Here is a 144179-nt window from a genome sequence, read left to right as displayed (position 1 = left end):
AGAGTCTCTCTGGAATCTTTGGGAAATTAAGCAATATACTGAAATGTTACCGCGCCCTTTAGTAATAGTGATGCTACACAGGTGAATCTTCCCACTTGAGTTATCTGTCTTGACTCACCTAAATTGAATTTTCCATTTCCAGGTCAGAGAGCACTTATGCCCATGGTGCATGAGGGCCTGGGCTCAGAGCCGACTAAAGCTGACTGGTCAAGTGGGCCACAAATTATGAGACTCCTTTCTCCTCATGTCTGGAAAGCAGGGATGATATTGACGGCACACGGTTCTTGTGAACTTGAAAATATTGCATGCGTAACACGCTCAGCCGCCTTTTGTGAAGCAGCACTTCCTCTATTGGCGTTAGTACCCTTCCCTTTCTGGCTAGCTGGTCTCCACCAGGGCTTCTTTTCTCCACAGGGTGCACTGTGGTGGCAGGATACGGACAGAACTTCCTGCAGCAGAGAGAAACCTGGAGGTGTGTGCTCCACACCGTCACACAGTTGAGCGAGCCAATGGTGAGAACAATTTCAGAATGTTTTGATATTTTTCACTCCAGCAACTTCTCTTCTACACCTCAGCTTTTGGGATTACTGATCTTCCTACTTCACCCACGTTCCTTTTCTCCCAACCCTCCAAATTTCAGGAGCACGGTTTTTGCTTCTTCACCTTTGTGACCAGTTCAGCTGAGTCCTCCCTGGGTTCTCCTCACAGGAAAATGCTCCAGCTTTCCTAGTCCAGACTCCACTTCTCTGACCTGGGTGTTTCCCCGGGAGCAGCCTCTGAGTGCTATTCCCATCGGATCTGCCTGAGCAAACACTCCTGTTCTCAGATTTTAAGGCTCTTTTTGACAGGATGTTCTTACCAACTTCTCCACTAGGTCATTTTGTTTACTTCTTCTCTGGACCTTTACTTATCCTAAAAACACATCCTAGCTTGTCACAGTCATTTTCATTCACCATTTGAATCTTTTTAGACTCTTGTGGAAAATCCCTGTCTTTCACAGAGATAATAGAAATGACCACAGTCAGAGGCACGTTTAGAGCCAAAGAACACTCTTGTCTCTGGAAGTTGTTTCTCATCTTCTTTTACAAAGAAAAACCAGTTCAGACTGCGTCCTTATGTTTTGTTACATCTACTACTTCCACCTTCAACTAACTAGTTACCTTTCAATTAACAGTCAGTTTGAAAGAAAGAAGATTTTAAAATTTAATATGTTAGTTTTTCTCCTCTTTAAATTTTTTTATTGTCAAAAATGCAAAAAACAAAAGAAAACATAAAATACTACATAATCCCATATGCCAGATCTAACCACTGCCAACTATTTTGTTTTGTATATCTTTCATATATACATATATATATATCTTTATGCTACAAAAATCACCATATAAATTTTTTAAAATTGTATTTTAAAACTAAATTTCCATTTATTTAGCCCTTTAATTTCTTCCAACAATGTTTTATAATTTTCAGTATATAGGTTTTGCCCTTTTGTTAACTTTATTCCTAAGAATTTCATTTTTTTGCATGCTATTGTGAATGGTAATGTTTTCTTAATTTTATTATTGGATTGCTATATTGATCTTGTATCATATGGCCTCATTCCTTAGTTGTAGTAAGTATTCTGTTTGTTTTGGTTTTACTAGATTTCCTAGAGTTCTTGCTGGGTGGAGGGGAAGAATATTCAGGGTTTTCCCTGGGAGAAAAGTCCCTCTTTGTCCCAAGGTCAGCCATAACAACTCTAGTCCCATCTTTTTGATATGTTGAGGTTCAGCTTAAAAAAGAAAACACTTAAATATAAATCATCTGTTTTACTCTCCTCTCATTTTTCAGGTGAGGAAACTATCTGATCTCAGAATCACTGAGTAAATTTGATGTGCAGTTTCAAATGAAGTGAAAAATTACAAAGGCAAAATAAGGTATGACATGGATATACAAAAGAAATAAGTGCATCAGTAAAATTACAGCCAATCTTGTTCCTAATATTTTATTTTCTCATTATAAAAGTTTATGACAGTTAACAACTATTTAGCTTCATGCAAATTTCATAGAAGAAAAATATGTAGATTTGGCATTTTTCTTATCTCAAATTGAAGCTGCATTTGAAAAGGTTAAAAGGCTGCATAATTACACTGTTATTAAATGTCCCATGAACTGATAGTGGGTAGGTTAGGCCAAATGGCTCTGTAACTTGAGTGTTAATTATTTGCAAACTGGCATATGGGAGCCCCCCACCCCCAAGGATATTATTACTGAAGTACCAGTAATACCAGAAGTACCAGAAAGTACCCTTCTCCTGATTTCACCGATGTTACTGTCAGCAAAGCCTGTGAATATCTGCCTCGTCTTTCCTGTTTATTCATAGAGGGAATAGTGGTATTTTAGCAATAGTCTTGCTTTTCACGTATAATTGTTTCTACTTTTGAATTTCTATCTCACGTAACATTTTAATAATCTTTTTGCATGCATAGCTAACTTAAAGTGTATTAAAGCCAACTTGTTATTAACCCTTTTTGACAGAGAGCTGAATACTAACAAGCAGAGAAAGAAAGCCACTAGAATTTTCAATTATTAATAGAAGTAGGAGTGATACCTAGAGACTTTTCAACATACGATACAGGTACTGAAAAGTCTTTGAAAAATGGCCTGGGACTCTGACAGCAAAAGTGCTCGGAAAATTCCAAGTAAATTGGTGGAAGCAGGAAAAGAGAATATCCTATCTATGCTATCTATGGTTTCAAAAAATATTTGGAGAAGTCTGCCACTTAGCCTTCATAGAAAAACTAATCAAAGTTGTTACACAATAATTACAAACCATTGAATTTTTGTCATTTACTTAACTATACTTACATATTGTAGGCATTAAGTATCTTCAGCTGGATAAGAACAGAACAAAATAGCTACTTGTTATAAAGTATAAAATGAAGGTTGCTATTTTTAAATCTACCATTTTTTGTTGTTATGTATCAGGAGGAGATCAGGGAGCACCAGAAAAGGAGAAATAAATTGAGCCATTGCTAAACAATGAGATACTAGAAATTTTAACACAGCATGAGTGTTTTCACTTTGAAACAGCTTGTTTGGGGATTTGTGTGCCTGACAATATATGTATACAACTATAACCCTCCATTGTATCTTAAAACAGAAAACTTATGCTCTAAGACTCAAAGATTTTTTATAAACATATCGCTCATACATAGAATCAAAACATATCATAAATTACAAATGGAGCACATGAGGAATATAACTAACATATTTTAAATTGATTGTAAAAAACAATTTCACCAGTCCTTTTAGAACTTCGAAGCATTTGGATAGCATTTTGTGGTCCAGGGATCTTATACAATCTATTGAGATCATTCGTACCCATGCCTTCCTTTCCTTTTGATCAATTTCCCTACTGCAAGAAAATCTATACAAGATGGTTCCCTTGACCCTAAAGCTGTGTTCAAAATTTATGACAGTGGTGTTTTTCTTAAAAAGCAGTTTTTAAAAGTATCTATTGTCTTTTTGTACCTGCCATGGGAAAAAGGGCCACTGCCAAGCATTGTACATTGAAAATGGTGCCACCTCTGAAAGGCAGCATGTTCCACATCTGGGAGGTCAAGTACCTGGACCTGGGGGTCAGATCTTGACTCTGTTCCTTACTAAAATGGGAAGTTGGGCAACTTACTTAATCTCCTCTAAACTCCGTTTCATTAGTTTCACTTGGGATAGCAATACTAATGTCATGGGATTGTCATGAGGATTGAAATGGCTGTATGCAAACAGAAGACCTCGTACTAGATGAGTGATAGCTGTACAGTAACAGGGTTTTGTTCATCACTAACTCAGGACCAGGAGATAAAACCTTTGGTGAGAAGAGTAAAGACATAATGAGAACCTTCTTCTGCTCTATTTCTTGCTCGCCCTCTGTCCTCTCTGTATTTTCCCACTGCAGTCAGTAGTAGCAAGGGATGGAGGAGGCTCTGGAATGTTGGGAAGAACCACAGCCAGACTCCAGGCATACCTCAGTGTTGGTTCCTGGATTTCAGTGAAAAGGGTGAAGCAGATCATTGAGTTGACTGTCCAGGTCAGTTCACCAGGGTCATAAAGCAGAAAAAGATGAAGTCAGAAGCTTTAGTTAGGAGAGTAGACCACGTACTGGGCTGCTGAGTCTTCTGTGTTTCATTTCTTAAGGAGTCTGAGAAGATAGGCTACGGGTCTAGAACCCTAAAATTCTTGAACCTATTAAAATAGTAAAAGTAATTTTTAAAATTCTAAAACCATGTATGGGTGGGCAATGGAGATATAGGTTCACTCCTACATTTCTGGTGATACTACAAAAGAGTAGGCTTTCAGGACAGTAAATTGAATGAAATTTAGGGAAAAATTATAAAACTAATATTGGTCAAGACTTCCTTACTTAAGTAAAAAATTCATTCTTCTATAACTTTGAAGCATTAGAGTTGCTAACATTATTGAAGACTGAGCTGTTGATCATCCAAGGCCTACATCGTACATCTCCAGATGCAAAGGAGAGGACTATCTTTCCCTCTCTAACTTGGGTACATATTGGATAGAGGTGGGTCACATGCCTTCCCACCAACAGAGTCACTGGCCAGAGGAATACAGGACAATGACTCATCAGTGAAGGTGGACACCATGACTGACCATGCTCTCCAGACTATTCTTCTCCTTCTTATTCTCCAAAGGAAATGGGAAGATGATACCAGATGACAGAGGATGGGAAAGTGTCTGAGACAAATCACTACAGTCCAATACTCTAATCATGCTCTTTGCTGTGATAATATTATTCCTGAGAATATATCCCAAGAACTAAGTTGAAAGGGAGTGGGGGAGGTCCTGTGCGATTACTGTGCCATTATATCATACCTGTGTATTACACAAAACAAAAGCCAACTTGGAAATGGCCCAAATGCTCAAATGCTGAGGGATGGTAAAGGTATACTGGTACACTGTAATAAGAAACCATCTTATCCAATTGAATTTATTAAAGATTGAGAATGTACTTGTTTCAACAGTTAGATAGTGGAAGTACAAAGATGGATAAGACATGGTCCCTCCCTGCCCTTGAGTTGTCACTATGTTGTATACTAAGCGATAATAGTAATGGGCATTTTTGAGCACTTACCTGTTGACAGACTGTGTATCAAGTGCTGCATTATTACAAATTCAATCTCTGAACAATATTTTGAGATGAGCACTTTTGTTACATCCATTTTATAGATGATGAAAACTGATTTTAACTTCCTTGAAGTTACACAGCTAATAAATGATGGAAAGGGGACTCCATCAGAGGACTCTTAACGCCAAAGTTCACACTGTAATAGGGATTTAAAATAAAACTAGGAAAACAGAGAGAATGACTATTTTTACAGTGTTATTGAGTTATAATTTGACATGCAATAAGCTGTACACATTTAAAGTATACAATTGGATAAGCATTGAAATGCAGCTGTGAAGCCATCTGATTTCTGGGACTATAGATTAATGTGAATTTCTAGAATTTTATAATTGACATCTTTGACTTAGCCTATTTACTGAGATTCATCCATATTATTGCGTGTATCACAAGTTCAAGGGTTTTTTATTGCCAAGTAGTATTCCATTGTTTGGATATACCATAATGTTTATTCATTTACCTGTTGAAGGACACTTGCATTGTTGCGACCTGCACAACACAAGCAGTGGGAAGAAACGAGGGAGGCGGCGAGGGCTAGGTTAAGAAATAAAGACACAAACACTTATATAGCAAGAAATCACAGAGGACCAAGGGACTTGCAGCCACAAGAGACTGGAGCCCCGAATCGGGTCTCTCCTGAGTATTTATTGATTTTTTCAAAAGGCACTACGTGACTCTGGGCAGGGTCTGTTACATCTCAAACACCGCTTAAGACAATCACCTTATCGCCAATACCCATTCATTGTGTCCCAAAGCAACCTAAGCAAACTGTCCCCAGGTGGTCGCTGGTGCGGTATGCTAAGCCTAGGGAGGAGCGGGTCTCTGTATTGCTTTCCCATGAGATAAACGAGGAGCCAGGAGGTTCTGCTCCACTATTGTTCCTTGCACATCAAGGTCTCTGCCACATGAGCCATGAGTCAGCAACCTGTGATGGAACTTTAAGAGGAGTGCTTCCTCTAAGCCTTAGAGCAATATTCATGGGGGTCCCCGGGGTCCTGTCTGGCTTAAATCGTCCCTCCCTAGAGGAAACTTACTCGTCTTCGACCGCAGACCCTGCATACTGGGACCTAGAAAAGAGACTTATTAAGTCAACCCCTAGGGCATACAACCCTGCGACCCTCTTTCCTAAGGAAAGGCTAAAGGAGACAGACGACCAGGCTGCTATGTGACAACATCGCATTGTTTCCAGTTTTAGGATATTACAAATACGGCTGCTACGAAGTCATGTACAAGGCTTTGTATGGCCAATGCTCTGATTTCTTTTGGGTAAATACCTAGGAGTGGAAAGATGGAATCATACGGTAGGTATTATTTTAACTTTTTCTTAAGTTAAACTTTTTATTTTGAAACGACTGAAGATTAAAATGCAGTTGCAAAAATAATACAGAGATCCTATGTATGCTTTACCTAGTTTTCCCCCAATAGTAACATCTTGCAAAACTATACTATACTATCAAAGTCAACATGTTAACAACAATAAAGTCAAAATACAAAATGTTTCTAGAAAAATTCCTCATGTTGCCCTTTGGTAGCTACACACACTTGCCTTCTGAAACTTCCCCCTTAACAAAACACTGTTAGTCCTCAATTTTTAGAATTCATTTTAAGAATATTATATAAATGGAATCATACAGTATGTAACCTTTGAAGGGCAGCTTTTTTTCACTCAGAATAATTCGTTGGAGATTTATCCAGGCTGTTGCAAGTATACTACTCATCAATAAAAAGGATGAACTACTGATATAAACAACAGTTAAAAGCATTATAACAGATGAAAGAAGCCAGATGTAAAAGGCAATGATATTTTACAAAAGGCAAAACCATATAGGGTCATAAAACATGGTTGCCAAAGCCTGGGGCTGAAGGAGGGGGATTTACTTCAAGGAGGGAGGAGGGAACTTTATGAGATGATGAAAATGGAAATTTTGATTGTAGTGATGGTTATATGACTGATTGTCAAAACTCATCAAATCTTATAATTTAAAGGGAAAAATTTATTTTATGTAAATTTTACTTCACTAAGTCTGACAAAAATTATTAATGTAGCCAAATTTTGCTACATCAGTTAAAAGTAATTTAAATTTGCATCCCCAGATTATGAGAGTACAGATACCTCTACATCCTGCCCACAGTGATAAACTTTCCAGTCTTTGTTAAAATTATAAATAAAAAATAGTATCTCATTGCTTTTTCCCCTTTTCATCTTTTAAAGTATGTGCTGGATGAGCATTATTTTACATTTATTCTTTTTTATATATGAAATGACTTTTCACATCATTTCCCATATTTCTATTGGTGGTGTTCATCTTTTCCTAGTGAGTTGTAAAAACTCAAAGTAGATTTTAAAACAGCACTTTGTAATTTATATTCAAATGTTTATGCCAATATGTCGTTTTTGACTTTACTATATATAGTTTTCATGGAAATGTTACTAATTTTTATGTAGTCAAATTTACTTATTATTTTCCTTTATATAATCCTGGTTTTACACCATTCTAAGAAAGGCCATCTCCACTCCAAGATTATATATAATAATCAATGTTTTCTTCTCGTATCTTATGGAGTAATTTTTATTACCAAATTTTGCTTTGTGCAGAATTTATTTCAGTATAAGCTGTCTAAACATCACTTATATGAATAATCTGGCTTTTTCCCACTAATGCCACCTTCATCACATACTGAATTCCCGTATTTATTGGACTTTATTTATGGACTGTATTCTGTTCCATTAGTCTTTCTGGTCATATTATTATTTTTAAATAATATTATTATTTTTAAGTGTTATAAAATAATAATAATATTATATTATATTATATATATAATAAGTTATATAATAATATAACTTTAATATATAAATAAGTTATATAATAATATAACTTTATATATATAATATAACTTTAATATTAACTTTAATATATTATATTATATAATAAGTTATATAATATTAATATTATTATATTTAAGTGTTTAAAATATTATTTTTAAGTGTTGATAGTATTCAAAATCTTTTCTTAAGATAACTATGCTACTGGGCTTTAGAATTCTGAATTAGAATCTGGAGGTGGGCCGGCCCGGTGGCTCAGGCGGTTGGAGCTCCATGCTCCTAACTCCGAAGGCTGCCGGTTCGATTCCCACATGGGCCAGTGGGCTCTCAACCACAAGGTTGCCAGTTCAACTCCTCCGAATCCCGCAAGGGGACACAATCCCCCACCCCCCCTCAAAAAAAAAAAGAGGCAGATAACCAGCTACTCTACATCTTCCCAAAACTTCATGGGTGAAGTTTTCTAGTCTTCTTTTCATAGAAATAGGAACCCTTTAGGGAGACTAGCTTTATTCAAGGGAACTAGCTCCAGTTCCTTATTTGGGCTCAAGGCTATATCTCAAATTTAGCCAAATCTCTGTAAAAACATTAAAACAGAATCCCTAGTTATTAAACCTGATTAGGACTTCCCCTTCTGGTGATGGTGGACGGCCTAATTTGGAGCAATCATCCTGCTGAAGAAAACTAAGAAAGTGTTGGAATAGAGCAATCATATTTTTTAAAGCATCAAAAAAACATGTAAAAGGCATTGAGAAAATATTGGAGTTAAATCCAGAGCAGAAAATAACAACTCAGAGATTTGCTTTCACTCAAGGGACATTTGCTGATTCAGAGAAGGTAGCTAAGAGAACACAGAGATATGTAGCCCAGATGTCCCATCACAAAAGCTCTTGATGCCCCAGCTGTTGAGAGTTCTGTTGGTAGAGAGTCTTCAGTTATTATCCTTTTCAGGGATTTTCTCACTTTGAGGGAGACACACACACACACACACACACACACACTGACCAAGATCATGCCATTCCCAGGATGGCCCATATCCAATAATTGATTGAGATGGGGGTATAAAAGCTTGGTCATTTTGGTCCCACTTAGGAAAACACTAACGGGCCATTTCAACTCAGCTGTTATTGGGCCTGCACCACAGCTTGACTTTTCCTTCTGCCCAATTCTTGCTTTCACCTCCTGGTTTCACATTTGTTGAAATCCCTAGACACCAAACATAATTAGGACTTTTTTTCTCAATGGCACTCCCAAATAAACATCTGAAATACTAAACTCCACCTAGCTCAGCAGAATTACCAAAAGCATTTCTACTTCAGGTTGGGTTTTCTGTGAAGCAGAGCTTTTCATAGTTTTGAAGAACTATGTAGAAAACTTAGAATCTAGGATTTAACTGCAGGTATTCTCTGACTCAGAAATACCTCAGGTCTTGAGATTGGCGTGTAGTAATTTGAGATAGCTAGTGCATTCATTCAAGCACTTGACGGCAGCAACACAATCCACTTTGGAGAACTCCCACAAATCAGTGAGGAAAATGAACAATAGTAACACAGCAGAAAAATTGACAAAGACTTGCATAGGTGCTCAATAGTCTTCAGGAAAATGTAAACTAAAATTATAAACGATACCACTGATCACTAACCAGAATAACTAAAATTTAAGACTAACAAAACCAAGAGTTGGCAAAGCTGTGGAGGAACAGAAACTGTCATGCCCTTCTGAGGGAGCATAATTGGTACAACCACTTCAGAATATACTTTGATGTTAGCCACTAAATTTTAAAATATGCATACCTCATCATCCAGCAATTTCACTGCTATATATATTCATTCCCTACAGAATTGCATGTGTGTATAAATCAAGAGACACATACAAGGATGTTCATTTCAGACAGTGAACTGCTATTCATTGTGTAGTAATATATTAGAAATATCTGAATCCATCACTAAAAAATGTAGAAATTCTATCTCTTAACTATAGAATGTAAAACACATTTATTACACAATGAAATAATAACACTAATGAAAAGAAACTATGGATACAATTCAGATGCAACAACATGGATAAGTTAAGAGAATGTTAAATAAAACAGGCTGAACACAAAATAATATATTTTATATGATTCAATGTACATGAAGTACAAAACCAGGCAAAACTAAATTATAGTGTCTAGAGACACATGTTTTACATCGTCAAGTATAAAGAAAAATAAGGACATGATTACCATAAGTCAGTACAGGAGACCCTAAAGAACACACACACACACACACACACACACACACACACACACACACCTGTCAGGATGAATGAATGAATTCAGCAAAGTTTCAGAACAGAAAATCAACACACAAAAATCAGTTGCATTTATATATACTAACAGTGAACAGTTGAAAAGGGAATTAAGAAAACTATTTCATTTATATAAAAAAGCATAAACTATTTAGGAATAAACTTAACCAAGGATGCAAAAGACTTGTACACTAAAAATTACAAAGCACTGTTGAAAGAAAGTAAAGATGACACAAATAAATGGAAAGACATCCCATGTTCATGGGTTGGAAGACTTAATATTGTTATGTTATCAATACTATACCCTATGTAATCTACAGATTCAATGCAATCTCTATAAAAAAATCTAATGTAATTTTTGCAGAAATAGAAAAATTCATTTTAAAATTCATATGGAACCTCAAACAGCCAAAACAACCTTGAAAAGAAGAAAAAAGTAGGAGGCTCACACTTCTTGATTTCAAACTTGTTACAAAGCTACAGTCATCAAACTAGTGTACTGGTACAGAGAGACATACAGACCAATGGGCTAGATAGGGAGCCCAGAAATAAATCTTAGCATATATTGTCAAGTGAGTTTCAACAGGGTATCAAGACCAGTAAATGGAGGACAGCTTTTCAACAAATGGTGTTGGGACAACTGGATATTGACATGCAAAAGAATAAACTTGGATCCTTACCTTATACCATATACAAAAATTAATTCAAAATTGATCAAACACCTAAATCTAAGAGCTAAAATTATAAAACTCTTAGGAAAAAACATAGGGGAAATCTTCATTATGTTGGGTTTGACAATGATTTCTTGAATATGACACCAAAGCTCAGGCAACAAAAGAAAAATTAAACAAATAAGACTACATCATAATTTTAAAATTTTGTCTATGAAGACACTATCAACACAGTAAAAATGCAACCCATAGACTAGAACAAAATATTTACAAATGATATATCTGAAAAAAGGTAAATAGCAAGAGTATGTAAATAAAGAACTTCTACAACTCAACAACAAAAAACAAACAACTCAATTCAAAAATAGGCAAAGGATTTAAACAGACGTTTCTCCAAAGAAAATAAAAAGCAGCCAAGAAGCACATGAAAAATGAGAAATGAAACTCAAAAACAGTATGAGATACTACCTGACGTCCATTAGGATACCTATTGTCAAAAAAACAAAACAAAACAAAAAAATCCCCTTAGAAAATAACAAATGTTGGAAAGGATGTGGAGAAATTGGAACCCTCCCACACTGTTGGTGGGAATGTAAAATGGTACAGCCACTGTGGAAAAGTGTTTTGGTGCTTCCTTAAAAAATTAAAAATAGAATTAGCATATTATCCAGCAATTTCATGTCTGGGCATATACCCAAAGTAATTGAAAGCAGGGTCTTGAAAAGATTATCTGTACACAGATGTTCATAGCAGCAGGAATCACAATAGCCAAAGGGTGGAAGCAACCCAAGTGTTCACCAGTGGATGAATGGATAAGCAAAATATGGCACATACATACAGTAGGATGTTATTCACCCTTAAAAAGGAATGAAACTCTGGCACATGCTACAGCATGGACGAACCTTGAGGACACTATGCTAAGTGAAATAAGCCAGCCTCAAAAAAACAAATACTCTATGATTCCACTTATATGAGGTACTTAGTCAAAATCATAGAGACAGAAAGTGGAATGGTGGTTGCCAGGGGCTAGAGAGAAGAGATAATGAGGAGTTATTATTTAATGAATATAGACTTTCAGTTTTACAAGGAAGAATTCTGGATATGAATGGTGGTGATGGTTACACAGCAATATGAATGTAGTTAATACCTTTGAGCTGTATACTTAAAGATGTTTAAGATGGTAAATTTTGTGTTTGTGTATTTTACCACAAGAAAATTGTAAATAAAATCAGTGGTCATAGATACATGGTTTCTTTCTAGACTCTCAATTCTTGCCAATGATCTACATGTTTGTCCTTATACCAGTGCCACATTGTTGTGATTATGTAGCTTTGTAGTAAGTTTGGAAATCAGAAATAGTGAGCCTTCCACCTTTGTTTTTCATTTTCAAGATTATTTTGGCTACTTGGGGTCCCTTGCAATTCCATATGAATTTGAGAAGTGGCTGTTCCAATTCTGAAAAAAAAAAAGGCCATTGGAACTTTCTAGGGAATTGCACTGACTCTGTAGATTACTTTGAGTAGTACTGTCATCTTTACAATATTAGTCTTCCAATCAATAAACACAGAATGTTGTCTCATTTACACAGGACCTCTGAATTAGTCGAGAGAGAGAGAGAGAGAGAGAGAGAGAGAGAGAGAGAGAGAGAGAGAGAAAGAGAGAGAGAGAAAGAGAGAGAGAGAGACACAGAGAGAGAGAGATTTACCATAAGGAATTGGCTCCCACAGTTATGCAGGCTGAAGTGCCAAGATCTGCAGTTAGCAAGCTGGAGACTCAGGAGAGCTAATGGTGTCAGTTCCAGTTTGAGTCCAAGTCTGAAAGAAGGAGATGACCAATGTACCACGTTCTGAGACAGGCAAAGAGGACGATATCTTTCTCAGCCTTTTCTATCCAGGCCTTCACCAGGTTAGATGAGGCCCACCCACACTGGGGAGAACAATCTGCTTTACTCAGTTGACTGATTCAAAGATAATCTCAACTAGAAACATCATCACAGACACACCCAGAAATAATGTTTAACCAAATATATGGGCATCATAGCCCAGTCAAGATGACACATAAAACTAACCACTAATCACAATTGGTTCTTACCTGCAGCCAAGGCTGAGAACCACTGCTCTGGGTACTAGAAAGAATGAAATTAAAACCTGCAACTATCTTCAAAGAGTTAACAGTCATCTCAATGGTCAGGTATTTCTCACAGTAAGTTGGAACACAAGATGAGAGAATGGCTAAATAGGTCAGCTTGTGGCTGGAAAAATTGGAGGAAATGATATTCTAACAAAGGTTTGCTTTATGTAGATGTAGAAACATACTCACTTTTCTTCCACATTCCCATACAAGGGAAGGAGATTCTAACATGGAAGCAGGGATTTTGAACTCTTTTAAGCAATGAACTATTTCAAAATTCGAACGCAGTTTTGTTGCATTGAACAAGAAAGATGAGTTTAATTTTCTAGCTTAATTTGAAAACTTGCCACTTAATTACTAAATATTTAAAAACTTTTCAGTATGTTCCCTCTTGTATCCTTATAAACCTTTCATGAGTTGGGAAAAACCGGTGTAGCATTCATGAATAAATAAGCACAAAGACTGCATCGATGCAAATTCAATGATCATCACCATTTTGTTTTGTCATTTGGCAGCAAGAATGGACTTAACAGTGAAACTTAATCAGCATTGAATTTGTGATGTTTTATTCTACAGTTCCAAATTGCAAAATACAGAATTGCAATCTGTTTATCCTCTGGTAGTATGTTTAAGCACCAAAGGCAAATTGTTGAATGTGAATCCTGTTTCCTATTGGCAAAGTGTGGACCCATTTTCTATTTAGTGAAGAATCTTTGTCACAGCAACTAGGAAAAGGTGCATGAAAAGATGATAAAGGCCAGTGTTATATTCTTACCTCAAATGCTAGTCATTGACTTATTTGTGGTTATAATCAAGCTAAACTCAGAGCTAACCACCCCTGGCAGGACAGAAAACCATCTCAGAACAGCCTTTGACCACCTGAGTTCTGAACTCTATTTTCTTATTCTGTATGAATTACCTAACTTTGAGAATGTTATCAGCTCTCCAAGTCTCTTTTTAATAATTTATACAGCCATTTAAATTTATGATTTTGCCTAACTCTCAAAATTCCATTAAAATTATATTAACGGGATGATAGTAAATGGGTATGTCCTTTCTCATCAAAACCCTCCAAAAGTAACTACTGTACTGACATTAAAAAAAAAATTATAGTAAAGTACACATAACAAAATTTACCATCTTTACCATTTTAAGTGTACAGATCAGTAGTATTATGTACATTCGCCTTGTTCAGTAACCTAGTTCCAGAACTCTTTTTATCTTGCAAAACTGGAACTCTATACCCAGTAAACAATAATTCCTCTTTATCTCCTCTCCCTAGCCCCTGGCAACCACCATTCCACTTTCTGTCTCTATGATTTTGACTAAGTACCTCATATAAGTGGAGTCATAGAGTATTTCTTTTTTTGAGGCTGGCTTATTTCACTTAGCAGTGTCCTTAAGGTTCATCCATGGTGTAGAATGTGCCAGAGTTTCATTCCTTTTTAAGGGTGAATAATATCCCACTGTATGTATATGCCATATTTTGCTTATCCATTCATCTACTGATGAACACTTGGGTTGCTTCCATCCTTTGGCTATTGTGATTCCTGCTGCTATGAACATCTGTGTACAGATATCTTTTCAAGACCCTGCTTTCAATTACTTTGGGTATATGCCCAGACATGGAACTGCTGGATAAAATGCTAATTCTATTTTTAATTTTTTAAGGAAGCACCAAACACTTTTCCACAGTGACTGTACCATTTTACATTCCCACCAACAGTGTGGGAGGGTTCCAATTTCTCCACATCCTTTCCAACATGTTATTTTCTGTTTTTGTTTTTTGTTTTGGACAACAGATATCCTAATGAATGGTCCTGCATCTTTTCTTCATTATCTCAGAGTCCTAATGGGGCACATCTGTGAAAAACTACAAGAATTACTGAGCAAATTGGTTAAAATGGCTGGATATAAGATGACTATGTAATGGAAATTGAAATTTTCCCATTATCATAACATCAAAAGTAGTAAATACATAAGAAAACATATGATAAAGAATTGTTATTTTACTGAAAGATATAAAACAAAGCTTGAACACATAGACATACCATATCTATCATGAATGGGAAGAGTTAATATAAAAAATTCCTCTCCAAATTAATACATAAAATAAATACATATAATCCAAAACAGAAGGGTTATTCATGGAACCAGATAAATTTGTTCATATAGAAATGTTTGTACTTAAAAGTTCATATGGAGAAGTTCATATGAAAGAGGAAAAATCTTTAAGAATATCCAAAATAAAGAAAGTCAAAATATTGTGAAAAACAACTGCCTTCAGATATTAAACCTTACTATGAAACTACTGTAATTAAAGCAGTCTAGTATAAGCATTAAAGTAGACAGATTAATAGGACAAATACAGGCAGAAACTAACCTGCATTATAAAAATGACATTTCAATTTAAGTAGAAAGTGGTGGTTTATTTAATAAGTTGTATTTTTTATAGTTGACTCCAGAACAATGCATATAATGTGATTCTGTATGACTAAGACATAAGTGCGTGTGTCTGTGTATGTAAATGTCTATTTATGTACACTTATACATACATACTACATACATGCATGCATACATACAGAAAGCCTGGGAGCATACATCTCAAATTTTAACAGGGATTAATTCTAGGATTTGGATAGTGAGTAGGAAGAAAATAGACTTTCATTTTTCATTTAACATGCTTCTGCAATGATAGTTTAGGTTGTTTTGTTTTGTTTACAAAAGAGCAAAGGCACAGTTTGATAGATTTGATAGCCTATTGAGAAACAAGCATTGAATTACTTCCACTGTTCTCTGTTGGAAAGTGTCACAGTGGGACTAATTTATTTTTAAAATATCTACATTCTGAGTGTTGCTTCTTTATAAAGACTTTAGCAATTCTGGGGCCTCATTAGTTGTCTCCAGTATAACCTTTCCATTGGACCAATATATAAGTTTAGGCTCATTCTTTTCAGTATTCAATAATTTTAACTAACTTCATACATTCAATTGGTTTTAGATTCTTTGGTATAATTGATGTATCATATTTTTAGTTATTGTTTGTTTTCTCTGTCAATAAAGTCTTAATATATATGACATGTCTACCCTAATAAGTCACCAAATGTTTCTCAATTTAGACTTTGGTTTCAACTTTCTATAAAAGAACATTCATTTTGGACCCCAGCTTCAGCTGTCCTGAGTTATTTAACCTATCTAAGTCTTACTTTCCTCATCACTAGATAATTATATAACATGGACTTCCAAATAAAATTGTGAGAGATAATGGACATGTAATACTAAGTATAATGCTTGGCACATAATAAATAGGTTATGAATATTATAAGAGTCTTCTGTTTTCCAATATCTGAAAAAAACTACTTTTCTTTGGAATCCTTCCAAACAATAATCTGTTTATTAAAATGGCAAAATGAATTCAGTATTTGTCACAAAACAGTAATATATAGAATGAAATAAAAACTGGGATAGATTCCAATATTGCATTGCAAGAACTTTATCTCTCATTTTCCCACTTATTCATCTTTTTTAGCACCTCTGCTATATCCAGGCACTCCCTTGTATATGGGGGACATCAAGTTTCTTGGCCAAAGCTGTTAGTTGGCATAACAGAGACTGTTAATTATCCCCAGCAATATCTCTTATCTTTCTGGTAGGCACATGGCAGCCAAGATTAAAATTACACTTCCTGGTCCCTAATGCAGCAATGCATGGCCACATGACCAATTTGCAGGAGATGGGCTGTAAGAAGTGAATGTCACTCAAAGGGGAGTGTTCTTTAGCTGTCTTTTAAAAAAAGAATGTATTTGTTTATAGCAGTTTTAGGTTCATAGCAACACTGGGGGAAAGTACAGAGATTTCCCGTATTCTTCCTGCTGAAGAACATTTTAAAAAGCTTTTTTTTAGCATGAAGAATTAGGTGACATAAAAACAGTTTTGGTGACTCATACTCTACCCCTGAGATGATTCTTTTTGGTAGTTATATATGAAAACCATAGAATCATTTGATTGAGGCCACAGTAACATTTGTTAGATTCTATTACTGAGTTTGAAATAACAATTTTAAATTTTTGTATTGATAAGTTTTTATTGATCTAAACTGGCCACATTTAAGCTGCTAATGGTTCCTATATTTACCAGATGAAGCAGAGGATAAAAACAAAAAACAAAAAACCATTTCATTGTGAAATGTGTTATCCTCCAGGAGTGTCATCAAATTGTCTTTACCCACCAGCTACAATAAAGCTAATGCATACACTAACATAAAGTAGTGCATTGGTTTTGTTGAGGCTTAGTTACTAGTATAATGGTTATTTCAGTAAAGCCAGGGCTCTAAATGACAACCACATGGATAATTGCATTGTAATGTGTTTCCTTTTCAATTTAGTCAGGTTTAATTCTGAATCTAACAGAATTAGTGCCATACAAATGTTAGGGTTGGTATAACACAAATGAAAAACAAATAATTTATTTGTAAAATGTTTGAACACAGTTCTCATACCACCCAGTGTGTTCTTTTCAAAGTATTGCTTAATAATATTAATAAATGTCAACAAGTCATGTATTGCTCATTTTAAAAATTAACTTTTATACTGAGAATATTCTAAATTTATTATACATGATGAGTCTAGGAAAGAGTGAGTTGTTGGCTCTCTTTTCTGCAGACTTTGAGTTCTGTGATTGAAATGGAACCTGATAACCTACAAGGGTCATTTGATTGAACTCTTGGTTGTCATGGAATTGGCTATTTAAATTCTAAAGTATTGTGGCTTGCCTTATCATTCTTTCTGTGGTATCTGTTTTATAAATAGATCTTAATTACAATGTACTCAAATTTATCAATATTCCATTATGGTTAGTGCTTTTTCTATTCTGTTCAAGAAAACTTTCTATACCCGAAAGTCATGAAATCATTCTTCTATATGATCTCTCAAAATTTTATTATTTCACTTAGATTTATAATTCACCTTGAATTGTTTTCATGTGTGATGTGAGGTAAGGTCAAGTTCACATTTTTCTATCTGGATGGGGCTTTCTCTCCCCTCTGATCTGTAATATCACCTTTCTCGTTAATCAAGGGTGCACTATAGCACAGCTATATCATTATGTAATAAATACAATGATTTGCCATCTAATTTGACGACAAAATATTCCCCACTCCACTGTGCCTTAAAAACATGACACTTGGAATCCTCTTTTACCTTCCTTTCTTGTTTTGACATGATGGGGTGTACAGGCAATAAAAAATAAAACAAAGTGTTGCACTATGGCAGTACATATGACACCTGAAAAGCTGTTCATTTCTACCTGCATCGTTGTGATTGATGACACCACGCAGCAGTGTGAGGTGATGAGAGTTCTACCTGATCTCTATTGCAACTACTTAACTCTGCTGTTGTATGCAAATGAGTGTGATTGTGTTCTAATAAAACATGATTCGAGGTCACTGAAATTTATATTTTATATAATTTTCAGGTATCAAAACTATCCTTTTGATTTTTTTTCAACTATTAAAAAGGCAAAAAACCATTCTTAGCTCACAGGCTGTACAAAAACAAACAGCAGGACCAATTTGCCCATTTTGGCCAACTCCTAACCTAGATGATCATCCAAAATACTACTTACAAAAATGTGTTTTGAGGATTTCTACTTCTACAAAATCCTTCTCAAGAATCGAAAGTCAAATAACTTTATGTAAAGCCATATGCTATATTTCCTAGTTGCAGATTCATACTGTGAATATTAGTACTCTGGACACTTCTGCAATAGAGAAACTTGTCTATCTTTGCTTACCCAGCTGTAATGAAACTTATTTATTTTCCAGAGAACTCTTATTTACACAGCATTCATATTTGCAAGCCTTAGAAACAGAAAGAATGGTATATTTTGAGAAATGTGATACAATCCACTTACATTACAAACGAGTGAAATGAAATAACAAAGTGCTGAGAATAACAAGTTCTTATTCTTATAGAAAAGGGTCGACCATTTATTCGCCCTAACAACAACCAGAACTAATTCCCTAACAACAAGCAGAACCAATTTTAAACATGGTCTAATCTATTAATAACTTCACATCAGTAATCAGCCAATCAATGATAGCCCCCTCTGAAAGTCAGCCAGACCACAGCCTCACTCCAGTAAATATGCTTCTGATAGTTAGTCAATCAGCAATAGTCTTCAGTTAAGTAACTATATTTCAATAGCTAAAGGTTAAACACTTCTTTCAAATCTTCAAGTTTATATATAATGAAACAACCTCGTATGTTCATAGTAGCATATTCATTATTATGTTTCCAAAACATGGAAACAATTCAAGTGTCCATCTATGGATGAATGGATAAACAAAGTGTAATATATACATTCAATAGAATATTATTCAGCCTTTAAAATAATTAAAATTCTGATACATGGTGACAGCTTGGATGAACCTTGTGGATATCAAGCTAAGTGAAATAAGCTAAATACAAAAAGACAACTAGTGTATGATTCCATTTGTAAGAGTAATCAAAATCAGGAGACAAAAAGTACAATGGTAGTTGACGGGCTAGCGGGAAGGGAGAGTAAGGAGTTATAGTTCAATTGTTATTAAAAATATATTTTCAACTTTACAAAATGAAAAGAGTTCTGTAGATGGATGGTGGTGATGACTGTACAACAATATGAATTAGTTAATACTACTGAACTGTACACTTAAAGAAGGCTAAGATGGTAAATTTTATGTTTGTGTATTTTACACAATAAGAAAACTGAAAGAAAATTACCATCTATAAAAAAGTTGAAAAAAATTCATTGGTCTTAGATACATGGTTTATTTCTAGACTTTCAATTCTATCCAATGATCTGTATGTTTGTCCTTACACCAGTGCCACATTGTTGTGATTATGTAGCTTTGTAGTAAGTTTTGAAATCAGGAATCGTGAGTCTTCCACTTTTTGTTCTTCTTTTTCAAGATTATTTTGGCTATTTGGGGCTCCTTGCAATTCCATATGAATTTCAGAATTGGCTTTTTCAATTGTGCAAAAAAGGAAAAGACCATTAAAATTTTGCTAGGGGTTGCACTGAATCTGTAGATCACTTTGGGTAGTAGTGCCATCTTAACAATATTAAGTCTTCTAATCCATAATCTTAGGATGTCTTTCCATTTATTTAGGTCCTCTAATTTCTTTCAACAATGTTTTGTAATTTTCAGTGTACAAGTCCTTCACCTTCTTAGTTTAATTTATTCCTAGGTATTTTATTCTTTTGAATGCTATTATAAATGAAATTGTTTTCTTAATTTCCTTTTTGGATTGCTCACTGATAATGTATAGAAACATAACTGATTTTTGCATGTTGACCTTGTACCCTGCAAATTTGCTGAATTTTTTTATTAGCTCTAGTAGCTTTCTTGTGGATTATTTGGGATTTTTAATATATAGGATCATGTCATCTATGAATAGAGACAGTTTTACTTCCTCATTTCCAATCTGATGCCTTCTGTTTATTTTCTTGCCTAATTGCTCTGGCTAGAACTGCCAGTGCAATATTGAATAGCAGTTGTTATCCTTTATCATGTTGAGAAAATTCCTTCTATTCTTTGTTTTCTGAGTTTTTATCATAAAGAATGTTGAAATTTGTCAACTTTTTTTTCCTGCATCCATTGAAATGATCATGTGGTATTTTCCCTTCATTTTATTAGTGTAATATATTACTTTGATTTATTTTCTTATGTTGAACAACCCTTGCAGTCCCAGGATGAATCCCATTTGGGCAAGGTGTTTAATCTATTAATATACTGTTGGATTTGGTTTGTTAATATTTTGTTGAATGATCTTTTGCATCTATTCTCATAAAGAATATTGATGTATAGTAAGTATTCTTGTGATATTTTGATATGACTTTGGTATCAAGGTAATGCTAGTAGCCTCACAGAATGAATTCGTAAGTGTTCTTTTTTATTTTTTGAAAGAGTTTGAGAAGGTTTGGTGCTAATTCCTCTTTAAATATTTGGTAGAACTCACCAGGGATGACTTCTAGCCATGGACTTCTTTTGGTGTTATTGGGAGGGCTTTTATTACTGATTCAAACTCTTGTTATAGCTAGCTCTGTTCAGATTTTCTATTTCTTCTTGATCCAGTTTTGGTAATCTGTGTGCTTCCCAGAATTTGTCTGTTATCTAATTTGGGAGCATACAATTGTTCATAGTATTCTGTTATAACCCTTTTTATTTCTCTAAGGTTGGTAGCAATGTCCTTACTTTCACTTCTGATTTGGATATTTTTGTCTTCATACAATACTTGTTTTGCAAACATTTTTCATCTTAAATCAGCCAGAGTAGCTTTTCTGTGACCTGTAATTAGGAAGCGGACTAACACAGCAGGCGTCCCTGACTTGGTCTTGGTTTGGTGAAACGTTAAAGTTGGCTACTACGTGGAATTTTCCTTAGATTAAATTTCTATGGAAAGTTTTAAGAAAACATTAGACTGGTATGCAACTGCTTACATGTCAAATTGTTGTGTTTTTTTTTAATGAACAAATAGTCTCCCTTACTATTGCTGTTTTAATTATAAAATTTTTATAAGGATTCCAGTTCTGGGTAAAATGGAGTAAGCACACTCCACTCTGACTCTTCTACTAAACGAGACTGTAAAACCTGGACAGAATGCATCTAACAGCTTTTGAAGACACTGAAAAGTAAGTAGTAGGCAGATTGGCGAAGGAAGACAGAATTCAAAGTACCACCCAATCAATGGTGACTAAACTATTTTCCCCCCTCTAGTATTCCTCAATCTGGATATAAGGCAGTCTGAAATGAGGAAATGGGCATTGGAATGGTCAGAGGGAAGATCTGAAGAAGTCCTCTAGCTCAGGCTCAAGGAGTAAGATAGGGGTCTCCTGATGGCTACAAGACCCCTCAAGCACAAAAACTCAGAGGGAAGGAAACTTTCCAGTCAAAAGAGTTGTAGTATCAAGAAGGTGAGGTGATCCTCATTACTTTGTAAACACTCACACATTTCCCTCCATTCAACCCTGCCATGTGGGGCAGTTATGGTAAGCATGTGGCAAAATGAGGTAAATAAAGCCCTAGCATTATAGACAGAGGATCATAAGGGACCCCAGGGAATTGGTAAGTACTGAGGAGAGTACTTACAGGATGCTTTGGACAATTGCCTGGTAAAATTGTTTATGAACTCCCGGTACCACTTCTAAGGAATGCACATGTGATTCTGACTATAAACAACATACCAATGACTGAGAATTGGACTAAGAGAGAGACCACTGTCCAGGACTCAGACTAGCCACTGAGCAGCATACATGTGAGACTGATTTGAATATACCTGTGAAGACTTTGAAAATGGAACTGACGTTGAAACCACAACCCATAGATGGCTCGTTGCAACTTGCAACCTGAATCCCACCAGGTTAATTGCCTGCTAAAACAAAAATATCAACAACATTCACCATAGGATTTAAACAAAACCCAGAGTCTCATAACATAATATTCAAATCATCCAGTATACAATCCAGAATTACTCCATATATTAAGAACCAGACAGATCTGAACTCACATGAGAAAAAGACAATCAACACATACCAATATTGATTTGACACTGATATCTGAATAACCTGGCAAAGCACTAAAGAAGCTACTATAAAAGTGTTCCAGAAAGTAAGGGCAAACACTCTTTAAATGGACAGAAAGATATAAAGTCTGTGCAAAGAAATGGAAGATAAAACGAGCCAAATGAAAATTTTATAATTAAAAAATATAGTAACTAAAATTAAAAACAATTTCAATAGCAGAATTGAGGTAGCAAAAAAAGGCAGTTAATTTGCAGATAGATCAATAAAAATTATCTGGTCTGCAAATAGAGAGAAAAATATTTATTAAAAAGCACAGGGCACAAGCAACCTGTCAGACAATACCAAAAGATCTGATGCTTGTGTTATCAGAGTCCTAGACAAAGAGAAAGAAAAAATAGCTGATACCATTCACTAAGATGGCTAATATCAAATACCCTGAAATTAACATGTTTTAGTGAGGATGTGGCGAAATTGGAAACCTCTTTCATTGCTGGTGGGAATGTAAAATGGTGCAGACATTGTGAAAAAGTTTGGCAGTTTTCAAAATGTTAAATAAAGAATTACAATATGACTCAGTAATTCCATTCCTATGTATATACCCAAAAGAACAGAAAACAAGGACTCAGATACTCATACACAAATGTTTATAGCTAAAAAGTAGAAACAACCCAAGCGTCTATCAACACATGAATGAGCAGACAAAATGTGGTATATACATGCAGGGGAATATTATTCAGTCATAAACAAGAATAAAGTTTTAATATATGCTATAACATGGATGAACCTTGAAAACATTATGCTAAGGGACATAAAAGGACAAAGAAAAATAGTATGATTCCACTTATATGAGATACTTAGAATACACAAATTCATAGAGACAGAAAGTAGAATATAAGTTACTAAGGGTTGGGGGAAGGGGAATGGGGAATTATTGCTTAATAAGTACAGAATTTCTGTTTGGGATGATGAAAAAGTTCTGGGAATGGAAAGTAGTGATGGCTGTACAATATTGTGAATATAATGTCAATGAAATGTACACTAAAAATGGTTAAAACGGTAAATTTTATGTTCTGTATATTTCACCACAATTTAAAAAAGGGTTTCCCTGCCTGAAAACTTCCCAAATTTGGCAAAAGACAGAAACCTACAAATTCAAGAAGTTCTGCAAATCCCAAATAGGATAACCCAAAGAAATCCACACCGAAACACACCATAATCAAACTGCTGAAAACTAAAGACAAAGAAAATAATTTAAAAGCAGTAAAAAAGAACGATGATTCACATGACTGCTGATTTCTTACTAGAAACCATAGACCCAAATGAAGTGGCACAACATTTTCTAAAGTGCAGAGAGGAAAGAAAAAATCTGTCTGCCTAAAATTCTATATCCAGTTAAAGTATTATTTAGAAATCAAGCTGAAAAAAAAACATTGTCAGATGAAGTAAAACTAAGAAAATTTGTTGTCATCAGACCTACTCTTAAAACAACTTACTAAAGCAAGTTCTTCAGACAAAAGAGAAATACTTGAAGGAAACCTGGCACATCATGAGTAAAGGATGAGTAAAAGAAATGGTAAATTTCTGAGTAAATACAATAATAGACTATTCTCTTTTGAGTTCTTTAAAATACTGTATTTGATGGTTGAAAGCAAAGATTATAACAAAGATTATAACTAATGGGATTTTTCATGAAAATAGATGCAATATATATGACAATTATAAAACAAGGAGGATAAAGGTAAGGTTTCTACGTTCTATTTTAAGTGGTAAAATATTTACAGAAAATTTTGAAATTTAGGTATGCAAATTGTGCAGCTACTATGGAGAACAGATTGTTAACTTCTTATAAAGTTAAACACACACTTGTAACGTGAGTTAGCAATCCTTTTCCTATGTATTTATCCAAAAGAATGAAAACTTAGGGTCACAGAAAAATATGTACATGAATGTTTATACCAACTCTATTCATAATCACCAAACAAGAAACAACTCCTATGTCCTTTAATGGATGAATACACAAACAAATTCGGTTTATTCATATAATAGATTCCTACTCAGAAATAAAAAAAGAAATAAACTATTAATATATGCAGCAGCTTGTATGAATCTAATAGACAATCTGCTGAGCTTAAGAAGCCAGGCTCAGAAGGTTACATGTTATTGTTCTATTTACACGACATTCTCAAAAAGACAAAACTAAAGTAATACAGCATATCAGTGGTTGCAGTATAGCCAAAATTGAAGAACCGAAAGGAGAAACAGGTGAATCTAAGTGAGATTTTAACTCACATTACCCAGTAAGCAATAAAACAAGTAGACAAATATAATCAATCAGGATATAAAAGATTTGAAATATAAAATTAAAGAAATTGACCTTGGACATATCTAGAACACTGTACCCAACAGCTGCTACACACACACACACACACACACACACACACACACACACACACACATGTCTTTCAAATACACATGCAACATTAACCAAAATTTACAATATACTCAGCCATAAAGATAATCTCAACACTTTTCAAAGGTTGAAATCATGCAGTGCATATTCTCTGATATACCATTACAATAAAGATACTACTACACACCCACTAGAATGGATAAAATTAAACAGACGAACCCTAGCAAGTGTTGGTGACAGTTTGGAATAACTGGAACTCCCATGTAATGCTGATGAGAATACAAAACAATGTAGCCCCTTTGGAAACAGTTTAGCAGTTTCTTAAAGAATTAAACATACATTTACCATGTTACTTAGTCATCCCACTCCTAGATATTTACCAAAGGTAAATGAAGGCATATTTTCAATAGAGAGTTGCATATGATGTTCATAGCAGCCTATAATAGCTGAAAACTGGAAACTGGCTTTCTGTGCTGCGTAACAAATTACTATAAATTTAGTAGCTTAAAATAGGTTTATCATTTAAATTTATTTTTGAATAGGCAATTCACTAACATATAAGAAGTTCAAAATGCTAAAGATGTATAACGGTATAAAGTGAAAAGTCTTATTCACACCCCAGGCATCTACTTCCTCTCCTGATCGCAATCTTCATTTAAAGAGCTCTTCAAGAGCTGTTTTGTGCATATAAAAGCAAATCTGTATTTGTGTGATGTGCATATGAACACATGTGTGCATACATGTGCATTTATGTTTGTATGGGTACCAAGAATGGGACGGTACATACCAGATTATTATCACTGGGTAAGGAGAAAGAAACTGAGAAATGAAAAAAATCTATTAACTCTTTATTTATACATGTTTGCATCATTTAACTGGTTGATCTAATTCTAGTCAAGATTTCAGGCTTTTGAGAAACAGACTACCTATTTGATTACCTTTGGCAAATTTCTTATTCTTTCTGTGCCTCAATTTCCTCATTTATAAATGGAAGTACTGATAGTTTCTGTCTCATAAGATTTTTAGGAAGATTACAGCAAATAATCAATACAAAATACTTTTAGCCTAGTACCTGTCCTATAGTAAAGGGTTAGTCAATGTTAGCTATCAAAAATAATCACCTTAAACTCATTTTTAGAAAACAAAAATGATTCAAAAGGGACTAAGCATCCAAATGCAGAAGCTAGAAAGACAACAAAATAAAATTAGAGAAATGTAAAAGGGACACTTCAGGTCAAGAGTGTTGTGAATTCATACTATAAACTCTCCTCTTGCTCTACATATATGAATTATAGATTTAATTAACAACACATTAAAGAAAAAGACAGATTCATGCTTAAACACAACAAAAGCATTTCTCTGGGGCAGAAACAGAAGGCAACAAGTAGTAAGATGTGGCTAAACAGTAGACCTGTAGCTTCTAGTTCTAGGACTAGGAAGCATCTAGAAGCCCCTGAGAGTTTCCACTCCTCTCATGTAACAAAAGCTCTACCTATGTGGTATGGCTGGGCTCTCTGTGTGAAAATAGTTGTGATCACTGCCTGACGTTAGTTGCTTGTATAAACCTGTATAACGTCGTTATTGGTGAGATATTCAGAGAAAACCGAACACAGACCTGGGCAGAGCTGCATCCTGCCTTAAACACTGGGCCGGTGGCAGCCCCAAACCACTTTGGGGCAGGAGTTCCTAGCTACCGATGCCTAGTTTTGGACTCAGTCCTGGACGACTAGAGGGAGGAGACCTCAAAACTGTCATACCAGGAGGGGTGAACATAGAAAGAGGCAAGGGAGAAAAAAACTCCTATTGGAAATGAATCTGCAAATGAAAATCTCAAACCATCTGACGAATATTAACATTAAGAAAGACAGCCAAGAACAGAATTCATTGAAAAGAAGCAAAAAGTCTGGACAAGTATTTTAAAAATCTTCTTGAATGCATCCACAATCTAGAAAGAAAAAAGGAAAACTCAGGAAGAAAACTTATTGAAGGCAGGAAGGAACCCAGAGAGTTTGAGCACTGAAAGTGACTTCTGCTTTGAGAGCATCTGCTGAACTGGATGAACCTGAGCATCAGTTTTTCCAGTCTTGTCCCATGAAGAAGAAAAATAAAGCTTATGTCTATTAGGAGACTGTCTTACAAAGCTGAGACAAAAGGTCTCCTTAGTGTAAGGGTGAATTAGAAATACCCACACAACTCCCTCAACCACGGGGGCTACAAGAAAAATTGTGTCTCAAACGGAGGCATGTTTGGGTAGGATTTCCCCTGAGAATTTGTATTTGTAAGCTCACCTTCAAGCAGGTTTGCAGGCTGAATTTATTTTGGTAATCCACTAACTCTCAAATCATGAATTATAAGTGGTAATGGACTAGTAGTGCCTCCAGATGCTTGACACAATCTAACCCTCTTTTGGAGGAAACTTCCTTCATTGCAGAGTTCTAAAACTTACCATGTAAGGAAAATTAACACATTAGATCACAATAAAAAAAAAAAAAGAATTACTAAACATCAAAGAAATAAGACCCCATAATGGAGAACAAGGAGAAACAACAGACAACAGAATCAGCCCTGAAAAAACTTCAGACACTAGAATATTCAGACACAAATCAAAATAATTTTGCTTAATATATTTTAACACATAAAAGAGGAGCTTAAAAATGATGAGTAAATCACAAGCAGAGTAGAAGAATCAAAGAGAATGTCCACAATACAAAAATGTAATTGAAATTTAAAAAATCTAATGTCCAGGGTGCCAAAAAAATATATACAAGTGGACACTTTGGTCAACGTTGCTCAAGCAGTAGTTCGCCGTAATCAGAAATGTCTGGACGCTGATGGTAATGACTTTGAGCATCTCTTGTAATTGCAGAAGTCAAACGTGACTTGTATTCATCTTTTGTTGTTGGTACATATTGAGTATTACAATTAATAATTTTCCTTTCTTAAAATATGTATATTTTTTGGCACTCTAGGTGTGTGTGTGTATATTTTTCGGCCTCCATATACATACATATATATAGATAGTGAGATGAGATTTATTATAGGAACTGGCTCACGTGGTTATGGAGGCCGAAAAATCCCATGATCTGCTGTAAGAAAGCTGGAGAACCCGGAGAGCCAGTGATACAATTCAGTTCAAGTCCCAAGGCCTGAGAATCTGCTGCAGGCTGGTGGTGTAAGTCCCAATCTGTGCTGGAAATTCTGAGAACCAAGAGCACCAATGTCCAAGGTCAGGAGAAGATGGATGTCTCAGCTCAAGCAGAGAGAAAGCGAATTCAATCTTCTCTGCTTTTTTGTTCTATTTGGGCTCTCAAGGGATTGGATGATGCCTACCCACATTGAGGGCCATCTGCTTTACTCAGTTCACCAATTCAAATGCTCGTCTTTCCCAGATTCATTCTCACAGACACCCCCCCAAATAATGCTTTTTTACTAGTGATATGGGCATCCTTTTGCTCAGTCAAGTTGACACACAAAACTAACCATCACAGGACCCAAAAAACATTTACTGAATGAATGTATAAATGAATGACTATTAAAATTAGTTATTAGTTTCTAGTAGAAGCTAAAATCTGGCTTTTCAGCCATTTCTGGTTAGCAAATAGTTTTGCTGATGATATATTGGCCAAGACAAAAAACAACAACAACACAACCCAAACATACAAACAAACAAAACCCCAGGAGATTAACATCAAGGAGTGGGCCTTTGTTCCTGGTTTCAATTGTGGACTGCAACTTACTTGCAGCTGCCACCTTAGAAGGGTCATGCACTCTTCCAAAGGTAATTTGAATTGAAGTGTTTTTACATCCTTGTTTGGGATTAGGTTAAAAATAATTAACTTCATTAAAAAAATACATATATATGGTATAATTTCTGGAGTGGCAAGTAGAGGTTACCAGAAGTTTTTTCTTTTTTTATGTAACTGGGAAAAAGCACCACACATGTGGCAGCCGTCTCTATGTGAAAATAGTTGCAACCACTACTGAATAAAGCCATGATGAAAATTCCTCTTTCTTAGGCCCAAGGAGAGGCTTATAACTGCCGAATTATAAACATAAGTTTCTCTTTTGTTCACACATTTTTTGCCAACACTTAAAAATCAATAGATTTCATATCCCATTCTGAGCTTGTATTTCTTATTGGCAGTAGTGGATGAGAACAGAGTAGCAGAGGCCACCTTTCCAAAGGGGTATGTAGTCTCAGATGGAATTTAAGTGTTTTTAGTGCTTATTTGGGAAAAAGGTAAATATAATTAACTTCAGACTTGAATAAACTGAAGGATACATTGTATAATTCCTGGCAGTGCCCACTAAAAAGATTTTTTTTTTTTGACATGAAATAAAATTTTATTATTTGACTCTTACAAGACCTTTTACAATAGCTCAAAAATAGAGGGATGTGACAAGTTTTGTAATTTCAATCCATCCAAAATAGTGGATGGGGTCACCTACAGCCCAGTTCCTCTACATGTCTTTCCATGACACTGGAAAAATGGACGACAGAGAAATCTAACACCTCTGACCAGTTTCATTAATTCTATAAATGGGTACTGTAAGGCACCCCGTTCACCCCATTCGCCAGACTTTTTTCTACCCTTTTTTAGGGCACAAAACACCCTTGCCTGCGGATTAGTAATTCTGTAAACTTCAATCCTTCTCTTTCCGGTTTCTGCCTGACCCATCTGCCTGGTCCATGAAAGTGGGGACATCACACAATCTAAAAAGATTTTTAAAATAAGAATATGGAGTACATAACTTCCAACACCAATAACATAAATATATATATATATATAAAAGATGAGAAAAAGGATACTTAAAAAAAGACAAGACAGAGGATAAAAATAAGACAAGAAATAGAATGTACAAAATTGATTACTACCCTAGAGTGGAATAAATGCTATAATTAAATGACAAAGATTGTCTGACTGGATTTTAAGCATGTGTTCATATCTATATACCACAGAAAGGTAGAAAGTGTAATAGTGGAAAACTATGTATCATGCAAATACTAACCAAAAGAAAGTTTGTACAGCTGTATCAAACAAAATAAATTTTAAGCAACACTAGAGATAAAGAAGGCCCCTACATAATAAGGTTCAATTCGCCAGGAAAATAAACTAAACATATACAAGTTTCTATGTACATAATCTCAAATTAACGTGAAAGTTGATAAAATTACAGCTATAAATATAGGTCCATCATCAGAGTCAGAGATTTTAAAACATTTCTCTAACACATAGATCAAGGAGTGCAGGTCTTCTGGTGATAAATTCAGAAAAAGTCTTTGCCTTTGTTTTTAAAAAGCATTTTTGCTGGGAATATAATTCTGGTTGACAGTTTTCTTTCAGTACTTGTAAGGAAACATTATGTCATTCTTATCTTTCTCTGTATAAAGTATGTCTTTTCTTATCTGGCTGCTTAGAATTTTCTCTTTATCATTCTTTTTGAGCAATTTGATTATGTTGTCTTTGTGCGTTTCCTTCATGTATCTTGTACTGAAGTTTGTTGAGCTTCCTGGATCTGTGGGTTTATAGTTTTCAAATTTGGAAAATATTAGGTTTCTTAACAGTGTTTCCCAGCTCGCTGGATAGTTTCTATTGTCGTCTTCAAATTCACTGATCTTTTCTTCTATGTCTGATCTGCCATTAATCCCATCAGTATGTTTTATTCTACATATTGTAGTTTTCATTTCTAAAGTTCAGTCTGGGTTTTTCTAATTATCTGCTTAACTTTTTGAAGATAGTTATATTAACTGTTTTAATGTCCTATCCTAATTCTGATATCTGTAGCAGTTCTGGGTAAGATTTTTTTTTTGTTTTGTTTTATGGAATTTTGGTTTATATATAAACTTTAAATATAAAAGTAGTATACACAGTTCTGGGTAAGCATTTTGTGTTTGTTTTTTTTTTTTTTTTAATTGGGGAATATTGGAAACAGTGTGTTTCTCCAGGGCCCATCAGCTCCAAGTCGTTGTCCTTCAATCTAGTTGTGGAGGGCGCAGCTCAGCTCCAAGTCCAGTTGCCATTTTCAATCTTAGTTGCAGGGGATGCAGCCCACTATCCCATGTGGGAATCAAACTGGCAACCCTGTTGTTCAGATCTCCCACTCTAACCAACTGAGCCATCCAGCCGCCCAGTTTTGGGTAGGTTTTAACCAGCTATTTTCCTCACTGTGGTCATGTTTTTCTGTCTCTTTGATGCTTAGTAATCGTTTATTGGAGGCCAGGCATTGTGAATTTTACCTTTGTAGCTACTTGATATATTTGATTTCCTAAATATCTTGAGTATTTTTCTGGGCTAAAGTACATTTATGAGGAAATTACTTGACTCTTTAAGGTCTTGCTTTGATGATTTGTTAGTTGACTACAGAGCAATGCTCAGTCTAGGGCTAGTTTTCCCCATACTATTGAGACAACACCTTCCTGAGTTCTCTATCCAATGCCCCATGAATTATAAGCTTTTTTCATTCTAGCAGTGCATGAATATGCACTGTTTCTGGACCTGTTTAAAGCACCAGGCAGTATTTCCCCCAATCCTTTCAGATCATTCTGTCCCTAGTCCTGGTTAGTTTCACACACAACATAGTGCTCTGTTGAATATTGCAAATCTATCTGTGCAGCTCTCTCCTTTTTGTGGGTTGATTGTATGAACTCTAAGTCCCTGGGTCTCTCTATACTCTCAGCTCTATCTTCTCAACTCAGGGGAACTCCCAGTTTTTGCCTGTTTCCATTTCCTGTACCACGGCTTAGAAGATCTCAAGGCAGTAAGCTGAGGCTATCATAGGGCTCACCTCATTTCTTTTGTCTCATGGATTGTTTTTCATTTCTGAAGTTATTTGCTAACCATAGGTCTGATAAGGGATTAATATGCAAAATATATAAAAAACTCATATAATTCAATAGCAAAAAAACAAACAAAACCCCAAAACATTCCAATTAAAACATGGGACGAAGATCTGAAAAAACATTTTTCCAAAGAAGACACACAGATGGCCAACAGGTACATGAAAAGATGCTCAACATCACTAATCATGGAAATGCAAATCAAAACCACAGTATGACCTCACACTTGTTAGAATGGCTATTATCAAAAAGACAAGAAATAGGTGTTGGCGAGGATGTGGAAAAAAGGCAATCATTGTGTACTACTGGTGGGAATATAAAGTGGTGCAACCACTATTGAAAACAGTATGGAGGTTCCTCAAAAAATTAAAAATAGAATTACCATAAGACTCAGCAATTCTACCTCTGGATTTTTATCTGAGGAAAATGAAAACACTAAAACTCAAAAAGATATATAGACCCCCATGTTCATTGCAGTATTACTTACAATACACACAACGCATGGAAACAACCTAAGTGCCCACAGATGGATGAATAAAGAAAATGTGACACACACACACAGGGATGTTATTCACTAATTAAACAGTGAAATATTGCCATTTGCAACAATGTGGATAGACTTTGAGGGCATTATGCTAAGTGAAATAAGTCAGACAGAGAAAGAGAAATACCATATGACCTCACTTATATGTGGAATCTGAAACAAACAAAAACAACAAACAAAATTCCTGAACTCATAGATATAGAGAACAGATTGGTGGTTGCCTGATGTGATGGCTGGGGGATGGGTGAAATGAATGACAGGATCAAAGGTACAAATTTCCAGTTATTAAATGAGTAGGTCATAGGGATGTAATATACAGCATGGTGACAATAACTGATAATACTATATTGCATATTTTAAAGTAGCTAGGAGAGTGGATCTTGAAAGTTCTCTTAAAAAAAAATTTGTAACTGTGTATGGTGTCAGAAGCTAGACTTATTATGGTGATCATTTTGCAACATATACAAATATCAAATCATTACACTGTGCATCTGAAACTAATATAATATTAATTATTCCTCAACTGAAAAAAAAGAGGTTGCACTGGGTGAGGAATGCAGTGAATTTTTCTGTTCTGTTTTATGGAAAAGTCAAATGACCCCAGATGTACCTGGGGCATTTTCTGGAAACCAAAATCCAAGGTAACTTCGGTGATCAGCAGTTATTCATGCTATTAACATCTGCAGCTACAGCTTCATTTATAGCTTGATCCAATAATCTTCATAATGATGACATCCTAAATAATCAAAAATAACTAAATTATGCTTGGTATATTCTTTTAAATAATGAAGGTGATTTAATACTTTTAACAAGCAATTAAGCTACCTTTAGTTAACTGTAAAAGTAATTTCACCCAGGATACCTCAGCCCTCCATGTTGTTAGTTGTCACAGATGTGTTTAATTCCTTACAAGATGTGCTGAGTGACGTATCTTTCAATTTATAGCGTTTAAGTTGAAAATTAAACATTGACTTTTAAAAATCTATTTGACTATTCATTTTGTCTACATGGATCTGTATATGTGCCTCATTTAAAAGAAAAAAAACTTAAAAAATAATCGTTTTTCTCTTCTAAGGTTTAGAAATAGGTAAATTCAGTGTTTCATTTTTTGCTAAAAAAAAAAACAAGTCTTAGTGTTATAGTAATCTAGTAAGAATGAAACACTTGCAATCCTTTTTTAGTGCCTATATACACATACGCAAAAGACCTAGTTCATTGAAGACGGTAGTGATTGGTCTTGGAGTAACAATTTTGATGGAACAAAATGACTGAGTCAACCATGAAGTCAAAAAATGACATTTACAGAAGCCTACAAAAAATGTAATGATGTTAAAACTTCTATCATCATTGAAACTTCCAGCATCATATTACATACTCTTTCCTATTAATAAAATGATTAGCTAAACCCTCCTCTTGAGGTTAAATTCCTCACTTCTTGTTAATAAAAAAGATCATTACATCCTTTTCTTAGGTTAAGAAGTCCTCATACCATATACATATAATCACTGTAGGAATAATAAAGTGAACTGTAATTGAACTATCAATGCAAAAAATTATTTATTTTAAAAAGCAACATTCAATATAAATGCTGGGAACTATAGGCATGGTAGAAAACAATAACAGCATCAGATTAAATTGAGTTCAAATCTTGGCTTTGTAATCTTAGGCAAATAATTGCCCAGATATTTGATTTCCTCATCTTTTTCCTTATAGTCAAAACAACTCATATCTTGTCAGTTCCTTTAAAAAAAGGCTGAGAATAGTTCTTGAAAATTTTATAAGGTGAAACAATTCCAATTTCCTCCCTAAAACACTGGAGAGATGCGAAGAGGAAAAAATAACACAAATAAATATGGCATTTAGATTTTCAATGTAAATTAAAAGTGCATCGTACAAAATCAATATAATGCTTCTTAATATTACTGAACTACACTTTTGTTCCATCATAATTCTATTGCTAGGTATCAGGGAAGTATAATATATTAAGACACCTTGGTGGTTACTTGTTAGGCAAACAGTCACTAAAGCACATCACTGGCTTTCACAGTCCTATCAAGGAAGTCTAAGCACCGAAGCAGGAGTAGGCAAACTACAATGCCTGGGACAAATCCAGCCAACATTCTGTTTTTGTGATACAGTTTTACTGAAACACAAACAGGCTATTATTCACATATTATCTATAGCTGCTTTCATGCTACAAGGAAGACCTGAATAACTGTGACCACATGGCCCACAATTATTTAGTATTTGGCCCCACAACAGATTATTTTAAAGTATTACTACTCAAATGTTTGGTTTGCATACCTTTGTTTGTTCCTGATCAGAAATGAGATAATATCGTGTGAAAACATAAATCAAGTATGTTACCAAGTACAATGTTTATTGCAACTACTTTTTTGTTTTCACTGCCAGACTTTCTCAATGACGACTTATAGTCTGGTGCAGGTTTCTTTTCTCATAGTGGATACATATAAACAGTTCATTGATCAGATACTTCAAATATTACTACTCTAAAAGTATATAGGGGCAGGAGAAGAACCGAAAGCTCAAAAGGGATTATAGTGTCACTTATTTTAGCACAGTGCTCTAGGATTTTGTAGCATAGACTTGGCAACTAATTGAGATTCAGAAAGTGGTCCTTACATATTATTTTCTATCCCCTCCTGTTCTAAGATTTAAATTACTCCCAACATCTTCTCTGCTATAGATTTATGTTTCAACAAGGTGAAGGGTGACAGCTTAGCAGGTCCCTCTCTCTCCCTATCTTTTCTTGGGAGCAGGAAAGATGAAAATATTTGCACCCCTGTCCCCCAAATATTCAATAAAATAAGTCAATAGTACATTTTGCCCATTTAGCCTCTTTAATTTACAGCAGATAGAAAACTATAGTATCAAATTATATTTCTCTTGAAGTGAAAGAATTTATAAAGCAAATCTATTCTCTGTAAATATTTGCAGTATTTCCCCTGTATTTTAAGTAGTAATTTAAAATACATCATGCATCAATTAAAGAATACAGAATGAAATCCTACCACTAACTTTTAACATGAAATTTCCTTGAACAAGTATAGTTTCTAAAGGCGCCCAAAGGTAACCCGACTCAAGCAGTTTCCTGAAAAAGAAAATTATTCAGGGACAGATTTTTATTGCAAATATTTACTCAAAAATTACTATATACAGCAGAATTTTAATAGCCATTTAAAACATTTAACATTCAGTGAAACAAAATTTAAGAATTCAAAACACATTTTAAGAAGTAAAAATGTAGCATTTTAAATAAAAGTTTATTAGTACTTCAAAGCAAACTACTGCAATTCATATTATTCATTTCTAGATCTATTATTTTCTAGGTGATAAAAAACTGAAAAAAATCAATTTAGCAGCCGTCTTATGGATAAATTAGACTAAATATCCCAAACCAAATTTTTACATCACTGCTTTAGGTCCCATCTGAAGTTTCTATTTTACAATTAAAGAAAAAGTCACTTAAACATGGCTGAATTCATGCCAGAACATGTGTTCAGTTTACTCTTTACAGTATCTACATTATGCCATACTTTGGTTTGGTTTCCAGACCATTTTTATGGGTCTATTCTAAAGATCATTAAAACAATATTAAAAGCATAATTGCTACAGCAGTTTCAACAATGGGTTTCTGCTTTATACAACTAGTACATCAAGGGATTTCTGCACAGTTTACACACTGACAAAAAGCACAAATATAAATTTATATTTTAATAATTTCACTTTCACTGAAAGTTTAATTAAGGTAAGCTTACAGCCTGGCAGGCTAACACTTTTATGGAGGTACACAGATTCAAATATTCTGTTTACATGCTCTGACAGTCTGGAATGTTATATTAAATCCAAAATTAAGTTTATGTTCATCCAAATTCCCATTAAATTCATTAATTTAGCACTCTAAGCACGCTCCATTTACCAGCATCATACTCAAAATAAAGCCATCATTAACAATGCCAATTAGACATTGTTTCAAATCAATTATTCCCAAATGGTATGTGGTTTCCAAATCTCTTCCTTTAAATTAACTGAGAAGGATATACAGGTAATAAGTATTTTTAGCTGAGGACTGATGAAGTTTCAATGCTTTATAAATATAACAAATATTCTAATAATCAATTCATATTGGCAAACAAATTCCATTTTCTTGAGAACTGTTAAATGAAGGCTTCCCCATTGTAAACTTAACTTTCATTAAAATCCTATTCGTGTTTTAAAACCTTTTGATGATCCTAATCATGCTATTATTGGTGAATTGATTTCTTTAATAACCTTGGTTGAACAGACAGGTAAAGTGTGAATGACCTCCCTCACATTTTTCTATTTCCGAACTCTCCAACAGAACCACTGAGCTCACCTGATAGCACTGTTCCAAATGCTCTTACCATTGGTACACTAACACTTAGAATGACTTAACTAATTTCAACTTCTTTCTTTTTCATCTGCCAGGTCTACTGTTGTCTCTGTTGTGCTAGGGCTATATTCTCCAGAAACGTCATCTGTTTGATCAGACACAACTTCATCAGTCTTGGCTGAAGGGTCATCACTACCTTTCTGAAGAATCTCCGTGGCTTCATACTCAAGTACCTCTGATGGAGTCAAAGGTTCCAGATGAACACTGCCTTGCTCACTAACATCAGAACTAACAGATTCAGGTTCATCTCTTTTTCTCAAAAACTGATCAATGCTAACATCACCAGATGTTAACCGCAAATCCTTAATATTCTTCGAAGAAAGCCTAGCTTCACTGGAGTTGTGATCTTTAATCTGATCACATGAAATGATGTTTTCTGAATTTTGGCATATCTTCAACTCTGTTTCCTGACAAGTGTGCTCTACTTGTTTTTCCTTTTCTACTTTATCTTCACCAGTATTTGAATCATAACTGAAGATATTCTTTGAACCAGTTTCCTTGTCTTCAAGATAGGTATCATTTTCCTTATCTGAAACTATTGTGCTTTCTTCACTTTTTGTTGCTGATAAGCCTTCAGATGAATTTGCATCACATCCATTTTTTTCTTCCTCTGGAGAAGCTTTATCTTGTTTACTGAAAAAATAAAGCCACTTATTATCTATTCCTTCGTAATACAATGTTTTTGAACATTATTATCAAAATAAAGAAATGCTCTAATTTTTTTTTAAAAGTCAAGGCACACTTGCTCATCAAAATGGAAAAAAATCCAGGTCCACAGACCTTGCTGTGATGTTACAATTTAGGAGGCAGCCATTTTCCTCGGCAAGAAAGTGAAAAACTCCAGTGTCAAATATCAAAAGTAAACGTGGGGAGTCTATCAACTGATTTCAGTCCTGGTTATCATTTTCATCTGTTCACATCCTTCCCTGTTTTTAGTTAAAACTTAAGCATTAATAATTCCTGAGAGTACTTTAAATAAGGAATGAATATATGAAAAAACTATTTTTCTTTTATGATTTATATATCCTCTTATGGTTAGAGTGTCTTTCCCTATGCAAAATCAGATAAGCATTCACAAACATTTCCCTAATTTTTAATAGCCTAATTTAAAAAAATATAAAAACATGTCTGAAAAATATATGTAAATATACAACATGCATACACAGATGTAAGATGTGTATGTTTGCATACACATATGTTGATGAGTGTCTGTGTGTTTACTTTTACCCTGGTTTGTTAACAAACTATTTCGTGAATAATAGAACATTAGAAACAAGATTTCTAAGAGGACCTCCAGCCCCTTATCTAGTTGTAACAATGCTTATTTTACCAAAAATAAATTTAATGATTACATATATTGTATTATGTTAATCCATCTGTAATTTAGACTTTTCCTTAATGAATTGCCCAAATATCAAAGCAACGTTATCAAATAGTGATTATTTACTAAATTATATTTATAAGGCTGTTTCTCTGCTATGTATTTTGTTCTGATTTGTCTTTACACTATTCTTGGGTCAATACCATACAGTCTTAATTAAAGATTAACAATGTACTTTATTATCTAATAGAGCAAATCACCTATTATATACTACTACACTACTATTCTCCCAAAATTATATCATTTAAAAATGTAAAAGATATTTGTACAAGGATGCTCATTAAAACAATATTTAAATAGTGCATATAGAAACAACTTATTATCTAACAACAGGGAAAGAATTAAATAAATTATTGTATTAATAAGTAGAAAAATATAAATCTTAAACTTTGTCAATTTCCAAACCAAATCCCATTAGAATTTTCAACTAAATGTTCATTAACCCATAAATTAATTTTGAAAATGGCCTATCATGCACATTATTAATATATTATTTTCTACCTCAGTAAATTTTTGGTTTTCATTTAGATTTTGTACATTTCTCATTTTTATTGTTATTGTGAATTAACTCTTTTGTCCATTATATTTTGAAATCACATGTTATTGGTATATAGAAAAGATTCTAAGCTCATTTTCTTGGATCTTACAGGTCAATTACATCATCTGCAAAAAATATATGTTCCTCATTTAAAACTGTATAATTGTTATTTTTTGTTCAGCTCTTATAGGCCTAACTACAATTTACAGAAAATGTTAAATAATACAGAAGTGACTAGTATGCTTTTTCTAACTCCTTAATTTTAGTTAATCCCCTCATCCAAGATTCTAGAAAAAATGCTAGGTGAAGAAAGGGCCAGATAATTTTTCTAGTTAAGTCCAAGTAATACCTTCATAAAGCCTTATTCCATAATTTTCCTTTTATGGGCAATGGATTAATTAATCTCATCAGATTAACAAGTAACCCATAGTAATATATACAGTATAAAGATAGAAACGGGGAAATCACTTAATTTAAAAGACAAAATAAAATTATCTTTAGCTGCAAAAAAGTTCTAATTAAAATGCTGGATTCTCTCTTATGATAAAAGATTGTGAAATGTCTTGTGTTTATTAGTGTTCTACCTAAGCATTAAACTTTACCAATCCCTGAATTTTGACATTTTTAAGTTGATATGCCACCATAGAAGTAGCTTTAAAGCTTTCTGGAAAAAAATTTTTTTTTTAAATTACCTATTTGCAATAATTGTCCCCATGTTGTAACTTGTAGCATATTGTAACTGTTTGCATTTAATAGGGGCAATGAAATCTGTTAACATTTTACTCACTAGTAAGTACTTTTAAAATTTTTAACTTATAAAATGTACTTTACATGCATAAAGGTATTTCAAACTCAGGATCTGCAGCACATTCTTGTTGCATTAAAATTTTTAAATTTTAATTAAAAGCCATCAATAAAAGCAACACCATGTACAAAAATACAGGCCTTTACCGATTAACTGAAATAACGCAACTCAAGTGTCATTTTATATACTTGGATTTCAAGAGATTCAGTTTTTCTTACATTTACCTTTCAGAATTTGATGTTTCTGTTTCTCCTTCAGCCATATTAGGTTTTGCAATTTCCTGAAATGATTAATAATATTTTTCTTTTATATTCATGGACAAGCTTAAAGTAAACACTTTTATTACATTAAACTTTCTGGATAAAAGGAATTCAAGTGTGTAATCTTACATACTAAAGAACTAGAAAAACAATTTCTTAATTAAAGTATGTACTAGAATAATTCTCATAATCAAAAGTATTTAAAAAATTCTTTTTAAAGAAACTTATAAGAAGTTCTTCATACCAAAAGTTTCTGAATCAAGGTCATGAAACAGTTGTACAGTTATAACAATACCTGCTTTCCTTAGACTCTGTTTCAAATACGGGCCATAATTACAATTACAGTTGACCCTTGAAACAACACAGGTTTGAACTGTATGGGTCCGCTTATATGTGGATTTTTTCCAATAAATATACAGTTGGCCCTCTGTAGCCCCGGGTTTCGTACCTGCGGATTCAACTGAATTAGGATTAAAAACAATTTTTTCAATTTACAGTTGGGAATTCACAGATGTGAAAGCCAATTGTATGTATTGTTCTGGGCCATTTTATATAAAGGACTTGGGCATCCACGGTATCCATGGGGGTGGGAGAGGGGTCCTGGAACCAATCCCCCTGCAGATACCTAGGGACAACTGTACTGTGGTTAAGCTTTTGGGAAACCAACAATTATATGTGAATTTTTAACTATGTGGGGTTAGCCCCGTTAACCTCCATGTTGTTCAAGGGTCAACTGTACTTGAATGGAAAACTTGTAAAACACAACTTAAATTTGATCAAGTTGCATTCAAAGTATTTTATAGAAATATATTAAGTACAGGCACTTAGATAAAACATTTCTGAAATTATTTCATATTTGTTGTCATGGTAACGCCTCCACTGTCAAACTAAATAATATTAAATGATAGACAAATTAAACATTTTGTTTATTTCAAATCTTTGATGGGGAGGAAAGAAAACAATAAAACCTCAGTAAGCCACAGGCCTAACAGCTTGTAACAATTGCCAATTATTGAGTACACATGATACATGTAGTATGTTAAGAACTTCACATTCACTATCTCATTTAATTCTCGTATTAGATATTATAAACTTCATTTTTACAAATGAGAAATAAAACTGCATGGTTAAGTAGATGACCCAAAGCAATACCACAGTAAGAAGTGAAGACTTCATTCATTATAGTGATTGACTCAAGCCTATGAAATTGATAATGGTGAATCAATCACATACATTTATTTCCTCACTTTCCCAAAACCCTGCTAAAATGAGGGTTTAGCAAAGAAAATAAACATTTTCATTCATAAAGACCAAGAAAACACCAAAGCAGACTAACTGTCAAAGAGATTGCAACAAATATTTAGATGGAAAGTGGCTGGAGGAGTGAAAATTGACTTCACAGTGTGGGAGAAGTTACAACGAAACATCTGAGTGGGGAATGCAAGAGAATCAATTTGCCCAGGGAATCAAAGAGATCTGGTATTTGGAGGAATTCAGTTATAAAAGGTGAAAATGAAGCACGAGGACTGGGGAGATATCTAAGTGCTTTTTCTACAACTCACACAACAGGTATCTATTCTTCACCCTACCACAGAGGCTAAAGGTTAACTCAGAACTGGACACAATTTGAACTTGTGAACACCAGGAACAGCAAAGGGCAGGCATGAGGTACACGGAGAAAACAAAAAAAACTAGTAAAATCCATATACCGGGTAAAGGGGCCCATAGTCCCTCTTCCTGCCTGGCTCCCAGAAAGCCAGCAGTCAAAGGAATCACTTTTCATTACACCACCCCCAATTGGAATCTACCATGTTTCCCCGAAAATAAGACCTAGCTGGACAATCAGCTCTAATGTGTCTTTTGGAGCAAAAAATTAATATAAGACGTGGTCCTATTTTACTATAAAACTGGATCTTATATAACATAAGAACCGGTCTTATTTTACTATAATATAAGACAGGGTGTAATGTAATGTAATTAATATAAAGACTGGGTCTTATATTAATTCTTGTTCCAAAAGATGCATTAGAGCTGATTGTCTGGCTAGGTCTTATTTTCGGAGAAACATGGTAGATTTCCTCTTTGGAGAAAATTACCAGCCTCAAAGAAAAGATTTTGAATGACTGACAGTATCCTCTCCAGTAAAGAATCAGTCAGGTGAGCACCTGATTTTCCTATGTTGAAATCTAAACAGCTCCTGTGTAGTCTGCGGAGGTTGTACAGTGCACTAATCTATTTCTTTACTTACCATATGTCTGATTGTTCTATCCATTATCATTAGTTAGGCACTGAAGTCTGCAACTATTATTGTAGAGCAGTAAATTTTCCCCTTCAATTCTGTGAGTTTTTGCTTCACATATGTTAGTGGTGTGTCATTAAGTGTTTATAATTGTATCTTTTTCTTGTACTGAACCTTTTATTAATATATAATGTCTTTTTTTTCTCTCTTGTAAACTTTCTTTGATTTAATGTCTTGGTTTGATATTAGTAAAGCCAACCCTGCTCTTTTGGTTACTACTTGCAAAGAATATCTTTTTCATTCCTTCACTTTTTTTTTTTTTTATCCTTTGTCTCCTTTTTTTTTTTTCAAATTTATTTTTAATTTATTGGGGTGACAATTGTTAGTAAAATTACATAGATTTCAGGTGTGCAATTCTGTATCACATCATCCATAAATCACATTGTGTGTTCACCACCCAGAGTCAGCTCCTCTTCCATCACCATACATTTGCTTTTAACTTTTGTCTTTGGATCTCAAACAAGTCTCCTGTAGTCAGCATGTAGTAGGATCATGTTTTTACCCATTCTCCAATCCTTCGATTGGAGAGTTTAATCCATTACACTTAAATTAATGATTGACAAGAAGGGACTTAATTCTGTCATTGTACTATTTGTTTTCTATATGCCTTACAGATGGGCCCTAATTTCCCAGATTACTGATTTCTTTTGTATTTAGCTGATTATTTTTATAGTAAAATGTTTAAATTCCTTCCTCATTTCCCCTTCTGTATATTCTATAGCTATTTTCTATATGGTTACCATGGGGATTACATTTAACATCCTTAAAGTTGTAACACTCTAATTTGAACTTATACTTCAATAACTTACATAGTTTAATTTCAATAACTTACAAAAACTATGCTCCTTTAAAAACTCCATCCTTTCAATTGCTGATGTCACAAAATGACAGCTTCATATACTGTGTGTCTCAAAACACAGACAAATAATTTCTCCTAATTTATGGAGAAAACATCTGGAGCTACAAACTAGTTACAGTAAAACTAGCTTTTACACTAGTAATATTTTTCTTTAAATGTATTTGAATCTTAACTCATGTAGAAAACAATAGTTACAAACCACTACTATGATAATACTAGCTTTTATAATTGCCTATGTACTTACCTTTATTGAGATGTTTATTTCTCCCTACAGTTTTGAGTTACCATGCAATGTTCTTTCAACTTGCAATTTCTCCCTTGAGCATTTCTTGCAGGGCAGGTCTAGTGATCACAAAGTCCCTCAGATTTTATGCGTGACTGTCTTAATTTCTCTCTCACTTTTGAAGTACAGTCTTGCCAGATTTAGGATTTTTTTTAAATTGTAATTTTTATAAAAATTTATTCGAGGCAAACAGAAGATATGCCTCAGAAGTAAGATCTCAAGAGACTGAAATCTAGGATTCTTGATTAATTTTTTTATCAATTTGAATATATTGGCCCACTGCCTTCTGACCTCCAAAGTTTCTGATGAGAAATCTGCCGACAATCTTATTTAGGATCCCTTGTATGTGATGATTCACTTCTCTATTGCAGCTTTCAAGTTTCTTTTTCTTTTTAAAGTTTGATTATGTGCCTCAGTGTCAGTCTCTTTGAGGTCATCTTACCAAAGTTCATTGTGTTTCTTTGATATTTAGATTCTTTCATCAAATTTGGGAAGTTTTCAGTCATTTCTTTAAATATCCTCTCTGCTCATTTCTCTCTCTGGGATTTCCACAATTGCTCTGCTCAGTGGAGTCCCACAACTCCCTTAGGATCTGTTCATATTTCTCCAATCTGTATTCTTTCTATTCCTCAAACTCAGTAATTTCCACTATCCTATCTTCAAATTCACGGATTCTTTCTTCTGACTGCTCAAATTTGCCTTTGACTCCTTCTAGTGACGTTTTCATTTTCAGTTATTGTATTTTTCAGCTCCAGAATTTTGTCTGTTTCTTTTTAGGTTTTCTCTTTATTGAGATTTATATTTTGCCCACATATCATTTTCTTGACTTTCCCCACATATTCCTTCAGTTCTTTGGGCACTTTTAAGACAGTTGTTTCAATGCCTTTGTCTAGTATATCTACCATTAGATTTTCTTCAGGAAATTTTTGTTGATTTTTTTTTTCCTTTGAATGGACCATACTTGCCTGTTTGTATGCCTTGTGATTTTTTTTATTTTACACTGGACATTTGAATCTAATAATGTGGTAACTCTAGGAATCCAATTCTCCTTCCCCAGCATTTGCTGTTCATGTATATATGTGTGTATGTATGTATGTATGTATGTATATATGTATGTATTTCTATTATAGGCTGTCTCTATCCATAGGATCAACTGAGCTGTAAACTTAAGGTTTTCACAGGTTTTCTCTGAGCCTTTTGCTTGGCATATGCAATCACTTTCTAATTTACCCATATATTAAATTGTTGTGAATGTCCTAATCTTTAATGTCTGGCTCCTGAAAGGGGAAAAACCAAAAAAATAAAGGGGAGGGGGAGCACTGTCCTTTTAAATCCCCTGGAAGTCACTCCAGCTGGAGGGGGAAGGGCTTACAAGAGTGGGGGAGGGGGGTGCAACAATGGCTACCTCTTTGTCTGCAACTCTGTGATAAGAAGCAATACTCAGTGATAATAGCACAGGTCCCCAATATTTGGAGGACAAGATCCTTTTTGCCCACCTTAGCTCCCAAAAGCAGTGGGTAATGGGTAGCTGCTACTGTGCTAAGTGCTTAAATTGACCAAAATTAATTTCAATTTACTGTCTACGTCTTTCCCTGAAAGTTGCAGGCCTTCAGCAGACTCTATAGAGTTCCAAAATGGTTACATCAGACAGATTCTGCTGCTGCAATTGTTGTCTAGGTGAGCAAACAGATTCCTGGTGCTTCCTATTCTGCCATTCTCCCAGGTTCCTAGGGAAAAGTACTACCCAGAAGTAGTTGAAAAACTGAAAAGTGTACTAAATTCACAACAGTAGTTTAAGTTTAAACATTTTATTTCTACCAAAACCAGAATTTATTATCATTTTACTTTCCTGGCTTTAAAGGCACCAAACACACCAATATTTTCAAAATCTTATTCTCTTTTTATCTTGTTTTCGATTATAAATAATTTTAAATTAACTTTAGCTTACTGAAACTTCTTTTGCAGGATACTACTGTGGCTGGTATTTTAAAATTCTGAATAGCACTATGTTAATCAGTTTTAGAAGACCCAAATATAATGTTTATTTTATATTACAATTTATTGATACTGTATGCATATGTAATTACATTTTTAACAATTTCAATTCTTCCAATCAATGAGCATAGAATATCTTTCCATTTATGTCATCTTCAATTTCTTTCATTAATGCCTTATAGTTTTTAGTGTACAGATCTTTCACCTCCTTGATTAAATTTATTCCTAGGTATTTTATTCTTTTTGATGCAATTGTAAATGAGATGTTTTTCTTCATTTCTCTTCCTATTAGTTCATTATTAGTGTATAGAAATGCAAGATTTTTGTACATAGATTTTTATTTTAAAAATACTTCAATTTTTAAGAAGCATGATGATGAAATACGGAATTTTGTGGCCACAGATTCTATTCAAATTTTTCCAATCTTTGAAACCATTTTTTAAGTTGCAAATATTTGACTGCTGTATTACTTAAAAGTATGCATGGGAAGCAAAATAAAAACAAGGATCCTTTGGAATAAATGGAGCTAGTCACAATAAATCAACTCATCATTAGACTCACCATTTTTTAAGATCTTTGCCCATTATGTGAAACAGACATTCGAAAATCTACTCCTTGTCCTTAGACAGCCCCATGCTCCATTAAAATCATTTTTATTTTACCAGAAATAGGTGGCCATGATTAAAAAAATTAAAATTTATTTCAAATGGCATCTTATTTTCTTGCTCATGCTTATGTTCAGCTTATGTTCAGCTTCTGAAGTTTCTAATTTCATTTTCTTTATTTTTTCTCACAATTAGAAGAAAATTCTTTATTTAACTCTGAATTGTATGGTAATTCTATTCTAACAGTGTCAGCTGGAGACTTCATCATTTTAAGTAGCTGGAATATTGTGTTTTTCTAGCCAAATTTGATACTGTCCCATATAATTTGATCAATTTCTGCATGCAGTTTTCTTCTTCTGAAAAATGCACCACTTGGCTCTTAGGTACCATATTTGCTTTTAAGAATTTTTATTATAAATTTTAAATATATTTATTTTTAATTACTACATTTAAATATAAGGAACATTTAATTAATTTATCTGAGTTAACATAATTCATATAAATTATAATATTTAACAATCAAATAGATGTACATAAACATTTGAATGTAAAATACAAAAATCAATAATTACGAACAATAGAAAATTACATACCAGATTTCCAGACAATTTCAGTAAAATAGTGAAAAAAATGTTTTTAATATAAAGAAATGAAAAATAGTAAACTATAACTGTTTTACGTGAAGAAAGTATACAATTTCCTGGTAAAAATACTTTTTCCAAAAATTTTGACACCTGATCAAATTTCATTTGTGAAAGGTCAACTATATTAATAAAGTGGTATTACTTACCTTAGTGCTCTTAAAATATTGTAAAAATTACACAAACATGTATATATTAATATAATTAAATAAAACTTCCCATTTTACTTAGCAGTACTATGAATTACAGCTACAAACAACAAAACAACTTGTCAACTTCCCTCATGACTGAACAAGGACCAACAGAAGAAACCTCAAGTGAGAGATTTACCTTGTTCTACTTGCAACCACCATGTGCATGACTCTTAGGGCCATTCAAGCACAGGGTTGGATCCTGTCTTTAGTTAAGATTTTGATAGTGTATTCATCATGGATTATTCTGCATTAATTTCGGTTGTTTAAAATATTGAAAAAATATTTACCCGATTACTGAATTTTTGGAAACCCCTTAAATTTTGCACCAGAGGTATAGGCTTCACTTGCTTCACTCTAATTCCTTCCCTGGCTGGGATGCTGGTAGTGGCAGACAAAGGAAAATAGGGATGGTGCTCTATAGAGAAGTAAATTCTACACTATCATAAGAGAAGTAAATTCTTAACTATCATAAGTCAGTCACAGCATCAAAAAAGTGACAAATCAAGAACATACAATAATGGTTATATTATTTAGAAATACAGAAATAATTATTAGATCAAACTGCTAAAAGAGTTGAAAATGGCTGTCTCTAAAGAGTTTGATGGCAAAGGGCAGGGCAGATGAACCACTGTTTTGATGATAAACATTCTAGCACAACTTTTTAACTTTTAATTTGATTTAAAAAAAAAGTAATTTTACCAATTTTTGAAACTCTCAAGTGTCTGAAAAAGTTACAAAGCAAATGCAAAAAAACGTAAGTCTTAGAAATACCTTATGGAGAATCAATCTCGTATAGTCTTACAGAAATAGAGACTAGAGTTAATTTGCCATTTCATTAATGAAATAATAGGAAACCTCTATTCTGTATATTTATGTGTATGTTTGAATTGAGAGACAAATATTAAGAAAAGTGGAGAAAAACATTATAAAGTCACCCTGCAGGGACTCCTGTGTGTACCTACTATACCTGATATACTTGGAATATGGTAGTTATCTTTATTGGATTACAATTCTTTTATGTCTAATTGTCCTACTAGATTCTGACCACCCTGAAGGTAGGGAAATGATGTTATTCATCTTGGTTTCTCACTGTGAAGATTCCTGGAACATACTATCAAGTGTTCCCTAACAGTTAAGGAAAGAAGCAAGGAAAGAAAATCAATCTGTATCTACCTTCTCTCTCACCTCCTGCTTAGTTATAATGAAACTACCTAACCATTAGACTGTAGTTGAAGAGTCTATATATATATATATATATATCATGATATATAGAGACTATATATATCATGATATATAGAGTTAGGAAACAAAAGAAGTGCAATGTTGCAGTATATAGAATATACATAATAGCAGAAAAGAGGCTATTTTAGAAGCTACTGTATTACATGAATACAATCCAGTATATGAAAGAAATTAATTTTCAAAGAGGAAATGGAAAACTATACAATGAAAAAGTGAAAAGAGTAAAATATTTACTGGGGCATGACAACACTGATTCTATTACAATGCATCTGATAAAAGTCTTGAAGATTAACTCAAGCTATTCACCTTACACATGTGTACTTAAATACCTGGATCTATTCAAGGGACTATCTACATCATATATATACTTGAAAGAAATACCTGACCAAGAATGTTCAATATGGTCTCCATTCAATATGACTTCCTTTAACTCTACCTATGGCCTGCTAAATTTTTAGCACAAGCTGTTTTTCTTTTAACAAAAAATAAACTTAAAAAATTTGGTTTATGTATGAAATGGTTGGTTACACTTGACACAGAAGAAAGAAAGCAATAAAAGGAAAGTAAGAGTTCAATGATTTATTCTAGTCAAGTATGAATGCCTCAGGAAATAATCAACGGGTAATGTTATGAAAGTAAGGATTCATAAATTTTACTCATGTCCATGGCTTATTTAGAAAAAAGAGAGGCAAACTCTGTCACACCCAGGGAGAGCACAGGGACTGATTATGGCTGGAGGATGGAAGAAAAAAAATCCTATTTTCAAGCCCCAGGAACACTTAGACATCTTAAGAGGCTAAACCAAAACAACAGAGAATATCACCCCACTCCTCACTACCCACCACCAGGCTAGCAAACATCAGATAATAAGCAACAGCATTATTGCTGGAAGAAACAAGAGCGTAGAGAGAGAGACAGGGTCTGAGGCTCAGTCTCACAGGGAAAGAGGCAAGTTGAGTGTGGAGTAAGGACATTAAGAGTAAAACCTCCAGCAATGTAAGTCCCATGACAAACACAAAACCTACAGGAATTGAACTTGGTGGTACATTGAGGGTAATAGTAGCCACAAGAAAATAAAAATCCAGGTTCAACTCACTACTATGTGGACCCACACTAATGACATAATGTAGGAAAAGGAAAGCCCACTTTCAGATATTAATACTTTTATCTCAGTCCTACATACTGTAATGTCTCGCTTTCAAACAAACATTATACAACACACACAAAAGCAAGGGGGAAAATGCACTATCAGGAGACAAAGCAATCAGCAGAACCAGACTTGGGTATGAACCCGCCATTGGAACCAACAGACAGAAAACTTTAAATTACTGTGATTAATATGTTAAATGCTTTGTTAAAAAAAGAACAACGTGCATGACCAGAATGGGAATTTCAGCAGAGAGACAGAAACTATAAGAATCAATGCAAATGCTAGAAAAACCAACCAACCAACCACAATGACAGAAATGAAAAATGCCTTTGATGGGCTCAACTAAAAAATAAATCAGTAAAACTGAAAATGGGTGACTAGGTCAATAGACAGAAATTATCCAAATTGAAACATACACACACAAAAGAGTGTGTGTGAAGTATGAAGTGGGGAGTGAAAACCAGAACAGGGCATCTAAGAACAGGGACTAACATCAAATGACTTAACACATGTACAATCAGAACCCCAGAAAAAGAAGATAACAGAATATCTCAGAGAACACCAAACAAGATAAATACAAAAATATATATAAATACACAAACAGATAAACATATAAATAAACAAATGACCTAACCAGATTTAGACATATCGTGTTCAAAATAATGAGGACTAAAGACAAAATAAAGGTAAAATCTTGAGGGTAATCAAAGAAAAATGACACATTATACACAGATATAGAAACAAAGATAAAAATTACAGTTAAGACATCTTGTCAGAAAATACGCAAGCCAAGAGATAATAAAATAACTTCTTTAAACTGCCGAAAGAAAACCAGCAGTATGTCAACCCAGAGTTCAATAATCACCAAAAATATCTTTCAAAACTGTGAAAAAAATTTTTTTTTAATGAAAAAGAATCAAGGAAGAATTACTTATCAGTAGATCTGTAATAAGATATATCAAAGGAAGCTTTTTAGGCCAAAGGAATGTGATACTAGACAGAAAAGGAGAGTTTCATAAAGAAATGAAGAATGTTAGAAATGGTGAAAATGAAGGTAAATGTAAAATTATTTTTTAAAGTTTTTAATTGCTCTAAAATTAACTGACTAAAGCAAAAACAGCAACAATGTATTGTCTTTATAACCTATGTATGTAAAAGTAAAATATAGGACAACTACAGAAAAAAGAATACAAAAACTATCAATATCAGGAATGAAAGAGAGAATTATCACTGTAGAACCCACATTTAAAAGAATAAAGAAATGCTACAACTTTATACACACAAATTCAACATCTCAGATAAAATGGACCAATTCCTCAAAAACCACAAACTACCACAACTCACTCAAGAATAAACAGATAACCAAAATATCCTATATCTATTAAAGAAATTTATTTCTAATTAAGTACCTTTCAAACCAAAGAAAACTTTCTGTGGTATAATAAAAACAGCCGGTTAGAAGAAGGCTGCTGCTTCTCCCTAGGTTTATTTTAGTTATTCACTTTACAAGACAGAAATGCTATTCAAAAGATAAATACTGAACCTGCCTCACTTCATTAAACTCAGAAAGAAACAAGTAATGTTGAAGAATATTTTAAAACTTGAAATCAAGAAAGGAAACACTTAAGCAAAATTATTTTTACCTTTAGAAATGTCTCATCTATTAGACTGCCCAATAAGTAACATTTATATGATAATTGAGTGTTATATACTGAGTGCTGGTTTAAGACAGCTAAAACATAGTTACTATATAACCAAAATATTTCTATTTTAAATATTAGTCAAATCTTTTGACAGTCTAAATTCCCCAGAAAATTAAATCATCTGGAAAGAATAATTTTCCAATGTACCAAATGTTTGAGATTTTACTGATTTCAGGATTGTTAAGTCATAAACTCATTTTCATTAAACTAAATAATAGGCAAGTGATATATATATAATGTCTTTGTCAAAACAAAATCACCTTACAATTTTTCTTAGGGTTAGATATTTTTATATCAAATGAAAACAAAAAATAAAATCTCAATTCTTTCTTCCTGATAAGATGCCAACAATTGTTACTGATGTACACACATTGAATTAAAATGTTTTAAAAATTACACCAACAATACTTTCTAAATGTGTAAAATGTTAAGGTATAAAATAAAACAAAATTTACCTCAGACACAGGTTCTTGTTTCTCAGTGGGAGCTTCATTTTTGAATCTTGAAAACAAAATAAGTATTGAATATTTTATTTTATAATTAAAATGGAAAAATATGAAACAGTTCTTTTGCATGCTTAAAATAAAATGTAAGTCTAAATTAATGTACATATAATACTATAAAAGTAAATGACCTCTATAAATATTTTAAGGGGAAAAAATGCAAGAAAATAAATAGCAGATTCAATAAATGTGCTAAATAAATGAATAGACATGTATTTCTTTCTTCTCTAAAAACAAGAGCACTTAAGAACTGTTCTCTATGCCAAATACAATTTAAAACAGAAAATATTAACACTTTAGTAAAACAGTTTCAAAAAAGAATTATACTTCAAAAAATAAAAGCAGGCCATATGGTTAAAATATATAATATGCATCACTACTACTATAGGACTTAAAAAGAGAGAAAAGATATTTTATCTATTGTGAAATTTAATATGATAATACCATTTCAATATATGTTACAATTAACTTAGTCTAGAGGTGATAAAATCACAGAAATAATTTTAGAGGATGTATTCTCTTAAAAATCTTTATAAGCATAGCTCAAATATTAACTATAAATTTTTTAAACATCTTGATTTCTAAAAATATACTAATTGTAACTTATACGTTAAGAAATGCATATAACATCTATAAAATCTTTTTAAATAATTTAATATAAAAGCTAGCTTCTCTGAAAGATTTTTGTTTTAAAAACTGTTGATGACTAAATACCATTTGCTGATATTATATATTAAACTCAATTTTAATCTGCATAATTAGGGTGCCTACTTGATCTGAAATAACATTAATACAGTTAAGTGCTTCATAATTTTTTGAAGGTTTAATATCTATACTTAAGCATTAATACATTTAACATAAGCAACAACTATACTACCGTATTTTGCCATGTATAATGCACAATTTTTTGCCCAAGTTTGTGAGGGAAAAATAAGCGTGCGCATTATACATGGGTTTTATCAATTCCATATCAATATAAATGTTTTTAAGTCTTTTATTTATGAGTATGAGCTAAAAGTATAACTCTAGAGATCAATAACGATATCTGTATGCAAAATAATATCCTGGAATGCAATAATAGGTTTTGTTTAACTTACAACAAACTTGCAACGATGAAGAGTTCTTGGCCTTCTGACCCGTAAAAATCGTAAATTTGTTACAGGTACATAAATTTCTTGTACCTTGTATCTGTTCTTGTGTTTTGTAATTATTTGTTACATAAAATTTCTTGTACCATAGTATGTTAAAAAATAAATGCTAAAAAAATTCCTTTATAATACAAAAAATAAGTACCTAAATGTAAACAAATAAAAATTTGAATTAAAATACTAAAATGAAAGATTTTTGTCCCCTGCAAGTTTGGGCCTAAAACGTGGGTGCACATTATACACGGGAGCGCATTATACACTGCAAAATACGGTAACTTAAATTTCATGGACACAAATGAAGACTGCTAATGCCTTACTAGGCATTAATAAAACTGTATAAAATCCTTATCTATATTTTAGTTATTCATGAAATTGCAAACAATTTAAAATAGGCATGTCCTTTTTTGTAGAAGCACTATATTGGTAGTATATTACAATAATTAGAACTAATTTATTAAACAAATTTAAATGAATAAAACTTGCACAAAAATTTAACAAAATGCACAAATGTCAATAATTTTGGGGTTAAAGAATATGAATTCTCTCAAGTATTTAATTGTGAACAATAAAATTCATAAAGATGAACTAACAACGAGTGTTACAGTACAACTTCACTGCTGTAATTATTTTATACAGAAAAATAATTTTAAGAATGTGTATAAAGTAGTAAAAAAACACAAAAATTAGTCTGATGAAACAAAAAGTAGATATTGGACTAATGAAGTTTTGAAATAAATTTGTAAATTACAATTTTTACTTCTAAGCATTTAATAATCTTAAACTCAAAACCTGAAAAACTGAAACACATTGGTCACAAAGTAGTCTCAAAATATTTTATAAAAGGATTTTCCTTTTCATCCTACTATTGAAAAGGTTATTAAAATAAGACCTTACATTCTTATACAAGAAATATTATCACGCGAACCATTTTCACATATAGCTATTCTAATAAATTGAAGCATGTGTTACTATTATTGCATTTCAACCAAGGAAACTGAGGCCTCATAATATCTCTGCAAGGTTGGTTGGTGACAGAGGCTTTTATTACTCTGGCTAAGAAACTGATAAATGAGAACAAAATAAGTTATTGAAATAACTAGCATTAAGAGGCCTATCATCCCAATCTTGTTTGGGCTTTAACCATACTGGTATTCTGTTTAAGAAACAGAATTGTAATAACCAGTCAGAACATTTAGAAAAACAAATCTAAACAGTTAGAAAAGCACATAATACAAAATTTCACTGAGTTATACATTCATCACTAAAATGTACGCTACATTTTTATAACTAGAAAAACATACGTTAAGATTAACAAATTATAATACACTATGACTACTTCATTAACACTTTTGGAAAAAAAAAATGTTCTTACCTGTAACCCTTACTCATTAAAGATACCTGCTGAAATAGTCATCATTTGAGATATTCACTTGCTTGGTAGAAGACCGTGAAATTTGCTAAGCTCAAAGTTCTGAGCTAACGACCTGCCATTAGATAATTATATTTTTCACCTATGAATGTTGCAGTAATTTTTTATAGGTAATCGTACTATATCATTTAAAACAAACACTATTAAAGATTTCAATGTAAAGAGAACGGAAGACTTGACTGGTGATCAGTTTCAACAACAGATCATTAGAGATTAAGATTGCAAATAAGTAATTTTTCTTCTGTATATAAACCTGCTGAAATAGATCCTTCTGGCCTATTTCTCAAGGACAAGCCTTTCCCTCTAAAGCTTAAAATGAAATAAATGTTCCTACTTGCATTTTTCTACAGGTCTGATGACCAATTCAAGGCTATATGTAAAATGAATATTTTGGGTCAATTACATTAGTGTGTTCTTACAAAGGGACGAACTATAAGGTGGAAAATGTTCAGATTCATTTCAGCCAGGCCACATTCTTTTTTTCCCCCAATAACATTTAAAAGCCAAAAATTTCAATGCTGATTTTCAAAACATAATGTTCAATTTAAGAATACTTGTAAGCATACTAAAAAAGCTGGACAGAGGTTGTACAATAAGCTGTTAGTAAAGTCTACCAGTTGTCAACACCTTCCACTTAGACATTCGGGATTAAATTTAAGATAGTAATCATCATACTAATAAATAATAGTAAAACATCTAGTGCACCATTTCTGATCATTTGTTCTGGACATGTTAACAGATACTATGTACGGACTGGTAACTGAGCTAAACATTTAACTGGGTTCAACTTATAACAGGCACTGTGCTAAAAGTTCCACCCAAAGTTAAGACACAGTCCTTCCTTTCAAGAAGTTCACTGTCAAGGAAACATTTTGAAAAAAATGTTGTGAAACAACAGAATTTTGAAAAGTGTTAGAAAAGAGACATCTATATGACTCAGTGGCTGTAATAAAGGACTAAGCCACTATGAAGGTGAAAGAGGCAAGGAAGCAGTGAAGACACTACAGTGAACTTAGTTTGCAGCAAGAGCAAGAGTTATAGCAAAGCAGGGAAAGGGGATTCAAAACAGAACAACTGCAAAAAAATATAAAACAAGATGCCAATGATATGAGTGGTCTCATACGATTGGTATGTAGGGAACAAGAAAGAATAACTTGGAGATGCAACTGAAGAGATAGCAAGCGCCTCTTCAGGAAGTCTTGATTGCCATTCTAAAGTGTTTATGCTAAGAACTTTATTCTAAGGCTAATAGGAAAGTATGATCAGATTTATACATCAGAAAGAAAAAGGACAGTATTAGAAGAGGATGATAGGCTCTAGTCAAGGAGTCCAAATAAGAGATAGACTGTGTCAAGTAAAGCAGTAGCAGTGTCATGGAGAAGTTTAGGCAGACAATAAACAAGGTAAAACCAACAGAATATAAGTACCAACTAGATAAATGTAAACAAGGAGAGCAAATATGACCGCTCAAATGTCTGCATTGAGTGGCAAAAAAACAGTAAGGCCATTAAACAAGATAGGGAATTCAAGGCGAGAAAAAGCATATTTGGCAGGAAAAATGAATTCAGTTTTGGACATACTGAATTTGTGGTACCTGTGGAACATTCATTCATAGGGAAATATTTACCGCTCAGACCTGACCTGCTCAGTCTTGTATATCTCATCCTTAGGTACAGTCCCTACCATCACTTCTATATAGATAATTCTAAAATCATCATCCAGAGCATGACCCCTCCGTTTTTATTACAATTTACTATTTTTCAATCAACAATTCAATTCAGAAAATCATAGCGTATTAGGTTAGACTAGTCTTAAGAAAATATATTATCCAACTTCCCCCATCTTGTAGATGAGAAAATATAAGGCCTAAAAATGGTAACATAAAAAACCCATTAAGCAACAGAACCAGGGTTAAAAGTGATGATTCTTCAAATTTCCACTGTACTTCCTCACAGCCAATTCCTCTCCTGTGAATCAGGCTCCCCAATAAGTTATGTCAGGAAAAGTGAAAAAGCTTAACTGATCTCTCTAGACGTTTTCCACTCTAAAACATATTGAATATTACTAATAGAAGAATTTATGCCATTGTTTACTGAAATACTCTATTATCCATATAACATAGTAATACTGCTATAAGATTAGGAGGCTAGATTCTGGTCTCACTGCTACAGCTGCCTACCCTCCTGTGGAAACAGAGGGCCTTCACATTGAAGTTCAGTCCCATTCAGTTTCTCAGTCAATTATAAACAAAACAGGAAGTACATCTGGAATCACAAGTACAACCAGAGAAGGAATATATTAGGTTGGTGCAAAAGTAATTGCAGTTTTTGCAATTATTTTTAACCTTTTAAACCACAATTTGCTTGGCACCAACCTAATACTTTTAATTTCTGAAGACAGACTGCCATAATTTAAATTAAGGCTCTCCTCTTAACAGCTATGTGACCTCTGGCAAATTACTTATCTGTACCTCAGTTATCTCATCCATAAAATGGAACATCAGTGCATACCAAATTAGTTTATGAGAATTGAGTTGATAAATATAAAACACTTACAAGAGTGTCTGGCACATGGTGCATGCTCAATAAATGTTAACTATTGGTTGCCATGGATAGAGTTGGGAATTAATCTTATTGTCCATAATTTATCTTCAATGTTTTGAGATTTTTTTCCCCTGCCAAACTTCCCCCCACCCTTAAGCACAATACATAGACATTAATTTGATTGCTAGTCTACTTCTGTTAAGACCAGCCCTATTTGCTCTAGTATGAAATAATCTACACATTTTTGAACACTTGGGTATGATTTGGTCAGTTCTAGGTACTTTCACCATAAACATATTCACCATAGACATGTTTGCGGCAAGCATTTTTGCTGCAAACATTTCATCACATAATTAATTGGCCATAAGGCAATTGTGCAGTAAAAAAGAGAAAATCAATGTATACTCATCAGGAATCATAACCGTTTCCTTTTTGGGGGGATAGGAGGAGCCTGATTCTTCTTTCCCTTCAACTTCTAATACTGGCTGATAAATTTGGTAAAGACAGCATTAAAAACCAAGCTGTTGTATCTAAATCAGCTAAAGAATCAGTAATTAATGCTCTCAAAGACTGGTGTGAATTACTACTGTCTTTTATTTTTGCCATAGCTTGGTAAACTTTTGGTTTTGACAGACAGGAAGGATGACTTGATCACCAGAAAATTTGTGAACTCATATGTTATCATTTTCTAGTTGAGATGCAATCCGGCTTGATACTCTCTTATTTTACACTTCTAGTAAGTTTTATCACTGTATGTTCTACCATGTTGATACATACAATTGTTGTCATCCACTACTTTAAGACAGCCCTACTGTCGACTCCTCACTGTATCATTTTGAGGGCTAAGATTTATATAATATAAAAATGGGAATATTGAATCAATGGAGAAATAAAACCAGTCAACCAGTTGAAACCAAACAAACAAACTGGCAACAAGTTATTTTATCTTTTTTATGGCAAAACTGCGTTAAAGCCAATTTGTTATGCAAAAATGCTTGAGGCAAACAAGTCTATGGCAAAGATGTTTAAAGCAAAAATACCAGACACAAATTTGGTCATCTAAAATTAAGGAAGATAAAGCAAAAAAAATAATTGTAGACAGAAGAAAGAACTAGTGAAGACAGAGAAAAGGAATCAAGAGAAACAAAATATTTGTGTGTAAAAATGTGAAGCAAAAAGTAAGACCATCAATGGAGGCAATGACTTTAATATCAGAGTACGACTCTGTTGTTATTTTGAAAAATTTTGTTGGCAATATTGAATTAAGCCCTGGATACTTATTTATATTCAAGCAACTACTCTCAGGACCAAGAGACTTTTTAAAAAATGGTCATAACCTCAGAATCACTAGAAGTTGGTACAGTTTGCCCTAAATGAAGAACTACTGTAATTATTTATCTTTCTATTTCACTGAATCTCCCATGACTTCGTGCTTACCAGATATCAAAGGCAGAAGTCCAATCTGCCAGAAACCACCATATTTTGACACATAGCTATCTACTGATTTGCAATCACATGCCAGGAGCAAATATATTGCATCCACTTTGCAAAGGAAAATGATTTACAGTTGCTAAAGATTTGGTTACATAGTATAATACATACATGGTATCAGTGGTTTAACTGATTATGAAATCAATTTACTGTGTGTTAGGTATCTACATTTCTGACTGCCTCATTCTGTAATTGCCCTGGGTGCATGATCCATGTCTTATTCATATTTTCATTTCCAGTACTTGACACAGTCTTTCACAGAGAAGGTAGGGAATTAATGGTAGGTGTCAATGAATATATGTAAGGGTTACCTATATTATACTATGAAAGAGCCATGTACTTACTATTGGTGCTAAGTATAAAACCCAGTAGCCATTCTGAAATGCAAGAGAGGAACTCAGTTTCAAGAAAAGTCATTTTTACATTTTCATTTCTTATTAGTACTCTTTAAATTAAGGGGATTTAATATAAAATACACATAAATTTTTATCTGTAAAATATATTTTACATCTCTTTTGAAACTTCAAAACAGTAGTACAAAGATTATTTTCAATCTCATTTCACAGATGAAGAAGCTGAAGTAACTTGACTATAAAGTGAGTAAGTGAGAGAGCTGGGCCTTGAACTCTGATATTTTAACTCTAGTCAGTGTTCTTCTATTGTACTTTGCTTAGAACAAACTTACTTGGAAGTCACTGAGAGAATTAAATCAACTTTTAAAATCACTTTCAACTGTGGCTTTCAGGACATTTGATTCAATAAATAAAATAGACAAATAGTTAAGTAGCCTAGTTTTTCAAGCTCAAATTACTATGGATTTACTACAAATTTTAATGCTCTGAAGATATGCTAGAGAGAAATATCTTTGTATTCTCAAATTTTTGTCAAGAAAATGAACTATGCAAAACTTAAAACTTTACTTCTATTCTAATTAATTGTCCAGATGGATATAATAAAGAAGATAGAAAAAGAGGAAAAATAAAGATAAAGGCGAAACAGATAGAAAAGAGCAATTCCATGACTGAGTTGCAATCTAACATCTGAAAAAAGCAGAATTAAGACAAAAAATCATTTCAAAGGTCTAATAAAAAACAAACAAAAAACAATTTTACTATTGTTACTAGCACAATTATACATTTTCATAAACTTAGTAGTATTGGATTAGTAGCCAAGATTATGGGGAATGAATGCCTGATAATAAAAAGTTTTCTTTAAAGAAGGGACTCTGTAACCTCAAAAGGAATGTTTTCCCCCTAAACAGAGAGGAGTATGTACTAGTTTTCAACAAGGGTGTCCATTTGTAATCATTAGACAAGTCAGAATATATATTCGAGATGCAATTGAAACACTGCAATAATATGTCATCTACCCAGAAACAGCCTGTGAGGAGTCAGCCACGGCAGGTGCCCCGAAGGTGCTGAGATGCCTGCTCCCACAGCAGTGAGTTCCGTGTGTGCTTTCTAACATCTGTCCCTGCGCCCACCCCCAGGTCACCATCAGGCCCTGGGCAAGCCTCTGACTCACTCACTCCTGTAAGAGCATTATTAAAAAACAACAACAACAACAACAAAAACAATCTGGAGGAACATACTGGAAAGACCTGTGAACTACAAGCCAAAATTACAAATAACCACAGCGCAGATGGACTGTCACTAAAACTCTCAGTGAGGTGAAGAGTCCACTGGTATGTCGTTCCCATGAGGTGCTGTCATCAGAAGTAGCAGTAATAATAGTAGTAACAGCAATAGTAGCAGCTGGAGCAGCAGCAGGAATGACAGGAACAGTAGTAGCATTAGTAGCAGCAGCAGCTGCAGCAGCAATGACAGAAGCAGCATGCATTTATTGACTTTTTGTCAGGCCAGTGCTACAGATTTTAATTAATTATTTGACTACATAATTTTAACTATTTAACTAAATAATGTTAGCTGTTTAAATTAATAATTTAACTAATTTAATTTCCATTATCTCTATTTCTTATAGCCACTCTGCAAAGATTTATTACATACCTTTCACTGGTGAGGAAGATGAGGCTCAGTAAGGTTAAGTCATTTTCTCAAGGCTATAGAGCTGATTAGATATAAAACTAGAGTTTAAACCTATGAGTGGGACTGCCTTATTTCAAAGCTGCACTCTTTTCACAATACCATACGTATGGATAAAGATATTTTTCAATGTGGAGGATTAAAAAATAGTATGTTCCTATATTTCAGTAAGTGATACGGAAATTGACATTCACAGTAACCTCTCCAAGTTTGTAGATGAGAGTACGCTCTTCTATATGGTCAAATATCAAAGTGACTATAATGAGGCTGAAGAAAGTCTTCACAATCAGAGCGGTGGGCTGGAAGTCTTAGATGAACCACAGTGTGGTCAGTATAAGGCAGTATAATTTAGGAAAAAATACTATTTATACTACTTACAAAAAACAGTTGTGATTAAAATGAACCTAGGAACATTCGTCGACATTCCCTAAAAATATAGGTTTAGTGAGCTTTAGATACCAAAAATCTAACGATACGACTAATATGTGCTTCAACAATAATTCTAAAGAAAGGTATACTGGGTTAATAAAAGAAAGTAAACAGAAATGACCTGTGAAAATTATATGGGGAGGTTAGAATGAAAAACAGACTAAAGATTACGTTAATTCTATGTGAATAAAATGCAGGCAGAAATAAGACCATGAGTAGTAGTAATACAATAGTAACAACAGTAACTTTACATTTGTATAGTGCTTTCTATGTATAGTGCTAATCACTCTCTAAATAATATATACATATACTAACTCATTTAATTCCCTCAACACCTTATGAGCAGGTACTGTTGTTACCTGCGTTTTAGAAATGAGGAATGGGAACCAGAAGTCCGGTAACCGATACAAAATCACACATCTAATAAACAGCAGCACAGGACTCCAAACTAGGCAATGAACTTCAGAGCTTATGCTCTTTAACTAAGATACCACACTGTCCTTGTAAGGGTCTTAGATGGTTTAATGTGGAGCTAGGTATCAAATCTCCTATTCTTAATACCAAGGCAGACCACCTGATGATGTTTAAGCAGGAAGCAAAATATTACAAAATAAGAAACTCCTTAACAGACAATAAAAGGCTGGAAATAGAAATAGTCTCAAGAAAAGTAGGTAAGTGGGTAGACTGATGAACTAAGCACAACAGTTACAGAGAGAACCTAAAAATAATTATGAGAGAGTCTTAAGCTTCTTGGTATAAAATCATGTAAAGCAACCATACCCTCTAACAAAAATATCCCTTACCACTACCATCAGAGGCAGGATAAGTTAATAACTGGTCTGTCCCTATTATGTATTTCTTAGATTTTACAAACATAATAATGAGGATATTTTTCTTGATAAAACTTTCTAAAACTACAAAAATGAAACACTGCTAGTATGCAGTTATAAACTTCACCTTACAAATGATTCATAAACATGAAGAAAATGTCTAGGGGTCCATCTTATAGTCAATACCCTACACAACTACTTTTTATTTCCCAATTCAGAAAACCCAAAGAATGATTACATCAGCATTCTACACACTATTCTATGAAGGTTAACGTTAAGAAGTTAAATACTGAAGGAAAAAAATTCAAATATCAAATAAATCTTCTCTTAGATATCCACAGGCCTGAAAAATCCCATATTAAAGAATCTATTTAACTTTAACTTGCATTTCCTAAATTTATTTGACCATGGAAACTTTTTCCCCCAGACAATTTATAAATTACGGACATTAGTTCTACAGTACAGAGTTTGGGAAACACTGACCTAGTTATGTTCTTTTATAGAAATTTAAGAGAATTACTTTTACAAGAATACATGTAGAGAGTTAAACGTGCTGAGGAATAATGTGAACAATTTAATTTTCTCAAGGTCAAAAGGAGTCCTTGTTTCTGCTACTGGAGATAAGGATATGTGGCATTCTGAATTCATCTCAAAATAACAACTTATGACATGTAGGTAAAACCAATATTGAATTACAGAATCTCAGAACTCTAGTAGAACAAGTTAGGATTCATATTTACAAACAGGGAACCAAGGGACCAAGGACACCAGCACTTACTTGGTTTTCTTCCCACATCACTGGCCACTCTTTTTCAGTTTCCTTTGCCAATTCCTCCTCATCTCCCTAACCTTTTATTGTCAGATTCCCCAGAGCTCAGTCGGTGGACCTTGCCCTTTCTCTATCTCTACTGTATCCTTTGGTGATCTCACACAGTCCCATGACTTCATTTTTATTGAATTTTTGGTTTGGGACAATTGTATATTCACATGCAGTTTTAAGAAATAATATACAGATTCCGTGTACCCTTTGTCCCATCTCCCCCAATGATAGCATCTTACAAAATTATAATACAATATCATAAACAGGATATTAATAGTGATTCAATACACCAATCTTATTCAGATTTCCCCAATTTTAGTTGTATTCATTCCTATCACATTTTAAAATGATAAATGATATTTATAGCCTAGAACACTTCCCTAAACTCATACAGGTGAATGACAATGACATATCCACTTGGATATCTAACAGGTATCTAAAATATGTCGCAAATCAAAGTCCTCATCTTCCTTCCCAAATCTATTCCTCCTAGTCTTTCCCACTGCAGTTAATATCAATGCCATCTTTCCAGTTGCTCAGATTAATAACTGTGGAATCATCCTCAACACTTTTTCTCTCATACTTCACATCCAAATCAAATCAGAAATTTAAAATATATCCCAAATCAATCAGAAAATTCAAAATATATCCCAAATCAAACCTCGTTATCACCTACACTACTAGCAGCTTAGCCTGTCCTTTACCATCTCCTACCTGGATTATTACAATAGCCCCCTAAATAATCCCCCTGATTCTGCCCTTTATCTTCTACAATTTATTCTCAAGACAGCAGCAAGAGTAATAAACACTCTTCTGTATTTACGGTTTTTTTGTTGATTGTGGTTTTTACAGAGGTATAAAACAGTCTATTCAAAAATCCTCTAATGGCTTCTCATCTCAGAATAAAAGCCAAATGCTTACGGCCCAACACTGCTTTGCAAGCCCCATCTTGCTCACTCAATTGCACCCAAACCAGTCTCCTTGCATCTCCTCCTTCAGGTCTTTACTCACCTATTATCTCTCAGTAAGGCCTTCCCTGACCACCAAATTTTAAATGGCAGCCTACAAACTCTCACCCCTTACTTCTTATCCCCCTTCCCTAACTTCATTTTTCTCCATAGTATTGACTGCCAGCTAACATACTATATATCCTTTATTTATTTTTTTGTCTCTCTTTCACCACTAAAAAATAAGCCTTCATGAGGACAGAGATTTCAGTCAATTCTTCTAGCACCTAGAACACAAATCAGATGCTCAAGAAGTATCCACAGAATAAATAAATGAGGCCCAAACAGGCAAGGTGTTTTACGAAATGTGACAAAATAAGGGTAAGAATCCATGTCGCTATAATTTACAAGTCACTTTTTCTAAGAATAGTGATGGACTCAAACTTACCCAATCTCACTTTTTATTCAGTAGTAACCAAAAGTACACATGCATGAAATGATAATTTCTGATCAGTGAACAAACTCTTTAGAATAACTTGATCAAATTCAAGCTAAAACTTGTCAGCATAAAATTAAAATTCAACCAATTTTCTCAAGTCCTATGGAAGAACACAAAGCAGTACTCCTATACTGTTATATCAAGAATGCAGTTTATCCCATTTTTGAACTATAACCAAAGTAGAACAAATATCTGTAAACAAAAAAAGGAACTTAGGTTAAAAATGGAAAAGATGTTTCTGGGTAAAATTTATAAATATTTTTAACCATTGCGTAGAAAGAAGGTGAATGACAAAACTTTCCTAGAGACAGATAAGGAAATGAAGACTAATATACCACCCAGTCCACGTACAAGGCACTTTCAGAGCTTTTGGAAAATCATTAATTTACAGTAGAAATTAGTTCAGAAGTTTAAAATTAATGGATTAAATTTTTTGATTATTAATTGCAAGGAACACATTACATAATAAGTAGTCATCTAAATTGGCTTTGAATCTATTTCAAAGTAAAACAGCTCTAATTTTTGAGTAAAAAAACACAAATGAGTATACATTCAGGGTCTGCCTTTCCTTATGGCAAATAATATCACAAAAAACATTTTGCTTGTCTTTAAAACTCAAGAAATTTGTAATTGGTAAATTAGTAAATAATTCCTGAGGCACTTAAACAATACGATTTTTAATTAAAAGAAAATAATAGTATCAAAACAGTTTAATAGACCTATACGCAATGTAACTAAAATAAACAAATGTGAAATTGTTCAAATATACATGTATATGTGAAATATATATATAAATATATATGAATATGTATAAATATGAAAATATTTATACACACAGATATATATGAAGGAAACAAGTGAATTATTGGCCCCCATATTTTTTAATGTTACCTTTACCGACAGGATCTACATCAATAGTTAAGTAGATACTACGTGTTAGCCATACAAATATGTAACTTTAACTTGTTTTATATTCTACTAGAAAAGGTTTTATTAATTCTTTTCTCCTTAGAACTCACAATTATTATGATGTTAATAATAATCCCAAAATAAGACAGAGAATATAATAATGTCTAATGGTCTGAAAAACAGCCAAATTAAAAAGCTGTTGGGGCCAGCCCGGTGGCTCAGGTGGTTGGAGCTCCGTGCTCCTAACTCTGAAGGCTGCCAGTCCGATTCCCACATGGGCCAGTGGGCTCTCAACCACAAGGTTGCCGGTTCAACTCCTCTGAATCCCGCAAGGGATGGTGGGCTCCGCCCCCTGCAACTAAGATTGAACACATCACCTTGAGCTGAGCTGCCTTCCAGATGGCTCAGTTGGTTGGAGCGCACGCTCTCAACCACAAGGTTGCCAGTTCGATTCCTCGAGTCCCGCAAGGGATGGTGGACTATACCCCCTGCAACTAAGATTGAACATGGCACCTTGAACTGAGCTGCCGCTGAGCTCCCAGATGGGTCAGTTGGTTGGAGCGCGTCCTCTCAACCACAAGGTTGCCGGTTTGACTCCCGGAAGGGATGGTGGGCTGTGTCCCCTGCAACTAGCAATGGCAACTGGACCTGGAGCTGAGCTGTGCCCTCCACAACTAAGACTGAAAGGACAATTACTTGAAGCTGAACGGCACCCTCCACAACAAAGATTGAAAGGACAACAACTTGACTTGGAAAAAAAGTCCTGGAAGTACACATTGTACCCCAATAAATCCTGTTCCCCTTCCCCAATAAAATCTTTAAAAAAAAAAAAAGCTGTTAAACAGGCAGTTATAGGGAATCTGTAGAGAATTCTAGGGACTCTCTTGGAAGTCTTAACAAAACAAAGCAAACACTGAACAGTTTTAAAGGAAAGAATATAAAAACAGACATCATAAAATAAATTTGGAGAACATAAAACAAACTATCAAAATTAATTTATTAAAAATAAAAAATCTGAGAATTGGTATTGTTGAAAAACTACAGAATTAGTATTGGGCAATATATTTTAAATGACAGTAAAAATAACTGTAATTTTAGAACATAATTGTAGAGACCTGTTGTTCCAAGGACATGAAAATAACCACGGTTTTCTAACAACCAGAGCTTTTATATTCCCTGGACTGCATTCATGCTAGAAGAAGATTTAAAGGGCAGCAGTCAAAATGATTAAACTTCAACTTGGATGTTGAAGCATTGATTCAATGGGCTTTTCTTGGCCAGAAGTGACCAACAAGTTTTAGATCAAGAGCCAAAGTCCCCAATGGAAATTTGTGCTCAATTTGGTGGGCTTTGAGACCATCTTTGGCTAAATCAGCATCATCCTTATGGGAGGCCAGCCATGAAATAAGGGAGTCTCCCCAAGATCTGATTTCTTGAGACCACAACCTAGAGCAGGTCCCACAGTCAAATTATTCACATTCCTTGGAAAGAGAGAACAGGCATCAGTTGTGTCTGTCGAAGGGGGACACTGTCCAGGTGTATCCTGGACATTTTTTGAAATCTCTGGGCTGCTTCTGCATCTGAAAAATAAGAAAAACAGCACAATGACAGACAACGAATGAGGAAAAAGACAATCATTGGGCCTAAACACTTAAGACTTACAAGAAATCAAGAAAGCAGACAAAACAGACAAAAAGACAAACAGCCATATCATTTGGAATGTATTATTCTGAAGGCAAGTACATTAGAGAAAATAAATTATTTTAAGCAAAGTAAGAAATGACCATCGCAACAGAAGTTATTTTGGAGAGAGCCAACCGGAGAAAACAACATATGTTAAGATATGTCAACCTGACACAAAGATAAGGTGGAATAAGAATCTAGTCCCATTTGAAACTGAAAAAAAGCTGAATAATGAGAGCTAGTGTCATGAACTTGGCTGCTTAGCTGCCTTTGTGTAAGAAAACATCTCAGAACTTTGAACTTAGGAAATTCCAACTTGTCTTGCACCAGGTCACGAGCTCCATAGAGCAGGAACCTATTTCAACAAGCAGCTTTAAAAAAAACAAAAAAACAAAATACTTTAATATTTTTCATTTCTATTAATGGTACATTTTAAAATGCAATTCTGCTAATATCCATCAAAGTAAAATGCACTGAATAAAAATTAAACTTACTCAGAAAGATGTTCAGAAGTTGGGATACAAACAGAAACTGAAATTAAAAGAGAAGTTTTATATTTAAAACAGCATGAAATATGTTAATAACTCTTTCATAAAGAGCCTATACTGTGGCTCACCAAAAATACTGAAATAAATATCAAAAATCCAAAGTAAACCAATTATATATACACGTACCTTTCTCTACGACAACTTGGCAAGTATGAGTTTCATGTTGACTTAAGTGGGTAGCCATATTATCTAAGCCAGTAACATCAGCTAGGAAATCACAATTAAGGCACACTAGAGTAATGCCCCTGGAAAAAAAAAAAAAAAGAAGAAAAGTATAAAAGATTTTTTATCTTTATGAAAATCCACATACTAGTTCAATGATTATTTTTCCATAATTTGCTTTTTGTGTTATAAATATCACTCCCATTTTTGTTATATAAACTTGGTATAATGGAAACGATTCTCTAGAAAATGGCACAACCATATGCAAATTATACTATCATCTATTTACAGACATTATTTTTCTTTATAAATGTTTATCTCTCATACTAGTTGCTAAAAGCCATGAGTCAAGAGACCTACTGCCCAGTCCTGGCTCCACTAACAAGTTGTGTTACTTCAACAAGTCACAATCTACCTGTGCTTCTGCCCATCTATAATGCAAGAGTACAGTACTCATTCATTTAACACGTATTTACTAAGGCTGTCTTTACACTTACTGTACACCATTTTGTATTGTATTGTGAATATAAATGAAAAAAATAGAGTCTGTGCTCTAACAAAGCTGACAATCTAGGGTTTTATTTATGTGAGAAAAATTAGAAATGTGAAGGCTTTAAACATAGATCATGTTGTAGCTGTCATCAACTACATACTACGTGTATGTGTTAAAGGTTTTTTCATATTATTTCATTATAATTATATCCATATAATTTCATTTGATTCTCATCACAACCATCCAAGGTTTGTACTATTCTTATTTAACACTGAATTAATTAAAGTAGTTAATTCACTACTAAAGTCCAAAGCTTGAGTTACTCAGCATCCCAGCACTTGGAACTGGCCCACTTGCTGTAGCCTAACCTACTTGTTTCCTTAACAAAACTTCACTGAGGGCTGTAGTTCTTAAATGAAATATGTGATGATTATACATTTTCAAAAAAGCTGGGAAACAATCCCCATAGACATCAATAGCTTTTGTTGAATTCAGGAATAGTTTTTATACTCATTATATCAAACTGTGTAGATTTGCTATTTGAAATAAAGATAACTGGCATTTTACAGAATGTGACACTGGCCTTAAGATTCTAACTAAAACTGTATTTAAACTTTTGATTTTTAGTTGAAAGTTACTTAAAAATATTATTAAGCCTGCAAAAGTTATGTAAATGTTTCAGAGAATTTAGAAAGCCATTATATATTTAATTTATTATATTTATAAGTTAAGAACTCGGGAGCTTGTTGGGTCAAGCATCTGAAGTGCTGTTTAAAAGAAAATAAAATATATTAAATGTATAAATGTTAAGTTGTTTAAAGGAACTTGAATTCTAAATGGGACTGTTTAAAACTTTTAGTCTGTTCAACTTAAGTAAATTTTATCAAAGATTAATTAAAGGCCCTCTGGAAAATGATTAAAACGTACTTGATTTCTAAATGAAATATTTTTAAGTTAAACTTAAAAGCTTAAGGAAAGTTAAGATTTAAATACTTATCTTTAATGACTAACTATAGTCTTTTCTATTAAGAAACTGCCTTCACAGACACTAACAGTGGTCTCACTGGTAAGTACTAGCTAAATGCCTATTCTACTGTGTATAGTTAATTGGACCAGGATGGAATGCCTAATTCAAGCTTTCTCTAAATAGGGATTTGTAATTGGGATTTATAAGAAAATTTCTTGATCTGGAAAAATGTAAAAGGCTGAAAATACTACGTTTGGGTCATCAATAGAGAGAGCTGGTCTGCACAGAGATAGGAGAATGGAACATAAGTCAAGAGAAAAATAATAAAGATAAGATCATTCTGCCACAGCAGGTTAGACTAGAGAGAAACCTTGTCAGTAATCGATGTCTTTCTGTTTCCCTTATTTGCTTTGGCTGTACCTCCTCCTCTTAGGAGTCCATGAGATTCTTTAGAATCTTGCTCATAAATTATTTTTGCTTAGTTAAAAAAAAATCATGTAACACTGTCATTGTTGTCAATTTAACAAAACATATATCCACTTTTGAAATTCATCACATGCTTTAAAAATTTAAGAGTTTTACCAACATACAAGCAAAGAACATACCATAGACTGACTTCTACCCTGAAGCTCTAGTTCAGGGGTGTCCAAACTTTTTTCAGCGTTTTTCACCAAGGACCATATGCGGTAAAATACACAAACAGCCGGGCCACTCACTTGAGGTGAAGTACGTATTGCCTCACCTGGCTTAAGTAAACTAAATATATTTTTTGAATTTGCTGCGGGCCAATAAAAAATGGATTGCGGGCCGCAGTTTGGACACCCTGCTCTAGTCTAACAGTCTGCTGAGTATTTACATGTAGATGTTACACTGGCACATCAAAACTGACCTTCACAAAACTAAAATCATGTATTTTCTCTCCAAATCAACTCCTTTTGTCTTTCTTATGATATCATTTCCTCTAACAATAAAGCTCAAACTATAGTTATATCTGTATCTTCAAGAATTTTATAATACTAACAATTTATTGAGTATTTATTCTGTGCCAGGCTTATGAATTTAAACATATCTCATCTAAATCTTGTAACAACCCAAAAAAGGCAGGTGCTATAATTTTACACCTTTTTATAGAGGACAGTTAACTTAGTAATCTACCAAGGACAAAGTGCTGATAAAGTCAGGACCAGGTTTAAAACTGAACTCTTTTATTCCAGAGCCCATATTCTTAAAGATAAGGTAGTACCACCTCAGCATTTTAACTCAGGTCCTTACTAAATCATTCAAAACTATCACAATAGTCTTAATCTATAGGATTCGTTCAAAACTATCACAATAGTATTAATCTATAGGATTCATACAACTATAACTCACCCTACTGTTGAAACTATTGAAGGTGAGAAGAAGGGTATCTTCAATTCAACCTTCCTTCAGTATCATTTGATTCTATATAAAACATGAAAAGTTCTCTAGTGCCCTCCAAATTAAGTCTAAACTCCTTCGCTTTATTTTCAACACTTTCACAATAGTTTTGGCTCTAAGCTCAAAACTACTGCCCCAGACTTCAATCTTATTATTATATGAACTTCATGCTCCATTCTACTACTAACTATTCTGTCTGTATACCTTCTACTTTTTCATTTCTGCCCCTTTATTCATGCTATTCCCACTTGAATGCCTCTTCTATCAGCATAAACAATACTCATCTTTTAAAGCAAAGTATACCTAACACCTATCCAGATCGTTCCAAGTAAAGTAATCCCTCACCCCTTTGAAATAAATAACCCTCACTGTACTTCCTGAAGTCTTCCTTGCATTGTTGTAATGACTTATGTTCACCCATATCTCCCAACCAATAAACTACATTCCCTGGAGGTCGGTTCCAAGACTTCTTCATCACTTTCATTTTTACAGTACCTGCTACATTATGCACATGATAGATGCATAATAAATAGCTAAAGAATGAATATTCCATTCCAATAAAAGAGTGATTATAAAAATTACTGTTATATACAATTATAAGTATGCTATATTCTATTCACAGAAATTGACCAATTTTCAATTTGATACCTATTCAAATTGACAAAAACAATCCCAGAGCTTTACAATAACAGAGTTCACTCGAAAACCAAACACACAACCAAGCTTGACAACAGTGAGGTAAAAAAATCAAACTAAAATCTTATCTTTTGAATGCAATAAAACTTTTTCTTCTTATGAAAATTTTCAGTAAAGGCAACATCTAATATAGCTTAGTCAATTTCCTTGAATTCAGTAAATGTTTTAAAATCAATACTAAAATACTTTTCAAACTATATCAAATTTTTTTTTTGTCCCTGTGAGCTACTGGTCCAACATCATAGATAGGACCTACTGTCCACATAAGTCATTTCCTACTTATACTTTAATTTATTCAACAAATATTTACTGAATGCCCATTATGTGCAAGGCACTTATCGATGTCTGGCAAAGACAAAAATCTAAACACACATTTTAGTAAAAAACACAGAAAATAAAAAAAAGTAAAATATACAGTAGATCAGATGAAGATAGATAGATCTAGAAAAAAGTGAAGCAAAAGAAGGAGACAGGGAGTGCTGGGGTGAAGCACAGGGGAGAGGATACAAGTTGAAATTTTTGTTCTCTTTTTACAATGCAAATGCATGAAGATTTTACCTTGATACCACTTGTCACTACTGAAACAAATTTAGCGAGAGAATATAGGATAATCATACCTTTAGTCTAAGGATATAATGAATGGAACTCTGTAATACCCAGTAGCAAATATTTAGATTTCCAAATTGGACATCCCAATATTAGATTAAAAAAAGTTACAATAAACCACAAGGAGACACCACTTCACACCTACTAGGGTGGGTATAACAATAAATACAGATAATAACAAATGTAGGCAAAGATGTGAAGAAACTGGAACCCTCATATACTGCTGGTGGGAATGTAAAATAGTGGAAGCACTTTGTAAAACAGTTTGGCAGATCTTCAAAAGATCAACAGTTACCATATAACCCAGCAATTCCAATCCTAGATATATACTAAAGAGAAATGAAAGATATGTCCAGACAAAAACTGTACATAAATGTTCATAGCAGCACTTATGTCTTCAAAATTGAAATAACCTAAATGCATAAACTATGGTATATCCATACAACAGAATATTATTCAGCAATGAAAAATGAAGTACAGATACAACACAGATGAACCTTGAAAACGTGCTAAATAGAAGAAGCCAATCACAAAGGATTACATATTGTATCATTCCATTTATACGAAATGTCCAGAATAGGCAAATCTATACAGACAGACAGACAGAAGATTAGTGGTTACTCAGGGATGGGGAAAGTTGGAAAGAAATGGGTATGACCATAATGGGTACAGAGTTTCTTTTTGGAGTGATGAAAATATACTAAAATTAACTGTGGTTGATGGCTGCACAACTCTGTGAATATATTAAAAACGATTAATTGTATAAATTAAATGCAAAAATTGCATGGTATGTGAGCTATATCTCAATAAAGACGTATACAAAAAATTTAAGTCATTTAATTTTTCAATACAAAAAATTTTTAAAAATCAACTAGTTACCTGAGCGCTTCAGAATGCTTCTTAAAAATACAAAACCTTTTACTTGGACGGTTACTGTGAAAGCTGAAGAGACAAAACAGATTTTATTAATTTTATTCTACAGTAGTCATATTAATTTATAGCTATTGTCACACCTATACTTAAAATTTCTAGTTTTGAGTAAAAGGTCATGATATAAATAATAAAATAACATTTGTCATCCCTGTATAATTCAACATTTTATCTTATATTGTATTTCACCTATTTATTTTCTAATGACAAACTTCCCTAAGCAAATTCTTATATGATCAGGACCCTCGTCACAAAAAAAGGAAATATTCAAGTTTTAAAAAAGTAAAGTACAAATTAATGTTTTCATCTGTTAAGAGTTGAAAACAATTCTAAATTTTTGCTAATAACATTTTTGCTATAACATGAGTTGTTATCAATAATCATCATTTTTAAACCATTTTCCAATTTCAACATGCTTGTGTTGGGGAAAGGGGCTAGAGTCCAAATGATCCTGGAAGTAAATAGTATTCAAGCTAAATGCCACTCTTCACCATTTGTAAAATCAAACATTTAGAGTTCTTTGTAATTAAAATCAAACATTTAGAGAGTTCTTTGCAATTATTTAAAAAAAAAAATCAAAGCAGAACTCATGAGCTAAAGCAATGCTTCCTCTAAGCACAGAACAGAAAACCACTAACCAAACTTTATGACTAATAATAGGTTTCATATACCCTTTTAAATTTGGTAAGGAAAGCTTCCCAGTACTAGAAAGACAGGATTAGTTTAAAAGAGTATTACTAAAAGTAGAGTCATAGACTAAACATCAGCATCATCAGGGAGCTCACTTAGAAATGTCAAGTCTTGGGTCCCCCACAAACTTACTGCATTAATCGCTGGCAGCAGAGACTAGCTTTTTTCAGGAATGCTTGTGCAAACTGAAGTTTGAGAAGCAGTAGCCCTACCTAGCACTGATAGATCCAAAGTAGCCAACTAACCAGGTTAATGGTCACACGGTCACCCTCAGATACCAGGTAACTCTCACCAGCACAGCACGTATATATGAGAAAAATACTCTTGACTAGCTATAACCCCCAGAAAATATCCTCGGAAGATTTCTAATAGTCAATTAAATCTATATAAAATTAATAACAATATAGAAATAAATCTAAGAGAAAAAATCGTTAAGATTTTTTTATTACGATATAGTGAAAACATAAAGTATATGTTTTAAAATCTCACTACCTTGTTAAAGGATGACATAATTACCAAAACTCATTAAACTATTCTCTAAAAATAGGTGAATTTTATTGTGTATATATTGTACCTCAATTTATACACAATAATAATCCCTTTGACTGTATTTTCTAAATAATCTTGTTTTAGTATAAGTAACAACTTTACTTCCAAAGAAATACAAAAGGAACAGTTTCCTAAACACGCATCAATATTGATGGTATGACTACTATTTAAAACACTAGAATAGAGGTTAACGATACAATAGGAAAGAAGGCAAATTGCCCTCAAATTCACAGTAGGGGTAGGCGGGGGAGGGAGTCAAACAGCAGCTGGCACAGAATAAATGCCTAATAAATATTTGTTAAACAAATGAATACATCAATAGTGACACATAAAAAGTTTTGTGGTTTCAGGTAGTAGGAATAGCGGCCATCTACCAGTTAGTTCATTTCAGTTAAGAAAGTCCCCACTGCCTTGCTCCAGGCAAAGAGCAAGATAGAGAAGAATTTTCAAGAAAATAAGAGTTGAAGGAGATGAAAAAGTAGTTAGGAATTAGATATTTAAAGGTCTTATGTTCTTCAGAAAGGTTGAACTTCATTCTATTAACATTAAGAAGGCAAAGGACTTTAGGCCAAATAACTCACCTGGCCAGGTAGGCCTACTCTAACAACAGAAGGAAGGAAGGATTGGAAAAAATGAGGGTGGGTGGGGACTGCAGACAGTAGACTAGCTATGATGCTATCACAATAATCCAGCTGTTCTTCCAATGGTTATTATTTAATGCCAGTAAATCTATATAAAATATATAATAAACTCAAGCATATCTTGTAACAAGTCTGCACTGTTTTATCCATTGTGCAAGAATGAATTGTTATACCACCTTTTTTTCCTGAAAATTTTTAAATCATCCTTCAAAACCTAAGTGAAATGTCATTTATAGAACACCTTCCTATTTCTTCTTTAAAGAATTTGTTCTTACCTCCTCTGTGCTCATAGTCACTTGTTTATCACACTAAATTAGGTCAATACATCTCTCCCACTAAATTGTGAAAATTAAAGGACTTTTCCACAATACCTAATGTTGACAACTTAGAAATAATGATTACTTGAATACTTCATAAGTGCAAATCATGTTATGAAGCACATTAAGTACATTTTCTTTAAAAATCACAGTAAATTTCTTTTCAAAAAAAGGGAATTGAGGGTCAGGTTAAGTAACCTGCCCAAAGTCACAAAGGTAACAAATAGATGATGAAGCTTGAATTCAAACACAGATTTGTCTGATTCTTCACTAGCAGCTTGCCATACTTCTTAGCAAATAGCAAACTCTACTAGAAAAATGGATGTTAAAATACTTATGACTGTTAATTGTACTATATGCAGAAAAAGAGCCTTCTTATATGTCATGTTGAGGAATAATACCAGTATTACACAGCAATTCATTTGGATTTTTTTTAGATGACTTATATTGCTACCTATGCTATAAGCAAATAAGGTGAAATAAAACAACCAACCCCAAATAATGCTTTTTTAAAAAAATCACTTTAAAATTACATGTTTAATGATGCTCTTCTTCAAAAGAGTCTTGTTCCAAAAATGCTCCAACTGCATTAAGATTTTGGAATATCCTCTTTTGAGATTTTATTTAGAGCCTTTTATAATTACAATAAATAATGACTATTACTCTCTGTTTACAATGTGGTAGGTGACATGGTGAATACAAAGAGCCCCGTCTTCTCAAGGAGATATACAGACACAAACAAATATAATAAAAAGCACAGCAGATGAATGGTACAGAACTCAAAGTAAGGAATGATCCCTGTGAGTGGTGGTGGTGATCAGATGCTTCAAAGAAAAAGGTAAACTGAAAGAAAGGACGGGGCGTTCCAGGGACTCACAAAGAATAAAGAAAAACCACTGTTAAAAGTGAGTACAGGAAGAAACTTTACTCTGGAGAAGAGTAGTTAATTTATGGGGGTGGGACTCATTATAGAATGGATTGGGGCAGACAGGAGACCAGAGGGAAAAAGACCAATTGTGAGTACAAAGGCGATATGAGATAGGCATTAAAGATACTCATCTGGAGACAATGCAACTTCTGTATATACAGAACTCAAGCCTATAACAAGAATCCAAAATGAGGAGAGGTATTGGTGGGCCAATCAATGGGAGATACCAAAGGCAGCTGAGTGAAGCAAGGGTACTGGTGAAATCGGGTACTGGTGAAATCGAGCGAAAGGAAAAGGGGACCTGCCAAAACCTAAGAGTGGCAATGGAAGCTTTCTACTCCATAAGAAGCTAACAACGAGTAAAAGCTTACTTGTGTGATGATGATGAATTGCAGGGTTGCGGCTCTCTGGGAACTGGGAAAAGGGTACAGAGGGAGTGAAGCTAACTGGAAATATTTTGGAATAGAATGGATTTGGAAGTGCTACAGGAGGACAGGTGGGAACCCTATGATAAATTGGAGAAGGGTGGGATGATCCTTGGTTTAAGAAAACAAATATTTTCCAACATGATCCCTTGTAAGTTAAGGGCAGAATTAAAGCCCCATTTTGGTTAGTCCGTATTTGTCACAGAATAAGAGACATTCCACACAGGCGTACACTGGGAGAAAGGATGCCTGAGGCCTGCCTTTGAGGAGAGGGACCACTGCAGTAGTTGGAAGGCAGTGTGGCAGTAGGCAGAAGGTGGAATCTCAGGAAGCTATGATCCACACTGGCAGATCCAGAGATGTTCATGAGCCTAAGAAACTTGGGACAGTGAGGTGTTTCCAGTTGGTGTTCCACAGTCACATATGATACCCTGAAAGAGTATTTAGGTGGTAGTTGTGTGAATGCTGCAGATTATGATGTTTGGCTTATTTACGTTCTTGTTAGATGCCAGAGAGTCAAAGGTAAAAATTTCTATAAAATAATTAGAAATACAGAGTTGGAACTCAGAGGATTGAAATGGGAAGATCTAAAGTTGAAAGGTAAAAGTGACAGTGATTAAGTTACCAAGAAAGGAAATGTAAAGAGGCACGAAATGTTGAAGGAACAAAAAGCAATGAAATAGAAGAGTACCCAAAAAGAAAAGAAAAATGGTAGTAACCAGTTAACATAAGCTGAGGAGAAGAGTTTCAAAAGTGAGTGACAACAATGTCAAAAACTCTGAAGTCATGTTCTAAGAATTTAAAAAAGTGAAAAAATGTAGTAGTAAGTACATGGCAGATAATCTTTAAAGGGGCAGGGTTAGTTGGTAGGTGGGAATGACACTCAAATTTAAGGGTAAAGAAATAAATCACAAACAAGCTAGCAAGTTTTTACAAATACAAAACAGTAAGAGAAAAACAAGATATAAGGAAAGTAGGCAGTAGGAATAAATCTCCTTCATCTTAAAAAAACACCTGAAAATGTCTGTAAACAAAAGGTCCCTGGTTGAGAGAAGAGATGAAGTAGCAAGTTAATTGAATAAGGTTGTGGAAGAACTGGAAGAGATAAGGGACAAGGTTAACTTTGGAGAAGTGGAACATCTCTGATTTCTGAGATCAATGTCCAGATAAAGGTAATAGGAAAAAAAATTGATGTTGAAAAGATTGATTAAAATGATGAGCTCCAACTGAATAATTAGTAGGCCAGGTTAACAACTAACACACTAAAATAAAATCTTTAGCATACTGAAAAATGTTTAAATAGACATTGAGATAAAAATAAGTACTTAAAAAAGACAGGACCCAATCAAAGTTGAAGATCATGAAGTCAGAGCAAGTGTTGATTCAATCAAGTGCTGTTTGGTATTCTAGAACTGAGCATGAAGTTCAGAAGATGTTCAAGTCTCACCCTGGCCTTTGTGCCAGGTGAGCATGTCTAAAGGTGTAAAAGCAGCAATCAAAACGGATGGCCCTGAGGGTAAGGTTGACTATAAAGTTAGACGGATACTGCTGGACTTTGGAAAAAGGAGTCAAAGCCCTGAAAGTGACGGGGTAAACAGGAATTCAAGAGAAATAAACAGTGTATATGATCAGATTGAAATGCTATGTGGTTAAGAAAGGGTACAATAACTTAAAAGTTGATGTGAAATGCTGGCACTAAAGAAGGCTGGCACCATGAAATCAGGCTAATTATCAAGGTGGGTGGGGTGTGTGTGTGTGTGGGGGGACTGCGAGAGAGGTGCTGAATGAAGCCATCAAAATGGGTGGGAGAATCCTTGAAAGGAGTAGCTGATAATGACCAGAAAGTAACACAGGTCATGTTACGATCTATAAGAAAATCACTTTTATTAATTATACTTTAATTCAAACTTAAAAAAAAATGACGTAACCTTACTTTGAATAATCACCCTAACTGGTTTATATCTGAACATTTTTGTCTATTTTTAAAAAATAAAATTCTACCCTGAAGGATTCCCCTACTAATGAGATACAAATAATGTAGGCTGTGAAGGCTTTCTCTGCACAGAGTAAATAACAGATACTCAAACAGAATCTAAGTTGAATGAATTAATGAAAAAGAATTCCAACAATCGCATCATGACTAGAATAGTCTTTCATTTCACTGACTGAATGCCAGGAAAGAATAGATGGTTTGATGGATGGATGGACAGACAGATGGATTACAGAGAGAGAGAGAGAGAGAGAGAGAGAGAGAGAGAGAGAGAGAGAGAGAGAGAGATCCAATAAAGATCTTAGCATCACTGAAAAATCTTGGAGTCTCTCATAGTGATTGCTTTGAAGAGAATAACACTCATGAAATTACATGTATTTGGTAAATGTATTTAAAACATTTAAAGTTTTATCTTTGAAAATAACCATTTTTGAAAATCCCATAGGAAAAAAATTCCCAAAGAAAATCCATCTCCCTAAGAGACCTATCCTAATTTCATTAGTCTAAATGTTCTTACACTTTTAGTTACAGTAATTTTGAGTTACTATACTGGAAAATAGTACCAGGCATCATCCTAGAAGATCTCTACTGCTTGATGTTTTTAATTCCTTGAAAAGAAAAATTGGCTTCCAATATGTAACTGTTTTCAAAAACCAAACTTGCTGAATTATAGTTTAATTGATAATTATATATATTTAACTCATCTTACCTCATCATATGATTTACATAGGATTTGCTACAGCTAGTGTTGTATCTGCAAAAACTACAGTGGACATATGTAGGAAAATGGTTTGCAAAATCTTTTATTTCGGAACAACACTCAATGCACTTGTGAACTCCCCGACGATACCTTATGGAGATAAAGAGAAACTGATAAAAATATATTTTAAAACAAAAAAAATACAGAACTTTACTAATTTTTTTTGATTAAAGCAAAATTGTTTAAATTAACATTTAAACACAGACATAATCTGAAAGTCTGCTATGGAACAACAGCTAGAATAAGTATAAACAATCTAATATCAGTTAATGTTTGTCAGTGGAATAAAAGGGATTAAATTAACCAATTCAAGCATCACAAGATATAAGCACAATATATAAGACCAGTATAATGGATGAATATTACAGAAAAAACATAGTAATTAAGTACCGCTCAACAGTTGGAAAAAAAATGCCTTTTTATTATTTGCTGGGCCTTTATGCCATAAGTGATAGCATAAAAATAAAAATGTATGAGTGAGTGTGTAATATAGGGTACATTTATATTAATTAAAGATTTTACTTTTATATTTAAGGTTAAATTAGTATTGTCTATCAGGAATAAAAGATTACCTTAAGTTCCTCAATGCTGTATTGACTTTACTTTTTCTATTGCTACCAGCCAAAGTGCTTTGTTTTTTTTGCATATTAGAGATTTTTGATTTGAATTTAGATTTACTTCCATTAGGCTTACTTGCATTAGGTTTACTTGCACTGAATTTAGCTGTATTAGGTTTACTTGTGTTAGATTTTGTGGGATTTTTAGCAGTTATATTTTTTGTCCTTGGAGGTGAGAGCTGAAGTGTAGAAGTGTTTGCACTAATTGAAGATGTAGTTGAAGATCCTGATTGAAGAGGTCCAACTGAAGCTCGAATAGTAACCTACAAAAATGAAGATAATATTTACTTTAGAAAATTATTTGTTGAATCAGTATTAAAATATCACCATATAACAAAAGTTAAATAATCAACTATTTTGAAAAGAGCAAATGTAAACTTTAACTGGGTAAGTCTTCCATTTATTTTAAATGTTTAAATGAAACCAATTTTGATATTCATTTACTTTTAGTATTACATTTTTGTATTGATTATCAGTTATATGTTAACAGTTATTAATGGATGATTAGGAGTTAATGCAAATTGCATGAATATTAAAAGAGCACATTCCATACACAGCTATTTTTATGCTCTAATATAACTACAAAAATTCACAGAGGTCAAAATTTAAATCTCAAAGCCTGAAAAATACCTCTAGAGAGGCCTGCGTTACCCTTTACTCTGCATTACCCACAGTAAATGTGCTCTCCTCTTTACAGGGCCTCATTGGGCAGAATTTATGTTTAAAAAGGTTATAGGAGGGGTTACATCAATTCAATATACTTTATGGAGAGTTTAATAATATTTAGAATTTCCTTAAAGAGAACTAATATAAAGCTTATGATTTAGTATTCAGAAATTATATTAGTTGGTTGACAATGGAAAACACAATAGCCTACTAACAGTCTCATTAATCATTTGACTATTCTCCCCCCATACATATTAGGAACAGCCTATGAGGAAGTCCTATGAAAACATGTGCTTTGGTATCACACAAAAGCACTGAACTAGGAATCAAAAGACTTGAAGTTAAATCTCATACTACTCCTTCCTAGGCATGTGGCCTTGAATAAGTACCTTATCCTCTTAAACTTCTTTATCTATAATATGGGGCAATACCTGCCTTGTCTACTTCACCGGATTGCTGTATGAATTACACAACAGAAACTATGAAAAAGCATACTGAAAGCCTAATCCTAAGGTGCTATAAAACATTTAGTATCGTTATTATTAATATTATTATTGCTATTATCATGAATAAGGGAAAATATGGGAGAGGACTGCACTGCTTACATTAGTGTTGTGCATGTCTAGTCCCAGCATGGAACGAATGGACTGCAGGGAAGGATGCTGGATAGCTTCTCTTGCTCTAGGTCTTCAGAGCATGGCTTTATACTGTTTTAGTTAATTCAAATAACAGACATACCCACATTCAAAGGTAAGAACCCAAAGCCAAATATAAATGTTTTGGGAATTATTTCACTTTGGATTATCCATGCCTCTGTTTCCCTCCACTGGAGCAAATATTCAAGAGCTGACTGTATATAAAGAAGTCAGAAAAAACAGAGGTATATAAGGAAAAAGGGAAAAGTAAATTACAATCATCAGTATGCAGTCAGACATGTGTTTGCTCACTTAAAACATAATGCTATCCAGCAGCAGAGCTTGCTTCTCTGAAAGTAGACTTAGTAATAACAACTTCAATAAGCATCTAAGAACCTATGGCATTCAAGGCACTGTACCAGATGCTGAGGACACAAAGATAAATAAAACATGATTCCTGATCTCAAATAGTTTAGTAGATAAAACCGATACATACTCTGCCAACTGGAATAGCTCAAAAAAAGGCTATATAATATTGACACAACCCAGTGATCCAGGGAACAGTTAATCCAGTTGAGCTTTTTACAAAGGAATACCATTCTAGCAGAGCACACAGCACTGCCCGAAAAACAATGGTTAGAAGGTTTTCTTCTAAACATAAGAATGATAAAATCTAAAATTAGAGTCAATAAAAATCATTACCCATCTTTTTAAGTATTATATTCAATAGATAAAACCAGGCAGGAGTTAATTTCTATTATCATACAAAATATTAAATTACAACATATTTGAACTCACTTTTGTTCCAGGAGGCAATCCTTCTAGTTGTTTAGGTTTTATAAATGTTCGATGATGCTGAGTCTTGTGATCCATTTTCTCTTTGCATGTCAAAAACTGCAGTCTGCATTTTGTACAACGATGTATTCCCTTTTTCTGAAAACAGAAAAAAAGAAAAATAATTTCTACAATCACAAATCCTGTGTCCTGAAACTGCTCTGATTTAATTTTAATGACACCAAAATAATTTTTTAAATAGTATTTTGTATCTTTAATCATAAATATTGGCAAGGTATTATTTCACTTTTTAAAAACACTGTTTGCATTAGTATTTGGGTTTCAAAAATGTCTGTTACTATACAGAAATTGAACAGGAAAGTTGTATCAATTAAGTTCTAATGAAAGTTTGCTCAATAGTGGTATGAAAGCTCCTTTAATTATAATTTTAAAGTATTTAGACACAAGATATTATGAAAATGAACAATACTATGTTTTTATCCTAGAAAAAAGTAAATTCTTTTTAATTTTTGCTCTTGTATGTTGGTTGACAAGTTGGTAAAAGAAATTCAAATATTTAACCAGACATTTCAAAGAAGGGTGTTAAAGAAATGGTTGCGTAAAGCTGTGCTATATAAGAAAACTTTCTGCAATGATGAAAATGTTCTAGAGCTGCACTGTTCAATACCACTAGTCACATGTGGTTATTGAGCACCTGAAATATGCCAAGTACAACTGAGGAACTGAATTTTTAATTAATTTAGTTTTAAATAGCCACACATGGTTAGTGGCTACTACATTAAACAGTCTGAACATGGAGGGATAAACCAGAACAACTATTCCCAAACTACTTACTGATTGAGACACCTTGACTGAGTCGCTCCTCAAACCCAATCCTGTCATTATTCTATAGATGCGAAGCAGTACCCAAGAAAAACCTAAGCTATTTCTCCATAGCTAGTGACATTACCAGACTCCTGAGCCTGTATTTTTTTTACTACATAGTATCGACCACAATCTTTACCTGTATGTTCTCATTAACTTAAAAATTATATATATAACATAAAATTGTATGTATGTGCATACATATATAGAAATTAAACAATATATAAATACAAAAGAATGTTTTCTCTAAAGCTGCAATCTGCCAGATACACCATCATTTCCATTTAAATACAATCATTTATAAAATTCAAGGTAATATACTGGCACACATTACTGGCACACAGCAGGCATTTCATAAATTCTTTACAAAGTTCAAAGTAATATAAAAATACATGTGTTAGTATTACTATTCCAGCCACATCTGAAGACTATTTTAGAAATGTGGTGCATTGTAATTTAGCATAGGTACAGGCAACGTAAACAAATTCACTTATACTTGTCTTAAGGAACAGGGAAAAAAAAAGAGAGAAAAACTTGCCAAGAAACAGATACCAAGACAACATAACAGAAAGAAAGTCCTCCAGAATCCAGTTCCCAGAAATCTTTTCTGTATCTATAATCACTCCTTTGGTTACCTCATCCAGTTTCATGGCTTTAAATACCATGTATCCAACTGTTTACCAGACATCACTACCTGATGTCTAATATACATCTCAAATCAATACGGACAAAATTGAATTCTGGATTTCCCCCTACATCCCTGCCCCCCCCCAAATGTGTTCTTGCCCCAGTCTTCCCCATATAACAGTATATAAAAACTCCTTTCTTGCAGGTGCTTAAGACAAAAACTTGGTTGCTCTCTCTCATATCCCATTTCCAATCCATTAACAAAACCTGTCGGCTTCACCTTCAAAAACTTTCATAATCTTTCCACTTTTCATTACCTCCAACCACTGCTACCATACTGGCCCAAGCCACTCACCTGGGCTTCTATAACAACCTCCTATCTTCTGCCTGTCATCTTCTTTCCTCCCCATGGTCTGTTCTTCCCATAGCTGCCAATGACCTTAAAACACGACATCTTTCACATGCTTAAAATGCTCTAATGGCTTTCCAAAGTCCTGATTCTGGTTTACAAGGCTCTACATAAACTGGCCCATATTTTATCATTACAACCTTATCTCCTATCATTCCTCTTACTAGTTTACCCTGTTCTAGCCACAACTGGCCTTTTTGCTGATCTTTGAGTGTCCCAGGGATACACTTAACTTCACTGCCTATATACTGTTAACAATACCTCTCCCAGATTTCCACATGGCTTACTCCTTTATTTCCTTCAAAAAGACCCTTTTTTGACCACTTTATATACAGAACAGCAACCACTCCTCCACTCCCAACACCTCCCCAATCCTTGGCACTCCCTGTCCTCCCCATTTCCTTTCACAGTAATTGTCACCAGCTAGCATGCATATACATTCAAATATAAGCACATATACACTTATTACCTCCCTCCATGATAATACAAAATCCAGATGGTACGAATTTTGTTTTGTTCACTGCTATATAATACCTAAAACAGCCCTTCGCACATAGTAAGGCAACTAATAAATATGTTAAACAAATGGATAGTACTGACTCTGGGGGGTGAACATGTAAAGCGATATATAGATGATGTATTATAGAATTATACACTTGAAACCTATGTAGTTTTGTTGACCACTGTCACTCCAATAAATTAAAAAAAAAAACTGAAAAAAAAATGGATAGTGAGCAGAAAGCAAGAGACTGATAGAGAAAGTATATATGAACAGCAGGTACAATTTAACTAATTCAAAATATCTGCCATTCCATTCAATGAACATTTGTCCAGGGCCCCGAGACAGACTACGTTAATCTACTATTCCCTTAGTTGGACACAAGTCTTGAACATCTCTCCTGTGTGTATATGCATTTCAATGTGCTAAGGGTGATACAGTACATTTTTAATAATATGATGCTCAACAAAAGAAATAGTTATCTATTCGAAGGGCAGAGACATAATCGAACTTTTTGGCAAAAATACTACATTGTTGGAGAGACTTGAGGGATTTAAGGGTAATTCTGACTATACGTAATTTCTGCCCTTAGACTTAATAGCAATATGAAATCTGACTTGATGGTAGAGCAATATAAAGGTTGGGCTCTGAAGTGAAATCTTAACTCTGTGTTTTTTTAGGTAATGTAACAATGGGCAAGTTACTCTCTCTAAAACTTTGTTTCCTTATCTATAAGTTAGAAATAATAATAGAGGTCTGACAATTAAGTCCATGAACTTGTTGCAACGATGTTGCTAACCTTTTTGTGACATCAGAGGAATTATTCATTATGAATTTGCACCAACTGGACAGTTAACCAAGTTTACTATTTGGAAGTGCTGAAAAGGCTGCATGAAAAAGTTAAATGACCTGAACTTTTCACCAACAATTCATGGCTCTTGCATCACAAGCTCACACAGCACTGTCTGTGAGGAAGTTTTTAGCCAGTAAACAAATAACTATTGGAACACCCTCCCTACTCACCTGATCTGGCCCCCAATACTTCTTTCTTTACCCAAAGATAAAGGAAATATTGAAAGAAAGACATTTTGATGACATTCAGGACATCAAGAGTAATATGACGACAGCTCTGATGGCCATTCCAGAAAAAGAGTTCCAAAATTGCTTTGAAGGGTGGACTAGGCACTAGTGTCAGTGCATAGCTTCCCAAAGGGAGAGCTTCGAGGGTGCCCATAGTCATATTCAGCAACGAGGTATGTAGCACTTTTTCTAGGATTAGTTCACAAACTTAATTGTCCAACCTCGTGTACATAGGATGATTGTGAGGCTTAACCAAAATACATACAAAGCACCTACTGTTGCCATAAGTGATTGTATATCTTAACTGCTTGCTTTTTATTAAAGATCTAACGAGCATATTTAATACATCTGAAATCACTTTCACTATCTTAAAAGTCATACAAACTGGGTTGTTAGCTCTAAAATCACTGGAGACTTAATAATATAACCTCTTAAAGAAAAGTTACAACCAAAATCTTCAGAGATAATATAATGAACCACAGAGTCAACAATTCTTATTGTCTAGTATCACACTAATAATGTGACATCTCAATTACAAGTTTATAATCCTGCTCAGCTAAGGTTTTCTAGCCTTTTGTAAATAATTATGCAAATTGTAAAGACCTGAAGGGTGCCTGGTGATCCTTTTATTAATAGATTTTCCCCTCTTTACTACTGGCTACCTACATTCTAGATATTCCACACAAAAAAAGAAAAAGAAAAGAAAATTGGGCACCTATAGCAAGTTAAGACATAAAACTCAGGGTAATAAAAACTGATTATAATCACGTAATCCACACAGTGGGCCCACACATCTCTTTCATAATTATCATTCTTCCCATATCTACATCTTACTCTGGAGCTTAGTAAAGCATATGGGGAAAATTATGTGAAACGACCCATAATGAAATAGAACTACTGTCTTACTTTGCCATTCAAAATTAAAGGCCAAAAATGAAATAGTGAGTGCCAAGAATAGTGTTTCCCAAACTCTGTTCCTCAAGAAACATTAATAGGTATTCTGCAAATCAAGGATTCAATAGCCAAATAGGTTTGAGGAATAATATAAGACATATTATATCACATGCTTAGAGATTTACTAGGTATTAGCATTTTAAAAGCTCTGAGAAGTCCTGTTTGAAAAGACAGACAAAAAAAACTTTAATTTTGTGAATCCAGGCATTTACCAAATTTATTTACCAGTAACAATTTGGGGGTAAACATCTATTAACACCTGATAGAACACTGTTAAAGAAACCTGGAATAGGAAGATCTTGCCAGAACTTCTCAAGGATAGGTGGCATCCCAGTCACATCATAGGTGATTCATTCATTGGGAAATTCTACTTTTATGATACTTTCCAATTAAAAACCATTAAGATGATTTCATAATTATCTAATGAGTGAAAACTGAAAGCAAGATGAGCAACCAATGCTGAATAAACTGGAATGGCAATTTAATCAATAATAAATAAATGTAATGAGTTGATTAGCAAGGTGTCAAAACTTGATTATATGATCAGATTCAGTAAATCTATTGACTTCTGGGTTTGGCAACGGCACTGTTCCTCTTTCAAGCACTGAAGAACAGAATCAGTGTTGCATAAAAGTTTTCAACCCAAGTAAAGGACGGTTTAACTGCTTCAGGAAAAGAACCGGCAAGCAAAATATCAGAATTCAAGAAAAGGGTATAAGCAGAAAATTATATAGCAGAACTGACAGAAGTCATCCACAAAACAAGTTATGACCTAAACATAGTTCTTTGGTAGACTTCATACATCCAGCAGTAAGTGTCATTACTCTTTCCTTTATCACTGGCAGCTATAAAAGACCACTACTGGTCAATGATGACAATACATCTTCTCATAATAAGGGGGCTATAAAGTAGAAATAACGTTGGAAGAGAAAGAAGAAAATAATATTATGAGTCCTCAATCTTTTCTTTCTCAGTTCAAATTCATCATTTCCCCTGCTCCTGTCAACTGTCTTCAAAATCATTCTCATAGACTCTTAGACCCTGAAATATCTGATCCTTTGGATATTCCACTTACCTTCCCTTTATCCCTTCAATCCTAGGTTTCTTATTTCTAGCTGTGTTTCAGATTTTTCATGTATGTGCTAAAACATCACCAAAAAGGAAACAAGGAAAAGAAGTGGAAATTTCACAAGTAATTCAGCACAAACTGCCAATTAATTGTGTCATTTGGAACAACGTTGCTTTCCTTATAGAACAAATACACTATTGTTCTAAGTTGTAATCTATCTTTTCACTAAAAGAACATGAACAAATAAGAACTGGTAGTCTCACCTGATGCTTCATATAATGATGCATATAGGGTGTTGCAATTTTAATAACTTTGAGGCAAAATGGGCACAGCAAATTCTTAGTGTTTTCATGGCATGTTCTAAAATGAGTTTCTACATCAGAAAATGATGATGATCTATAATTGCAAACCTACAAATAAAAAGGTTTAGTTTAACTTGAAAATTTATGATATACAATTACAAAGTAACAACGGTAAGTCATTTGTTCAGAAGAACATTATGTTCTATTAAGTCAGCTATGATGTCTGCACAACCTAGAATCTCAGTAACACAAGCACCCAAAGATAATCTTTGAGAAGGAAACGTCTCTTTCAAAGTTTAGGAGTATTTTCCAAAATATTACTAGATTCCCTTCTTTTTATTAGATCTTTTTATCTATCACACCCTATCCTGACTTGAATTTTCAAGCTCTGTGACACCTCTTGTCCTATAAATTTTTTTCTGCTACATAAAACAACATCCTCCTTTAGATTATAAATGGCTTCCAGACTATGGCAGTGGCAATTTATTTTTATTTTGCTTTCCCATTCCTTCAACTACTGGAAAAATACTAGTCCCAAAGCATTTGGTAAGGTTCTCTATATCTAAAATCATTTCATATTTCTTTTGTATGGCTACATTCTTCCCTATATGGTAAGAGAAGTCCACACGTTTGTTTTTCTTCCACAGGGCTTTCTTTGTCCAATGTAGGGGTGGGCAAACAGTGGCACCTGGGCCAATTCCAACTCTACTGATCCCACATACAATGCATGAGTTATGCCACAGGACTTTCTACTAATAAATTCTTTACATGAGGGATTTTAATTTTAGTAACCAATTTTATCTAAATGGTTAGAAAAATAAAAGAATATATTTCATGACACACGAGAATTACATGAAATTCAAATTTCAGTGTCCATGAATAAAGCTTTACTGAAACACAGCCACATCCAATCATTTACTGATTATCTATGGCTGTCTTTGTGCTACAACAATAGAGTTGTTGTGATTAGTTGCAACACAGACCATATGATCCTCAAAGCCTGAATACCTGGCCCTTTATAGAAAAAACTTGCTGACTCCTAACCTAGTAGGTTTAAATCTTGTAACCAAAACAACAGAAACCAAACAAACACTAAGTACACAATAAAATATGTGTGTACCTGGCAAATATATGGCATTTCACCGGGTTTATGATTGTCCTTCATATGTTGCAAAAGAATATGCTCTGTTTCAAATGATAATTCACAGATTTTGCAAATGGCTAAAAGTGGGGGGAAAAAGATATTACACCATTTCAAGATATATACACACACAAACATTGAATCATATTGTATACCCGAAAATAATATAAAGTTATATGTCAATTATACCTCCATTTTTGTAAAAAAAGTGTCCTCTTGAGGCCAATGTATATATATATATATATATATATATATATATATATACACACACACACACATATATATGTATATATATATATATTTCATTTTACACATCTATATCAGCAACAATAATATTAGAATTGGTGGTGGTGGTGAAGAGTTATATAGTTAACTGTGTTCTAAGCACTTGACTTCAATTAACTCACTTAATTCCCATAACAACATTATAAAGCAGGTATTTCTATTATCCCCATTATTCAAATATTAAGTAACTTGCCTGAGATCACATAGCTATTTAGAGGCAGAGTTGGGATTTGAACCCAAGCTATCTAGCTCCAAAATCTGATTTTAACTACCATTGTAGTTAACATTCTTACTGAAATTTAAATAAAGGGTGCTGATTTCATACTTGAAACCTATGATCTAAGGCTTCTAATTTAGTTCCGCACATACAATACACAGATTATGGTATTTACCTTAATGAATTACTTACAAGAGGAGCTTTAATTTTTGCAACTAATTTTATTTAAAAGTTCATATTGGTTAAAACATAATTCTTTCAATTTTACCCTCAAATTCCAGTCTTATCCTTATTTTTCTAATGGGCTTCTTAAGTTTTTCTCAGAATTAATATTGTTAAAAATCAGTAACATTCAATACTTAAATGAAATCATAACTTACTAGAAAATTCATGGGGTGTGTGAGTACTTTCAATGTGACACTGCAGTTGAAATGGCGTGGGAAATTGACGGTAGCAGTGCTGGCAGGTGGTGTGGTTTTCCCAGCTCTCACTGCTCTGCTTCTCAAGTTCCAAATGGTGTTTCATGTGGTTCATAAACCTATAAATGATTGTCAACAGGTGCAAAAATTCAGATTTAAAAACAAAAATCTCACAAATAAGTACCTGAATCTAAATCTTAAAATATAAATGTATTACTCAAAATAAAATCTCGAAAGCCTGAAAGTCTTCTAGAAAAGTGTGTACTTTAAACAATACCTTTCATTAAGTGGGATAAGTAAATCTTTTCATTTCATCTTCGTTTTAAAAATTCATTAATTTAATTAATCTGAAATATCACTAATTTGCTCTTATTAATTTCAGATTATTAAAAAGTTTTCTTAAGATAAAACAGCAGGCTTTTTTTCCATACATGAAATACTATTTACATGTTTAAATAAACTACTGAAAGGAAGGAAACCCTACCACCAAAAGCAGCTACAGAGTCATGAGAGGAATATTTTAAGGCCGTGAAGATATACTAATAAATTCCAAATGCTTAAAAGACAAATTACTGGTATTTTTACTAGTGTCTTGGTTTCGAAATGCATGTAATAGCAATTTTAATGCCTACAATTACAAGAACCTTTTGTTTTATTTAATGATACTGGTTTACTGTTAGCACAGGCTGTTTATTTTAACTTGCAGACTGTGCCTTTTGTAGGCAACGTCCATTTTTCAGTTTTACATTCTGCTATTTCAGCTTCCCTACAAGGCTTCTTATGAGCAGGAACTATGACCTTTAACAGCAGAGAGTGCAATATAAATGGGAACACCTATTTAAAAGGGCTTACTGAAGCTTTTTGCTAAATTTGAAAGTAAAGTTATTCAATCAAAATAACAATTTTTAGACTGGGGCAACTATTAACAATTACTCACTTTGAGTCCCTAAAGGAAATAATCTTGAAATGAAGTGATAATGTCATCAATCTGCATAGCAATCATCATGAAGGTCATAACATTTATCTCTTTTTCACACCTCTAGAACACTACTTCTCTTTACAACAGGTTATGGCATGCCTTTTGTCCACCTTGGGTTTTAACTTCAGCTCTACAAACAGCTATAGAAAAATCTTAGTGTTGGCTAAACATTTACATATAGAGAAAAGATCACGAGCCATTAAACTTTCAGCTCACAACTAAGCAATTAAAGTATATCTATATAAAATAATTTCTTAACTAGCACGCTTTAACTCAATTATTATATGAGCCCTCATCAGGAGCGCATACTACTTAAACCAACAGATGGAAATGAGAAAACAAAAACCAAACTTCTTGAAATTATGTTTGCAGAATAAAATAAACCTAAGTGTTTTGGTGACACTCAATGTAGGGAAAAAAAATACCATACCAAATATGTTGATAAGGCAGAGAGCAGCAGAAACCTAAATCTATTAGTTTCTTACCATTGTCTACAAATGTCAACTTGCTTTTCCAGTTTTTACTGTTAAGGTAAAATATGACTTAACATACATATAATTTCTTTGATTATGAAGTGTTTCATTAAGATTATATTTACTAAACAATCAGTATTTCAAAAAATGCTCAATTCCTGGAATGTCTTTATATTCTGATACTCTACAAATATGTAACTAGTCTTCTGGAACAATATCAAAACAGGAAATTTTCTATTTCCATGTTTAATACTAAATTGGCTAATCTTAAAGGAAAAGCCCAAAACTGTTGCTGCAATAACTTCTAATATCATATATATAACATTAGGTACAAAGGAACTAAGTCAGTGCACCATATTTATGCAATTTACCATATTTACTAAAATAATTTTTCTGGTGCATTTTATTATTAAAATGGTAAGAATATGGAAATAGGTAACAGAGTTCAATTGTAATATCATTTCAGTATTATATCACAAAGTATAATATACTTTCTGCTAAACTATTAGGTTGGTGCAAAAGTAATTGTGGTTTAAAAAAAAAAGTAATTGCAGTTTAAAAGGTTAAAAATAATTGCAAAAACCACAATTACTTTTGCACCAACCTAATACTAGGGCCATTATCTATTGATGGCTGTTAAAGTTTGATAAGAAGAGATAAAGAAATGTGAAAACTCATATGAAATAATATATTTGAAAGAAATTTGAAAATTATTATATAAAATACTACCATAAACGAAGCATTAATAATTGCTATAAAAGTGTATCACAGTGTTTTTGATTCTTTTTGGACTCAAGAACTCACAACAAAATAAAATAAATTCTGGGTTCAGAAGTAACTTATTGATGCCTAAGAATGCTAATTACAAATAATATTTATCAAGGGTAAACATAAAAAGGCATACATATATGTTTGTATACAGACACACACACACACACACACACACACACACACCCTCACCTAAGGGAGGTACAATGATGTCTGCAACTTACTTTGAAATGCACACACACATACACACACACACACAAAATAAGTTGAAGGAAGAATGAATAAATATATCATAAAACAAGTACAGTAAGATGTTAATGGTAGAATCAAGGTGATAGTATACAAGTGTCCACTGTAAAATTTTTAAAACTTTGCTGAATGTCTAAAAATCTATTATAATAAAATTGTGGAAAAACAACTTTACCTAATGTAAATGTAAAGCTATATAACCAATGGAAAATATCAATCAATATCTCTTGTTACTTGGTTCTTGCTACTAACTTATTTATAGGATGACAGCTAATAGTTTGCCATGTAACTCAAAGATTCCAAGGTATGAGTTCCCAAAATTTAAAGCATACATGTATAAAATCTTCAAAACTCCACTGGAAATTAAATCTATATTTTTTTAAAGGAGTTAAATTTTAAAATAAAGCAGACACACTTCACTTTTTCTGCAAGGTAAATGTTCTAAAAATTGTAAGTATCAATTGAAAGATTTGAGCATTAAATAAGATTAGTATGGTGGAGATCAAGTTGGACAAAAACATAAATAAGTGGTTTTTCTTGTGATGTAAAGAAAAATAAAATTCAAAAGCAGGTAAAAATAAAAATTATCTCATGAAAATTTCTAAATCACTGCTAATATAGGGAAAAAGTTAATTTAGCCTTTTTGAAATACTGTTCATCCTTTCTTAAGTTATTTTAAAGAAATACAAGAGGATTCTGGAGTCAACTCAAAACACAAGAAAGGACAAGAGCTTTTCAACAAGAAAATCTGCCTTTGTTCTTAGTAGAAAGTGTTAAAATCTAGAATGGCACAGAAAAATGCAAGATAAAGATACAACATTTATATCTGCAGCATTTCAATTTTCAAATAGAAATAAAAATAAGTACTTACATACCTAATATTATTTTTAAGAATTTTCAAGCAACTGAAGCATTTAAAGGTTGTGTGAGTCTTCTGTTCTTCCTGGACATCTCCTTCGTGTTTTCCATAATAAAAGTCATTAACTAACATGATCAATTTTCCTTTCTCTGAATCAATAGTCTTATTTTTATTTGCTGTACTTGAAAGCTCTGTTTTAGCCAGTCCCAAAAAATTATTTATCATATCTGGACAACAGTACTGAAAGAGAAAGAAATAGAAGCCTTATTTATCTTTTAAAAAAAACAATACCCAAAAATGATTCTGTGTTTACACCTAAGATCAGACTATTTAAAACTATGCTTGGTAATATATCTGGAAAAATAATCACCAAGTTTGTGGTGCATATACATAGTTTAAAAAACTGAAACAACAAATATCTAGTATCTTAATAAACAACAACAAAAATTTTTTTAAAGAAAACCTTGACACCACGACTTGGCTACAGATCTAATAGCTTTTTCCTTGCAATTTAACTTTTCAGATGTAAAATTTTAATAATAATTTAAATATTTAAATTAACTAAATTAAACTAAAAATCATTCATTTGATATCCATGTCAAGATAGAATATAAAAAAGGAATGTAGTTTTATATCAGTAATGTATATGTTTAATTATCAAGCGACAGAATAAATTTCATATCATCTGGTTGGAATTGGATATTGAACACAGCTAACCTGCCATTCCCCAAAAACATGGCACTAGAAAATGTATGGGGAAAAAAGAGTCACGAGTTATACCTTGCAAACTTCAACAGTTACACTTGACAACTAGAATGCTTGAATATTTAAAGGAAAAATTCAGTTCCTCATGATTAAAATCAAGATGTTACATAAACTGGTTTTACTGTGGAATGCTTTCATACATAAGATTTTTTTTCAACAAGATATAACTAATTAATTTATTTACGTAATTTTCAGTTATACAATCCCTCTAGGGCTATTTTTCTCAGAGAGCAATCCAAAAAAAATTATAAGTGCTTTTCAAATTGCTATTTCCTGGGCCCACTTCAGAACAATAAACCACAAGGTCTAAAGACAGGCCCCAGAAATCTGTATTTTTTAATAAGCCACCCAGGTAATTCTTTTCCAACTTAAACCAACTGACTCAAAGTTTTTCTAAATGTGTCATTTAGTAAATTATTAGCAACATAAGAAAATTTGAAAATCTAAACACAATTTCTATTCCATTTCTAAGATAACAACATCTACTTCCTCTCCTGTCACACTGAAATGTTAAATCATTGGTGTAACTTTCTGTGTCACATGGGCCTTTATCCAAGACAGACCTATACAATTTCCTTCACTTGCACTTATTTTGTTCACTTGTCGATTTTGTAACCTATTAAAACCAAAACAAAACAAAACAAAAAACCCCCCACAAAATCTAAAATAGACCCAAAAGAGGGGGAAAAGTACTGAATAAAATGGACCGACATGAAGTGACAAAATTTGTGTTTAGGAGTTAAGGTTGCACCCATAAACTATATACATTAGTTCTTTAATACAATATGATCCTCTATAGTCTATCCCTATGAATAAGTACAGTTGAAATGAAACCACAACAAAGAGAGGAAAATGAGAAAAGTTTTTCTATATTTGTTTCTGAATTCTTCCTGAGACACATACAATATTTAAGAGCTCAAACTTAAGGAATTCAGACTATTTCTATGGACTTTTACCGAGCTAAGTTTCTTCTAAAATATGCTGGTTTTGACTTTAAGGATAAATGAAGAAAAAGATGGATCAGAGTAAATCCACCAGCACTATTAGAAAAACTACTCTACATGTATGTTTTACTGCAAATGATGTTTACTGTAAATCAGTAGCATCAGTTTGATAGACAAACTCCTCACCTTATCTACAGTTTTAACTACAGAGATGATTTCAAACAACAATGGGAAAAAATCATAATGAACAAAAATGATGTAATATCGAATAGTTTCCTTAATTATAAATGTGAACAATCTTATATACTCAAACATTGTATCAGCTTTCAGACTGTATAAGTTATTCTGCATCATAGTTGAGACTTGATTGTTTTCTAAAATCTACAAAATAATTTAAGTAATCTATATTAGAGTGTACTATAAGGTTTATATTCTTTAAAAATGTCTAATTTGGTACATGTATAAAGTTAAAGTTACCCTAAATACCCATAAACTATGATGCACATAACAAATGATCAAATGCTTGCTTTCTCCCATTTTCTTCTTTTTTTTAAAGAAAAGTTAGAACCAGATTTTTAAAAATAGACATATATTCACAGTATCTTTTAAACAAGGTTTCAGATACCTATAAAATAGCTGAATGATAAACCACTGACAACCACAAATGGACAATAAGGTGAATTGAACTAGGTTGGGAGATTTAATATTTGAGAGGACAGCAAACTATTCGAAAGAAAATATCCAAAAGGCAAGAAAGCAATTTAAGAGAGAAATAGGCTTAGATTTGTTTTATAGGAGGACAGGGTAGGTTATCGATGGCATGACTAAACTATGTTCCAAGATCAACTGGTCATCTTTTATTCAGTCCTATTACCCTTCTGATTCTAGCTCTTCACTATAACCCCCAATTTGTCCCTTATTTTCTTGGGTTAGCAATTCTGCAATATTAAATAATTTAATGCCACATACTGTAAATTTGACAAGTAGCAGACAAGATCTAAACACCATTCTCATCTTCATTCCTTCCAGTAGACCATGTTCTGTTAGTTAGTTACCTAAAAATTTAGGTAGGATTCTTTAAAGAGCAAAAAAGTTGCTGTCTTTTTTAAATAGAGAAATAGAACTTCCCATATGATCATCCTCTATAAGTCAACATTTTCCTTTTCTTCTTCTGGGATTCACTCAAAATCCGTAACAACCAAATTCTAAACATTTTATTTTCATTGAATCTAAGAACCCGATAAAATCCAGACTCCACAGCATATGAAAGCACTATCCAAAGCAGCGAAGATTAGACAGAAGACATGTAATTGGAACTAGATCAGAGAAGTCAAAAGGATCCAGTGTTAACATATGTTAGAAAGTATCAGCAAAAATATACATTCCAAAGATGAAAGACACATACTGAAGTACAAAGCTATACATCCTTTGTTTGCAAAAAAAGGTACAGAAACTCGGGAAAGAAGGATGGCACAAGTCCCCCAGACCTCATTTGGTACAGAGAAGCAGAAAAAGCAAGCTACGTATAAAATCAGACACAGAAGTCACACTTGCAAGAAGCCTTCTGTCCAAGCAAAGAGCTGTATACGTAGACCAGCTAGTAAACTCTGAGATTATACTGGCAACCTATGCTTTCAAAAAGAAGCCTCATACCAAACAACTAGCCTAAGAAAATTCAACTTGTTCAATACAATAGGAACTTATACCTAAACAAAAATACTTTAAGATAAAAAGCAGGAAAATGTGTAATTCTGACCAAAAAACTATGGAGCAGATGCATGCTAATGATAATAGCCCAAAATCTTTGCCACAATTTTTAAAAACTTAATGAAGCAATTGTGGAAGGTTATAAAGCAAAAGGAGATGGAGAGACAAAAAGATGACATAAAAACGATGGCAAAATCAAGGAGAAAAGTAGAGGGAAAAATCAAATCAGAGAGAGAAAGATAGATTAGAATAAAATATAGTGGTGACCAGACGTTGGAAAATAAAATAAAGGACACAGAGGCTAGTAATGAGAAAAGCCAATAAAGTTTAAAAAAAAAAAAGAGTTAAAAGAATGATAAAAATAATGACACAATGATAGACAAAGGACATGGAATAAATACACATTGGACAACATTCGCCCCTTTGCCCCCCAAAAAAGCAAAACAAATTTATAGAATATTTACGATTATATTACCAAATAAAGTAGTATAGGTATAAGTGTTGTAAATAGTACAAATAAAAATAAACACTCAGAAAGATAATATTGACCAAAATTAGGAAGGAGAGAAGATTAAGGATCGATGGGATAAGGACAGGAAATTTAATGGTACTTTGAACATTAATAGTAGAGAATGGCCAAAGGAATAGATGACTATTGGAATTATATTAACATTAAAATTATGAGGATAAATAGGAGAAAAATGTGACTTCCCTAAAAATCCAAACTACATAACATACAAAGCAACCACACAGTGAAAGATACTTAAAAAGAATAAGACAACAAAAAATTGCGACAGAACCAAGACCAGATAAATCTACCATATCAATGAATATAAACAAATATAACTCAACTACTAAAACAAAAGAGATTTTCATATAGGATCACAAAAGAAAAACAATTCTGCTGAAAGCAAGACGCATATTTAAAACAAAGCGATTCAGAAGGCTTGAAAATAAAATGATTAACAAATAGATCAGGCAAATGGAAACCATAAGAAAAGTACTGTGAACCTAAAAGGCATTAAAAATTAAGACAAAAAGGACATTTTATAAAAATGCTGAAGGATGCATTCACAATACAGTTATGAGTTAGATTCATGTATATTGCAAACATCCATAACAATCTTAAAGCAGAAGTACAATGTATCCAAGAAAATACTAGTAATCACAGATGTGGAATGAGATGTGGTATTTCTCAATCCATAACATATCAAGTAGAAAAAAAAAATAAGTGAAGATATAGAAATCTAACTAATGTAATCAATAAGCTAGATCTGGTTGATAAATATCATATTTTGTGCCCTAAAAAAATACAGTATACCTATTTTCAAGTTTCCATGCAACATTAAATAGCCCATACACTTTTCAAAAAAGAAGGAAGTTATTTGTGAGAATTTGGGCTTTCTACCATTAAAGGCCTGAATGCCATCTATGCCAATTAATTGGTTATAAAAAAAAATGAGAAAAAAACGTGTATCTCAAAAAATTTTCTAATGAAATTTTCTACTTCATTAAATGAAATAATGTATTTAAAGCTTATTTAAATACATGCAACCATCTGGCACATGGTCGCAGGTAAATTGTTCTTATTACTGTAGAATATTTTACTTATGCTTTAGATATTCTTCATCGAAAGAAAACATTATTTCTGTGGTACAGTCATCTACTTATCCATAACAGCAAAAAATCATTTACAAATAATCTAAAAATCATTTTTTCAAAATGGAAATTATTATAATACTAAAACTCTAACCGATATATAAAATGCATTAGCTAGAAGGTAAAAAGTTTACGTAGTTTTAAACTTCCCTGTCCTACAGTTGGTGACTCTATGATATAAACACACTTTATAAGTTATTCATATTATACTCAACTTAGTTCAATAATATGTCTTAGAGATATTCCAATCATATTGTCTATTATAAAGATTCGTCCTTTTTTAAAATGCTTCTATAGCATTCTATTATATGGATATTGCATGAAGTTTTGGTTGTTTCTAATATGAGTAATCACAAATAATGTTATAATACATTTTGGAAGTAAAGCTACATTTTGGAAAATGATTGCCAATTTTAACTAGGTACAGAAATACATATAATATGCTATACCTTGCATACAGATAGAAAGAAAATAAAAACATTTGTGTTTACCTATACATGCAGAAGAAAATAAGGGAGGATGCAAAATAAAATAATAAAAATTATTTTCTTTGAGAGTCATACTGGTAACCAGGCACATAAGAAAGTGTAAGATTTTTCATTTGTATGCCTTTATAAAACTTCTTTATTTTGAATGACTGTACTACCTACTTAAATAATTAAACAAAGATAACTAAATAATTTAGCCCTTTCTTTTTTCTCTCTATCCAAAACACAAAACACAACAAAATCTCATCAAAACATTATATAGACAGGAAAATCAAAAGCAGTTTTACAGATTAATTCTCATATAAGAACAAAGCACTTCTCCCTAAGAGCTGGAAGTACTGATAGACCAAATACAGTTGTTTACATGAATAGATTATATTTAAAATTCTGAAATAGTTCTCTTTTTACCTATTCTTTTGGTAAAATGTTCAATTTCAATAAAATTATTTCAATTTCTGTAGTGAGCAAGAATTTTTCCTTAATTATTTCTTTGCCATTTCACCCTTTTCCTTCCTTCTTTTCTTCATATAATGTACACTACCTTTTTTCTTCTCTTTAACCCCCTTTCTGCCATTTATACTGGGCATGTAAAGAGAATACAGGCTATCTACACAAACACAGCAGAATATGTACTGTAATATCTACTAAAATATTTTAAGTAAAATGTTACTTAAACCTCATATGTCATTTGTACTTTGAAAATTTCTTAAAATCTAATTTCAAGAGCTTCCTGTACTAATAAAAAGCTCAATTACTTCATAACAATTATACAAACTATACCTGGACTGAGTTAAAACAATTTTTTCACATGAATTGCTCCATCATTTGTAGTTTATGTCTGAGTGTTAAAAATTAAATGGAAACTCAGATTTTCATTGTGTATTGTGACATATACATGTTAGCATGGACACAAAAATAAGATAACTTAAGGAAATATTAAGTTATATGAAATAATAAACATAATAAAATGCCTGTTTTCTAAGAAGTTTAAAGTATAGCATAATCTAATGAATGAAATATTCTGATTAATGTGTTATTTTCATTTAAAATTAGAATACAATAAGCATACATTATAATGCATATGAATTTAATTTTATAATTTGATGATTCAGAAGGAATTTTAAAATCTTATATGAAGATACTCATTATGAATACAAATTTTAACCTGTTACATGGAAATACTAATAATATAAAGCACATTTGAGATCTTGTTCCTAGGCATATGTTGTCATTTTGGCTCAAATAAACTCCAATAAAAATTCAAAAATACATAAATAAATATATGAGATTTCTTATCTAAAGAGCTGAACAAACCATTACTTACTATAAATCAATCAATATTTTTAGGGATTTGCAAGCATTTTTAAAATTGAATTTCAGAAAGTTTTACCTTCATGTGATTTTTCAAAGGATCTAAAAGATTGAAATGAATATTGCACTTTGGACAAGCTCTTGGAAAAGGTGTTCCATTTTTAGATTGATTCGATGAGGTATTTGTACCTAAAATAAATTCAAAACATATGATTCAAAATTCAAAACTTTTTAACCTTAAATAACCACTAATAGTTTGTAAATTTACTACAATTTCTAAAATTTATGTATAAAAACATAATTTCTTGAGATGAAGTCAAGATGGCAGATTAGAGGCACTTAAAAAAAAACATAATTTCTTTTTCATATGCCATTTTCATATTTACCTGTTGATGACACAGCCTGCGGAGATGTCACTGAAAGAGATTTAACTGAAGGAAATACAGCTGAGGAATTTGTTCCAGAAATACCTTCACTGGGCTTAGGCTTTTTTGGATTAATACTGTTTACTTCAGAAGTAGAAGGACGTTTTGACAAAAACGAACTTTCATTCACACCTACAATAATTTAAATAGTGGGAAAAAATTTTTAAACTTCAGAATATTGCTTATAACTAAGTAAAAAGACTTTGGAGCTAAATTAAAGGTAATATAATTGAATGACATCATATAGATGACAATAATGTTAAAAATTGATAATTATCAAGTCAGAAGATGTAGAAAAATTGTACGAATATATATTATGGACTACATATATTCAAATAATTTAAAAATAATCTTTTATGGCTTCAAATAAATATGTAAACAGCTACTATGAAGAAGCCAGACCAAAATATCCCAAGCAAAAAAAGTAAAAACTAAAAAAATAGAGCACAGAGACTACTCTGAACTAAGTTCCTACAAATGAATTATCTTTAAATGGTTAACACATTAGTTTGTTAAAAAAAAAAAAATATTCTAAAAATTCAGAAAGAGCCTTTAGAAGCTTTTCATTTAATAACTTAAAATGTTTAATGGAAAGTTAGTTCTTTTTCCACCTAAGGCGGTCTACTCATGGACTTAAGTTATAGTATCCATTTATTCCTATGTACAAAGTGAAAAAAGTAATCTTGAATGATAATACCTCATTCATTCATTACAAAAGGGCTCATAATGGAAGGAATAAGTACAATGATTTTCAAATTAGATTCCCCAGAGCATTATGGGCTCCTCTTAGGGAATATACTGAGCATGTCTGACAAAGAAACTGTCCTTTTATATTTTATTTATTAGACTGCTCCATAAAATTTTGGTTGTACAGAGAAATCATTCCTAAAAGAGAGTTATTAGTTTGAAAACCATCACCGTAAAGCTAAAGGATTTTAGTCTTATTCACTGCTTAGCAAGAGAAATGGAGATCCTTAGGCTATAACCAGGCCAGGCAAAAGTCCTTTTTGAAAATAACACACAACTGTACTTGGTAATACGAATTCTAAACCTGGACATCATATTTTAATGCTCCCAACTTAAAACTAGAACCAATACATTAAAAACTAGAACCAATAAAGTAAATATATTAGAAATATAAGTCAAACATGATTAAGTTCAATCCAGGGTCTGTCACTGACTAGCTATGTGTTCTTGGCTTATTTAATTAACTTCTCACAGCCTCAGTTTCCTCTTTTGTAAAATAAGAATTATTATACCTTGTTTTATAGAGTTGTTTTAAGATCAAATAAGATAAGTGTATTTAAAGCACTCAAAACATCTGACACACAGAAAGCATTCAATAATAGATGATGGCTATTATCATTACTAAAAAAATATTTTGCATCTTAATTTACTTCAGAGGAAAAAAAATTATTCTAATAGATTAAACTGTCAACTTTTTAATGAGGGGAAACATCCCAGCAAAAATAAGGGCATTACATTGTTGGCTTCTCTGTTTCATCCTTTGAGATAACATAAAAACTTTTTTTTTTCCATCTTCAAAGCATATGATTACAAATGGCTATCCTATGGGTACTTGGGAAAGATTTTGTGTAATTACAGTAGCATTCTTCTGAGATGCTCAGGTTACTTGAAAAACCAATGAGTACTGGTATTTTGGATTAAGCATCGATGACATAACATAAGGTGTGATCAAAAAATATGGTGAATGCTTAAATTAAAAAAAGTTATTACAGTAAAATACACATTGCCATTAATCCCTTACAAAATACTCCACCTTGCTTCAAACACTCTTATCCCATCATTCTTGCCACTTTCTAAGCAGTTGGATGTCCTCTTTCGTGAGTGTCTTTAGTTGCACTGTCGTGGCTGTCTTGATGTCCTGAAATCATTTTGACTTTGGAGAAGAGCCAGAAGTCGCACAGTGCCAGATCTGGTGAATAAGGTAGATGAGGACACACCGTAATGTTTTCATTTGACAGAAATAGCCGTATACCAAAAGCAATGTGTGACACAGGGCATTGTCATGATGGAGGATGAAACTGTTTGCCCATTTCATGTTAATGCGATGTTCGTGATCATGACTTATGGCACACTTTAAAACACACCTTCCCACAAACCGTAGTTCACACCCAACTGACTGCATCAAACAAGTTGAAAGTTGTCACACACTTTTACTGAGGTTTGACACGCCACTTCCCATATTGAAGATCCCTGCCTTTTTCTGTTGGATGGCACTGAGCAGCAGCATTCACGTTCTGTGATCACAACAGAAAGGCTCCATGTCACACATTGCTTCTGGTATGGCAATTTCTGTCAAATAAAAACATTATGGTGTATCCTCATTCACCTTATTCACCGGATCTGGCACCCTGCGACTTCTGGCTCTTCCTCAAAGTCATGATGATTCAGCACATCAAGGCAGCCACGACAGCTCAACTAAAGACACTCACAAAAGAGGGCTTCCAGAACTGCTTCAGAAAGTGGCAAGAATGATACGGTAAGTGTGTTTGAAGTGAGGGAGAGTATTTTGAGGAGGATTAATGGCAATGTGTTTTTTACCGTAATAAATTTCTTTTTTTATGTAAACATTCACTGTATTGTTGGATCACACCTTATACAACAGGCTGGACAATAGAAATAAACTGTTTTACTATAAGAATTCTTTTTAACATGAGAAATAAAATCACTCTGCATTTATGAGTTTTAAATTCTGACACTTTAACTTATTTAACTCCGTTTTCTTTGGCTTGTGTTGTTTCCTACGTTGGATAGTAAAAATCCTATTTTCATTCAAGATCAAGCTCAAATCTAATCTCCAAACATCTGTGATCACTTGACAGTGGTTGGTTAAGCATGCTACTGACCACATATCACATTATCATTCACAATAACTGTTTGTTGTCAAGTCCTTTAAAGCTCATGAGGCATTTTCACACTTTATCTTATTTGGACCTCAAAACGCCCTGACTAAAGTAGAGCAAGAATTAAAATTGTATCTCCAAATGGCTGATTCCAAGTCTGTAGAATGAATGCATTATATAAGAAAAATAAAACCTCCATTTTAATAACATGAAAACACTGAAGTGTAAAGACTTGGTAAAGACTACAAAAACCTTAAGAATAACAGTTCAAATGTACACCTTGTAAATCATTCTACTTACCTCTCATGCTGAAGTCTCTCTCTGCAGTAGAAAATTTAGAGCCAGAGTAGGAGTCACTGTCCTTACTCCAAAAAGTTTCAAGAATTCAGACTTTTTCTATGAATAAAGTCCATGTGTTTTGTAAAACCAGACTTAAGACAACTATGTTTTCTCCTTGTTTCTCTTGGTTCTTTACCTATTTTAAAAACTAGATTTTTTACAAGTAGCTAAAAATCACCCAAAGAAGTGAATTTCAACTAAACATTATCTAAATAGAAAAATATTTTAGGCATTAATATTACTATTAAAAAATTGGGGGTAAGCTTAGTAAATTCTCCATACTCATTTGTTAGAAAATAATCCAAAAATTACGAAAAATATTGTGTATCTCTATTTAGTCAAATATTTGAAATATATCAAAATTACTAATATACAAAATATAACTGTCTTGATTACAGGGCATTTTCAATTAGATAAAATTCTTTCATAGCATACTAATTTATTTTGGGTTAATAAAGAACTTTGCTATAACACAAAGAACTTTAACTCTTCTGCAATAGGGAAATTTCATTATTCTTTCAATGGGCATTTTCTGAGTACTGACTATATACAAATTTACTGAAGCTACTTTATAATAGTGCTCTATAATCACATTTAACTATCATATGTAAATCATTTATTGAATAGAAACTAACCTAATTAAGTAATCAACTACAATCATATATTAATACTTTTTCACACTACTAAGCATAGAAACAAATTAATACTTCTTTTAACAGAGTACTTTGGGTATCAGAGGACTTCTCTAACTTACAGAAATCATTTCTTAATTTTTCAGCCCATGTTTAGTCCAAGAGAATAATCTCAAAGTTGGTTAACCCACTTAATTAACAGAAAGAAATAAAGTATTCTACTATTAAATTTCATTTAAAATTATCCAAGAAAGGCATTCAAGATTAGAGCCATTCCACCTTACAATATATGAAAAATTTAACCTGAAGGCATGGACTTTAAAACAGAAATGCAACTCCATATGCATAATCATCAAGTTTCTTTCATTAAAATTTTTTTAAAAAGTACTAAAACCAACCTGCTATAGAAAGTGTTGGTCCCCGTTGGTAATGTGATAATCCTGTATCCTGGGTCAAGTCAAACAGTAACTCTGAAGAATTACTAGATGCAACTCGTGATGAGTTCATTATGTAACCCTGTTAAAATATTTCAAAGGAAGAATATTACATTTATTTAACATAGTTATAATTATTTTGTTTCATCAACTTTTATAATAGCAAATTTAACTGTATGCAATATTATAAAGATAACCTTTGATGACTCAATTACTAATAAGTTATAAAACACAAAGCTATCTGCCAAAATTAGCATCTACTAAACCTGAAAGCAAACTTAGAGCTGGCTTACTCCTGACTAGCTCATTAAAATGGGGGCCAATTCTAATCTGATTTTTTCAAGGTGAAAGAAACATAAACCCATTTTAAATAAACAAGATTGATATATTTTAGAGGGCTACTAAAAATTCACTATTCCCATCAATGAGCAAATATAACTCCAAAAAAGAAAAATAGGAAAACATACTGACATACCTACAAATTTAAAAGCTTCTATACCCCCATAAAACCCCACAAAGTATCAAGGCAAACAAACTGGTAATCAATTTGCCATATTATACATCAGGTTTAAGGATGAATGTATCAATCACATGGTTTGAGTTTTAGAGTCCTCTTTATTGGAAAAATATATAAGCCACGGGTCAGGAAAAGAAAGAATGAGTCCTCTCTCTTTCCATCATCCCGCAGAAAGCCATGCTGGGCCAGGCAATCTCCCATGTCACAGGGCAAATATGAAAGCTTCCTGGTCAGCAGGGTGAACAAATTAAAAAACCAGGCAGACAGGGTTTTGAATGGAAGCTGTTTATAGAAATGATCTAGGCCAGATGGAGGAATAAGGGTTCAACGGAAGTTTCAGCCCTTCCATCCAGAAGGTCCCAAGAAGAGAAGAGTGAAAAGTATGAAATGGACCATAACGTGATCAAGTATAAAGTAGTATAAATTTGTTAGTTATAATTTAAATATAATTGAGGGATATATACTCCAATACTATTAAATGTACTGATACACACACACAATATATTCTAATGCTATTTATAAAAGACCAATGTTGCGGAGAGTAAGCTCTCAGAGTGACTTCTGGATCATTCTATATATCATAATATGTAACTAACAAAAGTTTTAAGATTAACAATCCTTAACAATCAAAAGGAGAAAAAGTCCCTTTAGGAGAAAAGTGGGCAAAGGACTGAGACTAAATTGAGACACTTCAAAAGCAAAATACAAATGACTAATACATAAAAAAAACTGTTTTCCAAGTTACTAAAGAAATGCAAATAAAGACAAAGGCAATTTTTAACTACTAAATTGGCATTGTTTTAAAGATAATATCTAAAACAAAATAACTGGCCATTCCTCTTAAAAATATCAAGGTCATGAAAGACAAACAAAGAGTAACTGTAGAAAACTATGAGACTAAAAATAAATAATTACCTGCAAGGTGTGATCCTGAATAGGATCCTGGGAATGAAAAATGACATTAACGGAAAAACTCATAAAATTCGAATGTCTGCAGTTTAGTTAATGTTAACTACCTGATTATGATTAAATTAGATGTTAGCATTAGGGGAAACTGAGTTGGAGGGTATATGGAACTTTTTGTATTATTTTTCCTGAAAGTCTAAACGTAGTTTGAAATAAAGTTAACATTTGAAAATTAAAAAGTAATGATAACATTCACTATTGAAAAAGTAAAGGTCATATTGTGGTACAACTTTCCTGAATGAAAATTATAGGGGTAGCTATCAAAGGCTTTATAAGTTCAGATTCTTTGGTCCAGCTATTCCGCTTTAAAAATTTATAGTACCAGGGTAAGAAAATGAAAATATTTGAGAATTATTTTTAATAGCAAAAAAATTAAAATCTGTATGTCGAACAATGGCAGAATTGTCAAATAAATTAAATAATACACTATCATGCAACCACTAATGTAACATTTTTGAGAGGAATCCAATGACATTCCCAGTAGAATGTTCAGTGAAAAAAGAGGAATATGTATCTGTGTATAGAGTAGGGTCCTGATTAGTTATATTCTATACCATCTCTAGGGGGAAAAAAAAATTAAAATCTATTATGTACTCCTTTGTCTCTTTCTAATCTTTTCCCCACAAAATACGTATTATTTTAAGATAGAAACATAAAGGTTTTGTTTGTTTTGTGCTTATAAATTGAGGGATAATTAACTTTTAAGAATTTTGGTTTGCTACTCATTTTTCTATCGCCATGGGTTTGTTAAGCAATTATGAAAGCAAATGGGTGAAGGGAATCAAAGGTACAAACTTCCAGTTATAAAATAAGTAAGTCATGGGGATGTAATATACAGCATGGTGATTATAGTTAATAATACTGTATTGTATACATATGAAAATTGCTAAGAGAAATCTTAAAATTTGTCATCAAAAGAAAAAATTCTGTATATATGGTGACAGACATTAATTAAACTTATTGTGGTAATCATTTTGCAATATATACTAATATGAAATCATTATGCTGTACACCTGAAACTCAGATAATATTGTATGCCAACTATACCTCAATTAAAAAAAAGTCAATTAGTTAAAGGAGAAAGACATGAGCGCTCCTCACCATAACCTGTATGAATTGCAGATTTTTGACTAAATAAATGATTGTTGTTGTTTAAAGGAAGAAAAAAAAGTTATGGAAATAGGTTTTGAAGTAACCCAAACTACTCCTAGTATTTGAAGCCTAACAGGAAGACACCTGCATTTGAGACTTAATGCGTAGTATTAAAAAATCAGTACTGCCATATGACTTAATTGTAACCAAATGTAACACAATCTTACTTCAAGATAATTATTTTCTCCAAATATTTGCACTTCAAAAAATGGAAAATGATATTCACTTGCATTTTCAAAAACAGTACTTTAATAGAAACATAACATTAATACTGATAAACACTCTCCTAGGAAATAACTGGTTAATTAAGCACCACAATTTCAGAGACCAGGTACATGTTATTATTCAACAATAACCGGTCAAAATAATTCTGTACCAAGGAATTTTAATGTCTTATAAAACAGTTCAGAAAGATATAAAATACAATACAGTAAGGGTAGAATAGATGCTAGACTGAGATTCAGAAGACCTGTACATTTTTTTAACTATGTAACCTTGGGCAAGTCACTTCTGAGCTTCAAGTTATTCAGCTTTCAAACTTAAATGTACTTGCACGTTAAATGTACTTACACTTCACAATACATGTATGTTTCAAATGTACTTGCACTTCAAGGTACTTGTATGTATTAAATCGAGTAGTTGTCACAACAGTACTAACAAAGACCAAATATTATACCTCATTTATAAATAGGTAAACTAAGATTAGGTGTGGTTATGTATGGTTTCCAATACAGCCCACTTCTTATTGATGGAGCTGTATTAAGAACCCAGGTATGTTTGATTACAAAGCCATGCCCTTATATCACACTGACTTTATAAGTAATAACATATCCCTGCCACCTGCAAGAGACCTGAAAAGATGCTGCAATATAGCGATATTCCATGAAACACACACACACACAACATGACATACAAGGGAAAACTATGATTATAATTTATTAAAAGCAATGGCTTCCGAAATGCAGGGTAAATTCCCTTAAATCGGATTCTCAATTCATTCCAGAATACACCTGTCATTCTTAACTTCTGCACATTAGAATCACTTGGAGAGTTTTTTTTAAATGTATTGTTTCAAGACCCACCCAGACCTTTTGGCAAAATCTCTCATTTTTAAACTCAGGACTGGGAACCACCAACTGAGGTGCTTTGACTTAAAAATTAGGCCCACAGAAATATTCTAATTTAGAAAGCTCCACCAAAGATACCACCAAAGATACCACCCCTCACTTTTTCTTTCTGAGCCCAATGTTGGAAAGATTTTATCTATCAAACTGAATTAAATAATAAAGTTTCTTTTTCTGGCTTTCTATCCTCCAAATGCCAAATAGCTTATGATAAGCATTAGAAAACCACTGATTTAATTTGAGCCCAGCTAACAAGCAAAAATCTTGTATTTTGGGTAGCTTTCTATCTTCTGAAACATAATCATAATGGCCTGTGGAACCTTAGAATCCATGATTGAGAGTCAGTGGTCTGGGTAAAATCTCTCATTTTAGAAATGAAGAAAATGAAGCTCAGGTTTTGACAATGTTAAGGACAAGTAGAATCTGCATTCACGTCTCTTGCTTCAACCTAAGTTTTTTAAACTACTAGTCCAGGCTCGTATCAGTATTAATCATATTTCAGAATGCTAAAACCACAGAAAACAATATGGGGGAGAAGGTGTTTGCCCAAAGATATCCTTATTTTTTAATGATATATTACATCTTCAAAATATAAGTGGGAGTTGAGTATATTTAGCCATAGATTTAAAAGGCTGTAGCTTTCCTTTTCACTTTTATGTAAATTAAAATTAAATGTAATACCTTCTGTGAAAGATACCACCTCAAAATATCAATTTTTAGTGCTAACAGATAAATAGATTACATTATAGTTACATATGAAATATAGGAAAAAATGGATTATTTATACTAAAAATATTTGGATTCAATTCTGGTATTAAACTTGATTATTTGCAAGAAAATTTATAGGTGCTTTAGTAGTTGTTTCCCTTATTGTCAAAAGAACAGTTTAAGGAAAATTGACTACTTCTCTAAGGCCAATGTCAAATAGCTTATAATAAGAATGAAAACACCACTAAGTTAGTTCAATTCCAACTAGCAGCAAAGAATCATTACATTTTGGGTAACTTTTTGTCTTAGTACCCTAACTCCTTGGTGTCAAGACCCCCTTTACACATTTAAAAATTACTGAAGACCAAAAAAAGTTTTTATTTAGGTGGGTTATATCTATTAATATCTACCAAATTAGAAATTAAACAGAAAATTTTTAAAAATATTTATTAGTTTTATTTAAAATAATAAAGCCATTACAGATTAACATAAATAACTTCTATGAAAACTGACTACCTTGCAAACACAAAAAATTAGTGAAAAGAGTGGTATTGTTTTACATTTCTGAAAATGTAAATGTCTAGTTTAATGTCTAGTTTAATCAAAAACTGCTGTAGTCTCGTATCTGCTTCTGCCGTCCATCTGTTGGAACATGTTGTTGATTGAAAAATATAAAGAAAATCTGGCTTCATAAAGATATATAGTTGAAAAAAGGAGTATTTTAATAGCAATTTGGGAGAACTACGGACACACTTCTTTGAAGAAGCTTTTTAGCCATATTAGGAAGGCCCACCTGGCAAGGAGCCAGCCAGAAGCCAGTGAAATACTGAGACTCTCAATCCGGAAACCCTTAGGGAATCGAATGCTCCCAATAACCACGTGAACTTGGAAGGAGATACTTCCCCAGTTGAGCTTCAGATGAGACTGCAACCTCAGAGCCCACATCTTGAATGTAGCCGTGTGAGATCTTGAAGGAGAAGATCCAGCTAAGCCATGACCGACTCCTGACCCACAAAACTGTGAGGTAAGAAATGTGTGTGGTTTTAAACTACAAGTTTGTGGTAACATCAATACACAGAAATAAATAATACACCATGGTTTGTCAGTCATTTTTTCCCAAGTAAAAAATAACCTTCTATTTTCAAAACATGGGTAGTGTAGCTCACAATTCAATCACACATGCTTTTCCTCAAGATAATCATTATACTTCAGACACAAACTGTTTTTGAAAGATTCATATTCAAGAGTAGAGAGCTAAAAAAATTAATCACATTTTAATACTTCATCAAGGAAACTGAGTATGACTATTTTTTAGTTTGAGTGCTAGTAGTGACTGACACAAAAACTACTAGTACAGCTTGGTACCACTGTCTTGATTCACACTAAGGCACCAGCAGTTTACCCACCATTGCTTTTGCATCACAGTGGTGCAAATGTCAACATGGTGAAAAAGGCAGTTTCTTTGTATTATTATGACAATAGTGTTGACTCCCAAACCCATGAAAGAGTCTCAGGGGAACACCAGGGGACTGAAAACTACACTTTGAAAACTGTCACAGTAAGGCAATGCTCCATTTTTTTTAAGTATACATTTATACACAACATATATGTATGTATGTATGTGTGTATGTATGCAAATACATATGAACTATGGGTAAGACTGGACTGAAATCCCAAATCTATAATTTGCCAGCTGTATGACCCTGAGTGAATTATTTCACCACTGTGAGCTTCAGTTTACTCAACTATAAGACGGATAATAATACTGCCTGCTTTATAAGGATGTTCTAAGAATTAACTTATATACAGCATTTAGTAGAAAGCCTTACACTTTCTTAACAGTTCAATAAATATTAACTATTACCATTAACTATTGTTTTTATTAGGAATTTTTTATACAAACTAAACTATGAAGGTATGTCTTCAGAATAAAAAGCTGCAATAGCCTCTCAACAATTTTCCCAATTAAAAATAAGAACACTTGGCCCAGTTTACAACCTTAAATAGTTTGCCATTATGCAATATTCACTACTGACTATACTTTTATTCATGTTTTGACAGAACAGTTTTTAATAGTGTACCTATTACCTGATTTAGAACACATTGAATAGTTAGTTCTTGCAGTTATTACTTTGGATACTGGTTGAGCTATCATAAAGATGGTGACATTTTCCGATGCTGATTATGCTTCTATTTGATGACTACCCATGATAGTCTAGGATTGTTGATATTGATAAATAATGTCCAACGTATCCCTGAGCTGTGTAGTTTCAGAAACACTTACAGGTTTAGACAAAGGCTGAACAATAACAGAACTATCTGAAGATCTAGATTCAGCATGAAAATTTACTGGTGAGGCAGCCACTGGAATTGATGTTGGGTTCTTGTAGTGTTGACTTGTAGGTCTGAATGCAGCAGTAATACCTGTATTGCAAAATTACACAATATATTGAATATATTTCTATATAATCAATGGCAACAAAATAATTCACTTTAGAATTAAAATAGTAAAATAACACTATACCTCGACTGAGTGCGCCATTCTTTATTCCCCTTGAATATGAGCTGGGGTTCACTCTATTCAAAATATCTACAAAAAATATTTATTTAAAATTCACTGGTTAAATGAAATATATATTAAGATAATAGTGATCATGAATTGAAAACAATTAGATTCCTGGAAGAAGTATATGTTATTACTGATTTAAGATTACAGTTAATTTTAAACATATATATCTTTATCTAATAAAGATACAAGATTATCAGCCTTAATTGTGTCATAGAATTAGAACAATCTAACTATAACTCAAAATCCAAAGGCCAGAAGTAAATGATTGATAAATCCGACCACATATAAGTCAAACCTTCTACATGGCAAAGAACCACTCCAAATAATTAGTAAAAACTTTCCAAAAATACATTCATATACAACCTATAATTGAAGTATATATTTTTATTTGAGTGATGATACAGCTATATATACACTCAAGTTCCTATTACTAAAAATTAAACCCTTGTCCAAACTCCATATCCCACTCACACCCCTAAAAGCTTTGAAGTATCCTTATGAGTGATCTCACTAGATTACTGTAGCTGCACCATTACTCTTGAGTTCTGAAAGGGAAATTATCAGAGACTGCAGACTAAAATGAACTTACAGTTTACCCTTATAATATATATACCTTATAATATAAGATACCCTTATGTTATAAGGGTATCTTATAATATAAGGGGTTTCAAATCTACCACTATACCAGAAGTCAATCTGAGCCTAATATGACTTTCAGGAGCAGTTTAAATTTCTTAATTCTTGCATACATGTGAACTCATAATTTCCAGATAACTCAAAAACCAAATTAAAATTTGGAAGAGTCGGGATTTGCCTAAAATTGTTACTTAGAAAAAAGTAAAAGCACAAACACCCGCTAAACATTCATTTTTTTCTTTTCTTCCCTCATCGTAGAATAGAACTAGATCCCATAAAATAATTTTGTAAAGGGCCATACAAAAGTAGTGTTGTTTTCTGATAATGGAGATGCAGTGCTCTACACCTAAGCACTACAGATGTCTTATAGCAGAAAAATCTGTACCCATACATAACACCATTTTTCTTCAGAAACCAAAGATTAAGTATCTACCCAAACCATCAAAAAAACTATTGCTGAAGTACTTTCTGGTAGTTGTATTGTATAAAACACAGGATTTTACCTTCCTTTCTGGTAGTTCTAATAAACACTCAACACATATTCCATATGTTAAAATATTTTATGGCTTACACATAACCAACCATAAAATCATTTAAAATCTGCATCTTAACAGTTTAGAAAAGAAACTGTATTGGGGTCAATCTCCTTTTTGACAGCATTATTTTAAAACTAATATACATTGTTCTAGTTGAACACTGTTAAGTCATCTATAATTGGTATAAATTCAACTTGAATCTTAACTGTCATGTTTTCAATAAGAGAATTTCAACAATAATTTTGCAATATAGTAATATTCCAGTATAAAATAATCACAATGACTAGAAACAATAACTATGGGAATATAAAATTATGTTTCACTATCATCAACAAGCATCATTCAATTTATAAAAGTGACACACAGAATCTCCATGAGAGATTATCAATCTGTCAGAATCTCCAAAGTGACACTCAGAATCTCCATGAGAGATTATCAATCTGTTGCAGGAACTAGTATTGAGAATTCAATTGGTTGAAGTTATTCTCCCTCTGATAAAATTGATTCAAAGTGCCATTACAAGTTTAGGGGTGATAGAAGAAAGAACCAGGCTTTCAGAAAATTTAAAATTAGTCTGTTAATCACACTCTTAAACACTTCCTTGGTAAGAAAACCTAACATTTATACATTATTTCTCTACACTTCTATATATTTTTGAGCATTTTAATGGGTGTCATTGGTCTTTGCTTTAATATCGTAACAATGTCAAATCCAGTTACTCTAACTGAAATCTACAAAGTATCAAGGTGTTCTCCTAGAAAGCCATAAAGATTTAAGTTTTAACTAACTCTGTGTCATCCAAGCACAGTGGCTGTAGACAGTAGTGCCCTTCTCATTCATGAATATAAATTCAAGTTGCTGAAAAATGGGTGTGGTCAGAGGTCCCTGTTGGCATACAGGCCAGAGATTGTGCAATCATTCATTGCTATACATTTTGTAGCTATGTATGCATGACACTGCCATGAAGCATTTGCCTGGATGTGAGAACCACTATCTGAGACTAATATAAACTTACTTAGTATATTCTAACATTTTGAGCCAAGTATTCTAAACCCCTTTGTTTCTCTACTTCTGAGTTCAAGTTTAAAAATTAAAAAAAGAGACAAATGAATAGACAAATAGGTTGGCTCTACTAAAAATTATGATTTCCAATATCAAAAGACCTTCAATGTCAAAAATTAATCTTAGTCCATTTCTTTTTTCTCAGATCTGATATTTTAACCTCTTACCTCCTTCCGCAGGTCCCCAATCACATCCCCACCCTGGTTATGAAATTCTTAACTTATCTCCCACCCAATCTTTCATCCTCAACTCCTTACAGAGAAACAAGGACATAAGTACCTACAAGACAGTGCATAATTGTCTCCATTAGAAACAGTATCTTATAAAACTTAGCTTCACTAAAAGCAAATGCTTACTTGAAATTGCTGGTTTTGAACTTGCTATCTCTCCAACAAAGATCGGTTCATCATCATCATCATCCTCAACCTCTTTTACTTTCTTCTGCCACGGTTCCAATTCTTCTTCTTCACATTCCATAAAGAGTTCTGCCATTTTTGAATTATCTAATTTTCAAAAGGAAAGCAAACCTTACTGTCAAAAGAAAAATAAATACATTTTTGTAATATGTAGTATATTTAAGATCTACTTTAATAATCCTAATAGCAATTACTGAATTGATATTTGTAGTTAGTACATGTTAGCAACAATGAGAAGAAACTCAGAGCTCAGTCTCTAAGATAGCGATGATAGATAACTACAGAGAGAGGAGAGAAGAGAGAAGAGAGAAGAGAGAGAGAGAGAGAGAGAGAGAGAGAGAGAGAGAGCGCACGCGCGTGCGCACGTGTGCTAGGTAATGGTTAACAGAGCAGTTATTTACACTGGACAGAAAATTTGGGAACAGTCAATGTGAATTTCAGTCATATGCCTGGAATACGATTATACCTACAAAAAGGATTGCACCTAACATTATCTGAAAAAACAAAAATTAACAAAAGAGAGATAAACTAAGAATAAGGGGCAATAAGTGGGAGATACACTAGAAAATCTGAACCAAATTCAGGAATGTCAGGCACAGAGCAAAGCAGGGATGACGTGCTAGGCTAAAATAAGGACACAAAATAAGGCTTATTCCATTCAGAGTAAATTAGACATTTTTTGCCTAAAGATACAGACCAAGGAATATACAGTGAATGTCACCATTCTAGGTGTTCTGACCAAATACAGAGCCTCCAGGAAGCATTTTAGTGCCTTGCTCTTAAATATGGATGGACAACCAATAAGTACCAGAAATTTTAGGAAAACCTTCTGTCTTTCAGACCAAAATCAATAAAACAGATAAAAGAATCACAAGAAAAAAAGGTGATGCAGAGAACAAGAAAAATATAATTACCATCTTTAGAGATGTGACAAGAATGTTATAAAAATAGTCAGAAAACAAAATTTAGGATTAAAAATATTATAGCCCGAATTTTTCAACTCAGTTTTTAAAACGTTAAAATGTCCAGAGGTGGAACTGAGGGAAAAAAAAGATGCGCGCGCGCACACACATACACACTAGCAGAGAAGACACAAGTTTGTTAGAAAATCAATTTCAAAGGTACAACACTCACCTAATAGCATTAATAGAAACAGAACAGAGAAAAAGCAGGGGTAAGTAATCAAAGAAATAATGTCAGAAAACTCACTAGGATCAGAAGACATAAATCTCTGTGTTGGAAGGCCCCAGTAGTACCCAGAACAATGATCAAGGAAAAAGTTCTATCAAGACATAACATTATGAAATTTCAGAACAAAAGAGTTAAAGAGAATATCCTCAGATCCTTGGGGGTGGGATAGCAGAAACAAGTCATATACAAAAGATCAAGAACAGTAAGAACAGCAGCTAGAAGACAGTAGAACAACACTTTCTTACCAAAATTATTTTTCGATCTAAAATTCTATGCCTAAACTTTTCATCAAATATGAGAGTAAAGACTAGCAACATCACACAAGACAGCCAACGAATGCATCCTTATCAGGAAGCTACTACAGCAAAATATGAGTCTTAATCAAGAAAGAGGAAGACGCAGATGTAGGCAACACGGCATTCAACACAAAGCCCCAGGACAATAGAAGTCAATAGGCCTAGCTAACAACCAGTCCAAGCTAGATCAGGAGAACTGTACTTCAGGAGCAGTGTCTCTGGGAGACCAAAGAAAATGTAAACTTTCAGATCACTTGCCACCTGCCAAATGTTAATGCACAGAAAATTGAACTGAGATGTTACTGAAGGGTATGAGAAGAATTCACTACAGCTTTTAAGAAAACTTAGCAAATGAAAAATCATGAAAAGTATTAACTACTAGATAAATTAAAAGAAAGAAAATAAAGTAAAGATATGTATCCCCTCTACTGCTATTCTATGTAAATAGCATATTAATAGTATATTACTATGCTAACCAGGGAATACCATTTCTTATGGTCATCATAATGAAAACATCAAATATGGATTTAACCAGAAATTGAGATATTGTATCAGGAGATATGTGGAAGGAAGGAAGGGGTGGTTATAAGAAAGCAAAAAATTGTCATGACAGAACATTACTAGAAAATGGTTAAAACATGCAACAACAGACAGCACACATACATAAGTATACAAGCACTCTTCAAGAACTATGGGTAAGCCATTTCAAGCCTTTTCAGATTGTGCGACTTTTTAAACTATGTGCATATATTGCTTTAAGCTGAGATGGAGAACAAAGAAGAGGAGGAAGAGAAGAAAAAGAAATAATACTGAGGGCCTAAAGTAACAGCAACGGAGATGGATACAAGTGGTGCTTAACGAGATATAGAATGAGACGATAGAAGACAACGAAAGAAAAAAAAAAAACCTCAAGAGTTCCAGCTTAGACAATAATATTTCTAATTTATCATTTAAATGTAGTCATTTCTAAAGGTAACTTTTTATTATATTAAAGTAATGCCACTTCTATTTTTGACTCAAAATTAAGACCATGTGCTACCATGGTCTTAAAAGATACTAACTGAAACGATGCTTTGGGGATGGCATACAAAGGAAATACCTTATCAAATTAGGTGCCAATCTTTTATAAACTTTTTAAGATTTTCCCTTCTATAAAACTATGTCACAAATCATTTCTTGACTTAACATTATTTAATGTTTGCTTAACAAACATTATTTAAATGTTTGTTTGTTTAAATGTTGCCACCTAACAAAAAAAAGGCCTCCTTTTCCCAAATGTCATGAACCTAATGAACTGATCCCTTTCTTTGCTAAACTATACTGTTTTACTAATTATATATAGTTCTTCAAGTCAAATGATTAAAAATATAACGTCCAAGGCCAAACTGAGCATCTTGAGAGAATATTTCCCTGTACACTTTACACAGGCACTGAACACACAGTAGTATATAATAATCTATGGACTAGGAAACTAGGCAAAGTCAGGCAATATCTAATTTTTAAAAGAATTAGAGAAACTCACAATAAAAGTACCATTTATTTCTAATAGACACATGATAAGGGCTGAACTGTATTTCTTCAAAATTCATGCGTCGAAGTCCTCAACACAGTACCTCACAAGGTGACTATATTTAGAGACAGGATCTTTAAAGAAGTAATTAAGTTAAAATGAGGCTACTAGAGTGAGCGCTAATCCAATATGACTGCTGTCTTTAAAAGAGGGGGAAAAAAAAAAAAAAGAGGAGGAAATCAGGACACAGATATATGTATGGAAGCAAGACCATCTGAACGCATAGGAAGGAGATGGCCACCTATAAGAAGAGAGGCCTGGTACAGGTCCTTCTATCATGGCTCTCAACAGGAACTAACCCTACCAACACCCTGTTCTTCTAGCCTCCAAAACTGTGAGAAAATAAATTTCTGCTGTTTAAGCTATCCAGGTTTCGGTACTTTTTTATGGCAGCCCTAGCAAACTAATACAGAAGACAAAGAAAGGTCTCCCTCATCCTTTTAAACAGGGCACTGCCACTGTCAATATAGTACTCCCTCCTTATCCATGGGGCATACATTCCAAGACCTCCGGTGGATGCCTGAAATTGAGGACAGTACCAAAGCCTATATATACTATGCTTTTTCCTATACATATTTACCTATGATAAAGTTTAACTTATAAATTAGGCACAATAAGAGATTAACAACAATAACTCATAATAAAATAGAACAATTATAACAATATACTATAATAAAAGTTATGTGAATGTGGTCTGTATCTCTCTAAAAATATCATATTGTACTGTACTCACCCTTCTTCTGATGATGATGTGAGATGATACAATGCCTACATAATGAGATGAAGTGAGGTGAATGACGTAGGCATTGTGACACAGTGTTAGGCTACTAGAAGGGTTACTTGAACACAAGCACTGTGATACCTCGACAGTTGATCTGATAACTGAGATGGCCATTAAGTGACCAACAGATAGGTAGTGTGATGCAGCATGGATATGCAGCTAGACAAAGGGATTATTCTCGTACAGTGCAGGATAGAGCTGGAAGAAAGATTTCTTCGCATTATTCACACAATTTAAAACTTGTGAATTATTTCTGGAATTTTCTACTTAATATTTTCAGTCAGCGGTTGACTGCAGTCTGAAACCACAAAAAGTGAAACCTCAGATTAGGGGGGCCTACTGTATATCCAGGACATATTGTTGGAAAAAATTTTTTTAAAGACCTATAATAGCTTTTTTTTTTTTTTTAGAATTATTTTTTTGTCTATGCATAGAAGAAACATGTGACTATGTACACCAAACCGGTAACAGTATTTTTCACTGGATGTAGGGAGAAAGTACTTCATTTCTACTTTACTCACTTTTTAATTTCCACTATTTTTATGTGAGCATTTATTACTTTAACAATTCTAAGTGTTTTTATCTTTAAGGAAACGTGCCTACCTCTTGTCCTTTGTCCTGAAGCAAAGTTATCAATACGTAAACCACATATACTAATATCAGTCCTGGCAGCAACACTTACTTTTTGGCTGAAAAGGGTTGTCGCCCATCAAGTTGCAGAGTTGACTTTCTGTAAATTGTCACCTAAGTACTGACATATGATATCAGTAAATTTTATGAGTCACTTTATGTAATGGCAAATGCCAGAACATGAAACTTGGGATTCAGAAATTCTTGGATCTAATTTTGATCTTCAAACTCACCATGTGATTCCAGACAACGCAGCAAGTTATATCTCAGTTTTCCTTCCTATAAAATAAAGATACCTAGTATTAGAGTGAATTTCATTAAATTAAATGTAAAAATATTTCACTTTTTTCCTATAAAAAGCTCAATTTTTAAGTTTGATAAGTTTGACATATATATATAATTCACTCTACATAATTGGTTCATTCAAATTTAATAAAGTGGTGATTCTATTAAGCACTTACTACTTGAATAAGTCTGAATTATTAAATTATAAATAATTGTTTAAAAGTATCCTTTTGCAAAAATGAGTAATTACCTTATAATGTATTGTTTAAGTGAATTTTCAAATGTTAAATGATTTAATCTTTTACTGATACCTATTCTTTATATTTCAGATATAAATGAAATTATTTCAATAACAAAACATAATTTTAAATAAATTTTCATTTATATTTTTCTGTTATCAATGAACTTAAAAGGCAAAGAAAATTAGTTGGATATATTTCATCATAGATTAACTCATTCAAAAATAACTACTCATTGCCTTCTGTATGCAAGGTAATATGCTAAGTTCTAGGAAAAAAACAAAGATGAGTAAGTCATAATCTTTGCCATTCGAAATGTACAGTCTAGTATGTCTATAATTCTTTGGGCTTGAAAAAACAAATGCTGTTAGAATAAACATTATTAAAAAACACATTTTAGGTGCTTTATTTAAAACAAGAATTTGTTTTTTGGATTCCCATATATACACAACAGCACAAATTTTTAAAAATGTACAAATTTTTGTAAAACTTTTTTAGTTACAAAGCAAAAAATTCAAAAATTAGATGGATAAAATCTAAAATATTGAGATATACAGCTAATTCAACCTTCACATTCCTCTTTATCCTCGGGCTGACAAAACCAAGTTTTCCTGCTTTTTAATTTCCAAGGTATCTGGTCTGAACTGAAACAGTTCACAAAGGAAAAATATTATTATTTTAACTTCAGAAATAATTGCTATAAATATTTGAACTATTATCACAAGAGACTTTAGTGAATCTTGTGTTTAGCTAAATTTACCAAGTTCTGAGGTCTGGGTAGTTAAATCTCATAACTCTATTTGAATAATTGTAGCTTGTTCCAAAACTAAATTCAGTGTTATGTATATGTCAAGTAGATAAACACATGACAATTCATGCTAAGCATTAAGGACCTACAGGTACCAAGAATACAGAATATTTTTTAAGGGCCACAGTTACACAGCCTATGAGATTCATTATGTATTTTTGTTAAATGATCTAAATATCTCTTCTAGCAAAATTAAAAAATATCCAATTTACAAATATTCAATTAGTAAGTGACCTGTCTATATGAACAAGTTATCCGCTGCCTATGACTACAGAGAAAACTTAGATGATCTACTTCAAAAGCCTTAGGACCATAGTAGCTACTTAGGGACCAAAATTGATTGATACACTTACAAACACACTAAAAAGTTGTAAATCCTCAGACGTAATTAGAACCATTAATTTCTGCCTAAAGCTGCACTGTGTAATACAGTAGCCACTAGCTACATGTAACTAAGTTTAAATTATTAAATAAAATTTAAAATTCAGTTTCACTAGCCACATTTCAAATGTTCAAAGCTGTATGTGGCTGTGGCTATGGTATTGGACAATGCAAGTACAGAATATTTCTACTAGACAACACTGGTATAAAGAATCACTTCCATATTTCATTATGGTTAATAAACACACACTTTCATGGAATAGTTTGGCATCTCAGCCACTGCAACATGCCAAAACTATCACCATAAAAACCCCTCAAAAGTCACCACTTCAGCATTTTGGTGACAAAGCATGGAATTCTCTAAAGGATTACACTAGCTGCCATTTGAAGTGGGGATCTAGCAAAGTGGGGATCTCAAAGCTCCAAAAGATCTTCAGCTTTTGCAGCTCAGAGTTGGCTCCAAAATAACCAGAAAAAGAGAACACTTTACTTCAGCTACTAACTCAGGTAAAATTTCATGCCATGTTTAATGTATGTTTCTACGGAAAAAAATTAATTCCAAGTAACTGACTAATCAAAGACGTTCACTCACTTTTGGAGACTGCTAACATAAATAATTACAATTCCCATTTTATTATTTTTTGTTTAAGCTTTTATATATCTAACATTAAACTACATCTTCAATTTCTTCTACAAAAATTTTTTAAAAAATCAATGGAAATGTGGGTCTGAATTTTTAATTGTTCGAAAATTTTACTTTTATCCATTGACAGATATCATCCGATGCAATGCCACTGTGTTAAATGATGAAGTTAATGCATTTGATCTACCGCATTTCCCCGAAAATAAGACCTAGCCGGACCATCAGCTCTAACGCGTCTTTTGGGGCAAAAGTTAATATAAGACCCGGTTTTATTTTACTATAAGACCTGGTATAGTATAATATAATATAATTAATATAATATAATATAATATAATATAATATAATATAATATAATATAATATAATATAATATAATAATATAATGCAATATAACATAACATACCTGGTCTTATTTTACTATAATATACATTAATTTTTGCTCCAAAATACGCATTAGAGCTGATGGTCCGGCTAGGTCTTATTTTCGGGGAAACACGGTAGTATACAGCATACACTATAGCACAGGTGTGCTAGGAACTAGATGTCCTGTTTACTTTCTTACAAGGGAAAAAATTAAGCAATTCCACACACAATAACTATAGAGGCTGTGCATAAAAAAAGAGCATTAGGCTAGTCGCCAAAAGAAACAAGTCATAGCTCCAGCATTGCCACAACTTTCAGTTAAGTCACCTTATAATTCTGGGTCTAAGCTTAGTTCAACTGAAAGATCTCTAAGGTTTAATTCAGCTCTATACTTTATACTGTATATTTTAAACATTTATTAACCATAAACAGTAAAAAGTGGTGAACAATAAATGTCAGATTCAAGTTCTGACTCAACCACTTATTAGCTGTATGACCTTGGGCAAGTTAGTTAATCTCTGTGCCTTGCTTTATTATATGTATCTTATATAATAGATTTATAATGAAGATTAAATGAGATAAAAACTTAAAGCATATAGCTCAGTGACTGGCACACAGAAATCACTCAATAAATCATAACCATTTTTAACTCTGGGCTAAATCCCATTTTAAAGAACTTAAGAATAGATCACAATTTTGTTATTATAATGGAATTTACAAGCTATCAGCTGAGCATTTAGAAATCATTTTGTTATATTAAGATCTTCATTATAGTCATATTTCTCTTGATGAAATTTTAGCTTTGTATGTGTTCTGGAATGTGGCTGTCAAATCTATCCTGCCATATTTTCATCTTTTTAAAAAAGCATTTATAAACTAGATAAAACACACATAACATAAAAACTTTTAAACCCTCATGTAATTTATCAAGTTAAATTATACTCATGTACTACTCATCTTACAGAATAAAACATGTACCTAATTCAAAACTACCAATATACAGAAATTGACATTTGGATAAAATGTCTTATACCATTTTCATTAAAAAAAAACAACAAAAACCTTTCATTCCTGTATTTTAATTTCTAAAAAAAAGTCCTTTTTTAAAATGAGTAGGTAAGTAGCGTACCAAAGTGAATGTGAGGAATATAGTGAATGAGTAAGTTCTCTATCGCCCCATACCCCAAAAGTTAGAGTTAACCAATGAAATAATCCAAGAAACCACATTATGAAATTAACCTTTGTTTTTGTTCTTCAACATAAAAATAATGTTTTAATCGGGGGTTGCACTCCTCCTAACCAAGAAGTTGGCAACACGAAAACCAGATATGATTAACTTAACATAAAAGGGAAAATACAAAAATAAGAAATATAATCATTTCATTAGTGAAACTTTATATTCAATATAAGTACAGCATGTGAAAATAAAGTTCAACTAACTCATAAATTTAGTCTAAGATTGACATGCTAGCGGTAAGAAACATTAAACCTTTAATAATTTTGCTTATATACTTAGAAAAGATTTTTCAGTGAAATTATTTGGATGACACTGGGTCATTGAAATATTGTTCAAAAACGTCTGACCTGTTACTTTTTTCCTCTCACAAATTTCCCAAGAAATTAGGCAACCATATCATTCCATTACTATTGAAGGTTTGGTTTATGTTCTGTTTCATTTTATAAATAATTCTTTAGTCCTTGTCACTAGTGGTATTTTGAAATGGAGGTCTATAATTTCAGTATTCTAAAATTCTAACAATGAATAAAACTTTAAAGAGTCAAAGTGAGTTCTCAACTATGAATAGCAATCTAATATTTCCAACGCTGGTTCTGTGGTCTCAAGAATTTCTAACTATCTCAAGAATTTCTAACTATCTCAAGAAGACACTAGAAAATTAATTTTCATTTAATGTTCATTATCTTAAAAACACAATCTTTTGAGAAAAAAGAGTCATTTTAAAAACTCCAGTTTTATATCACCTTAATATCTATCATCTATTGAGTCCATTATGGAAACTAATTGTAACAGGACTCAAAGAGCAAAGAACGATGATGTCTACTTTGGCATTATAAGATAAAGTACATAAATAGAAACCTGAAATCGTAAACAATAAACACATATATAGTTGTGAGAGACACCCACAACTAAAATTTGATAAAATTCAGGTCTTTAAATGTGAAATTTTATAAATAAATTAACTTATTAAAATTTTTATTTTTATAAATGCTCTATTGTTAGAAAACTAAGTATCTATATTTTTTAGAATAAATCTAGTTGTTACTGTTAAAAACCATGACATATTCTTAAAAAGGGCACATTACAACCACACAAACTGTAATTAGAAACATCAGATCATTGGTAGCTAAAATACTACAGACAAAATACTGAAGGATCACAGAAACTTTAGAAGATAGCTCATCAAATCTCACTCAATTTCTGAAAGAATCTAGTTTTTTCAAGTAGAATCTGCCTTCTGAAAACAGTCAATCCAAGAAAAGTAGAAAGAGACCTAAAAAAGGAATATAGATACACATAGTTTTATTTTTTAAATAAACCAAAAACTTCAAATGGCATTTTAAAAAAAATTTATACATTAAGGAATCTTAACAGGCAAACAGAAAAGAAAAGGGTTGGGACTCAGTCTTGAAAAAAGTGGCCTACAAATGAGATCAGAACTAGGATAGGAAAAATACAGGTCCAACAGAGGTTGCCCTAACTATTTCCAAGAATAAGGCTCAAAGAGGAATTAGGCCAGATTCTCCTGTCAATCGCCTAACTTATTCTCTGAAGGTAGATAATCAAGGAATTATTACTTTAATTCTCAAAATTAGGAGAAATCTAGATGAATTCCTTAAAACCTGAAGGGGGATCAGAATATGCCACCCTAAATATGTCCATTTGGCATAAGGATTGTTTTTGAGCTGAAGGCAATTAAACAGAAAACACAGACAGCTCTCTCTGCCCTCCCCCTATCAGTCTAAAAGCAGGACAAAAATTTCCTGTTATAAAGGTTTTCCCTTTCCCCTCTCCTATACCACAAGGAAAAACTGCCATTATCACTGGAGACAGAAAGTCGGCACCGAGACGTAGCTGCACAAACAAACCTTACTAAAATAACCTTTATCTTCCATTAGTTTCCCTTATATATTTACCTTCCTCAATTTACCACTAGGAGCCCAAATCCCTTTTCCTTTGTCCTGCTACTTCTCCATAAATGTATCATCATTTGTTAAAGTCATACACATAAGCCCCTGCATTTAAACCTCTTTGTGTCTTCTTTTTTTCCCTATGATGACCTCCATGAACATCAGAATTAAAATATTAACATCATATAAAATTGGTGTACCTTTTCTCCTATTAACCTTTTATCAGTTTAATTTGCAGGTCCCAAGCACTTAACCTAAGAGGATAAAGGAAAAGGGATTTTTTTTCTCTACTACAAGACAAAACAATTCTCCAAGTGAGCTCAATCAGATTTCTTAAAGACAATAAAAATACTTCATAATATAAACAATTAAGACTTTAAAAATAATACACAACCATTTTCTAACTAACAGAAGGCACGATCCGCAACACTACATAGTCCCTACCTCAAAAAACTATTTAGTAGGGGGTTTATGATAAATACATAAGTATCATACAAAACAGGGCATGGTAACTGTAATATTAAAAATTAAAAGTGCTACAGCAGAGTTGCTTTGATAAGGTGTTGGGGAATCACAAAAATAAGAAATGTGCAAAATTTTGTACATTCTTTGGGAGCATCAAATTCTTGTAAAGGTCTATGAACCAAAAACACTAAGGATCTCCAGGTTAGGGGAATGAAAAAAAATAATCATATCTAGCTGGGGGATTTGGAAGTGTCCCACATGGAAGAAACACACATCAATCCTTAAAGGAAAGATGTTTTTGTTAGTGGTTGTTTTCTTTTTCAGTAAAAATGTTCAACGAAAATGATTCAAACATACGAAAGTGTATGTAATAAAAAGTATGAATCCTTAGTCCTTCCCCTGTCCTACCCCTAATTCTGCTCATCAAATTTGGTGTGTGATGCAATGGATAATAATAGTGATTGAAGATAGAGTTAGGGAGATGATTCCGAAATAAAACGGGTATCTGAATGCCTTATATGTCTTAACAAAGCGCAATATTCATAGCAATGATTTAGACAAAGACCATACTGTGTGCAGATTAAATTTAGATACATAAATAGCATGATGCATGTTAAACAACAACAAGGCTTTCAAAAGATCTCAACAAGCTAGAATGAATGGTAAAATCTACAATTTTGTATGTGCTCAAAAAACAAAATTTACAAAAACATAAACTGAAGATATACTACTTATCAGTTTTGGTTACCAGAGATCGAATAAGTCAAAAAGTCATTCATTTAAAATGTGTACTTATTAAACATGTATTAGGTTTTGCAATTATTTTTAACCTTTTAAACCGCAATGACTTTTGCACCAACCTAATACTATATGCCAGACATTGTGCAAGGCAGAAATACAACAATCAAAAATTAAGACAGAGGTCTTGCACTCATGAAATTTACAGGGCAGAGACAGGGACAAGCACCCATGCAAAGATGCAAATTGATAATGGTAAGTGCTATGAAGGCTATGGTCATGGAATTTAAAAACTCAGAGTAAGGAAATTAGGTCTAGTTAACATAATCAAAACTGGTTTCCTTAAGAAAGTAATGATTAAGTCGTTATTTGAAGAATGAGTTAGCGTTGACGAGGAAAATGAGAAGAAAGCATTCCATACAGAGGAAACAGCACATGCAAAAGATCTATGGCACAGCAAACGTGAGAAACTGCAAAGAAATCAGTGTAATTGGAAAAGAGAAGCACGGGGGTATATGGCAGGAGGTAAGATAGGAGACAAACAACGTAGCACTTTGGAGACTACGTCTAGGAATTTTGTCCTATTCCTAATAATGGAAAGCCACTGAGGGGATTTTTAGCAGGAACCGGTATGATCAGATTTGTGATAGTTTCAAAATAATAGAATTTGAATCTAAAATCAAAAGACGGTGGTTTAGTTCTATTCTATTCTAATCAATCCCTACTTGTGAGACTGTGTATTGACTGACTCTTTCAACTATAACAGAAAACCCAACTCTCACTGGCTTATGCGAAAGAATTTCTTGGCTCATTTACAGAACTAGCTATAGCCACAATTTAAATAATATGTAAACCTGGTTTTTCCCTCTCCATTCCTGGGCTTCACTTCCTCTATGTTGATTCTATCCTCAGAAAGTTCTCCCATAGTGAATGACTGTAGCAGCTCCAACTTTACACATTCCAAGTTTCAAGTTAGGGATGATAATAAGAGAACCCGCTCTGATTGAAGTTGAGTGGCTTGGCTAAAGTCACATGACCTTCCCTAAACCAACCACTACTGCTAAGAGATTGTGATAGGTTTAGTCCTAGATCACAAGCTATCTCTGGTATCACAGGTCTCTGTGGTACCCAAACCTCCCCCCCCCCCCCATGCCTGCAATAAAAAACACAAGACAAAGACTAGAGGAGGGGAATAGATCCCCAAAGAAAAAATCAAACCATGTTCCCAATGTAAAGGTGAACAGATATTAGGTAGCAAAAACAACAGATGTCCACTACAAAGATGAGAATTAGAGCTATGTCTAGGTCAAAGGACTAAAGATATTTAGCCTAGGAAAGATGAGGCTGTGGGCAAAGACGGTAGAAGTAAAAGCTGTTTATAGATATTGTCATGAGAAAGACGGAAAAAGGGTGACATGTTCTTTGTGGATCAAATGACAACAACAATACTAGTAATATTTAACTTGAATAAACTAGAGAATTTAATTCCTAGTGTTGTGCTTCAACACAACTACTTACGTCATTATATACTACCCTGTTATAAAAGTTATTATTTATAATGACAATTATTGTTACCACTAGATAACATTAATTAAATGTATATATTATTTCATCTAATCCTCAAAAAACACTATGAGGTTGACACTATTATTATGCCCTCTTTATGGCTGTGGAAATTTAATGATGCAGGTTAAGTACCTTGCCCAAAGTAACAGACCTGGTAGAGCAAGGATTCAAACCTAGACACTTCAAATACCAGAGATTTTAACCACACACTATTTGCCTCCACCAGAAATAAGACCAAAATTATAGGGAGGCAAATTTCATCTCAATATTAGGAACAAAACAATTAGCAGTTAAAATATCAGTAGTTAAGAAGAACTCAAGATGTGATAGATCACTAAAGAAAAATACAAAATAATTCAAGCATTATGTAATTGAAAATGATCACTTTCAAGACCCCCAAGGATATACTTCCAAGCCTAATATTGTAAACATATCCATCTAGCATAGGTATGCAAATTTTTGCCTAGACTGAAAGAAGGGGGATTTGTTATTATTTCAGTAAAAAAAAAAAAAAAAAAAATTATCCTAATTGAGAATGCTGAGTTATGAAACTTCACTTTGAAATTATCAATAAAATATTTTGATCAGGGCCGGCCCGGTGGCTCAGGCAGTTAGAGCTCCATGCTCCTAACTCCAAAGGCTGCCGGTTCGATTCCCACATGGGCCAGTGGGCTCTCAACCACAAGGTTGCTGGTTCAACTACTCCAGTCCCTCAAGGGATGGTGGGCTCCGCCCCCTACAAGTAAGATTGAACAGGGCACCTTGAGCTGAGCTGCCTCCCGGATGGCTCAGCTGGTTGGAGTGCGGGGCTCTCAACCACAAGGTTGCCAGTTCGATTCAAGTCCCGCAAGGGATGGTGGGCCGCACCCCCTGCAACTAGCAATGGCAACTGGACCTACAGCTGAGCTGCACCCTCCACAACTAAGACTGAAAGGACAACAACTTGAAGCTGAACGAAGCTGAACGGCACTCTCCACAGCTAAGATTGAAAGGACAACAACTTGACTTGGAAAATAAGTCCTGGAAATACACACTGTTCCCCAATAAAGTCCTGTTCCCCTTCCCCAATAAAATCTTAAAAAAAAAAAAAAGAACTTCTACAAATAAATAAAATACTATAAAAAAAATATTTTGATCAACATACTATACCCAAATATTTCCTAGAAACTTTAAAGTGCAATGTAATGAACGAAGCAGTTAGGTTGAAGCTCAACACTGAGGAAGAAATTCTTGAGTTTATTCAAAGCAAGTAAATGCCTGATGAAGTATTAGGTGATAATTTTAAATAAACAATGAAAACTGCATTTTAATAAATAAACCTGCTTAATGGTTTAACTCAGAACTCCCAATGATATCAAGATCTACTACTTCACTGATTCACGGCCACTATCTCAAATAGCAAATCATCATAAACTAACTTTTTAGAATTTTAACATTTTTGTTAACAGAAAAATTTTAAAGGTAATATTCATAAGTAGAAAGCCTGGGCATAGAGATACTTCTTGTGCTGCCTTTCTTTCTATAAACTACTGGTGGGTTCGTTTAATGCATGAGAACCCAAATTGTTTAAACTCTTCTGCATCAATTATACTTCAAAATGACACAAAGGACAATAGAATAACAATACATGCTGTATATTCGTTACCAATTATAATGTCTGTATTATGAAAGATGTAATAGTTTGTCAGTTGTCACTGTAGTTTTCTTGCAACATGATATGGAATAAAGTGTAGCAGAATAATCTCCATTAAAAAGAAAGCCTGTGCTTCAGCAGACTTAAATCCACAAATCAATCTAAATCAGCACAGAGTCATTAAAAAGCATCTATGTAAAAAGAACCCTTCTTCACAACAGGGCCTGGGGAATCTCTCTTGGCACCACCCCCACGGCATCCAAGTAAAACCCCGTTGATTTTGGTCCAGGCTGCAAACCATTTGCTCTAGTTCCTACTATCAGTCAAAACTGAGCAGAGTGCAACAGGACAGCTACTACATTTCCTACGGTAATGTGCTAAAGGTCCCAACAACCCTCCCAAGAGCCAAATCAAATTACCCTTTCTTCATTTTCATTTTCCTTATCTTATATCTATTTTAACCCAGTTTCTTGAAACATCCTCCTCAGTAATTTCCTGTACGCCAATAGACTGGTTTTCTACCCACCTCTTCATTTTTAAATCTCTACAGATTTTACTTTTCCTCTTCCTACTTAAAAATGTAAGATCAGATTTTCCATAAAGTTTAGATCTCAGTTCTACACAAATTGTTCCCTAAAAGACAGATCTAATAAATTCCATAGTCTTAGCTATCAGTTCTGTTTCAGCCTATAAAATCATCATATACGAGGAGTGATCAAAGAATACAGTGAATATTTAAATTTAAAAAAATGTATTATAGTAAAAGACACACTGCCGTTAATCCCTCTCAAAGTACTCCCCCTCACTTCGAACACACTTATCCCATCATTTGTGCCACTTTCTGAAGCAGTTCTGAAAGTCCTCTTTCGTGAGTGTGTTCAGTTGCACTGTCGTGGCTGCCTCAACGTCCTGAATCAATTCAAAATGTTTTCCTTTCATGGTCATTTTGACTTTGGGAAAGAGCTAGAAGTCGCATGGTGCCAGATCTGGTGAATAAGAGGGATGAGGACACACCATAATGTTTTTGTTTGACAGAAACTGCCATACCAAGTGATGTGTGACACAGAGCCTTTCTGTTATGATCAAGAAATACAGTGAAGGCTGCTGCCGAGTAAAATCCAATGGAAAGGCAGGGATCTGCAATACAGGAAGCAGCGCGTTGAACCTTAGTTACAGTGTGGGACAAGTTTCAACTCGTTTGGAGCAGTCAGTCAGGTGTGAGCAACGGTTGAGTGAAGGTGTGTTTTAAAGTGTGCCATAAATCATCCTCCACCGTGACAACACTCCATGTCTCACATCGCTTCTGGTATACAGCAATTTCTGTCAAATAAAAACATTATGGTGTGTCCTCATTTACCTTATTCATCAGATCTGGTACCGTGTTACTTCTGACTCTTCCCCAAAGTCAAAATGATTCAGGTCATCAAGGCAGCCACGACAGCACAACTAAAGAGGACTTCATGAAAGAGGACTTCCAGAACTGCTTCAGAAAATGGCAAGAACAATGGGATAAGTGTGTTCGAAGGGAAGGGGAATATTTTGAGGGGGATTATAGTGGCAATGTATCTTTTGCTGTAATAAATTTTTTTGTATTCAAACATTCACCATATTGATCGATCACACCTGTATTAAACTCCAACACTGACTTCTCAACTATGCCCCAATCTCTTAACTGCTGAAAACTGCTATATGTATACTTAACCTCATCTCAAATTCATATTTCCAGAAGTGAACATAACTTCTCCTCAAAAATTAGTTCTACAGTAGTATTCATAAAGTAGAAACAAGCCAAATGTTCAACTGCTGAATGGAGGAACAAAATGTGGTATATCCATACAATGGAATATTATCCAGCAATTTTTTTAAAAATTAAGTACTGATACGTGCTACAACATGAAAACATTATGCTAAGTGAAAGAAGTCAGCCACATATTGTATGATTCCATTTATATCAAATGTCCGCAATAGACAAATCCAGACAGAAAGTAGATCAGTGGTTGCCAGGGGTGAGGGGGAGGGGAGAATGAGGAGACTGCTTAATGAGTCATGTTTCCTTTTGAGAAGCTGAAAATATTCTGGAATTAGATAAATGTTGATGGTCGCCCAACACTGTGAATGTACTAAATGCCACTGAATTGTACACTTTTAAAATGGTGAACTTTATGTTAATCTTGCCTCAGTTTATGAAAATTAGTTCTATCTTTGAACATCTCTTTTTCTACAAATGAAACTGTCATTCTTCTCATCTTTAGTCCTTGGAGTTTTTTTTCAATGTCTCCCTCTTTTACTCATCATATCTAATCAATTCCCCACTCTTACAGTCTTCCTTCAAACTATTTCCCACAAGTATCCCTGCCTTTCCATTCACTACGTACTTGTTAAGGCTTTTACCTCACACCTATAGTAACAGATTTCCTTATAAGATTCACTTATACTTGGTGTTTCAGCATCCAGATCTGCTTCTGTCCATTACATATAGAACCACCAAATTAACAATTTCCTAAAATAATGCTTTCATTGCATCTTATTAATTCTAAACTCTTCAATAGCTCCACACCAATCTATGCAGAGCTGGGTTGTCTATCTTAGTGCTAGAAGTTTCCAGAATGCAGTGAGGTACAGAGTTGTTGGTAAAATGCTCGAGGAGCTCGTGCTTCCACCAGTGGATGGTGCTGCCAGGCTGTAAGTCTAGTCCTATGCTATCTAACACAAGGAGAGAAAAATGCGTAATTCCAACAAAGTAAGGCTGAGGTTGAAGTGAGGGAAGACCAAAGAATCACATCTTACAAAACAAATATACAGCATCTGGCACCCAGTATTACAAGAATACAGTGAATTTTTTCTAAGACTCAATTTTCTAATCTATAAAGAATGGATGATGTTAGTATCACCCATCTCAAAGACATACTTGTTTTGAAGATGAAATACAATAACTGTGAATACATTTTATAATCTCTAAAATACCACAGTAAAAGATTAGAAAGACATCTCTTGTGTTACAACTTCTCAAATGAACACAACTATTAACAATGAATGTAGTGTCAAAAAGTAATGCCAACTTTCTATTTACATTTTTCTATTCAATAAACTTGGGAGATCTATTACTTTTTTCCCATAGAACTTAATAAAGCTATTTCCCTGTTGCATTTTGTTTATGAGGGCCTTTTCTATCAGCAGTCAGCAATCCTGTGTGGTTGAAAGTCAGATAATCTTACACCTTGAATAGGAAAAGCAAACTGAGGAATGAGTGAATGGAGTAAACAAAGCAGGCAATAGGGATTAGGATATGCCTAAAACCCCCAAAACTCTCTCAAAGCTTCTCAACCCTCTCAAGGTTTTGCTTCTCGAACTTGCCAAAGGTAACAGAAATTAGGAACATACAGGGGTAGAGCCTAGAAACAAGGATCAAAGTATTTCATAGACTAATGATCTTTGCTTTGGTTAATGGCCCTCAACTGAAAGGCATTCATGCAGTTGTCATGTTGAAGAAATCCCAAACCTGGCCAAAAAAAAAAAAAAAAAAAAGTGTGGTTGATTAACTTCAAAGGATGGAATCTTCGCCCTTGAGTCCACAAACTCTACTCCAAGAAACTTAAGAAATATATATTAATTCACTTTAAAGTGATTATAATAAACCCATTGCATATTAACATAAATATTTTTATAAAAAGTAACTATATTTTCCAAAATAATGAGAAGAGTAGCTCTGTTTTACATTTTTACAAATTTCAGTATCTGTCTTAATAAAGACATCTAGATTCTCTGATCTGCTTCTGCACTCAACTTGTTGCACTATATTGTTCTGTTGAAGTGAGGAAAATTCAGTCTTGAAGTGAGGAAAATTCAATCTCACAAGATAGGTAGGTAGGTGGTAAAGGGAGAACCTTGCAGAATCCTTGAAAGCGTCTCAAGTGCCTGGGCCATACTTACAGAACTGTTACACTAGATAAACTAAGTTAAAGCCTTTATTTAAAAAAGAGGGATAAATTACTATACTGGCTATATTGGTGACTCAAAAGTTTTGGGTATACCAATCCAAAGAGTAAAGGAATAATTTTACTGTTAGGGAATATTCAAGTGATGAGCATAACACTAAGAAAAAGCATTTCTTAAGCAGTGATTATGTGTAAGGCATCATGGTTAAAAACACAAAGCAAAACATACATCATTCCAAAAATCACATATTGTTTATCATGGTGTACTAAACCAGAAAAGCAGAACAGATGTTTGCCATAAAAATAATTGAAATAAAAAATATTTTTGGCTTAATCCAGTTCACCAAGAAGCCTAAATATTATAACCTGATCTGACAGGGTTCCAGTTAATCATTTTTTTGTACAATGGAGGTAAAGTTTGAAGGTAAAGTTTGAAAGGAAGGGAAGAAAAAAATGGTTAACAACAAAAATATTTTGGAATGGAAACTTCAAGGAATAACTTTGTAAATACTACCTGCATTCATTAGAGATGTAGTGCAGAAGGCCGACAAACCTATCATGGTGGGAAAGGAAGACAGGCTCAATATGTGTGTGGGGAGGGGTGGAACTCTGTATCTAACTGTCCAATTTAACCATTAACCTTCAGTACACTATAAAAGTCCACAGGAACAACTTTAGTTTTTTATCTTCTTTCTTGAGCAGTTATAAAGATGGACATTTTATGACTTTTATTGTTTCCCAGAGATCTTCAAACAACAAAGGGAAAATTATTTCTTTCAAATAGAATAAAACTCATTCTCTTACGGTGACTATGTGAGTCTACAGAATCCTTTTATAAATCTAAGATACAATATGAGATCTTAGTAATTTCATTTTTCCTACATCTTGAACTACTTTGCTAAATAACATCCTAGATGTTATTTTACCTGTTCATCAATTATTCCCAAACACGCTTTAAAAAAAAAAAAAAAAACTAAAGTAGTAAGAAAACAGAAGAATGATTTAGTTGCCAAGAAGGATAATTCAAGAGTGAAATAAATCATCACTAAAGCATTAGTTTTCATTTTCTTATCTTTTTTTCACTTTCTTTTATTGTGTTTGCACAAAATATTGCATCATCTTTCACAAAAGTATAGAAGACTGAAGACATCATCTTTGTAGTCTGTGTTTGGAAGGAAAAACTTTACTTCTACCCTTCTAGGTTACAGTAGCTGGGGACTTGTGACTTTAATAAAAGACAGATTAATAGGAGAAAAAGCACACAATTTTTATTAATATTTACATACACATAAGTTCACAGAAAAGAAGTAAAATTCAAAGACTCAGACTTGGGCTCATATACCATTTTAACAAAGGAAAGGGGATTTGGGCTGTGAAAGACAATAAATCACAGGGAAGTTACTAAGAAATATATGGGGGAATTAACGAAAAGATAAGGGTTATTTTAGTTAGGTCTGTTTATGCAAACTCATCTCAATGTCAACTCTCCATCTCAGGTGATGAGTCACTCTTTCCTTCCTAGTTGGGGGAAGAAGAGACACCTTCACAAAGGAAAATCTGCCCTACTTTAGACAGATAACGGAAGGCAGAAATCTCTTCCGGCATCTGTTGATTTTCAATTGCCTTCTGCTTAAAATAATCATTGTGTCCAAGTGGCACATTTTGGGGTGGCCTATCCTGATCCTCTTCATCTGTTTTTAATTTTCACTGAATACGGTTAAGAACTCAGAACTTATTTTCTACCCATAATGGAACAGAAGAAAATGGACAGAAGAGACATTTCACAATTACTAGATGAACATGAAGACGAAGGCAAAGATAGAGAGCAAGCACTTCAGACTCTAATGATGACAGAGAAATTTGAGAAATATCAGACTGTCTTCAGATGAGAGATCCAAGATAAACTTTCTCAAACTCATGAATAAGTGAACAATATATTTCTAAAAACTAAAAGGAAATATATTTTCATTTAGCAGAAAGGACTTCACCACGCAACATTTACAAGAATGCAAAGCGTGCTCTTTTGCAAAAAGGACATGTGACAGTATTCATTCATCCTTCATGTTTGTGTGCTAAAATTCAACTTGATACAGTTCATGAGTGGACAAGTATTGAATAAAGGTGTATACAATGAAAACTATAAGAAAACAGATGATATTGAAAAATTTTTAAATTCATTGGATTGATTATTCTAATTGGGGTCTACAAATCTAAAACTCAACATATCTTGCAATTATGAAGCAAAGATGGCCACCCTCTCTTCAACAAAATTATGAACCATCAAAGGTTTTAAAAAATTTAAGTGTTGCATTGAAAATGTACATGCAAAAAGAAGACCCAAAGGAAATGATAAGCTAGAACTTATCAGGGAAGTATTTGAACTCCCAAATCAGTGTTTACAAGATGAATACAATATGTTCCAGGTTCATACATGACAGTTGATAAGTAGTCTCATTCAGACGATGTTGCCCATTTCAGGTACATATACCTTCAAAACCTGGAAAACACAGACTAAAAATCTGGGAAACGTGTGACAAGGAAACATTATAAAATTGGAAGATGCGGAACTACAGAGATTCAGAAAAGGATGAGAGCTGAACCAAGAGTATTACAAGAATTACAAGAAGTGACAAAAGAATTTTAAAATTTTGTCAGAAACACAACTTGTAACAAATTTTTTTAAAAGTTTAGAATTGGCTTAGTATTATTTAGCAAGAAATTTTCTTTTGTTGGTAATATCAGATAGAACAGGATTGAACTATGAAATTTCACAAATGAAAGAAAAGTCAATTGCACATAATCTCTATTTCAAACATATTTGATAATTCTCACTGTCCTACAAAAAACTAGTTACTCTTCTCAATGCATTCTCAAGCATCAATGTATTCAAAAACCCCTGCATATAAAAGGACTAAAGGAGAGGTAGAGACACTCAAGCAAGAGGGTCAGAACCTATACTTGCAGAAGAACGACTTGAAGATCATGGCCTATGATTGATATTAGCACAGAGAATGCTTTCATTATAGTGGGGGAAAGCTCCAATTACAAAACCATAAATTACCAAAAAGAATACTCCTCTTGCTTATAATAGATATATATGATGTCAGAGGGGAAAAGATTGCGGGAGAGGGGGATTATCACTTTGTGAGGGGTGAAATGTCTAACTACTGCATTGTTTTGTACACCTGAAACTAAGTAAATAAATAAATAAAACATTCCTCTTGCAACTAGGAAAAGAATTGAGAGGAACAAGAATTTTTGCCTTCGCTTTAACCAGAATGATCTTTTGCAGAGGTCTCAAAATGGGAATAAAGATGTTCTTGCGTAGATACAAAAACTAAAAAAAAAAATAAAATAAATAAAAAATAAATAAAAGTGCTACTATTGTAATAAGAATGTATGCTAAGAGCATTCAAATGTGATGCATAGTCAGTTTTTGGAGTGGTATATAATTAGATGCATAAGATTTTTTTTTTCATTTTTCTAAGTATGTACAAAGAGATTTGCTATGTTTAAATTCTTATTAAAAACCCTAATAAGTTTTCTTACATTATTCATTTATTCTTCTGTAAATTACATAAATTAAATTATATAATGATATAAATTATATACAATAATTTAAAACAAAATAGTTCATTTTGATCTAGACGGTAAATAGTGATACTTATTTTTCCTAGTATACTGAGAGTTAAAAGAATCCTTAAAATTGTTTTGCAGAAATGAATAAAATTCCAAACACATTTTTGATAGTCACTGAATAAATCAAGTCATTATTTATATCTTTAAAACAACCTGACTGAAAAAAATCACATATTTTTTAGTCCTCTGAAGCAGGAAAAGATAAAATATTCAGGATTGTATATTTAATGAGTGACTATGTCATAAGTACTTTTCATTTCTTCAAAAGTAACTTCTGAAATAAAACATGTCGTCAATAATCTTTAATTAAAAATTTCTATTCCATTTAAATACCATTTCCCCGAAAATGAGGCCTAGCCAGACAATCAGCTCTAATATGTCTTTTGAAGCAAAAATTAATATAAGACCCAGTCATTATATTACATTATATTACATTATATTATATTATATTATATATTATATTATATTATATTATATTATATTATATTATATTATATTATATTATATTATATTATATTATATAAGACCCAGTCTTATATTATAGTAAAATAAGACAGGGTCTTATATTAATTTTTGCTCCAAAAGACACATTAGAGTTGATTGCCTGGCTAGGTCTTATTTTTGGGGAAACACGGTATATCCCCTGCCCAATTCGTATAGAAACTAACAAAAATCTTGGTATGGTTCTAAACATTCTCCTGAATAAGGAAAATAAATGTGGGAGCGGAGGATACAAAATTATTTATTCCTTTCCTTTGCCCTCGTCTCCCTTACTAAAAAAGCCAATGATGAGTAGTAAAACAGTGGACCAGAGACACAGGACTGGACTAGATAGCTTAACTTGAAAGAATGGATTGAAGTGGGTATGTTGAGATTTGTAGTCCTCCAACATCAAACTGCCTTAGAACTTTTCTATTTACCCCAGCTCACTACGCTATAAGGACCCTAAATAAACTTTTAAAGGAGGAGGCAGTCTTTCTGACATCTACTTTCAGCCTCCTCTCCCCTAGCCACTCTAGGCTCTGATGCTAACAACAATTCCAAGTTCTCTATAGATAAGTTAGTACTATCCTCCAAAATTGTTCCTCTCCTTCACCCCCAAACACACATTTCTAGAGGACTGCTCCCAATTTTGTCATATACGGCAGATAAATTCATAACAAATACTAATGCCAAAATGTCAAAATATCACCCGATCACAGATTCTCCTCAACTTAACAGTGGGGTTAAGTCCCAATAAACCCATTGAACGTTGAAAATATTCTAAGTCGAAAATGCATTTAGTACACCTAACCTACCAAACAGCTTAGCCTAGCCTACCTTGAACGTCCTCAGAACACTTATGTCACCTGGCCATCATTCAAAAGATCCTTACATTTCTCAGTACCAAAATTATGTCACAAGCTATGCTTTCTTACAAGGAACTGGATTCCTGATGGCAAAATTTAGAGGGGCGAGCACAAAGACCAAGGTGCTGAGTGCAAAGACCAAGATGGCGATGGGGCATCCTGTCCAAAAAGACCGTGTGCAAACGGACCAAGTGCAACAGAAGAGTAACTAAGCATGACAAAAGAATTTAATCACTCCACTCTTTGGCCTATTAAATACTATTAAAGGTTCCTTTCCCATTTGGTAGAAAGCACATTCCAGCAGGAGCTCACCTTTCTCCAGTACTTGATCAAAGAAGAAAGCTTCTGCTCTGCTTTACTGAACTCAGTATCATTCTATTGGAGTGAACAGTACTGGGCAGAAGGACCTTGGTTTGGGTCCCTGACCCCGGAGGGTCATTAACATTCTACTACAGTTGGGCAAAAATCATCCGGCTGCCGCTGTCCAGCATCATGAGAAAGTATCGCGTATCACTAGCCCAGGAAAAAATTAAAATTCAAAATTCAAACTACAGTTTTTACTGAATGCGTACTGCTTTCACACCATGGTGAAGTTGAAAAATCGTAAGTGGAGCCATTGTAGTTTGGGCACCATCTGTACTTGCTAATTGCAAAAGGAAATCCTTACAATGAAGAGTCTGTCACCACCTTATCCAAGAGATCAAATTTCAGATTACTAATAGGATAACCCTACTTTATTTATCTCCTGATGTTGTATAATGTGAAGTACACTGTATGATTTATGAAGTATTCTTGCCAAAAACATTAAGCCTGCTCTATTCAAGGAATACAGGAGATCAAGGGTACAATTTAAACCCCAACAGGAGGAAACTGTTGATAAAATACAGAATGTGGGTTATTCTACCAGACCACTGGCCCGGTCTCTTCAAAAAGTAAATGTCATCTCTCTCTCTCTCTCTCTCTCTCTATCTCTTTCATATGTGCATGTGTGCACGCACATGAAGGAACTACACTAAATTAAAAGAACTAACACACACAAATGTAATGCATGATTGGATACTGGTTCTAAAATAAATTATTAAAAAGGACATTTGGGGACCACGGAGAAAATGTGACTACTACATACATATATTAGATTGTAGGAATTATTGGTTATGGTATCGTGGTTATATAGAAAATTGGCCTTAATCTTATGCTATACATACTGACATACAGTACTTTGGTGTGAATTGTCATATCTGCAATGGGCTTTGAGAATGTTCACCAAAAACGATGTGAAATAGGTAGATACAGCAAATGTGACAAAATGGTAACAAATATTAACACTAGAGAGTAGGTATAAGTGTTCTAACCGCCATTCTTCAACTCTTGGATGTTTTGGGGCGGGGTAGGGGGGGAATAACAGGAAAAGTAACAAAAGGTTGAGAGGTTAAGGAATGAATAGTTAAAAATAACAATGTACAAGGAGGGGCAATTGAATAATATTTCTTCAATTTTGCCTCTTCTCACAGCACTGTCTCAAAAAATAAAACAAATATAGTTAATTGAACAATGAATGAGGAGTCTGAAGACCGAAGGTTCTAGAAATGGTTCAATCACTTCCCAGCCATGACCTCATTAAAGAATTCTCCCTGAGGCGCTTTCCTCACTTTCAAAACAGTTCTGTCAACACAAACCACTGCAAATGGGGTTTTGAGGTACAAATCATCGGGTATCAATGACAGATACAAATGCAGGATAAAATTATAAGGGTATTTGCAATGATGTTTTAAAACATCCAGAGCACACAGACCTAACAGCAAACCAGTGTCTTTACAGGCACAGTAAGTTTCTGCTTAGGGACAGGCTGAGTTGGCACAGTAATCCCCCAATGCAGGACAGCTCACAAATGCTTAGAGGTGGCTTTTGTACTTTAAAGCTCTCCTCCTATGTTTCAATTTTATACTTAATGGCACTAAAAGACGTCAAATTCTTAAGACACAGTCCAAACCTGAAAACCAAAAGTAAAAAAATCTTAAGTTCACAGAATTTTTAAAAAACAACAAATCTTCTCTAACAAAGAGAATCCGTTGTACGAAGGTCTCCCGTGCTTGCAGAAGCGATTCACTTGGACGTTTCTCCTCTCTAGCAGATTCCTCCTTTAAAGCGTTAAAACTTGAGACAAGTTGGGAGGAACTCCTTCCATCTCTAGAGTAGGATAAAACCTCAGAGTAAGATCATTCTTTCCGTTTCACTAAGTGAAACCTGAAAGCTCAGGTCGAAAATTGTCTCCAAGTCCACGTTTCTCCTCAGGGCCTTTCTCTTGGAGACAATAACGGGACGTCTACGGCAGAGCAGGGAAGTCCCTTCGACAAGAATGAGGGTGTGAACGTGCAATGACTAGTCACTGGGCCGGGGAACCTGGGCCCTACGGTCTCCGACGCCTGAAAGTTCAGAACCGCCTGAGGTCCCCACGATGGAAGAGACTCTGGGGAAAGGTGTTGTGAGAGGAGCATGGGTCTCCGCCAAACATCAGCACAAAATGTACGGAAGACCAAAGGGAATTGGCTCCAGAGAAAAGCCAAAAGCAGGCTGGGGGCAAACAGGCGCGCGGGCCTTGGGAGGTGAGGAGGAGGCGGAGGAGGAGACGCAGGAGGAGGCAGCAGCGGCCTGCGAAGCCCCGGCCTGCAGCCCCTAGCCGGCTGCCGCGTCGCGCCGGGATCCCTCCCCCGCAGGGGCCAGCGCAAGATGGCGGGCCGGCCGCCGCCGCCGAGCAGCCGGCCCCCTCCCCCGCGCCCTGGGCGCTCTCGGCGACCCGCGCCGGCCTCGACACCCCCAGCCCAGCGCCCCCGGAGTGAGGCGGCGCAGGCCGCGCGGGAGGGCCTCTGCCTGCTGCAGCGCGGGGCGGGCGGGCGGGGGCGGGGGGCGCTTACCGTGAACGGAGCGGATCGGCCTGACTGGGGACCTGAGGAGGAGGAGAAAGAGGAGGAGGAAAAGGAGGAGCACGAAAATCTACACAGCAGCGACGGCGGCGGCTCCCATTGCGGAGCACGCAGCAGAGCCCCGGGTAGGGGGGGCGGGGGGTTCTCGTGGAGCCGGCGCGCTGCCTCATGGGTAGGCTCCGGGTCAGCCTCCGCACGTCCGGACTCCCTTTCTTCTCGCCGACGCGGGAGGCGGGCAAGGACATGTGCACCGCGTCGCAGACCTTCGAAGGCCGCGGCACCCCGCCACGCGCCGGCCGCGGGCGACGGCCTGCGCCTGGGCCGGGGCCCCACGCGACTGTGGGTGTCGGTCTACTCGCCGGCCACCCCGGGGCAGCAGTCCCGAAATCGGGACTGCACCGAATCTGAAGGCATGGAAACGTGAGTTCCGGGGCCTCCCTGTGTAACAGCTATTTCTCTGCAGCCTTGGAAAGTCAGAAGGTCTAGGAAGAGAGGCACCATTAAAAAGAAATATGGTGCCTGCGATGCAAAGACGTAAACCGGCTGACAAGAAGTAAAGTCGGGTTCTTTTAATAATTGGATAATTTTACCAAATTTGTGTCAAACAAATGATTTTATTTTTGTCTCCTTTAATTCCTAACTGCTATGTGGATTCCTGTAATAACAACAACAAAAAAAACAAAAGTTGAGATAAACGCATGTACAAGAACACTTGCCAAGACACGGTTGCGTAAATACTTAAACATTGTGTTCTGTTCTCTAAGGAAAGTTTCCTCTCCCAGTTATCCCAACAAGATCAATGGCAGTAGTGATCCAGATCTCAAGAGTGAGGTTTGAAAGCTTGCCTCTTCTTAGATCCTTAACACACCATCACTGCACACAGCATTGAATCACTGAATCATACTAATTCTTCCTACCTATTTGAATTAGTTTCTTCTTCCTCATCCTGACAGCTTCAAGCTCTTCTCAACTGTTTATCATTACAGTTGCTTCCTTACTGATTCCCATTCCCAGGTCAATCTTACCCAAAGGCCACTTGTATTACCCCTAGAGACCTGACATGGATACAGATAACCATGACCTACTCTTCTCCCAACTGAGCCAGGGATAGTCTGCCCAGCTTTCCCTTTCTTGCTGGCCTTGACAATAAGCTTTATAGTAAAAGACAGAGAATTATCAATATAACAAACACAGAAAGCTAAAAGTTCAAAAATCTTGACACATTCTTAAGTCATTATATTTCAAATATAGTTCCTAATGGTTAGCAAAGCATGTTAAGAGTATGTAAACGAGCTTAAGAAGATTTCACTCTGTATTCTAGAGCCTGGTCCTCAGTTTGCAGAGACAGAAACTTAAAAGTTGTTATCCCCCCAGAGTTCACTTAAATCCAGAGGCATGATTCATGCCAACCAAACTTACTAGAGACTACGATATGTAAACCAAAATTCCAATTTATTCCTTTTTTTCCCCCATGAAAAACATATTGCCATGAAGACCAGAAAACTTTCGTTACCACATTTTCACTCAAAAGAAACATTTACATGAGAACCCAAATCATAAAGGATGCCTGCCTGGTAAGTATGAAGTCAACACACAAGAAGTAATTAGATGATTTATTTGACTACTCCATCCTTAAAGCTCCTCCCTTGGCTTCTAGAACACCACTTTCTTGGTTCTCTTGACTTACTTTCCACACCTTCCCATCGTTTTTTTAAGACCTTCTCTTCCTCTGACTTGTATTTTCTGTCCCTTTCCATCCTGTATATGCTCCCTAAGTCTCCTCACAGTGCTCATTCTCCCTTAATGAGATCATGTTCCACACTCTTCCCGGACTGTAATGGTTATAGGTGATTTCACAGCTTCCATTCCAAGACTGTATTTTTTCAAGAGTAAAATTTGGGTGCAATAACTTCCCCCCCAACTCCAAGAATGATCCCATTAGCCTCAAACTATCAGAAGTAGTCTCCCATCCCTTTGAACCAGTTTTTGTTTCAAAGGCCAATCAGTGAAGCACAGCATTTTTGTGGACAATAGAGAAGTTCTTTCTTTCTCTGGAGGATATTGTGTTCAAATGTGAATACTAGAAGAACTACAACCTTTCTTTTTCTTTCTTTCTTTCTTTCTTTCTTTCTTTTTTTTTTTTTTTTTTTGCTACTAAGGAGAGCCAACAGAATAAAAAACAAATGTGGAGAAGGGAGAGCTGGGTTAATCAATCTTAGGGAAAGGAAGTCAATCCCTGAGAGAATCATAAACCTCCAAATCAAACCTAACCTGAACCTATGCTACCTCTAGACTTCTCTATTATCTGAGCCAATACATTCCCTTTCCTTTTAAGCTGAAGGGGTCCAGAATAAGCCACTGTGGCATAAAAAATTATTTTTAGCTCAAGGCATTTGAGTTCCTGAAATCCCTTATCGGCCTTAAAGGCAGAGCCTCCCCAAAAAACCTCAGTTATCATAAATCTCCTCCCTGGAAGCATCCAGGAAAGATTGATTCTTATCACTAGAGAAGAGTATTGTCACCACACATAAACAGACATTGTCTCAGAACTATCTTATCTCCCATCTATTTTCCTAATGGCCCATTTTTCTTTCCTAAAAGTCATTTGTTTTCCCTTAAGTGCCCTCTCTCCCCCACCCACCTTCTAAGAAGTCCTTTGTTTTCACATAAGTGCCCTTCTCCGCCTCCCCTTTATCTATTGAAAGGATATATAAGCCTCAAATTCTAACCATCCCTGTGAGTCACCTTTCTTTGTGAACTCCCTTACATAATATGTAATTAAAATCTGTCTTTTCTCTTGCTAGCCTGTCTTTTGTCAGTTTAATTCACAGGCCCCCAAAAACTAAATCTAAGAGGGTAAAGTTTTTCCTTCCTGGCAAGGCCAGTTTGAGTTGGGTTTTGTGTTAACTACAACTGAAAGCAACTGTGGAGAAGACAACGATAAATATTCACCATCTTATTTGCCTCTTGTATACCCAGGAAACCCACATTTTCTAGCACCCTTACTTCTACATCAGGCCATGTGGCTGTTTCTGGCCAGCAGAATGTAGACAGAAACAGTGATTGCCCAATCTAAGCGTGACCCTTTAAACTTCCAGTGATTTATAGTTCCTTTTTGTTGTTTACACATCAGTCAGATACAGAAAACTCTGAGGAGCTAAGGGATGGCAACTACATTGGATGGAAGGACCCTGGGTCTCTTAATAATTGCACGAGCACATCCACCACACTGATATTCATTTGAGCTGATTAGAGCAAAACATAAACCTTTATTGGGTTATGACACTGAGATTTCAGGATTGTTTGTTGTATCTATGTAAGAAACATTCAAACCTGTAGAGAATTTTTATAAGAGCTTATTTGAGCCAAACTGACGACATGTGCCTGGGAGTAAGATCTCAAATGCTCTAGAGAATAACAGTTTTGCAGCTTCTTTTATGCATTTGAAATTAAGGAGGGAAGTAAGGAAGATTACATTGGGGTGGGAAAAAGCAAGGCAGGGGCTGGATTACAGGATAGTTAACAAAATTATTTGCTCTCTTAAGGGTGGCTTATTTCAAAGGTGTGTTAGCCTAGACACATAGAAACAATGGACAGGGCTTGCTTAAGGCAAAGATAAACCTTTTACCAGTTATATTCCTGGGGCATGACTACCCGTGGTGACCTGTTCAGTTAGGAATTTATGATCAGATCACCCTGTGAGGTTACTATCCATAGTATCTTTTTTTCTACCCAGTTACAATAGCTGCAATCACTAACCCTGATTAATAATAGAAATGGTGGCCTACTAGAACAAAAAAATCTAAAATATGTGGCATTAGTTTAGCATAGCACCCATGTGGGAATTAAGGAAACATGTACCGTGTTTCCCCGAAAATAAGACCTAGCCGGACCATCAGCTCTAATGTGTCTTTTGGAGCAAACATTAATATAAGACCCAGTCTTATTTTACTATAAGACCGAGTCTTATGTAATACAATAATATAATATAATACCAGGTCTTATATTAATGTTTGCTCCAAAAGACAAATGATCCGGCTAGGTTTTATTTTCGGGGACACACGGTAGTTGGCTAGATAACTGAAGATTCATATTAGGCAGTGGCTATACTGCTGCCTACAATACCTTGGAAGGCAGATCAGTACAAGTACATAATTTGTTGCTCTAAGAGAAGAGTTCAGAAAGCAATATTAGTAGTGGATTTGG

General features: G+C 33.8%; 1 protein-coding gene across 10 annotated transcripts; it reads right to left on the bottom strand.

Annotated features, from left to right (window-relative positions):
- Nucleotides 1–35571: 35571 nt before the first annotated feature.
- Nucleotides 35572–140578, bottom strand: ZNF280D (zinc finger protein 280D). 10 transcript variants are annotated; one of them, XM_033108021.1, is made up of 23 exons: nucleotides 139965–140053; nucleotides 118096–118141; nucleotides 117915–117983; nucleotides 113335–113481; nucleotides 110700–110765; nucleotides 110460–110599; nucleotides 105141–105167; nucleotides 103673–103790; nucleotides 99398–99568; nucleotides 99091–99200; nucleotides 92154–92377; nucleotides 88771–88928; nucleotides 87868–87968; nucleotides 86709–86855; nucleotides 80947–81081; nucleotides 78803–79110; nucleotides 78180–78320; nucleotides 71880–71942; nucleotides 66784–66902; nucleotides 66604–66640; nucleotides 51292–51337; nucleotides 39830–39885; nucleotides 35579–37514 (listed from the first exon to the last, which is right to left on the bottom strand). In XM_033108021.1, the coding sequence occupies exons 3-23, from the start codon at nucleotides 117940–117942 to the stop codon at nucleotides 36890–36892; spliced, it is 2967 nt and encodes a 988-aa protein (XP_032963912.1). In that variant the 5' UTR covers nucleotides 117943–117983; nucleotides 118096–118141; nucleotides 139965–140053; the 3' UTR covers nucleotides 35579–36889. The 10 variants fall into 10 exon arrangements, with proteins under 10 accessions (XP_032963913.1, XP_032963918.1, XP_032963912.1 ...); XM_033108023.1 differs by lacking the exon at nucleotides 139965–140053 and adding an exon at nucleotides 117185–117219 and having other exon boundaries at nucleotides 36890–37514; nucleotides 118096–118139; XM_033108022.1 differs by lacking the exon at nucleotides 105141–105167 and having other exon boundaries at nucleotides 35572–37514; nucleotides 139965–140578.
- Between the last annotated feature and the right edge of the window lie 3601 nt (nucleotides 140579–144179).

Source organism: Rhinolophus ferrumequinum, chromosome 6 (genome assembly GCF_004115265.2).
Source record: "Rhinolophus ferrumequinum isolate MPI-CBG mRhiFer1 chromosome 6, mRhiFer1_v1.p, whole genome shotgun sequence".
NCBI lineage: Eukaryota > Metazoa > Chordata > Mammalia > Chiroptera > Rhinolophidae > Rhinolophus > Rhinolophus ferrumequinum.
This window is presented reverse-complemented; position numbering and strand designations above follow the sequence as displayed.

Excerpts from the sequence above, each read along its gene's own strand:
- ZNF280D (XM_033108021.1), bottom strand. The coding sequence starts at position 117,942 with ATGGGCGACAACCCTTTTCAGCCAAAAA. Across the intron at positions 103,791-105,140 it reads TTCAGGATCACACCTTGCAG|GGTTACATAATGAACTCATC; the intron begins GTAATTATTTAT and ends ATATTTTAACAG. Across the intron at positions 71,943-78,179 it reads TATGTAAATCATATGATGAG|CTTTCACAGTAACCGTCCAA; the intron begins GTAAGATGAGTT and ends TTGTCTCTTCAG.